A 144,179-nucleotide genomic window follows, 5' to 3' on the forward strand; every position below is an offset into this window, starting at 1 on the left:
AATTAAAATATCAAGGAGCAACAATATCAGGCAACTTCCATTTTAAAGGATCCAAGGACCTGGAATATGATATTCTGAAGGGCAAAGAAACTTGAATTTGAGCCAAGAATCAAATATACAGAAAAAGTAAGTATAATCTTTCAGAGAAAAAGATGTACATTCAGTGAAACAGGTGGGTTTCATTTTTTTCTGATAGAAAACCAGAACTGAATAGAAAATTTGATCTTTAAAGACAGAACTCAAGAGAAGCCATTAAAAAGGCAAAATGGAAAGAAAATTAAATTTCATTTAAAAATTTAAAAGCTTATATCCCTATGTGTAAAGATATGTTTAAATTTTAAGAACTGTATCTCTGATATGGGTACACTTAGAATGTGTAGGTACAGTTTGATTTTATTGTGATGTGGAAAGGTAATTTTTCTGGAAGAGGAAAGGAGAGAGTAAATAGGGTAAATTATATTCTATGAAGAGACAAAAAAGACCTATTACAATTCAGGGAAAGAAATGAGGTTGATGAGCATTATGTGAACCTTCATATTTAGCTCACAGAAAAAATTGTCTCACCCTATAGGAAAGTAGGAGAGAAAGGTGAAAAGGAAAGGAAAGGGGGAGTCTAATGGAAGGAAGAACAGATGTAGAATAGGTAAGGATAAGAAAAGTGTAGGGAATACAAAAGGGGAGGACTGTTTGAGGGAAATGGTGGTAAGAAGAAAAACACTGGGAAGGAAAGAAATGGGGAAAAAAAGAAAAAAGTATAGCAAAACACTGAAGCAGAGGAAAAGGGAGAAAGGAAAGAGAAATGTGTAACTTGAGACAAATAAGATGGCAGGAAATACAGAGTTAATCATTTTAACTATAAATGCAAATAGGATGAATTCTCCAATTTAATGGAAGTGGATAGCAGACTGGATTAAAAGTCAAAATTCCACAATATGTTGCTTACATAAAACATATTTAAAACAGAATGATAAATATAGAATAAAAGTAAAAAGTTGGAGCAAGATCTATATGCAGTGGTAGCAATCCTGATCTCAGTTTAAGCAAAAGCAAAAATAGGTCTAATTAAAATAGAAAAGGAAGGAAATTACATTTTGCTAAAGAGTACTATAGATAGTGAAGTCATATTAATATTAAACATATATATATATGTATGTATATATACACACAAGTTGTATAGCATCCAAATTCCTAGAAGTGAAGTTAAGAGAGGTGCAAGCAGAATTAGACAGCAAAACTATACTAGAGGGGGATCTCAACCTTATTCTCTCAGAACTAGAAAAATAAACAAGAAAGAAGTTAAGGAGGTAAATTGAATTTTAGTAAAGTAAGGAATTGATAGACCTTTGGAGAAAATTGAATGATGATAGAAGGGAATTTACTTTTGTTTTCAATGGTACATGAAACCTACACAAAAATTGATCATGTATTAGGGCAAAAAAAGACCCTCAAAATCAAACAGAGAAAGGCAGAAATAATAAATGCATCTTTTCCAGATAATGATGCAATAAAATTACATATAATAAAGGGACAGGGAAAAAAACAGAAGAAAATTAGTTGTGAATTAAACAATTTAATCCTAAAGAATGAGTGGGTGAAATAACAAATTATAGATACAATTGATAATTATATCCAAGAAAATTACAATAATGAGACAACATACCAGACTATATGTGATGCAGCAAAAAAAAAAAAAAATTAGTTCATGAAAGCTCTCTACTAAAACATAAAGGAATCATGATATTTGTTGTAAAAATAGTGATTTAATGAAACACAACTTTGAAATATTAAGGTAAGAAGAGGGATGAGTTAGAATATAAATCAATAAAATCTACAAGTATCCCAGAATTGGAAGAATCCTTCAGAGCTGTCTAGTACTACTTAAATCTAACCATTATTCATTTCCTCAACAGGTGCAAATAACCATCCAGCTTTCAGTTAAAGGCCTCTATTGAAAGAAAACTGATGCCATTCAGGGTAGAAATTATATTTTTCTTCTTACTGTCTGACACATAGTATGTACTTGATAAATGTTTATTGACTGATTGATCTGTATTACCTGAATTTGCTTCTCTCCAAAGCCTAACTATTGGATTTACTTCTTTATTAGACTGAGCATAATAGATCTAATCACTTTCCTATTTAATAATACTTCTAATTCTTAAAGATAGACATTATGCCTTCTCCATGTCTTTATTTCAATTGATAGAATTTATTTTGAAACAGCAGACAAATTAACAAATAATCCAAAAACTGTATTCCTAAAATATAATAAAAAGTTGAAAAGGATATCATAAAAGGGTCATTGTAACGAACAATAGTTGCAAGCTTACAAGTTTGCAATTTTCCATTTGTTAAAAATAAGTGTAGTTAGCTTTTTGTTTCATTTTAAGTTCACACAAATTACTGAATTTATTGTAGGGTACTTGAAAATAGATCTATTTCATTTTGCTTAAGACTTCAATCCCAAATCAAGAAAGCACTTCTAAATTTATCTCAGTTCTGTTAGAACGATGATAGAAAACCATGAGAAAAGCATATAGTTTCAAAGTGAAGAAAGAAAAGGAAAAAAGCGGCTCATAAAAGAAATGGAGAAATAGGAAAAGTAAAACAAAGGGGACAAAAAGAATTAAAATAATTAGGAAAGAAACAGTTTATGAATCAGTGGAGAGTGTTTTAGTATTCTTACAAAGTGACTAATGGGGAAAATCTTCAGGATCTATTCTCTATAAATACTCCCTTAGTAGATGGAGAATACATTTCTTATGGAAGTAAAATTGGGAAAAAAAATCGATTATGTAGTGTCTTACTTGTGATTAACATTGATACTGTTTATTTTTGCTCCTACTTTAAGTTAAATCATGTTTGCAATTTCTGACTGTTTATATTTGGACAAAATAAACTACGTTTTATTTTAAACAATTACTTTAAACTATTTTTCTATTGTGTTAGGTAATTTTCAGCTAGGAAAGTAGGTTGTATTTTACTACCTATTTTATGACATCTTTTCCTGGATAGGATCTATCTATTTTTAGTCAAATTTATATTTATTAAGTTTAGTTTTCCCTCTTTCATATTGTCAGTTTTTATCTGCATACAGTATAGCATTATTTCTTTTGCTTTTATAAGCTAGTCTTATCATTTTGCATATGCAAAAAACACACACATATACACACTTAAACATATACATACAGTTCATTTTTTCCCTCACTTGGATATTCTGGATCCTCTTTGTACTGATTTAAGGTTTTGTTGTTGTTGTTGTTTTTAATTATAAGCTAGAGCAATGCTGGTTTAATTTACAAATTGACATTAATTTTTAATTGATTAATTATTTTTTTCATGTTAATTGATCAAGAACCAATCCTTTGGTAAGATTATCTCCTTAACTCACATGAGTAACCTTCTAAGTCTCCTGTTTTTCTTTCTAGGGTTTTCTTTCAAAGTTCTTTAAAGAAATATAAATGAATATGAATGTAAAATCAATTTTTGAATTTTAACCACTTTTAACATTTTTGAATTCGGAACAATTTCTCTTTTAGATAACCAGTTGTTTCTTTTTTATTTTGAAGATTTATTTTAGTATTATTATCAATCTCTTGGATTTTCTCTGAAGTTTTCTAGATGAATCTCTCTCTTTCCCTCTCTCCCTTCCCCCCTCCTTTCCTTCTTTCATCTCTCCCTCTTTCTCTGTCTCTCTCTCTCTTCTCTTTTCCTTCTCATTCATTTGTTTTATTTTAATATGTTTTAAAAATAAATATATATTTCTATTTATTCCCAGTTGCATGTAAAATTTTTAACATTACTTTTAAAACTTTGAGTGTCAAACTCTCCCATAACTCTCTCCCCACTCCATTCCCTCATTGAGAAGCTACATGTGAAATTATACACAGCATTTTCATAATAGCCATATTATCAAAAAAAAAAACACATTTCTCTCGATATGGCTCACTTTCTTTTTGCACATTTGTTTCTATGATCTTATTTAATGCTTGTAAAAAGAAATAAATCCATGTATAATGTCAACTATGTATTATACTAAATCAAGATATCTTAATCCAAGTGAATCATCATTGCTAAAATAATAATTCCAATACTTTTTTTTTCTTATTTATATTTTTAGTGTATTCTCCAAAGCTAGTCTTCTAAATCTTGTTTCCTCATATCTGCCCTCTCTTTCCCAATAATGAAACTTATTCAGACTTCCATGGCAGGGAGGAGGAGGAGGAGTAGGAAGAAGAGAAAGAGGAGGAAATACAACATCAGCAACATCAACAACAACAACAACCAACAAGAACAAGGAAAACAGAACAAGAAGAGCAAGGTTGAAGGAAAGGAAGAGGGTAAGAAGGGAAAGAAAGAGGGGAAGGGACAGGAGAAAAGAGAAGAATCTAGTCCTTGTGAGTTCAATTTTTCTCCTATTTTTTATCTCAAAATTCTATGACATTTCACATTTTATCACTTTTTCTCCACTTTTTGAAAATAAAAGAGTCTTTCTTCCAACTAATATTATCTTCCCTGCTCAAGATCTTATTCTACTTTTATATCTTCACACATAGCTTGTGCCTTCACACATGCTTCCCTTTATTTTTTTCTGCAGTTTCTCCTCTCTATTACCTATTTTCCTGTGGGAAAAATATTAAAATTTAAAACCAATAAATTTGAACTTAAATCTGCTTTCTCTTCAAAGAGTTATTCTAAATTTTTTCTGAATTCCACATTAAAACTCTTATAAAATTACAAACATTTAATGTCTAATTATCTCTCACACGTTTTAAACACTAGAAATGAATGTGACTTCTGATGAGGCAACTTAATTTAATTACTTCCTCAAAGTTTACTAATAATATGATAATTGGTAGATCTAATGACTTCTTCTCTACCCTCATCCTTTACATTCCTGAAGCATCTGACAATGCTGATTATTAATCCTCCTGGATCCTCTTTCATTCCATAATTCTTCCTTGTCTCTCCTGTCTTCTGGCTGACCTAACCACTTCTTCTAAGTATCCTTTGATCAACTTCATCTATGTTCTATTTAGTTTCTCTAACCAGTAATTATCAGTACTCTATAGCTTTTTATTTACAAGATATATACATGGGTAATTTTTTAACACTGACAATTGCAAAATCTTTTGTTCCAACATTTCCCCTCCTTCCCCCAGATGGCAAATTGACCAATATATGCTAAATATGTTAAAGTATAAGTTAAATATAATATATGTATACATGTTAAAACAGTTATTTTGCTGTACAAAAAGAATCAGACTTTGGAATAGTGTACAATTAGCCTGTGAAGGAAATAAAACATGCAGGCAGACAAAAATAGAGGGATTGGGAATTCTATGTAGTGGTTCATACTCATCTCCCAGAGTTCTTTCACTGGGTGTAGCTGCTTCAGTTCATTATTGTTCTATTGGAACTGACTTGGTTCATATCATTGTTGAAGTGGACCACATCAGAATTGATCATCATATAGTATTGTTGTTGAAGTATATAATGATCTTCTGGTCCTGCTCATTTCCTCAGCATCAGTTCACTTAAGTCCCTCCAGGCCTTTCTGAAATCATCCTGCTGGTCATTTCTTACAGAACAATAATATTCCATTATATTCATATACCATGATTGATTCAGCCATTCTCTGATTGAAGGGCATCCACTCAGTTTTCAGTTTCTGGCCACTACAAAGGGGGCTGCCACAAACATTCTTGCATATACAGGTTCCTTTCCCATATTTAAAATCTCTTTGGGATATAAGCCCAGTAGTAATGCTGCCGGATCAAAGGGTATGCACAGTTTGATAACTTTTTGAGCATAGGCCCAAATTGCTCTCCAGAATGGCTGGATGTATTCAAAATTCCACCAACAATGTATCCCAGTTTCCCACATCCCCTCCAACATTCTGCATTATCTTTCCCTGTCATTCTAGCCAATCTGACAGGTATATAGTGGTATCTCAGAGTTGTCTTAATTTGCATTTCTCTGATTAATAATGACTTGGAGCATCATTTCATGTGGACAGAAATAGTTTCTTAGTCTGAGAATTGTCTGTTCATATCCTTTGACCATTTATTAATAGGAGAATGACTTGATTTCTTATGAATTAGAGTTAATTCTCTATACATTTTGGAAATGAAGTCTTTATCAAAACCTTTGACTGTAAAAATGTTTTCCTAGTTTATTGCTTGTCTGCATTAGTTTTGTTTGTAAAAAAAACTTTTCTATTTGATATAATCAAATTTTTCTATTTTGTGATCAATAATGATCTCTAGTTCTTCTTTGGTCATAAATTCCTTCCTCTTGCACAGGTCTGAGAGGTAAACTATCCTATGTCCTTCTAATTTGTTTATAATCTCATTATCTATGCCTAGGTCATGAACCCATTTTGATCTTTTCTTGGTTTATCATGTTAAGTGTGGATCAATGCCTAGTTTCTGCTATAGTAATTTCCAATTTTTGCAGCAGCTTTTGTCAAACAGTGAGTTCTTATCCCAAAAGCTGGGGTCTTTGGGTTTGTCAAACACTAGATTATTAAAGTTGTTGGCTGCTTTGTCCTTTGAAGCTAACCTATTCCTCTGATCAACTAGTCTATTTCTTAGCCAATAGCAAATGGTTTTGATAACTGCTGCTTTATAATATAATTTTAGATCTGGTATATCTAGGCCAGCTTCATTTGATTTTTTTCATTAATTACTGTTAGGATCCTTACAAGGTTCTAAGTTGATACTTAACAATTCTCTAGTACAGAGTTCACACCTTTAAAGGAGTTAACACCTTTAAAGGAGCTCACTCATTGGTTCTGTAAGAAGTTCCCACAAGCCCATTCTCTTGGAGAATCTAAGGAGCCAACATTGAGTGGGGAAGTGAGTCTGATGTGAGTCAAGGGGAGAACTTCAGGGAAGCTCCAGGAAATTCAGAACTAAGATTCAGTGGATTCACAAGTCCAGCAGATTCACAAGTCTAATAGAAAAGACTGCTCATGGACTTCCAGGAGAGTAACATCTAGGATTGAATTCTGGGAAACCCACAATCCCACACTCATTCCCACATCTAACTTCATGCTGGCTGAAGGCTTTGTATTCAGAGGGATCTGGAGAGAAGATTTGGAAAGAGACAGTAAAGGACTATGATTATGATTTAGAGACAACAGAACATTACATTTTGGTGCCCAACGTGGGGCGAGGACTTTTGCTTATCCTGACTCTGCCTGATTATGAGCCCTTCAGGGAGCTAGCCCGGACTTTACATTTTGGCGCCTGAACAGTGACAGAGAAGATCCTGATTCCAGTGGAAAAGCCTCCAATCCAGATTTCAGGGGAAAAGTCTCTCTGACCCAGAAATAAGGGTGTGTAACAAGGAAACTTTGTTAAAGAGCTAAAGTAGAATTTCAGTGAAATGGGGCAATTTTTTTAGAAAACAGCCTTGTGCTTCTGTTCAAGGAAAATGTTTACAGAGGATTGTCAAGGTTATGAAAAGCCAAGGATTGATTATAATTTTGGAGGAGATCACTGAACTTTTAAAAACTGTGCAGGTCATATGTCTTTGTTTCTTAATGCATACAATATAATACAACTGGCTTTAGGAAATTATATAAGTTATAGAATAAGAAAAAAGAAAAAGGAACAAGAGGGGGAAGTGTCAACTAAATTAGGTGAAAAGGATGAATCAGATAACAATGAAGTTAAGTACAATTCTGAGCAACAGGAACATTTCCCATCTCCTCCCTCAATTACCCCTTTAAGGGTGGAGGAAAAAGGAGGAGGGGAAGAGGCAGTGACACAAACAGAATGGTCTGTGAAGCAGCCTATGACAAGATTAGAAAAAGCATTGGTTAAAGGTAAGAGAGAAGAACAGAATGTAAGTGATTTTATAGATGCATACCCTGTGATTGAAGAGATTGACTCTTCAGGTCAAAAAAGGTGAAACTCGTCGATGTTTTCAATGTGGAAAAGTTGGACATCTAAGAGCTCATTGTAGATATGGAGACAGAGGGAGAACACAGACTGAGAGAAGACCTAAAGCTCCATGTCCAAAATGTCACAAGGGCTTCCACTGGGCCTCAGAATGTAGATTGACCCAGGGAAATGAGAGTCAGGGCCCAGCTTCAGCCCCCCAAGTGGGGCATAATGGCAGCTGAGGTTACACCCAGAGAAATTCAATATTAAGACATGATCAATCAGCCAAAAGGCAATCAGACAGAAGAAAGGGATTGACATTAAGAAAAATAGAGTTGTATGCAGTAGAGACTACTGAGATATTCCCTGGAGAGGTGAAATCTATTCCTGTTCAGCCTATCGATCATTTGCCTCCAGAGACAGTAAGCTTGACCATTTCACCTCCTGAGAGTGCTTACAAAACAGTGTTCATCCATACACTGATGTGGGAAACTGGAGAATGTGTAGCTAATATCCCAGTTACTAACACAGGTAGACAATGTGTGATTTATCCACCAGGAGAAGTAGTAGCATCAGGCTTATAGTTACATAAACCTAATAAGCAATCTGGTGAAAGTCACCCAGATTCTGACTCCAAAGAACAAAATCCAGCAATATACTGGACAGCAGCTATGACAGCTGACAGGCCTGTACTTACTATTTATATAAATGGAATGCCATTACAAAGATTGGTAGACACGGGTGCAGATTGTACAGTTATTAGAGGTACCAATTGGCCCAGTCACTGACCAAAGATTAAGGCAGACACCTACATGTCTGGTATAGTAGGCTCAATAGTAGCAGAAGTTAGTGCTGCCCCTATGAGATGGACATTTGAAAATGAAACAGGAGTTTTTACTCTGGTTGTGGTTGAACAAATCCCCATCAATCTGTGGGGAAGAGACATTTTACAGTAGATAGGATTACAAATAAGTACTTTGGCTTTTTAGGCAGGGCTGCTGTTGAAGGCCTACCTGTACTCTCACTGGTTCCTATTCAGTGGATGTGGAGAGACCCAGAAAGTGGTGAATGGAAGGGACCAGATACGTTAACTGCTTGGGGGAGAGGGTTTGCTTATATTTCTTCATATGGAGAAGGAATCAGATGGGTGACAATGAGTTGAATTCTCCTTATCCATCAAAGAGACACAGAAAAAGAGAAAAACCTCAAAACAAAGGAGATCTAAGAAACATCTGACACTGAAAGAGTGTGGCTGATAAGGAGATTGTTAAAGAACTTTAAAACCAGCAGGAATCATTGGATTCCCTAACACAAGATGAGACTATTATAGGACTTTAAATCTTGCAGGGAATATTGGATTCCTGGCACATGAACTAATAGACAATGATTTCCTTTTGGACTATTTCTAGTACTTATGGACATGTATAAATTCTCAATTTATGATTATTTGATCATGTTATTTGTTGCATCACTTCTAGCATGCATTATGTTACTATGTTTTTATGCAATTTATGTAATTATGTGTAATATCTTCCATATTGATGGATTTATGTATACCTGTTTCAAGGTCATGACAACCCTATGTTTTAAATCAAAAGAAAGGGGGAGATGTTAGGATCCTTACAAGATGTTAAGTAGGTACTTAACAATTCTCTAGTACAGAGTTCACACTTTTAAAGGAGTTAACATCTTTAAAGGAATTAACACCTTTAAAGGAGTTAACACCTTTCAAGGATCTCACTCAATGATTCTGTAAGGAGTTCCCACAGGCCCATGGAGTACCCAAAAGCCCATTCTCTGGGAGGATCTAAGGAGCCAACATTGAGTGGGGAAGTGAGTCTGATGTGAGTCGAGGGGAGAACTTCAGGGAAGCTCGAGGAAATTCAGAACAGTATTCAGTGGATTCACAAGTCCAGCAGATTCATAAGTCTAAAGGAAAAGCCTGCTCATGGATTTCTGGGAGATTCACATTTAGGATTGATTTTTGGGAAACCCACAATCCCACACTCTTGGAGGCAGAGTCTGATTCATTCCCACATCTGCCTTCATGCTGGCTGAAAACTTTGGATTCAGAGGGAGCTGGAGAGAAGATCTGGAAAGAGACAGTAAAGGACTGCATTTTGGTGATTATTGGAACAGAACTAAAAGGAAGGCTGCCTCAAAAACTGAAGAAGATCCCCAAGAAACCTACCCTCAAGAGAAGGATTATGATTTACAAACAACAGAACATTAGAAATTATCTTGAAAGTCTTGACCTTTTGTTTTCCCATATGAACTTTGTTGTTATATTTTCTAGGTTATTAAAATAGTTTTTTAGGAAGATGATTGGTATAGCCCTAAATAAATAGATTAGTTTATATACTATTATCATCCTTATTGTATTTGCTTGCCTAATCCAAGAGCTTTTAATATTTTTCCAATTGTTTAGATCTGATTTTATTTGTATGGAAAGTGTTTTGTAGTTTTGCTCATATAGTTTCAGATTTTCCCTTGGTAGATAGGTTCCTAAATATTTTATACTATCAATAGTTACTTTAAATGGAATTTCTTTTTGTAACTCTAACTGTTGGGGATTGTTAGTGATATGTAAAAATACTGATAATGTATGTAGGCTCATTTTGTATACTGTAACTTTGCTAAAGATGTGGATTAGTTCCAATAGCTTTTTAGTAGAATCTCTGGGGTTCTATAAGTATACCATCATATCATCAACAAAGAAAGATGGTTTGGTTTCTTCATTGCCTACTCCACTTCCTTTAATTCCTTTCTGAACTCATCTTGCCAAAGCTAGCATTTCTCATACAATATTGAATAATAATGGGGATAGTGGGCAACCTTGTTTCACTCCTGATCTTTTTGGGAATGGTTCCAGTTTATTCCCATTATATATGATACTTACTGATGGTTTTAAATAGATGATACTGCTTATTTTAAGGAAAAGTTCATTTATTCCTATACTCTCAAGCATTTTTAGTAGGAATGGATGTTGGATTTTATCAAATGCTTTTTCTGCATCTATTGAGATGATCATATGTTTTTTGTTAATTTTATAATTATACATTTTGACAGTATATATGGATGAGTGATTTTTTTATAATTATCCCTTGTATTCATTTTTCCAGAGTTTCACCTCCCTCCTCTAGATGACAGGCAATCTCATATATTTTACATGTGTTAAACTATAAATTAGATATAATAAATGTATATGAATACAATTTTCTTGTTGCACGTTAAGTATTGGATTCCAAAGGTATAAGTAACCTGGGTAGATACACAGTAGTGCTAATGTTTTACATTCAATTCCCAGTGTTCCTTCTCTGGGTGTAGTTGATTCTGTCCATCATTGATCAGCTGGAAGTGAGTTGGATCTTCTTTATGTTGAAGATATCCACTTCCATCAGAATACATCTGCATACAGTATTATTGTTGAAGTGTATAGTGATCTTCTGGTTCTGCTCATTTCACTCAGCATCAGTTCATGCAAGTCTCTCCAAGCCTTTCTGAATTCATCCTGCACAGTTTGATAACTTTTTGGCCATAGTTTCAGATTGCTCTCAAAAATGGCCGGATTCTTTCAAAACTCCACCAAAAATGTATTGGTGTCCCAGTTTTCCCACATCCCCTCCAACATTCATCATTATTTGTTCCTGTCATTTTAGCCAATCTGGCAGTTGTGTAGTGGTATCTCAGGGTTGTCTTAATTTTCATTTTTCTGATCAGTAGTGATTTGGAACACTCTTTCATATGAGTGGATATAGTTTCAATTTCATTATCTGAGAATTGTCTGTTCATATCCTTGGACCATTTATCAATTGGATAATGGTTTAATTTCTTATAAATTAGGATCAATTCTATATATATTTTGGAAAGGAGACCTTTATCAGAACCTTTAACTATTAAAATATTTTTCCAATTTGTTACTTCCCTTCTAATCTTGTTTGAATTAGTATTGTTTGTACAGGACCTTTTTAGTTTGATGTAATCAAAATCTTCTATTTTGTGATCAACAATGATCTCTAGTTCTCCTCTGGTCATAAATTCCTTCCTCCTCCACAGGTCTGAGAGGTAGACTATCCTATTTTCCTCTAATCTATTTATGATCTCATTATTTATGCCTAAATCATGGACCCATTTTGATCTTATCTTAATATATGGTGTTAAGTGTGGGTCCATACCTAATTTCTGCTATACTAATTTCCAGTTTTCCCAACAGTGTTTTTTCCAAATAATGAATTTTTATCCCTAATGTTGGTATTTTTGGGTTTATCAAACACTAGGTTGCTATAGTTGCACCCTTTTTTGTCCTTTGTACCTAATCTGTTCCACTGATCACCCGGTCTATTTTTTAGCCACTACCAAATGGTTTTGGTGACTACTGATTTATAATATAGCTTTAGATCAGGTAAAGCTAGACTACCTTCTTCTGACTTTTTTTTTCATTAATTCCCTTGAAATTCTCGACCGAAGTCTGATTGGTATAGCACTAAAATAAATAGGTTAGTTTGGGGAGTATTTTCATGTTTATTATATTTGTTCAGCCTATCCACGAGCAATGGATGTCTTTCCAATTATTTAAATCTGACTTTATTTTTGTGGCAAGTGTTTCTTAATTTTGCTCATATAATTCCTAACTTTTCTTTGACAGATGGATTCCCAAATATGTTATACTCTCAACATTTGTTTGGAATTGAATTTTTCTTTGTATCTCTTGCTGTTGCATTTTGTTGGTGATGTATAAAAATACTGCAGATTTATGTGGAATTATTTTGTATCCAGGAACTTTGTTAAAGTTGTGATTTATTTCTAATAACTTTTTATTTGAATCTCTGGGGTTTTCTAAGTATACCATCATATCATCTACAAAGAGTGACAGTTTGGTTTCCTCATTACCTACTCTTATTCTTTAATCTCTTTCTCGAATATTATTGCTGAGGCTAATATTTCTAATACAATATTGAATAGTAATAGTAATAGTGGGCAACCTTGTTTCACTCCTGATCTTACTGGGAAAGGTTCCAGATTATCTCCATTATATATTATGCTTACTAATGGTTGGAAATATATGCTCCTGATTATTCTAAGGAATAGTCCATTTATTCCTATACTCTCAAGCATTTGTACTAGGAATGGATGTTGGATTTTATCAAATGCTTTTTCTGCATCTAGTGAGATGATCATATGGTTTTTATTAATTTGATTATTAATATGGTCAATTATACTAATAATTTTCCTAATTTAAAACCAGCCCAGTATTCTTGGTATAAATCCCACTTGGTCATAGTGTATTATCCTGGGGATGATTTTCTGAAGTCTACTTGCTAATATCTTATTTAAGATTTTAGCATCAATATTCATTAAGGAAATTGGTCTATTGTTTTCTTTCTCAGTTTTAGATCTACCTGGTTTAGGTATCAGTACCATGTTTGTATCATAAAAGGAATTTGGTAGGACTCCTTCAATCCCTATTTTTTCAAATAGTTTACATAGCATTGGAGTTTTTTGTTCTTTAAATGTTTAGTAGAATTCACATGTAAATCCATCTGGTCCTGGGAATTTTTTCCTGGAGAGTTGATTAATAGCTTCTTCTATTTCCTTTTGTGAAATGGGACTATTTAAGCAATTTAATCTAGGAAGCCTATATATTTGGAGGTAGTGATCCATTTCTCTTAAGTTATCAAATTTATTGGCCTAAAGTTGGGCAAAGTAACTCCTTATTGTTTATCTAATTTCCTCTTCATTGGTGGAACGATCCCCCTTTTCATTTGTAAGACTAACAATCTGATTTTCCTCTTTCATTTTTCTAATCAGATTTACCAAAAAAATTATCTATTTTATTTACTTTTTCATAAAACCTACTCTTGATTTTATTTATTAATTCAATAGCTTTTTTTTAACTTTCAATAATATTGATTTCTCTTTTTAATTTTAGTATTTCAAGTATGATGTTTAGTTGGGGGTTTTTAATTTAGTCTTTTCCTAGCTTTTTGAGTTGCAGGCCCAATTCATTAATCTTCTCTTTCTGTATTTTGTTCAAATATGCCTCTAAAGATATAAAATCTCCCCTTATTATCACTTTAAGCTGCACCCCACAGATTTTGGTATGATGTCTCATCATTGCCATTATCTTGGGTGAAATTATGTCATTCTTTAACATGATATTATTCAGTTTCCAATTATGTTTTGGTCTATTTACCCCTAACTTCTTATTGAATGTAAATTTCATTGCATTGTGATCTGGGAAGAAGACATTTTTTATTACTGCCTGCATTTAAATTTGAGCTATTTATGTCCAAACATATGGTCTATTTTTGTATAGGTTTCATGAACTGCTGAAAAGAAAGTATATTTCTTTCTATCACCATTCAGTTTTCTCCAAAGGTCTATCATAGCTAGTTTTTCTAATGTTCTATTTATTTTTTTAATTTTTTTCTTATTTGTTTTGTGGTTTGATTTGTCTAAATCTGAGTGCAAGGTTGAGATCTCCCACTATTATACTTTTACTGTCAATTTCTTTTTTCAACTCTCTTAACTTTTCCTTTAGAAAGTTAGATGCTAATATGCAATAGATATAAACTGCAACCTTTCCCAGTAAGATCAGGAGTGAAACAAGTTTGCCCACTATCACCATTAGTATTCAACATAATACTAGAAATGCTAGCCTCGGCAATAAGAGCCGAGAAAGAGATTCAAGGAATTACAGTAGGAAATTAGGAAATCAAACTATCACTCTTTGTAGATGACATGATGGTATACTTAGAAAAAGCCAAAGACTCTGCTAAAAAGCTATTAGAAAGAATTCAGAATTTTAGCAAAGTTGCAGGATACTAAATAAATCCACATAAATCCTCAGCATTTTTATATATCACCAACAAAATGCAACAGCAAGAGATACAAAGAGAAATTCCATTCCAAACAAATGTTGAGAACATAAAGTATTTGGGAATCAATGTACCAAAGAATAGTCAGGAATTATATGAGCAAAATTAAGAAATACTTGCCACAAAAATAAAGTCAGATTTAAATAATTGGAAAGACATTCAGTGCTCTTGGATAGGCCAAGCTAATATAATAAAGATGAAAATACTCCCCAAACTAATCTATTTATTTAGTATTATACCAATCAGACTCCCAATAAACTATTTTAATGACCTAGAAAAAATAAAAACAGAATTCATATGGAAGAACAAATGTTTGAGAATTGCAAGGAAATTAATGAAAAAAAAGTTAGATGAAGGTGGTCTAAATGAACCTGATGTAAAGCTATATTATATATCAGCAGTCATCAAAACCATTTGGTATTGGCTAAGAAATAGACCGGTTGATCAGTGGAACAGATTATATACAAAGGACAAAAAAGGGTACATCTATAGCAATCTAGTCTTTGACAAACCCAAAGATACCAACATTTGGGATAAGAATTCATTATTTGGAAAAAAATTGTTGGGAAAACTGGAAATTAGTATGGCAGAAATTAGATATGAATTCACACTTAACACCATATACCAAGATAAGATCAAAATGGGTCCATGACTTAGGCATAAAGAATGAGATAATAAATAGATTAGAGGAACAGTGAATAGTCTATCTCTCTGACCTGTGGAGGAGGAAGGAATTTATGACCAGAGGAGAACTAGAGATCATTATTGATCACAAAATAGAAGATTTTGATTACACCAAACTAAAAAGTTGCTGTTCAAACAATACTAGTGCAAACAAGATTAGAAGGGAAGTAACAAATTGGGAAAATATTTTTAAAAGTGAAGGTTCTGATAAAGTCCTCATTTCCAAAATATATGTAGAATTGATCCTAATTTATAAGAAATCAAACCATTCTCCAATTGATAAATGGTCAAAGGATATGAACAGACAATTCTCAGATAATGAAATTGAAACTATATCCACTCATATGAAAGAGTGTTCCAAATCACTACTGATCAGAGAAATGCAAATTAAGACAACTCTGAGATACCACTACACACCTGTTGGATTGGTCAGATTGGCTAAGATGACAGGAACAAATAATGATGAATGTTGGAGGGGATGTGGAAAAACTGGGACACTAATACATTTTTGGTGGAGTTGTGAAAGAATCCAGCCATTCTGGAGAGCAATTTGGAACTATGCCCAAAAACTTATCAAACTGTGCATACCCTTTGATCCAGCATTGCTGCTATTGGGCTTAGATCCCAAGGAAATACTAAGGAGTGGAAAGGGACCTGTATGTGCCAAAATGTTTGTGGCAACTCTTTTTGTAGTAGCTAGAAACTATCCATCAATTGGAGAATGGTTGGGTAAATTATGGTATATGAATGTTATGGAATGTTATTGCTCTGTAAGAAATGACCAGCAGGAGGAATACAGAGAGGCTTGGAGAGACTTACATCAACTGATGCTGAGTGAAATGAATAGAACCAGAAGATCGCTGTACACTTCAATGCTGTATGAAGATGTATTCCAATGGAAGTGGATATCTTCAACATAAAGAAGATCCAACTCACTTCCAGTTGATTAATGATGGGCAGAAATAACTACACCCAGAGAAGGAACACTGGGAAGTGAATGTAAATTGTTAGCACTACTGTCTATCTACCCAGGTTACTTATATCTTCGGAATCTAATACTTAATGTGCAACAAGAAAATGGTATTGTAGGTTATATTGTAACATATGTAAAATATATGGGTTTGCCTGTCATAAAGGGGAGGGAGTAGAGGGAGGTAGGGGATAATTTGGAAAACGAATACAAGGGATAATAATATAAAAAAATACTCATGCATATATACTGTGAAAAAATTATAAATAAATAAAAAAAGAAAGTTAGATGCTATACCACTTGGTGCATATATGTATAGTATTGATATGGCTTCACTGATTATACTACTTTTTAGCAGGATATAGTTTCTTTCCTTATCTCTTTTAATTAGACAAATTTCTGCTTTTGCTTGATCTGAGATAAGGACTGCTACCCCTGCTTTTTTGGCTTTACCTGAAGCATAATAGACTGTGCTCCATCCTTTTACCTTTACTCTATACGTATCCCCCTGCTTTAAGTGTTTTTCCTGTAAACAGCATATTGTAGGCTTCTGACTTTTGATCCAGTCTGCTATCTGTCTCCATTTGATGGGAGAGTTCATCCCATTCAAATTTACAGTTAAAATACTAATTCTGTATTTCCTGCCATTATATTATCCCTAGATAGTGGTTTTTGCCCTTGACCCCCCTGAATCCCTTCCCCAATATTTAATTTATAGACCCCACTTGTGAGGTGCAGCCCTTCTTTTTTAGTATACTTCCTCCCTCCTTCCATGTCCCTTCCCTTATTCCCCTTTTCTTTTTACATTTTCTTCTCCCCCCTTTAAATGAGGTGAGAGAGAATTTTCTGAAAAACAAATATGACAATTATTTACTATTTGAGCCTACTCTGATGAGAGTAACATTCACACAATGTTTCTCCCCCTCTCTAAATTCCCTCAGATGTGATATATTTTCTGTGTCTCTTCCTGGGATGTAGCTTCGGTCTTTTTATCACTCCTTCCCCTTTTTCTGATACTACCCCCTTTTCTTTACTACTCCCTCTTTTTTATACCAGTAAAGTCAAATTATCCATGTGGATTTCCTATATATCCACAACAGAGATACAGTTCTCAAGAGTTCTTTTTACCTTTTTCTGTTTCTCTTCAGTCTTGTGGATGTAGATCAATTTTTTTGTTTAAGTCTGTTTTTTTTTTTCTTAGAAACAAATAGAATTCCTCTCTTTCATTAAATGACCATCTTCTTCCATGGAAAAAAAAATGCTAATCTTAGCTGGGTAGTTTATTGTTGATTGCAATCCTTGATCTTTTGCCTTTCAGAATATCAGGTTCCAGGCCCTTCAATCTTTTAATGTGGAGGCAGCCAGATCTTGAATGACCTTTATTGTTGCACCTTGATATTTGAATTCCTTTTTTCTAGCTGCTTGCAATATTTTTTCCTTTTTTTGCTAGTTCTACCTGAAGCATAGTAGATTCTGCTCAACCCTTTTACTTTTAGTTTGAATGTATCACCCTGTTTCAGGTGTGTTTCCTGTAAACAACATATAGTAGGATTCTGACTTTTAATCCAGTCTGCTAATTGCTTCCTCTTTATGAGTGAGTTTACCCCATTCACATTTATGGTTAGAATGACTAATTCTATATTGCTTGCCATCCCTTTAACCCTTGCTTTGCTTTTCTTCTTTCCTTCCCTCTTCCCCCCCCTACACAGTATTATACTTGTGAATACCACTTGCTTTTCACACCCCTCTCTTTTTAGTATCCCTCCCCCATCTTAAAGTTCCTCCCCTTATTTTACCCCTTTTCCTCACAATTTCTGTATTCCCTTCCCCTTAGCTTACTACTTCCCTCTCACTTTTCAATGAAGTGGAAGAAGTTTCACCATAAATTGAATATGTCTATTGATACACTCTATGTTCATCTCCCTCCTTTCTTTCTCTCAGATATAATAGGTTACCTTTGCCTCTGCATGAGATGTAGTCCCACCACTTTACCCATTTTTATGATATAACTTCCTTTCCACCTCTGGTTTCTAGGACAAATTATACATGTGTTCTTTACATATGTGTATGGCAGAAGTATAGTTCTCAAGATTTTTTTTTTTACCTTTTTAGAAATCTCTTGAGTCCTGTATTTGAAGATTAAACATTTTATGTAGGTCTGGTTTTTTCATCAAGAATAGATGGAATTCATTTATTTTGTTAAATGTCCATCTTCTTCCCTGGAAAATGATGCTCATTTTTGCTGGGTAGGTTATTCTTGGCTGCATTCCAAGTTCCTTAGCCTTTTCGAAATATCATGTTCCAGGCCCTTCGTTTTTTTTAATGTGGATGCTGCTAGATCCTAAGTTATCCTTATTTTGGCTCCTCCATATCTGAATTGCTTTTTTCTAGCAGCTTCCAATATTTTTTCCTTTGTCTGATGGTTCTTGAACTTGGCCACTATATTTCTTGGCATTTTGATTTTAGGGTCCCTTTCAGTAGGTGATCAATGAATTTTTTCAATGTCTATTTTACCCTCTGTTTCCAAAACGTCTGGGCAGTTCTCTTTGATAATTTCCTGGAAAATAGTGTCCAGGCCCTTTTTTTCCTCACATTTTTGAGGGAGTCTGATTATTCTCAATTTGTCTCTACTGGATCTGTTTTCCAGGTCTGTTGTCTTTCTAATAAGGTACTTGACATTCTTTTTCATTGTTTCAGTTCTCTGGTTTTCTTGACTACTTCTTGGTTTCTCCTTGATGCATTCATTTCTACTTGTTCTAGTCTAATTTTCAATGATGTATTTTCTTCATTCACTTTTTAAAAATCTTTTTGTAATTGTCCAATTGTGTTTTTAAGTGAGTTTTTTTTCTTCTATGAATTTTTTTTTCCATTTTATCCATTTTATTTTTTAGAGAGCTGTTTTCTTTTTCCAGCTCACTAATCATGTTTTCCTTGGAGTTGTTTACTTTTCCAATTCACTAATTTTGTTTCTCAATGATTTGTTTTCTTTATCCACTTTGTCTTTAAATACGTGCAATGATTTTTCCAGGCTCTCTTGCCAAGCTTCCCTTTCCTTTATCCATTTCTCTTGTAGCTCTCTTTTGAAAGCCTTTTTGATTTCCTCTATGAGATTCTTTTGTATTTAGGAGCAGATCATATCCCCCTTATGGGATTCCTCTGGGGACAGTCTGTTTTTAGTCTCCTCAGTGTTTGAAGTCTGCTCTCTCTCCATACAGAAGCTGTCAATAGTTAGAGCCCTTTTTGAGTTTTTTGTTCATTTTGTCAGAGCGGGAATCGAAGAAAACAAATTGACAAGTGAAACAATAGGTCTGTTTTAGGGGGTATGGGGCTGAATGGTGTTAATGGTGTTCCTCCACAGACTGAGGGGGAGGACAACAGTGAGCCACCAACAGGACAAGGATGGCTGCTCTGTGTCTGCGCTCTGAGGCTCTAAGAATGCATTGAATCACTTCAGGTGGGAGTTGGGGGTGGCCGGGTTCTGAGAGATGCTAGCTTTCTGGGGTTTTATTCTTCACCTCTAGTGTTTACACCCTCTCAGCTGCTCCTGGCTTGCTGCCAAGAGAGAATATCCACACTGGGGTAAAAGTCTTTTTGCAGAAATGGCAGAGATTGTACCCCTCCCCCCTCTGGTCTGAGCTGTGTGAGCTGTCTGTCTTGCTCTGGCTTGCCTGCCCTCAGTCTGCACCCAGTATGTTCTACCCTCCCCCAAGCAAACACACACCTTCTCTGGAGAATTTCAAGGATGTCTTCTGTTGATGCTTATTTGAGGGTTTCTTTTCCTGTCAAGCATTAATTCCGAGGCTTGTCATGAAGTAAGTCCCGAGAGAAAACACGGAGCTCAAGCAGCTGTCTGCCTCCAAGCTGCCATCTTGGCCAGCATTCTTGTAATATAAACTAAATTAAAATTTATTGCTTTGTTTACATCATCACATTATTCCCTTATATTAAGCTTACTGTCCACTAAATGATCAATTTTTATGTCGAACTTTTTAAAAAAAATCTAGTCAAACTTGTACCTATTGTATTGGGGAAATTGATTAGTGTGAACTTAGTTTTAATAAAGTTTAGCATATTCTTTAATTTGAATTTATTTATCCATGTTATATTTACTAATTCATAGTTAGTCCATTAGTCTAGCTGACTAAGATCTTCTGAGACCTGAATCACTTATTTAGCAAATTGGTTCTCAGCTTTATTTCACCTGAAAATTTGCTAAAAGTGCCATTTATATCTTTATCCAAGTCACTGATAAACATATTAAATAATAGGAGATCAAAGACTGATCCATAGGACTCTATGCAAGAGACTCCATGTTGATATGTATCCATTAATTATATTATTTGGTTCCATTAATCTCTTAAATTCAATTAAATTCACATTGTTTTTCTACTATTTAGTTTATATTTTTCTATCTTAAAGAAAAGGGGGATGGGGCATTTTATCATATGCCTATGCTGCCCAATTCATGCTTTAATCCTGTTAAAAGCAAAACATAATTAATATTGCATGACCTATTTACTCTTTCTGTATAATCACAAGATAGTCTTTAAGTATGTTCTAGAATTTTAGGGTTCAAAAGTTTGAAGGTCCTGCATTCTCATCTTAACAAAACAAAACAAAACAAAACAAAACAAAACAAAACAAAACAAAAACAAAAAAAACAAAACAAAAAAAAAAAAAAACACCTAAATTTGCATTAAGTAAAAAGGCATTTTTTTTCCATTTTAGCTGTTGCAGCCAATTGAAGAAATAAGTTCTCTATAAATCTCAAGTAGGGAAAAATATATATGTAAATACATTTAATGCTATACTTTCCTCATAGCAAGATTTTGGTTTCACACTAATACATTATTGGTAGATTTGTGGATGGATTCAATGATTCTGAAGAACAAATTAGAACTATGCCTAAAAGGCAAACTTAAGCATGCCTTTTGATTCAGCAATATACTAATAGGTCTGCTTCCCAAAGAAATCATTAAAAAAAGAAATGATCTAAATGTTCATAAATATTTATAGAGACTCTTTTTGTGGTGGCAAAGAATTAGAAATTGAGATACCCATCATTTGGAGAATGGATGAAATAGCTGTGGTATATGAATGTATTGGAATGCTATTGTGCTATAAGACATTCTGAGCAGGCAGATTTCTGAAAAAAAAACATCTAGAAAGATGTACATGATCTGATGATGCAAAGTGAAGTGAGCAGAACCAGGAAAACACTGTACACAGTTACAGCAATGGTGTATGATAATCAACCATGAATGACTTAGCTCTTCTTAATAATACAAACATCCAAGACAATTTCTAAAGGATTCATGATAGAAAATGCTAACAATATCCAGAGAAATATTTTTTTTCTTTTTTATTAATTTTTATAATTATAACATTCTTTGACAGTACATATGCATAGGTAATTTTTTTTTTTTACAACATTATCCCTAGTACTCCCTTCTGTTCCGAGTTTTTCCCCTCCTTCCCTCCACCCCCTCCCCGATGGCAGGCATTCCCATACATATTAAATATCTTGTAGTATATCCTAGGTACAATATATATGTGTAGAACTGAATTTTGTTGTTACTGTTGCAAAGAAAGGATGTATTTGGAAGGTAAAAATAATCTGGGAAGAGAAACAAAACAAAACAAAACAAACAAACAAACAAACAAAAAAAAAAACAATGCTCACAGTTTACACTCATTTCCAAGTGTTCCTTTTCTGGATGTAGCTGATTCTATCCATCATTGATCAATTGGAATTGGATTAGCTCTTCCCAGAGAAAGACTTGATGGAGTCTGGAGGCAGATTGAAGCATACTATTTTCACTTATTTTTCTTTTGTGTATTTCTTCTTTCACATCTTGACTAACATGGAAAGATGTTTCATATGATTCCACACATATATAAACTATATGAAATTGTTTATTGTTTTAGGGTGGGGAAAAGGGAAAAAAGTGAAAAGACAATTGAAAATCAATTTTAAAAATAATGTTAAAATTTTGTATTTGGGAAAATGCAGTACTGTTTAAAAAGAAAAAAGAAAACAAAGCAAACAAACAAACAAACAAAAATAATCAAAACACAAAGGTTTACTTTCATCACTCATAACCAGAAATAAATTTTTATTCTATTGTCCTTCCCTCTTCAGCTTGACCAAGGACAGAATAATGCCTGAAAAAATTAGAAGGATTTCAATAATATATTTCACTGTTAAAAGCTGATTGACCATTGCTTTGCATCTGTCAATACTAGCATTTGTTAACTAGTTTTTGTTGTTGTTGTTGTTATATTGCTCCCCTTCAATTTGAAGACTGTCTTTACTTCAATTGAGCCTGGAGTATTTCACAGCAACATTCTAATCTTTCTCCAGTATTTCATAGACCCACTCTTCTAAAAACAAATATCTTTGCTCCAACTATTTGTAGTTGCTACTCTTCAGTTTACTACACAACAGATGCTTGGGTAGACTACTGCCATCTATCTTATGAATGCTCCAACCTGGTATGTTACAGTAAGTGCTGGTTTAAATTGAGACTAAAAATTGGCACTTGCTTTTAAAACATTTAAATACCAGCATCCCAACCACCACATCACAGTATTTTCTTCTCAATCCCTTATCTGCTCTAATTCTCATTATAGCAAATAAAGAATAACAATTTTAGCACTTCTGTGATAAGAACATTTGGTTATTCTGTATTAAGCAGTTTAAGGGATACTGTTACTTTAAATGTGAAACTCCTTAATTGCTTAAAAGAAGCCAGTTGCTAATTATTGAAAGAGGGGGAATAATGTACTTAAGGCTGTTAATTGATTAACATGCTTGTTATCTTGATTAAATCTTACACCAGTTGCTGGAGAATTGGGGTCAAGAATGATGTCTGCCCAGAGGGAAGGAAGATAAACTAGAAAACTAGAGAAAATATGAGAGGGAAAAAACCCACTTCCTATGATTGGGATATTAAAAGCAGAGTCTTCCACAATCCTGGAATTAGAAAGCAGAACTAGAACAAAGAAGATATCTTAGTTTCTCTGTGTGTGTCTCTGTCACACACACACACACACACACACACACACACACACACACACACACACCATAAAACACATACCAATCCAAAAGAAGGTCACTCCAAGAAATTACAGAAGATTGAGAGGAAGGTTATTAAGAGATTGAAATGTCAGTCAGTCAAATACAGGAAGCTAGGAGGGATTTTGAGACCAATTCTGGTGAATATAAACAGCAATTAAAGTGTTAAGCACTATCACCTATTTAAAAATAGCTTCTGAAATACAAGTATTATTTTAAAATGCTTTAAAAATTACCTATTTTATCATTAAAAACAAATTTGGTCACACTTTTTTGTTTGTAAATGCTTAAGACAATATAGGATAGAAAATATTAGAACAATAGCACAAAATATTACCTGCTCAGAGAATGAAATTTCCACTGGAATAATTAATTAAGTAAAATGTTACAGAACTGATACTTAAGCCAAAATTAAATGGTGATTGGACATCTATTAAGAGAATATAATAGAACTAGCCTTGGCAAGTCAAATGTTCTTAACCTGGGAAATATGATTTAAAAAATACAATTACATATTTATACATATGTACAGATAGATATATAGAAATAGATATATAAAGAGTAATACTATGTACATTATGCTATTTAATATATTATTCTTCAAAGATACTTTACTAGACTCCTAAAGGTATTCATGATAGAGAAAAAGTAAAGAACTTCCTGTTCCAATTCTGACCATGTTACCACTACACACACACACACCCACACCCACACACACACACACACACACCACACATACACATATATATACACACATACACATTGAGTAAATTCTAGTGGCTCAAAATTATTTCTATTTTAAAATATAAAATTAGTTTGACATTTAAAGTTTTTTTTGGAAATTATGCCCTCATCTTTATAGTCTTGCTCATTATAATTTCTAGCTCTTATTCATATTACCTTACAAGAACTTAGACAAATTGGCTTTCTTCCTTTCTCTCCTACCAAATGTAACATATCTAATCTCCATGGCTTCACTGTGTCTTTAACCCCGTATTTCAATGCCTGTGATATTCTTCTCCTTCATGTTTTCCTCATTAGAACCCTTGATTTCCTTGAAAGCTCAAGTTGCTTCTTCTGTAGAAGATCTATTCTGGTCTGTAAAGATGTTAGAATGTCATTTTAATCCAGATATTAGTTTGTTTTACAGCACTGAACCTAAGAATAATTCTAGATAGGTGCTTCTAGAGCAAGTGATAACTTACTGATTTTATAATACGGTTGGAAAAAAGGCATAAAAAAAATCTGGCAATTCCCATAATACCAGGCCAATAGGAGAAATTTGCACAAGTGTTTTGTAAGTACAAAAATAATAGATAGCCACATCAGTGCAATTACATTTGGGGATAGTTAAATCTTGATCAATTGCAATAAATACTGAAGTCCTAATAACTAATTAGTTGCAATATACTACCTAATCCCATTAAGATATACAATGTTGTTTAGTAATTTTCTTTCACTTCTGAGTCTTCATGACCCTATTTTATTGTAGTTGTTTGTGAGTGTTTTTTGTTGTAGTGTTAGTTTCGTTTTTGTTGTTATCATGTTATTTTGTTTTGTTTTTGGAAGATCCTATAGGAGTTTTCCATTTCCTTCTACAGCTCATTTTACAAATGAGGAAAATGAGGCAAACAAGTTTAAATTATTTTCCAGGATCACACAGCTAGTAAGCTCAAGCCAGATTTGAACTAAGAAAGATGGGTCTTCCTAACTCCAGGCCTACCATTCTTTCCACTGTGATTAGCTAATACTAAGGGGTACATCAATATGTCATTAAAATAAACATATTCTAATTCTGGATTTCAAGTCATTTGTCTAAATATGAGAAGTTCCCTTCCCAAATAAGTAGCAGGGCCTGTGTGAAAAAGAGCTGCCAAAAATCTTCAAAGATATTTCTCTACTCCTCATCACTGAATTGAATAGGATATTATCACTATTTTAAAAGAAGCTATAAGTATGGTTCAGCTATGGTTAAATAATTCCTGTTTGCACAAATGCTGGGGAAACCAATAGATTTGTTGCAACTAGATTTCTTTGTCCCACCATTACAACATGTTGAACCAATAGTCTTCAAATGGGTCTGTATTTCAAAGAAATCATAAATGAAGCAAAAGGATGCACATGTGCAAAAATGTTTATAGCAGCCCTGTTTGTGGTGACAAAAAGTTGGAAAATGAGTAGACGCCCACACATCAATTGGGGAATGGCAGAATGAGTGATGGTATATGAAAGTAATGTAATTTCATTGTTCTATGAAAAATGATGAATAAACTCATGTTAGAAAGGCCTAGAAAGATTTGCAAGAATTGATGCTGAACAAAATAAGCAGGGCCAGGAATACATTGTACATAGTAATAGCAAGATTAGGGGATGATTAAATTTGACAGATGTGGATCCTCTCAGCAGTTTAACAATCCAAGGCAAATGAACACATGCTAAGTTCATTTTTATTTTTTTAAATTTTTTTCCTATTACTCTGCTTTTATTTTTTTAAATAATTTTATTATATATTTTTACAATATTATCCCTTTTTATAATATTAATAATATTATAATAATATCATTTTTCCAAATTATCCCCCCTTCCTCCACTCCCTCCCCCCGATGACAGGCAATCCCATACATTTTACTTGTGTTACAATATAACCTAGATACAATACATGTGTGTAAATACCATTTTCTTGTTGCACAATAAGCATTAGATTCCGAAGGTACATGTAACCTGGGCAGACAGATATTAGTGCTAACAATTTACATTCATTTCCCAGTGTTTCTTCTCTGGGTGTAGCTACCTCTGTCCATCATTGATCAACTGGAAGTGAGTTGGCTCTTCTTTATGTTGAAGATATCCACTTCCATCAGAATACATCCTCATACAGTATTGTTGTTGAAGTGTACAGTGATCTTCTGGTTCTGCTCATTTCACTCAGCATCAGTTCATGCAAGTCTCTCCAAGCCTCTCTGTATTCCTCCTGCTGGTCATTTCTTACCGAGCAATAATATTCCATAACCTTCATATACCATAATTTACCCAACCATTCTCCAACGGATGGACATCCATTCATCTTCCAGTTTCTAGCTACAACAAAAAGAGCTGCCACAAACATTTTGGCACATATATGTCTCTTTCCGCTCTTTAGTATTTCTTTGGGATATAAGCCCAGTAGTAGCACTGCTGGGACAAAGGGTATGCACAGTTTGATAACTTTATCTGAGATAAGGATGGCTACCCCTGCTTTTTTGGCTTTACCTGAAGCATAATAGATTCTGCTCCAACCTTTTACCTTTACTCTGTATGTATCTCCCTGCTTTAAGTGTTTTTCCTGCAGACAACATATTGTAGGGTTCTGAATTTTGATCCAATCTGCTATCAGTCTTCGTTTGATGGGATTGTTCATCCCATTCACATTTACAGTTAAAATGACTAATTCTGTATTTCCTGCCATCATATTATCCCCAGATTATGCTTTTTCCCTTGACGCCCCTGATCCCCCTCCCCGATATTTAATTTACAGACCCCCCTTGTGATGTGCAACCCTCCCTTTTTTTTTAGTATCCCTCCCCCTCCCTCCAAGTCCCTTCACTTATTCTCCTTTTCCTTTTCCCTTTTTCTCTCCCCCCTTTTAATGAGGTGAGAGAAAATTCTCTGAAAAACAAATATGTTAATTATTTACTCTTTGAGCCTCTCCTGATGAGAGTAAGATTCACACAATGATTCTCCCCCTTACTAAATTCCCTCAGATATGGTGTATTTTCTATGCCTCTTCATGGGATGAAGTTTCCCTCTTTTTATCATTCCTTCCCCTTCTTCTGAAACGACCTCCTTCCCTTTACTTTTTTTCTTTTATATCAGTAAAATCAAATTATCCTTGAGTACTTTTTATATACCCACAACAGAGTTACAGTTCTCAAGGGTTCTGTGTACCTTTTTCTGTGTCTCTTCAGTCTTGTGGATGTAGATCAAATTTTTTGTTTAAGACTGGTTTTTTTCTTAGAAACATATAGAGGACTTCCAGCCAAGATGGCAGCGTGGAGGCAGACAGCTGCTTGAGCTCCTCGTTTTCTCTCAGAACTTACTTCATGACAAGCCTCTGACTTAATGCTTGACCCAGAAAGAAATCCACAAATAATCACCAAGAGAAGACATCCTTGAAATTCGCCAGAAAAGGTCAGTGTTTGCTCGGGGGAGGGTCAATCAGACTGGGCGCAGACTGAGGGCAGAAAGCCAGAGCAAGACAGGCAGCTCACACAGCTCAGACCGGAGGGGGAGGGGTGTGATCTCTGCCGTTTCTGTGAAAGAGCTTTTGCCCCAGTGTGGATGCTCCATCTTGGCAGCAAGCCAGGAGCATCACAGAGGTGTAAACACCGGAGGTGAAGATTGAAACCCCAGAAAGCCAGCATCTCTCAGAGCCCGGCCATCCCCAACCCCAACCTGGACTGACTCGGTGCGTTCTCGGAGCCTCAGAGCGCAGACTCAGTACAGTCATCGCTGTTCTGTTAGTGCCTCTCTGCTGCCCTACCCCCAGTCTGTAGAGGAAGCCCATTAATACCATCCAGCCCCATCCCCCACAAAACAGACCAATTGTTTCTCTTGTCAGTTTGTTTTCTTTGATTCCTGCTCTGAATAAATGAACAAAAAATTCAAAAGGGCTCTAACCACTGACAGCTTCTGTGTGGAGAGGGAGCAGACTTCAAATGCTGAGGAGACTAGGAACAGAGTGTCCCCAGATGTATCCCCTGGGAGGGATATAAGCTGCTCCTCAATACAAAAGAACCTCATAGAGGAAATCAAAAAGGCTCTCACAAGAGAGCTGGAAGAGAAATGGGAAAAGGAAAGGGAAGCTTGGCAAGAGAGCCTGGAGAAGTCATCCCATGCATTCAAAGACAGAGTGGATAAAGAAATCAAATCATTGAGAAACAAGATTAGTGATCTGGAAAAGGTAAACAACTCCAAGGAAAACAGGATTAGTGAGCTGGAAAAGGTAAACAACTCCAAGGAAAACAGGATTAGTGAGCTGGAAAAAGAAATCAGCTCTCTAAAAAATAAAATGGATAAAATGGAAAAAAATTCCATAGAAGATAAAAACTCAATTGGACAATTACAAAGAGATATAAAAAAAGTGAGTGAAGAAAATACATCATTGAAAATTAGACTAGAACAAGTAGAAATGAATGACTCAAGGAGAAACCAAGAGGGAGTCAAGCAAAACCAGAGAAATGAAACAATTGAAAAGACTGTCAAGTACCTTACCAGAAAGACAACAGACCTGGAAAACAGATCCAGGAGAGACAATTTGAGAATAATCGGACTCCCTGAAAAATGGGAGGAAAAAAAGAGCTTGGACACCATTTTCGAGGAAATTATCAAAGAGAACTGCCCAGACGTTTTGGAAACAGAGGGTAAAATGGACATTGAAAAAATTCATCTATCACCTACTGAAAGGGACCCTAAAATCAAAACGCCAAGAAATATAGTGGCCAAGTTCAAGAACCATCAGACAAAGGAAAAGATATTGGAAGCTGCTCGAAAAAAGCAATTCAGATGTGGAGGATCCACAATAAGGATAACCCAGGATCTAGCAGCATCCACATTAAAAGAACGCAGGGCCTGGAACATGATATTCCAAAAGGCTAAAGAACTTGGTATGCAGCCAAGAATAACTTACCCAGCAAGAATGAGCATCGTTTTCCAGGGAAGAAGATGGACATTTAACGAAATAAATGAATTCCATCTATTTTTGATGAAAAAAGCAGACCTACATAAAAGGTCTGATCTTCAAATACAGAAGTCAAGAGATTTCTAAAAAGGTAAAAAGAAATCTTGAGAACTATACTTCTGTCAAAAAAATATGTAAAGAACATATGTACAATTTGTCTTAGAAACTAGAGGTGGAAAGGAGATTATATCATAAAAAAGTGTAAAGTGGTGGTACTACATCTCATGAAAAGGTAAAGGTAACCTATTATATCTGAGAGAAAGAAAGGAGGGAGATGAACATAGCGGGTATCAATAGACATATTCGATTTATGGTGAAACTTCTTCCACTTCATTGAAAAGTGAAAGGGAAGGAGTAAGCTAAGGGGAAGGGAATACAGTAATTTCGAGGAAAAGGGGTAAAATAAGGGGAGGATCTTTAAGGTGGGAGAGGGATCCTAAAAAGGGAGGGCTGTGAAAAGCAAGTGGTGTTCACCAGTTTAATACTGGATAGGAGGGTAAAAGGGAAGGAAAGGGGAAAAGCATAAGCAGGGGTTAATAGGATGGCAAGCAATATAGAATTAGTCCTTCTAACCATAAATGTGAATGGGGCCAAGTCCCACATAAAGAGGAAGCAGTTAGCAGACTGGATTAAAAGTCAGAATCCTACTATATGTTGTTTACAGGAAACACACCTGAAACAGGGTGAGACATTCAAACTAAAAGTAAAAGGGTGGAGCAGAATCTATTATGCTTCCAGCAAAACCAAAAAAGCAGGAGTAGCCATCCTCATCTCAGATCAAGCAAAAACAAAAATTGATCTAATTAAAAGAGATAAGGAAGGGCATTATATCCTGCTAAAGGGAAGCATCAATAGTGAAGCAGTATCAATATTAAACATGTATGCACCAAGTGGTGCAGCATCTAAATACTTAAAAGAGAAATTAAGAGAGCTGCAAGAGGAAATAGATAGCAAAACTATAATAGCTGGAGATCTCAACCTTGCACTCTCAGAATTAGATAAATCAAACCACAAAATAAATAAGAAAGAAGTCAAAGAGGTAAATAGAATACTAGAAATGTTTGATATGATAGATCTATGGCGAAAGCTAAATGGAGACAGAAAGGAATATACTTTCTTCTCAGCAGTTCATGGAACCTATACAAAAATTGATCATATACTAGGGCATAAAAACCTCAAAATCAAATGCAGTAAGGCAGAAATAGTAAATGCATCCTTTTCAGACCATAATGCAATCAAGATAACATTTAATAAAAAGCCAGGAGAAAATAGACCAAAAAATAATTGGAAACTAAATAATCTTATACTAAAGAATGATTGGGTAAAACAGCAAATCATAGAAATAATTAATAACTTCACCCAAGAAAATGACAATAATGAGACATCATACCAAAATGTGTGGGATACAGCCGAAGCAGTAATAAGGGGAAGTTTTATATCTCTACAGGCCTACTTGCATAAAATAGAGAAAGAGAGGGCCAACGAATTGGGCTTACAACTCAAATTGCTAGAAAAGGAACAAATTAAAAACCCTCAGACAAACACAAAACTTGAAATTCAAAAAATAAAAGGTGAGATTAATAAAATTGAAAGTAAAAAAAAACTATTGAATTAATTAATAAAACTAAGAGTTGGTTTTATGAAAAAACCAACAAAATAGACAAACCCTTAGTAAACCTGATTAAAAAAAGGTAAGAGAAAAAGCAAATTGATAGTCTTGAAAATGAAAAGGGTGAACTCACCACTAATGAAGAGGAAATTAGAACAATAGTTAGGAGCTACTTTGCTCAACTTTATGCCGATAAATTCGATAACTTAAATGAAATGGAAGAATACCTTCAAAAATATAACTTGCCCAGATTAACAGAGGAAGAAGTAAGTAGTCTAAATAGTCCCATCTCAGAAAAAGAAATAGACCAAGCTATTAACCAACTTCCTAAGAAAAAGTCCCCAGGACCAGATGGATTTACAGGTGAATTCTACCAAACATTTAAAGAACAACTAACTCCAATGCTATGTAAACTATTTGAAAAAATAGGGATTGAAGGAGTCCTACCAAATTCCTTCTATGACACAGACATGGTAATTATACCTAAACCAGGTAGATCGAAAACTGAGAAAGAAAACTATAGACCAATTTCCTTAATGAATATTGATGCTAAAATCTTAAATAAGATATTAGCAAATAGACTTCAGAAAATCATCCCCAGGATAATACACTATGACCAAGTAGGATTTATACCAGGAATGCAGGGCTGGTTTAATATTAGGAAAACTATTAGTATAATTGACCATATTAATAATCAAATTAATTAAAACCATATGATCATCTCAATAGATGCAGAAAAGGCATTTGATAAAATCCAACATCCATTCCTACTAAAAACGCTTGAGAGTATAGGAATAAATGGACTATTCCTTAAAATAATAAGGAGCATACATTTAAAACCTTCAGTAAACATCATATGTAATGGTAATAAACTAGAACCTTTCCCTGTAAGATCAGGAGTGAAACAAGGTTGCCCACTATCACCATTACTATACAATATAGTATGAGAAACTCTAGCCTTGGCAATAAGAGCCGAGAAAGAGATCCAAGGAATTAGAGTAGCAAATTAAGAAATCAAATTGTCACTTTTCGCAGATGACATGATGGTATACTTAGAGAACCCCAAAGACTCTGCTAAAAAGCTATTAGAAATAATTCAGAATTTTAGCAAAGTCGCAGGATACAAAATAAATCCACATAAATCCTCAGGATTTTTATACATTACCAACACAATCCAACAGCAAGAGATACAAAGAGAAATTCCATTCAAAATAACAGTCAATAGTATAAAATATTTGGGAATATATCTACCAAAGGAGAGTCAGGAATTATATAAGCAAAATTACAAAACACTTGCCACAAAAATAAAGTCAGATTTAAATAATTGGAAAGACATTCAGTGTTCTTGGATAGGCCGAGCGAATATAATAAAGATGACAATACTCCCCAAACTAATCTATTTATTTAGTGCTATACCAATCAGACTCCCAAGAAACTATTTCAATGACCTAGAAAAAATAACAACAAAATTCATATGGAAAAATAAAAGGTCGAGAATTGCAAGAGAACTAATGAAAAAAAAGTCAGAGGAAGGTGGTCTAAGTGTACCTGATTTAAAGCTATATTATAAAGCAACAGTCACCAAAACCATTTGGTATTGGCTAAGAAATAGACTAGTTGATCAGTGGCATAGGTTAGGTTCACAGGGCAAGATAGTGAATAAAAATAGCAATCTCATCTTTGACAAACCCAAAGATCCCAAATTTTGGGATAAGAATTCATTATTTGAGAAAAACTGCTGGGAAAACTGGAAATTAGTATGGCAGAAACTAGGCATGGACCCACATTTAACACCACATACTAAGATACGATCAAAATGGGTCCAAGATTTAGGCATAAAGAATGAAATCATAAATAAATTGGAGGAACATGGGATGGTTTACCTCTCAGACTTGTGGAGGAGGAAGGAGTTTGTGTCCAAGGGAGAACTAGAGACCATTATTGATCACAAAATAGAACATTTTGATTACACCAAATTAAAAAGTTTCTGCACAAACAAAACTAATGCAAACAAGATTAGAAGGGAAGTAACAAATTGGGAAAAAATTTTTACAGTTAAAGGTTCTAATAAAGGCCTCATCTCCAAAATATACAGAGAATTGACTTTAATTTATAAGAAATCAAGCCATTCTCCAATTGATAAATGGTCAAAGGATATGAACAGACAATTTTCAGATGATGAAACTAAAACTATTTCCACTCATATGAAAGAGTGTTCCAAATCACTATTGATCAGAGAAATGCAAATTAAGACAACTCTGAGGTATCATTACACACCTGTCAGATTGGCTAAAATGACAGGAACAAATAACGATGAATGTTGGCGGGGCTGTGGGAAAACTGGGACACTGATGCATTGTTGGGGGAGTTGTGAAAGAATCCAACCATTCTGGAGAGCAATCTGTAATTATGCCCAAAAAATTATCAAAATGTGCATACCCTTTGACCCAGCCATACTACTACTGGGCTTATACCCCAAGGAACTACTAAAGAAGGGAAAGGGACCTGTATGTGTCAAAATGTTTGTGGCAGCCCTTTTCATAGTGGCTAGAAGCTGGAAGATGAATGGATGTCCATCAATTGGAGAATGGTTGGGTAAACTATGGTATATGAATGTTATGGAATATTATTGTTCTATAAGAAATGACCAACAGGAGAAATACAGAGAGGCTTGGAGAGACTTACATCAACTGATGCTGAGTGAAACGAGCAGAACCAGAAGATCATTATACACTTCAACAATGATACTGTACGAGGATGTATGCTGATGGAAGTGGATTTCTTCAACATAGAGAAGAGCTAATCCAATTCCAATTGATTAATGATGGACAGAACCAGCTACATCCAGAAAAGGAACACTGGGAAATGAATGTAAACTGCTATTTTTACCTTCTGAATCCAATTCTTCCTGTGCAACAAAAAATTCGGTTCTACACACATATATTGTATCTAGAATATACTGTAATATATTTAACATATATAAGACTGCTTGCCATCTGGGGGAGGGGGTTGGGGGAGGAAGGGAAAAAATCTGAATAGAAGTAAGTGCAAGGGATAATGTTGTAAAAAATTACCCATGCATATGTACTGTCAAAAAAAGTTATAATTATAAAATAAAATTAAAATTAAAAAAAAAAAGAAAAGAAAAGAAACATATAGAAATCCTCTATTTCATTGAATGACCATCTTCTTCCATGGAAAAAGATGCTAAACTTAGCTGGGTAGTTTATTCTTGGTTGCAATCCTTGATCTTTTGCCTTATGGAATATCAGGTTCCAGGCCCTTCTATTTTTAAGGTGGAGGCAGCCAGATCTTGAGTGACCCTTATTGTGGCACCTTGGTATTTAAATTGTTTTTTTCTAGCTGCTTGCAGGATTTTCTCCTTTGTGTGGTAATTCTGCAGCTTAGCCACTATATTCCGTGGTGTTCTTTTTTGAGGGTCTATTTCAGAAGGAGTTCGATGAATTCTTTCCACATCTACTTTCCCTTCTGTTTCTATTATCTCCGGACAGTTCTCTTTGATAATTTCCTGTAAAATAGAATCTAGGCTCTTTTTTTGGTCATAGTTTTCTGGAAGTCCAATGATCCGCAGATTATCTCTCCTAGATCTATTTTCCAGGTCTATAGATTTTCCCAGTTAGTATTTGATGTTGTTCTCCAGCTTCTCATTTTTTTTTGTTTTGTTTGACTGATTCTTGGGTTCTCTGTGAATCATTCATTTCTATTTGTTCCATCCTGACTTTTAAGGAGTTATTTTCTTCTTTCACAGTTTTTAGTTCTTTTTGTAAATGCCCAATTTCGTTTTTAAATGAATTATTTTGCTCTATTGAATTTTTTTCCATTTCCCTAATTTTTTTTGAGAATTATTTTCTTTTTCCAATTCAGAAATTCTATTTTCTTGAGATTTTTTAAGCTTTTCTAATTCACAAATTTTGTTTCCCTGCATCTCCTGTGAATTCTTTATTTTTTCCAACTCCAATGTCAGGACGTTGTTATTCTCTATCATTGCTTCCCTTTCCTTTCCCCATTTTTCTTCAAAATCTCTTAACTTTTTAATAGTCTCTTCTAGGAGATAGTTATGTGATGGGGGGCAGGAATCGTTCCCCTTTAGGTTGTTATCTGCTGAATCTTTGCTGTTAACTTCCTCGGGGTTGGATGCCCGCTCTTTCTCTGTGTAGAAGGAATCTATAGTTTTCCTGGCTTTTTTGTTCATATTTAAAAAATCTTTTGGGGTCTGTCCCTGGGGTAGGAAATTATTTATTTACTTCTTTACCAGCTTCCTCCCAGACCAGATGGATGCAGTGGCTCTTGGGCCTGAGCTAAGATAGAGCTCTGGGAGAGAGTTCCCCACCCCCTCCCTGGAAGTGCCTCAGAGGTGACTAGCACTGCTGTGCCTTGAAGGCGTTGTGTTCTAGAGACTTCCCTGACTTTTGAGATTGAAATAAAGAAGGCACAAAGCCCAGCCTATGCTTCCTGGTGGGGTGTGGATGTCTGCAGCAGGTGACGTGAAAACCCCTGCCCTCAAACTGGAATTGTCTGCAAGTAACCGTGGCCCCTAGTTCAAAGGTTCCGCTTCTCTGGGACTTCCAGATGTGAGTTTAACACCTGAGTTCCACCCCCTCCAGTTAAGCTAGGCAGTGTGTGTTGCCTTGGGCCGTATCCGCCCACTTGTCAATCTCTTAACTAGTCTTAGGTGGGGGCTGAGGCCACACCCCCTGGTGCCGAGATCTGCTGAGTCACCCCCAGGATCCGGGGAAAATCTAATCTATCTAAATTTTTAAAGTGTTTAGATTTCCCTTCTGAACTGCTATATTATAAGCATAGAAGAGCTAACAGCCTGTGCCAGATTCCTTTATCTCAGTGGCTTCTCTGATCCCAGAGCCCTTCCTAGCTCAATCGGCACAGTATGCTAGCACCCAGCCTTCTGTGCTGGCCTCTCTTCTTCTTCCCCTGGGAACTGACCTTTTCTGTTGAAATTCCAGATTCTCTTCAGCTGGTAAGTCGTGCTTCCAGTCCTTGTGGTATCTATCAGTCCAGGGCTATTTCTGAGGCTGATTTATCTAATTGGTTGTGAGGGAGTAAGGACATTCACAGAGTTGTGTGTTTCTTCTCCGCCATCTTGGCTCTGCCCCTCCTAAGTTCATTAAAAAAAAAAATATTTAAAAATATATTGTTTTCTTTTTCTTTCATGCTTTTCACCTTTTGTACTGATTTTCTTTCCCAATATGATTCATAAAGAAAGGCTAAAATGAATTTATATGGATAACCCCCCCAAAAATTAAGTGATTAATTTAAAAAACAATATGGATAAACATTAACTGAAAATTAAGGAACTGAAGAGTACTGAGACTATATTTTTAGCATTTTCTTTCATGGAAGAATATGGTCATTTAATGAAACAGAGGAATTCCATTTGTTTCTAAGAAAAAAAAACAAATTTAAAAAAAAATTTGATCTACACCAACAGGACTGAAGAGAAGCAGAAAAAAATTTAAAAAAAAATCTTGAGAACTGTATCTCTGTTGTGGATATACAGAAACTCCACATGGATAATTTGATTTTACTTATATAACATAAAAAAGGAAGTAGTAAAGGGAAGAGGATAGTATTAGAAAAAGGGAAAGGAGAGATAAAAAGAGAAGAGCTATATCCCAAGAAGAGGCATAGAAAAACTACCATATCTGAGGGAATTTAGAGAGGGGAGAAACATTGTGTGAATCTTATTCTCATCAGAGTAGGCTCAAAGAGTAAATAATTGACATATCTGTTTTTCAGAAAATTCTCTCTCACTTCATTACAAGAGGGGAGAGGAAAAGGGAAAAGGAAAAGGAGAATAAGGGAAGGGTAAAAGAAAGGGGAAGGGACTCAAAAGGAGGGGGGAGGGACATTAAAAAGGGAAGTGTGCACATCACAACTGGGGCCCATAAATTAATTACTGGGGAAGGGGTTCATGGGGGACAAGGGAAAAAAAGCATAATCAGGGGATGTGATGGCAGGAAATACAGAATTAGTAATTTTAACTATAAATGTGAAGGGGATGAACACTCCCATTAAACAGAGGCAGATAGCAGACTGGATCAAAAGTCAGAACCCTACAATATATTGTTTACAGGAAACACACTTAAAACAGGGAGATACATACAGAGTAAAGGTAAAAGGTTGGAGAAGAATCTATTATGCTTCAGGTAAAGCCAAAAAAGTAGGGGTAGCCATCCTTATCTCACATCAAGCAAAAGCAGAAATTGATCTAAATAAAATGGATAAGGAAGGAAACTATATCCTGCTAAAAGATAGCATAGACAATGAAGCCATATCAATAATAAACATATATGCATGATGTGGTATAGCATCTACCTTCTTAAAGGAAAAGTTAAGAGAGTTGCAAGAAGAAATAGACAGCAAACCTATAATAGTGGGAGATCTCAACCTTGCACTCTCAGAATTAGATAAATCAAACCACAAAACAAATAAGAAAGAAATTAAAGAGATAAATAGAACATTATAAAAACTAGGCATGATAGATCTTTGGAGAAAACTGAATGTTGATAGAAAGGAGTATACTTTCTTCTCAGCAGTTCATGGAACCTATACATAAATTGACCATATATTGGTACATAAAAATCTCAAAATTAAATGCAGTAAGGCAGAAATAATAAATGCCTTATTCTCAGATCACAATGTAATAAAAACTACATTCAATAAGAAGTTAGGGGTAAATAGACCAAAAAGTAATTGGAAATGAAATAATCTCACGTTAAAGAATGGCTGGGTGAAACAGCAAATTATAAAAACAATTAATAGTTTCACCCAAGATAATGACAATGATGAGAAATCATACCAAAATTTGTGGGATGCAGCTAAAGCGGTAATAAGGGGAAATATTATATGTTTAGATGCTTACTTGAATAAAATAGAGAAAGAGAAGATTAACGAATTGGGCCTGCAACTTAAAAAGCTAGGAAAAGACCAAATTAAAAACCCCCAACCAAAAATCAAACTTGAAATACAAAAATTAAAAGGAGAAATTAATAATATTGAAAGTTAAAAAAACAAAAAAAACTATTGAATTAATAAATAAAACCAAGAGTTGGTTTTATGAAAAAGCCAATAAAATCGATAAGCCTTTGGAAAATCTGATCAGAAAAAGGAAAGGGGAAAATCAAATTGTTAGTCTTAAAAAACCTAGCTGATGTAGGTATCAGTACCATGTCTGTGTCATATAAGGAGTATGATAGGACTCCTTCATCCCCTATTTAGTAAAAAAATGAAAAGGGGGATCTTTCCACCAATGAAGAGGAAATTAGAGAAATTATAAGGAGTTACTTTGCCCAATTTTATGACAATAAATTTGATAACTTAAGTGAAATGGATGACTACTTCCAAAAATATAGGCTTCCTAGATTAACAGAGGAGGAGGTAATCTGCTTAAATAGTCCCATTTCAGAAACAGAATTAGAACAAGCTATTAATCAACTCTCCAGGAAAAAATCCCCAGGACCAGATGGATTTACATGTGGATTCTACCAAACATTTAAAGAACAATAAGCAAAAAGACTTCAGAAAATCATCCCCAGGATAATACACTATGATCAAGGAAGATTTATACCAGGAATGCAGTGCTGGTTTAATATTAGGAAAACTATTTGTATAATTGACCATATTAATAATCAAATTAATAAAAATCATATGATTATCTCAATAGATGCAGAAAAAGAATTTGATAAAATAAAACATCCACTCCTACTAAAAATACTAGAGTATAGGAATAAATGGACTATTCCTCAAAATTGTCAGGAGCATATATTTAAGATCATGAGTAAACATAATATGTAATGGACATAAACTGGAACCTTTCCCAGTAAGATCAGGAGTGAAACAAGGTCACCCACTATCACCATTACTATTCAATATTGTATTAGAAATGCTAGCCTCGGCAATAACAGTTGAGAAAGAGATTTAAGGAATAAGAGTAGGTAATGAGGAAATCAAATTGTCACTCTTTGCAGATGACATGCAACAAAAAAATTGGATTTACACACATATATTGTATCTAGGTTATACTGAAACACATTTAATATGTAAAGGATTGCTTGTTATCTAGGGGAGGAAGTAGAGGGAGGGAGGGGAAAATTTGGAAAAATGAATACCAGGCATAATGTTACAAAAACAAAAATTACTCCTGCATATGTAATTTCAATATATTAGAAGTAATTCACAACTTTAGCAAAGTTGTTGGATACAAAACAAATCCACATAAAACCTCAGCATTTTTATACATCACCAACAAAATGCAATAGCAAGAGATACAAAGAGAATTTCCAATCAAAACAAATGTCGAGAGTATAAAATATTTGGGAATCCATCTACCAAAGAAAAGTGAGGAATTATATGAGCAAAATTACAAAACACTAGCCACAAATAAAGTTAGATTTAAATAATCAGAAAGTCATTTAGTGCTCCTGGATAGGCCAAGCGAATATAATAAAGATGACAATACTCCCTAAACTAATCTATTTATTTAGTGCTATACCAATCAGTCTCCCAAGAAACTATTTTAATGACCTAGAAAAAATAAAAACAGAATTCATATGGAAGAACAAATGTTCGAGAATTGCAAGGAAACTAATGAAAAAAAAAGTTAGATTAAGGTGGTTTAAATGTACCTGATGTAAAGCAATATTATATATCAGCAGTCATCAAAACCATTTGGTATTGGCTAAGAAATAGACCGGGTGATCAGTGGAACAGATTAGGTATTCAGCACAAAATAGGGTACAACTATAACAATCTAGTGTTTGACAAACCCAAAGATACCAACATTTGGGATAAGAATTCATTATTTGAAAAAAACTGTTGGGAAAACTGGAAATTAGTATGGCAGAAATTAGATATGGACCCACACTTAACACCTTATACCAAGAGAAGATCAAAATGTGTCCATGATTTAGGCATAAAGAATGAGATCATAAGTAGATTAGAAGAACAGAGGATACTCTACCCCTCAGACCTGTGGAGGAGGAAGGAATTTATGAACAAAGGAAAACTAGAATTCATTATTGATCACAAAATAGAAGATTTTGATTACATCAAACTAAAAAGTTTCTGTACAAACAATACTAATGCAAATAAGATTAGAAGGGAAGTAACAAATTAGGAAAATATTTTTACAGTTAAATGTTCTGATAAAGGCCTCATTTCCAAAATATATACAGAACTGACCCTAATTTATAAGAAATCAAACCATTCTCCAATTGATAAATGGTCAAAAGATATGAACAGACAATTTTCAGATGATGAAATTGAAACTATATCCACTCATGTGAAAGAGTGTTCCAAATCACTACTGATCAGAGAAATGCAAATTAAGACAACACTGAAATAACACTACACAACTGTCAGACTGGCTAAGATGACAGGACCAAATAATTATGAATGTTGGAGGGGATGTTTCAAAACTGGGACACTATTGCACTGTTGTTGGAGTTGTGAAAGAATCCAACCATTCTGGAGAGCAATTTGGAACTATGCCCAAAAAGTTATCAAACTGTGCATATCCTTTGATCCAGCAGTGATACTACTGGGCTTATATCCCAAAGAAATACTAAAGATGAGAAAGGGACCTCTATGTACCAAAATGTTTGTGGCAGCCCTTTTTGTAGTGGCTAGAAACTGGAAGATTAATGGATGTCCATCAATTGGAGAATGGTTGGGTAAATTATGGTATATGAATGTTATGGAATATTACTTCTTTGTAAGAAATAACCAGAAGGATGAATTCAGAAAGGCTTGGAGAGACTTGCATGAACTGATGCTGAGTGAAATGAGCAGAACCAGAAGACCACTGTACAGTTCAACAACAATACTGTATGAGGATGTATTCCAATGGAAGTGGATATCTTCAACATAAAGAAAAACCAACTCACTTCCAGTTGATCAATGATGGACAGAGGTAGCTACACCCAGAGAAGAAACACTGGGAATTGAATGTAAACTGTTAGCTCTACTGTCTTTCTATCCAGGTTACTTACACCTTCGGAATCCAATTCTTAACATGCAACAAGAAAATTGGATTTACACACATATATTGTATCTAGGTTATACTGTAACACATTTAGTATGTATAGGATTGCCTGACATCTAGGCGAGGGAGTAAAGGGAGGGAGGGGAAAATTTGAAAAAAATGAATACAAGGGATAATGTTACTTAAAAAAATTACTCCTGCATATGTAATGTCAAAAATTTATAATTATAAAATTAATAAAAAAATTTATAAATTTACAAATTGTGGGCAAGTGAATAAAATTTCTGAGTCTTATATATTGTTTGTTTTGTGCTCACATATAAATGGAGGGTATGGCCTAGAAAGACATCTTCTAATTCTAATTCTATGACCATGATCTGCAGATTTTGATTCACAGATATTTAGGTTAGACTTAAATCCCTATATAATTTATAAGGTGTTCATTATAGAGTAAATTAATATTTCAGTGTTTCAGGAAATAGTTTCTTCTTTAAAGGAACTGTACCATATATTCTGTTGAACTTGCAAAGGTAGGCGTCCTTGAAAGGCATTAAGAAAAATAATAGTAGTAATAATCAAGCCTTAATTAAAATCCCCAATTATTTCAAAATAATGCAGGGAACATAAAAATAAGGTTGATGTTATTGCAAATGTTTTGGAAATTAAACTTCTAGCTAAGGAAACACACAGGATAATATTCAAGAAAATTAATTTTTTAAGAAAATATTCAAGATAGTATTCTACAATTGCAAAAAATTCAGAAAGCTGTTCTCACAGATTCTTCTATAGTATTTCTCGTTAATGCTCATCCATCCCTTGTTTTTTGATTTCTTATGGTTTAAGATGTCTAGTAATACATCCAAATATAAACCATTCTACTGCTCAAAAGCTTTCATTGTTTGAAGCAAAGCTTACATTGAGCCAAAAATTTGTTTCGACCGCCTATCATTTGTATCTATCTATATCTTCTGCAAGCAAGCAAATAGGTTTAATGTCTCTTTCATATGATAACATTTCAAATATTTGAAGACAAATTAGAAGCTGTACTCCTCTTGTTTTGTTTAGGCTTGCATTAATTCCTTGCACATAATTAAATATAAGGCATATTAAAATACATTTTTGTATTATCTACTATCTTGGGTTAGGTATATTTTTGCTAAGTTCCACTGACACAAATGTCTAGAGTGAACCACAGATCTGATAATACAAATTACTAGAATTTACTGTTAATTATTTCTTCTATTCAGTGCCCTATCTTGAAATTACTCATTCAATATAGAACAACAAAAGGACAAAAATAATAGTATGAACATCCAAAGCTTCAGAGAAGACAACTGAGGAGGGAAAGCAGGGAAAAGGAGAGGATACTCAGATCAAAGGCTAACAGTCTCTTGCTTTCAAATTTTGCCAAAATCCACAATAGACATTTTGCCCAGTGAAATCCATACATTGCAGAAGGAGCTTTCCATTCTCATGTCTATCCCAATTTTATAAGTTAAAACCAAATTCTGACTGGCATGGACCTACATTTAATACCACATACTAACATAAGATCAAAATGGGTCCAAGATTTAAGCATAAAGAACGAGATCATAAATAAATTAGAGGAACATAGGATAGTTTACCTCTCAGACTTCTGGAGGAGGAAGGAATTTGTGTCCAAAGGAGAACTAGAGATCATTATTGATCACAAAATAGAAAATTTTGATTACATCAAATTAAAAAGTTTTTGCACAAACAAAACTAATGCAAACAAGATTGAAGGGAAGTAACCACTTGGGAAAACATTTTTACAGTTAAAGGTTCTGATAAAGGCCTCATCTCCAAAATATACAGAGAATTGACTTTAATGTATAAGAAATCAAGCCATTCTCCAATTGATAAATGGTCAAAGGATATGAACAGACAATTTTCAGATGATGAAATTGAAACTATTTCCACTCATATGAAAGAGTGTTCCAAATAACTATTGATCAGTGAAATGCAAATTAGGACAACTCTGAGATACCACTACACACCTGTCAGATTGGCTAAGATGACAGCGAAAGATAATGATGAATGTTGGAGGGGTTGTAGAAAAACTAGGACACTGAAGCATGTGGAGTTGTGAAAGAATCTAACCATTCTGGAGAGCAATCTGGAATTATGTCCAAAAAGTTGTCAAAAGGTGCATACCCTTTGACCCAGCAGTGCTACTACTGGGCTTATATCCCAAGGAAATACTAAAGAAGGGAAAGGCACCTGTATGTCCCAAAATGTTTGTGGCAGCCCTTTTTGTGTGGCTAGAAACTGGAAAATGAATGGATATCCATCAGTTGGAGAATGGCTGGCTAAATTATGGTATATGAATGTTATGGAATATTATTGTTCTGTAAGAAATGACCAGCAGGATGAATACAGAGAGGCTTGGAGAGACTTACATCAACTGATGCTGAGTGAAACGAGCAGAATTAGGAGATCATCATACACCTCAAGAATGATACTGTATGACGATGTATTCTGATGGAAGTGGATATATTCAACATAGAGAAGAGCTAATCCAATTCCAATTGATCAATGATGGACAGAATCAGCTACACCCAGAAAAGGAACACTGGGAAATGAGTGTAAACTGTGAGCATTTTTTTTGTTTTTTTTTCTTCTGAGATTATTTTTACCTTCTGAATAAAATTCTTCTTTTGCAACAACAACAACAACAAAGTTGGTTCTGCACATATATATTGTACCTAGGATATGCTATAAGATATTCAATATGTATGGGAATGCCTGCCATCTATGGGAGGGGGTGGAGGGAAGGAGAAGAAAAATTCGGAACAGAAGGGAGTACAAGGGATAATGTTGTAAAAAAAAAATTACCTATGCATATGTACTGTTCAAAAAAAGTTATAATTATAAAATTAATAAAAAGAAATTAAAAAACAACAACAAATTCTGCAGTGTGTGGGACCATAGATTTACAATTAGAAGAGGACATATAAATTACCTAACTATTCTTCTCATTGAACAGATTTTGACATGTATGTTCAATTGTCCAACAAATCAAGAATAGAGAAGCAAATCATAGAACAGAACTTGAGGTTGAAAATTTTGATTATTCTTTGAATATTCCATTTTCAATAGAGTCAATATATCCTCACGCTTCTTTCTCCAGAAAGTTGGAGGAAAATAAGGGTATATCTAGAATTCTCTCCCTCATCTATGACTTCTGGCTTCCCTGGTTCCTGTCAAGTTCCAGATAAAAGATGGATTCCACAAGAACATTTTCCCAATTACCCCTAATTCCTGTGACTTCCCTCTGTTGATATTCTGGTTTTCTTATTATGTTTCAAGCTCTTTGAGAAAAAGAACTATCTTTTCATATTTTTTATTCAAAGTTCTTAGCACTCTACTTGGCATATGTCATTGTTATTGTTGAGTTATTTAGTCATTTTTTTTTACTTTTTCTGGTTCCATGGACCATAGCACACCAATACCATCAATGGAACTTCTTTAGCAAAGATACTGCAATGGTTTGTCATTTCCTTTTTTGATGGATTCAGGAAAACAGATGTTAAAGGGTATCACAAAACTGGTAAGTGTCTGAGATTATATTTGAACTCAGGTATTTCTTTTTTGTTTGTTTGTTTGTTTGTTTTTGTTCCTATTGAGTTTCTTTTTTATTATTATTATTATAGCTTTTTATTTACAGGATATATGTATAGGTAATTTTTCAACATTGACAATTGCAAAACCTTTTGTTCCAATTTTTCCCCTCCTTCCCCCCACTCCTTCACCCAGATGGCAGGTTGACCAATACATGTTAAATATGTTAAAGTATAACTTAAATACAATATATGTATACATGCCAAAACAGTTATTTTGCTGTACAAAATAATTGAACTTTGAAATAGTGTACAATTAGCCTGTGAAGAAAATCAAAAATGCAGGCAGACAAAAATAGAGGGATCGAGAATTCTATATAGTGGTTCATAGTCATCTCCCAGAGTTCTTTCCCTGGGTGTAGCTGGTTCAGTTCGTTACTGCTCTATTGAAACTGATTTGGTTCATCTCATTATTGAAGAGGGCAACATCCATCAGAATTGATCATCATATAGTATTGTTGTTAAAGTATATAATGATCTCCTGATTCTGTTCATTTCACTCAGCATCAGTTCATGTAAGTCTCTCCAGACCTTTCTGAAATCATCTTGCTGATCATTTCTTACAGAACAATAATATTCCATAATATTCATATACCACAATTGATTCAGCCATTCTGCAATTGATGGGCATCCACTCAGTTTCCAGTTTCTGGCTACTACAAAGAGGACTACCAGAAACATTCTTGTACATACAGGTCCCTTTCCCTTCTTTAAAATATAACACTGCTGGATCAAAAGGTATGCACAGTTTGATAACTTTTTGAGCATAAGAACTCAGGTATTCCTGAATCCAGATCCAGTTCTCTGTCCACTCAGCCTTCTAGCCCCAACTATGTAACACATAGTAGGTGTTTTATATATGTTTATTCACTAATTTGTAGGAATATGAGATGAGGTTAAAAGATAATTGTTTCTTTTTTTAACTTTTCCTATTTTGAGTCATTTGCATTGTTGCCACCAAAAAGACATATCTTTTCAAACTTTACTGAAAATTGTTATACATGTATACTGATTTATGTTCCAAGAATTTAAATGCTTCTTTCAACATATCAGCATCTGCTAGATAAATACAGCCTTACTACCAGGAATGTAAACAGAGAAAAGATGCATATGAAAAAGACTGAATTTACTCACAGGGAAGGATGACAGATGACTGAAACCTCATGTAAAATGAACCCTTAATTTGAATCTATCAGCCTAGCTTTCCATGGATAAAAAAATTCTCAATGTATGGCCTGCCCAGTAGTAGCCCTGATTAATCAGCAGCCCATCTCCAACTCCTTTTATTCTTTAAAAAGGTTATATAGCATAGGACAAAGGATGTGAGATGAGGAGTGAGAGCAATTAGGGTTTGAAGTATGTCTTCAACAGTTACTAACTGTGTAACTACAAGTAAATAATAATATATTGTCCTTATAAAGTAGAAATATAGTATCCATAATAATTATTTCTTAAGGCTATTGTGCGGCTTAAATGGTACACTATTTATAAACTATTGTTTTTCAAATCTTAAAATGCACTATAAATATCAGTCATTATTATATGCAAACAGGAACAATTATTTCATGCTTTATCTGGGCATCAAGAGGAACCTTTTCACTTTTAACATCCTGACACAGCTTCATCTGCCCTTTTGCACCAAAGGGTTCTGCCTTGTAGGATCCTCATAACAGAGAAAATGTATAGAGTCTTAGGGACATTGTTATAGCATTTTTTAAGTATATAGTTGTTTTTTTTTTTGTTATTGTTGTTGTTTGAAATCTATAATTCCAGGCATGAATGTCATTGTTCCTTTAACTGGCAGAGAATTACAGGTATAATATTTTATGTTCTGACCAACTTTGAAAGAATAGGCTAACTTAGAAAAAATAACTTGATATTCTTATGATCCTTACATATTACCTTGTGTAACTAGACTAAATGGGACCTTCAAACTGCAACCCTTATGAGTTAATTGACATAGTTATGGTAGTTCCTTGCTTCTGTGATATATCTATATATACACAAATATATGGGTGATTTTTAAAAGCTAATGAATTACTGATTTTTGCTATACTCACTTCTATTACTATAGTTGGGGGGGGGGAAATGTATAGATAATTAAAATAAAAATGGTCTATATGTACAGTTTGTTTTTTTTAATGATGTCAAAGGATTAGAAATTGAGGGGATATCCATCCATTGGGAAATAACTGAAGAATTCATTTTATATAACTGTGATGGGATACTATTGTGCTATAGGAAATAAATTTTTGCGAGTATGCTCTCAAAAAAATACCTGGAAAGATTTATATGAATTGATACAAATTCAAGTAAGTGGAACAAGGAGAATACTGTATACATTAATAAGGACATTGTATGATGAAAATCTGTGAATAACTTATTCTCAGCAATATAATGGTCCATGAGAATTCTGAAGGATTTATGACAAAGAATGCCATCCATCTCCAGAAAAAGAAATTATTTGGTCTGAATGCAGATCTATGCATCCTTTTTCTTAATATGCTTTATTTTTTTTTAGTTGGTCTATGTTTTTTTTTTACATGTTTAATCTGCAAATACATTTCCATGACTACACATTTATAATTTACATCTATTTTTTTCTCTCCTAAATATGGAGAGAGGAAAAGAAGGGAGGAATACATCTTGGAAATAGTTTTTTTTTTTTTTTTTTTTTTTTTTAATGAATGTTTAAATTGTTTTTTACAAAAAATTAGGGAAATAAATAATAAAATTTTAAAAATACATTCAAGTTTTTGGTTATTGAGTTTTCTCCAGTGACCGTCTGGTAAAAAAATAAGTTATACTTTATTATATGTGTCTAAAAGCAACATATATCATTTTAAGATTCAAGAATTATGAACATTTATTATCCCTTGTTCTAATCACCAGATTGAATTTTCAAATTAAATATATCTTACTGGAATGTTTTGACCTTTAAACAATAAATAATACCTCCTTTAATGCTTTTGCCTAAGTTTTCATGTTTTAACTAGAATTTGTTGAGAGTGGTGCTCTGGACATTAAATTTAGATAAAAGTAAATATTTAATATGTTGATATGGCCAGATTTTTGAAAAATAAGCATTTTACATATTACTATATTATTTAATATTCTTTGGGGTATTCAATTTATTGTAAATGTCTATTAAAACTCATCTTTAAATGCATGGTGACTATTTTTAGTGTATCTGGCTAAAATTGGCTCGAGAATTCAATTTCTTATCATTTAGAGCATTATTTGAGTGCAAGAAAAAAACCTATAAAGTAATTTGGATGTTAGATTGTGTTTTGAGTCAGTTGGAACCTTATTCTCCCCATTTGTTAAGATTGTTTTCCTAATTACTAAGAAAATATCTCTCAATGATGTTTCATATAAAATAAAATGAAAATCAGAATTAACTCCCATAAAGTTATTATTTGTAATAATGATACGAGATAAGTAGTGGAACCCCATGAAAGACATTAAAAGTTTCATGCAGGCAACCTTGCATCGTTGCTTTTCTGTTAAAATAACACAAGACATTATTATTTATATCTGAGCTGAATTAGATATCCTTCAAATAAGGTGAGACAATGTATTCAGGCATATGTGTGTGTGTGTGTGTGTGTGTGTGTGTGTGTGTGTGTGTGTGTGTGTGTTTGTAGAGTACTATCTATCATTATGTTTTAACCAAGAGAAATCTGGCTGTCAGAAACCAGGCACAATGAAGATACATGATTTTTAGCAAGGAAAAAACTACAATGATCTGAGTTTTGAACTAAATTAAAAGAAAAACTTAACTCACAGATTTGAGGAAAATGCCTGGAAAAAGATGAAGCTCTTAGCAGTCTATTGGAATTAATGTTCTTATATGGGTATAACTTTTAACTTCCATAACCAAAATGTTATGCTAAAGAAAGCTTACCACTATGTCTTGCAAGCATTCAATAAATATCCATTAAAGTTAATTAAATTAGTATATCTTTTTGCTATTTTATTCTTTCTAGGATTAAAAAAAGAAATACCCCCCCAAAAAAACACTAGGGAGAAATTATTCTACCAAATATATGAATAAAAATTCTGCCATAACACTTTAAGAGTACAGAATTAGATGCAGAAAGGAATTGAGAGATCTTCTATTCCAAAACTCTAATTTTGCAAAATGAGGAAACTGAAGCCAAGGAAGATTAAATTATTTATTCAAATTCAAATAGCAAGTAACACTGTCAGGATCTGCTATCAGGTCTTCTGAATCATTTTCCAATATAATATGCTGCCTCCTTGATTCATACCACCTAAGAATATATTCCATTTCTGGCCACCAGGAATTTTCATTGACTATCTGCCATCTATGAAATGTTTTCTGTCTTTATCTCTAACTTTCCTGGCTTTCCTGATTTCCTTCAAATCCCAACTAAAATTCTACCATTTACAGCAGGGCTTTTTAAACTTTTTTTTTTTCACTCATAGCCTCTTTTTATCTGAACAATTTTTACATGGCTTTGAATATACATATATATACATACATATATATATATGTATATTCAAAGCCATGTTAAAATTATTCATATATATATGTTTATGTTGTGATATACCAATATGTATATCATATATACATGTATATGTGTACACCATATATATATGTATATATATATGTATATACATGTATACATATGTGTGACCTATACATCTGTATATTATTATGTAATAGTATATGTATCATATATCTATGTTACAATTATAATTCCATGACCACCCAATTCAATTATGTGACCCCATGTGGAGTCACAAACCACAGTTTAAGAAGCTCTGATCTACAGGAAACTTTTCCCACTTCCTCTTAGCCCTTGCCTCTATAATCATGATGTTATATCACTTTATCCTGTTTATAGTTTACCTGAACATAGTTATTTACATGTTGTTTTCTTTGCTAGACTGTGACCTCTTTGAGACTACAGACTATCTTTTATCTTTCCTCATATTCCTAGCATTTAGCAGAGTAACTTTTACAGTAGATGCTTAATAAATATTTGTTCACTGCCTGATTCTTGTAGAAGTGTTGACTACATATAGGGTTGCTAAGCATCAACCAAGACTTTTAATACTTTTCACTTGATAGTATCACTCTCTTACTCTCTGTGTAAATTCGAAGGAGCCAAAGTTCACACATTTTAGTAGCTATCAGAGACCATAATATTTCTTTCATAAACCAATTCCTTTACTATATCAGAAAGAAATGGAAACAGAAGAGTTAACTCCTTTATTTTATTGATTTTTAAAACTTTTTTCTTCTACTATATATTTTCTTCATGTTGCTTTTCATGCTTGACTGCAAGTATAAACTCCCAGCTACTGCTATTGCTGCTATTCACGCTGTTCTTCCATTGAAAAAGTAAACTCCTCTGTCTGAACTGCTTGGCCTGAGTTTAGAATTAGACAATATGGTCTGCCAAATATACCAATAGTCAAGCTATTTCCACCATCAAAAACTGAGGCATCCATATGTATTAGTCAAGGTATAAAACAGTGACTGCCCTTTAAAGCTTTTTTAGTCCACAGATCTCTTTCACTGCTTATATTTCAACTCAGAAAACAAACAAAAAGGCTTAAGAAGGCTTCTTTTTTTCCAAGTTTGGATAGTTTTGTTTTCTGAGGCAGAACTATAAAAATATTTCCTTACTTTAAGTTTCTTTAGATTTTTTGACAATGGTTCTTACAGAGGATATGCTTCACATTCCTTCCTCCTCCAACCTTACATCAAAAAAATAAATAAATAAAGGTAAAACATTTTAAAACAGACTATAATCAAATATGTGTTTCATCTTTGATAAAACAAGCATAGATTCACATACAAAAGCATACACAAACATGTTCACACACAAAGCTCAATGAAAGTAGATTTTTGTTATTGCATGGCTGTTTCCACATAAATAAATATATACGCCTTCATAGGTAGATTTCAAAGGCAGTAGCTGCACATTTATGATATCAAACTGAACTTGTCTATAGATGGGTAGTGTCGATGACCACTATCCTTGTATGCTTTTGTGAAGCACGCTGACAAGCAATTTATGATTCCCTTGCTGTTGTAAAAGTCCTACTGTAAGTTACCACATTAAAATCACTATAGAATGATGGTTAGATTATGCTTACAATATACAAAAGAAGAATTAAAATTTTGTACCACACTTTCAATATAACATGATGTGTCTATACTGTGTGTAGACATAGTATAATGGAATGATTAGTAACTTTGTAATAAAATAATTTGAAATAAAGTCTTCAGAATTGTGTGGTTTTGGTGATTCCATTAATCAACTAGATCTTATTAAGTGCTTATTATGTTCAGACCCAGTGCTAAAAACTGTGATGTTCTTTTTCTCTAGATTGTAATCTTTCTCTGGGAGCAGGTTTCTTTGGGAGCTTCTGGAGGCTGTCTTGGCTTCAGTTCAGTTCCAATAATCACCTCAAATGCAATCAGGAGTTAAAATCTGGTTCCTTTATTGTGTCCTTCAAAGTCTTGACTCTTTTCCTGGGGTCCAGCTAGCTTTAAGAGAGGCCCCTCTCTCTCTCCTTTGATTCCCCAATGAGCTCTTGTATGAGTATCTCCAGCCAGCACGAAGGTAGATGTGGGAATGAATCAAATTCTGCTTCCAAGAGTGTGGGATTGTAGGTTTCCCATAAGTCATTCTTAGTTGTGAATCTCCCAGAAGTGAGCAGGATTTTCTTTTAGACTCCCTGGGCTTGTGGGAGCTCCTTAAAAGTATGCTGTCTTAAAGATGTGAAAGATGTGAACTCTGAACTAGAGAATTAAGTACTATGCTAAATTAGATAATTATATCCATTCCAGTGACTTAGCATCTTGTAAGAATCCTAACAAAAAACTAGTATTTTTTTTTCTATTTCACTTTAATAGAAACTCTGTGAGGGCAAGAACAACACTGCATAAATCTAACTTTTCTAACTCCAAAGCTAAGACATTTTCCATTATATCACATTGCATTTCAGTAGGTATGTTGGTTCCAGGGGATATAAGAAAATGATTTAACACATAGTCTTTCCTTAAAGAATTCCTTATCTAATTAGCAAAATAAAAAAGAAAATACCTATCAAAAGAGTTGAAGAAGAAAATGACAAAACATTTTAGTAATTTTGCCAAGAAAATCCCAAATGAGCTCATGAAGAGCTGGACATGTTTGACAGAATGAAAAACAAAAATCTAACAACAAAAAAATCTAACTTCAGGGCCTGAAGTCAGAAAAAATCATGTTACTAGCTGTGTGACCCTGTGCAAGTTACTTAACCTCATTTGACTCAGTTCTTATCTTCCAAATCAAGCAAAGGAAATGTCAAACCAGTCCAATATCATTACCAAAAAAACACCAAATGAGGAAACAAAGAGTTGGAGACAGCTGAAACATTTGAACAGCAAATCTGAAAATAATGATAGTACTTATTTGATTACTGTCCCTAAAATAAAAATGCAATTACAATATTTAATAATCAATTAGTATTATATCAACTAAAATAGAAACCAGAACAGATTGTCTAACGTAATTCCAATTGTCACAGAAGTCTTATGCAGGATACCAGTAAAAATGAAATAAAAGAAACAGTTTTGTATTTTTAAATAAATGATGAATTTCCAGCAATGCATCTACTTTAAAAAAGGAATTGTATAATTTCATCATGAGCTGTAAAACAGTGCTTTTATTTTCTCAGCAAAATCTATTGAAAATAGGTCAACCCACATATTGGAAAAACGAAGTGGATGAAAAATGAGTGATATCCCAGAAAATGTCAGAGCAAGATGGATAATGCACTAAATTCCATGCCTCACAATAGATCTTTTTGGCTTTGAATTGAGTTATAAAAAGAGAGAGAACTGAAATATACAATAAATAAATAATGCAGGTCTTACAATGATCACAAGCTACCCAGTGACATAAAAAAAACTTATTAAATATAAACTTTCTTTTAGGGAGCCTATAAATATATATATACATATATACATACATATATATATATATATATATATATATATATATATATACATATATATATACTAGCATGTTATCATAGAAAAACTACAAATTCCCATTTAAAAAATGTATGATAGATATCCTGAAATACATATTCTACTTTAATTATGCTGCATGTGGGAAATTGTGTAAAATATAACATTTTAATATGAATTATGAAATATGCAAGTTGATATTATAGCAGGAATAAGAAATAATGAAATTAATATTATAATATTATTATTCATCAAGATATTAAAATATAATATAATGACAGAAAAAATAACAAAATAATGTGGAAAAAAAAAGATTAATAATTTCAAGGGAATTAATGAAAAAAAAAAGTCAAATGAAGGTGGCTTAGTTATACCAGATCTAAAACTATATTAAAAAGTGGCAGTCACCAAAACAATTTAGTATTGGCTAAAAAATAGATTAGTTGATCAGTAGAATAGATTAGATTCACAGCACACAATAGTCAATAACTATAGCAATCTAGTGTTTGACAAACACAAAGATCCCAACTTTTGGGATAAGAATTCATTATTTGACAAAAACTGCTGGGAAAACTGGAAATTAGTATGACAGAAATTAGATATGGACCCACAGTTAACATCACATACCAAGATAAGATCAAAATGGGTCCATGCTTTAGGCATAAAGATCAAGATTATGAATAAATTAGAGGAACATGGGATAGTTTACCTCTCAGAAGTGTGGAGGAGGTAGGAATTTGTAACCAAAGAAGAACTAGAGATCATTATTGAACACAAAATAAAAAATTTTGGTTATATCAAATTAAAAAGTCATTGTAGAAACAAAACTAATGCAAATAAGATTAGAATGGAAGCAATAAACTGGGAAAACATTTTTACAGTTAAAGGTTCTGATAAAGGCCTCATCTCCAAAATATAGAGAGAATTGACTCTAATTTATAAGAAATCAAGCCATTCTTCTGTTGATAAATGGTAAAAAGATATTAACAGACAATCTTCAGATAATGAAATTAAAACTATTTCCACTCATATGAAAGAGTGTTCCAAATCACTATTGATCAGAGAAATGCAAATTAAGGCAACTCTGAGATACCACTGCACAACTGTCAGATTGGCTAAGATGACAGGAAAAAATAATGATCAATGTTGGAGGGGATGTGGAAAAACTGGGACACTAATGCACTGTTGGTGGAGATGTGAAAGAATCCAACCATTCTGGAGAGCAATTTGGAATTATGCCCAAAAAGTTATCAAACTGTGCATACCCTTTGATCCAGCAGTGCTACTACTGGGCTTATATCCCAAAAAGATACTAAAGAAGGGAAAGGGACCTGTATGTGCCAAAATGTTTCTGGCAACCCTTTTTGTGGTGTCTAGAAACTGGAAAATGAATGGATGCCCATCAATTGGAGAATGGTTGGGTAAATTGTGATATATGAATGTTATAGAACATTATTGTTCTGTAAGAAATGACCAGCAGGATTAATACAGAGAGTCTTGGAGAGACTTACATGAACTGATGCTGAGTGAAATGAGCAGAACCAGGAGATCATTAAACACTTCAACAACAATTCTGTATAAGGATATATTCTGATGGAAATGGACATCTTCAACAAAGAGAAGATCTAATTCAGTTCCAATTGATCAATGATGGACAGAATCAGCTATAGCTAGAGAAGGAACACTGGGAAATGATTGTGAACTGTTTACATTATTGTTTTTCTTCTCAGGTTATGTTTACCTTCTGAATCCAATTCTCCCTGTGCAGCAAGATAATTTTTTGGTTCTGCACACATATATTGTACCTAGGATATAATATAACATATTTAAGATGTATAAGACTACCTGTCATCCAAGAGCAGGGGTAGAGGGAAAGAAGGGAAAAGTCAGAACAGAAATGAGTCCAAGGGATAATGTTGTAAAAACTTACCCTGCATATGTACTCTCAAAAATAAGTTATAATATATATTTTTAAAAAAAGATCCCTTGAAAGCCCTTTTGTTGTTCCAGATGTTCCAGATTTTTCTTATTTTTTTCTAGGGCATTAAAATAGTTTCTTGGGAGTTTGATTGGTATAGTACTAAATAAATAGATTAGTTTAGGGAGTACTGCCATCTTTATTATATTCACTTAGCCTATCCAAGAGCACTTAAATTTCTACCAATTGTTTAGATTTGACTTTCTGATTTTATGTCATCTGGGCAGTTCTCTTTGATGATTTCCTAAAAAAAAATAGTGTGTAGGTTTTTTTTTTTCATCATATATTTCAGGATGCCCAATAATCCTTAGACTGTTTCTTCTAGATCTATTTTCCAGGTCAGTTGCTTTTCCCATTAGGTATTTTACTTTTTTTTTTTTTTTTTTCTATTTTCTTCATTTTTTTTTTTTTGGTTTTGCTTGACTAATTCTTGTTGGCTTATTGAGTCATTCATTTCCATTTGTTCAATTCTGAATTTTAGTATATTATTTTCTTCATTTACTTTTCATTTACTTAATTTTTATGTGTCCAATTGAATTTTTGAATGAGTTGTTTTGTTCTATGTAATTTTTCCCTTTCATATATTCTCTTTATGTATGTATGTATGTATGTATGCATGTATGTATTTATTTATTTGTTAATTAATTTATTTATTTTTATATGCATGGGTACATTTTCAGCATTAACAATTGCAAAACCTTTTTTTCCAATTTTTCACCTCCTTTCCTCCACCCCTTCACCAGATGGCAGTTTGACCAATACATGTTAAATATGTTAAAGTATAACTTAAATACAATATATGTATACATGCCAAAACAGTTATTTTGCTGTAAAAAAAAGAATTGAACTTTGAAATAGTGTACAATTAGCCTGTGAAGGAAATCAAAAATGCAGGCAGACAAAAACAGAGGGATCGAGAATTCTATGTAGTGGTTCATAGTCATCTCCCAGAGTTCTTTCCCTGGGTGTAGCTGGTTCAGTTCGTTACTGCTCTATTGAAACTAATTTGGTTCATCTCATTATTGAAGAGGGCAACATCCATCAGAATTGATCATCATATAGTAATGTTGTTAAAGTATATAATGATCTCCTGGTTCTGCTCATTTCACTCAGCATCAGTTCATGTAAGTCTCTCCAGACCTTTCTGAAATCATCTTGTTGATCATTTCTTACAGAACAATACTAATCCATAATATTCACACACCACAGTATATTCAGCCATTCTTCAATTGATGGGCATCCACTCAGTTTCCAATTTCTGGCCACTACAAAGAGGGCTGCCAGAAACATTCTTGCACGTACAGTTCCCTTTCCCTTTTTAAAAATCTCTTTGTGATATAAGCCCAATAATAACACTGCTGGATCAAAGGGTACGCACAGTTTGATAACTTTTTGATCATAGTTCCAAATTGGTCTCCAGAATAGCTGGATGTATTAACAATTCCACCAACAATGTATTAGTGTCTCTCTTTTCCCACATCCCCTCCAACATTCTGCATTATCTTTGCCTGTCATTCTAGGCAATCTGACAAATGTGTCATGGTATATCAGAGTTGTCTTAATTTGCAAAAAAATATGTTTTTTTTTAAAGGAGTTATTTTCTTTTTCTATTTCATGAATTTTGTTTTTTAAGAAATTATTTTCTTTTTCTGTTTCACAAATTCTGTTTTTCTGGGATTTGCTTTCTTTTTCTAGCTTATCAAATCTATCTTTTAATGAGTTATATGATTTTCCCATTTTGCTTTGCCTTTTTTGTGCTGCCTTTTCCAAACTCTCTTACAAGGCTTTCATTTCCTTTCCCCATTTTTCTTCTACCTCTCTTTTAAGATCATTTTTTAATTTCTTCTAGGAGAGCCTTGTATGATTGGGACCAGGTTATTTCACCTTTTGGAGCTTCATCTGGAGACAATCTGTCTTTAGTGTTCTCAGGGTTTAAATTCTGTTCTTCTCTATTGCCATAAAAGCTATCGATTGTTAGAGTCCTCTTTATTTTTTTGCTCATTTTTTAAAGGGAAGTTGAGGTCTACCTTTAGGGTGGGAGAGCTTTTCCAACCAACTGCAGCTGTGCTGGCTCAATGCTGATTCACTCCTGGTGCTGGATCTTCCCTGTGGACTTTTTGGCAATGCCCTGGGGCTCTTTGCTGGTGTTTGTGGTTGTAGTCTACTCAGCCATACCTATTCTGTACTGTCTCTCTTCCACTTTTGATTGAAATAAACTTTCTCTGGGTTGCTTCCCCCTGCAAACTCTCTGTCCCAGGGAGGTCACACTACCTTGCTGAGACTACTTTGCCCAGGGGCTCTGCTGACAGGACTATTATTTGTGGTCAGCTGCTTGTGCTCCCATTTCTGATTGAAAGAGATTTTTTCTGGTCTGTTTCCTCCCATAAATTCTCTGCCCTGGGACTCTGAGATGTCTGTGCTGGCATTTGTACAGTTTGCCCTAGATGCCTCCCTCCTGGTTCCAATTGAAACACATTTTTTGGGCAATCTTTGAAATTATCTTCTGCTGCTAATTTGTTGCACTCCTAATATTTGTGTGTTCTGCCCATCCAGAGCTAGTTCAGAGGCTGGATTTCATAATTATTGTGAGTGTTGTAAAGAAGGTCAGATAGAAACATATGTTGTCTTGGCCATCTTGGCTCTGTGCCCCCACATATTTTTAATAAACAGACTTAGGCATGTAAGACTTATCTTCTGGCTGTCAAACCAACTCTCTTTCTCTTTCTATTATATTATGCTGCATATTTAAGTTTATATTTTATTTATTTCAAATAATTATAATTAATCATTAAGAAAACAATAAGAGAAATAGTTTAATTGCCCCTTTCCCCTCAAGCAAAGGACATGACCTATAGGATAAAAGTTGCAGAAGAAAGAAATATCTACCTGTGGTCATACCCAATTCTTTTATTTTTCTTTTTTTGCATTTTGGTGCAACAGAAGTTATACCCATGACAAATCACATAAAATGTTCAGATTTCTATTTTATTTGTTCTTTATAGACACTAAAGCCTTTTTTCTCTATTAGAATGTCAAATATCTGACATTTGAACTATTCTTGCAATTTTCCTAAAGTTCCTTGTGTTTAATAAATACCTGGTACTTAATGAGGGCTGACATATGTTTGCTAATTACTTGATTCTTGATTCTTTCTTCTGCTAAAAGATCATAAATTTTTCCAGGGCCCTCTAAATTCAGTATTCTTGATCCTGAGACATACCATTCTTCTTAAAACTCTATATGTATTTCTTGCCCATTTAATAGATGCCCATTTAATAGACTTACTGGCAATGGTAGCTACATGACACAGGAGATAGAATGCCAGCATGGAGTCATGAAAGCCTGACTTCAAATCATGTCATAGACATTAAGTATCTGGGCAAATTGCTTACATTACAATGTGCCTCATTTTCCTCATCTTCAAAATGAACTGGAGAAAGAAGTGATAAACTACTCTTGGATCTTTGCCAGAAATCTCCAATGGTGTCACAAACACCATTGTTATCGAATGACTCAACAACAATAAAGTAAGCTGAAGTATAAAGTAAAAAACAACTCAGGAATACCTCAGGACTTAAAGAATCCTAGAATCAAAATCACAAATACAGATCAGAATTAAAATAATGGATCATCTAGCTAAACTCATTCATTTGACAGGTGAGGAAAATGAAGCATATAGAAGTTAAAAGAACTGTTAAAAGTTATTCATACATAGAATCTCAGAGTTGAAAAGAAATGAGAATACTAATCTAAGTACTCTACTAATACTAATCTAATATACTAAGGGAAAAAAGCTTTATTATACCTTATTTTGATGTTTTATGTTACATGAAGAGGAAATATTTGACAAAAACCAACTAGGCTTTAGAATATCCTTTTTTTAAGTATATGGAAATATTTCAGTTATACACTTCACAGTCTTCTTTCCTCACCTGCCTCAACCCAATTTTTAAAAATCTGCTACCAAAAAGTCCTTATATCCAGATATGAGCATGACCCTTTCTTATGATTCATTCAAAACAGAATTAATTGATGTTCATCTGAAGATTATAGGTAAACTCAAGAGGTATTGTATTTTCTTCACTGCCAAAATTTCCTTTTAATATCACTTCAGGAAGGATACATTTAGCAGACCACCTAGTTATGGAGACCACAGGGCAACATTTAATATACTAAGACAGTAATTTATTAAATGGTACCTTAGTGACTTGAATGAGTTAATACTCTTCAAAGGCATAACATTCTCTCAGGGATTAATTTACAGAAAGAATGAAGCCTATACTCTTGCAATTTAGATAACTACATAGTAGTCAGTCCTTAGGGTAAAGCAAAACTCATTTTAAAGAACTGCTTTATTCCATGGATTTGCTTTCACTGTGACCCAAACTAAATCCCTGGTCCATGGACATGGGAAGCTGTTACCTATTCAGAAAGAATCTAAAATGAAGCAATAATCCTTAATAAGTTTCAGGAGTGAAACTCTGAGAGCATCCTAGCAATAATTTTTTTTAAATCTTCTTCATATATATTCATATATGCATATATACATATTTACATGTATATGTATTTTAAATATAAATACACATATACATATTATATATATATATGCATATACATATGATAAAGGTATATATGTGTATGCATGTGCATTCTTTAGGATATGTATATATGTTTATCTATTCTAACAACCTAATCTATAAGAGTGTAAGGCATAAAAAGATTGAGATCTATACTAGTAGTAGAGAGTATCCATAATTGCAAAATCATATAGCCTTAAAGTATTAAATATTTATCTATACAAACATATGTGAAGGTATATGTGCATTATTTATGTATATATGAATATTATACATAACATTAAGTTATGGGGATATGATGGTACAAATGAGATAGTTAATACAAATACTTTGTGAAATTTAATATACTATTTAAATGTTAGCACCATCAACATTATCATTATTACTAAGCATTCTACTTATTGACAAATGCTTTAAAAGGAAGATATACAATGCCTATTCATGCTATATCAGTTTTTCAAAATTTAATGTTTATTTACTGTATATGAAAAACAATTTAATAATATTCAATATTTTAATATCCTCTTTTAAATCTCAATGTGTTTCTGGTGTGAGTTTTTATGTGTCTATGTGCATATACATTAGATCACGTTGCTCTAAATTCCTATGGTTTCTCTGCATATATGTGTATATATAGATATGTATGTATGGTACATGTGACATATAAGCATATATGACATATACACATCTAACATAAAAAATACTGGTGCCTATATGATTACATTTTATATTCTTTTAATCATCCCTGAATAATTATTTAAGAAACAAAAAGGAGTTTTTCATGTTTTATCCATTCAAATAATCAAGTTAGATGTTGATTTTCATTAGAAAAATAATGCACTTAGGTTTTAAAATACTGTATATCAATTTTCAGGTTTTCATAGCAGAGTTATAAATCCCTGGAAAATAGGGGTTACAGTAGTGGTACTGAGACAATCTTAATTATAGGATTGTGAAAAGTAATGCTATAATAGCTAAACACTAGGATTGTATTTCAAGTTAAGTAGCAATAAAGTTGTAAACCATGAAGCACAAGTGGTGGTATGAGATATGTGCTCCATGAGACATTGCATCTCCTGCATGGAGCATTTTAAGAAGTTACTATGAGCAGACCCAGTAGATTCTTACTTGTAGACCTTCAGACAGACTGCACTTGGTACAGTGTCCATTTCCAATATTAATTCTTAAATAGCAGAGATTGTAAAGAGGCAAAAGGATAGAGATACTTTTTTTCTTCTACTAAAAGAACTCATCTTGCTCTAGGCCCATGTATATTTTCAAAAGAGTGAAGTGGTCTCTTTCATTTAGTTACTTCAGATAGCTTTGTGTAGTGTTCAATAAGCAGCACCCTGGTATTAGCAACACTTACTTTCCTGGTTCAGCTCATCCCACCAGCCTTTTTCTTTTGTGAAGTGAGAATATTCAAAGAATGAAAACAGTGTTCTTATATGACATCAATCTCAAAAGGAAAAAAAAATTGAAAAAAACAAACAAACCATTTCCCCCTTTTTAATAATTTTAAACCTTACTCTCTAATAGTAAAAATTCTTCTAAAAGTTGACCATTTGCTTTCCCAGCAAAGTAACCATAAGTGGTTCACATCTATGATTCTGTGTATTCATTGGTGTGAGCAAATACATAGATCATAAGAATATAGAACATAAATATTTTAAATAAGCATGTAAAGCTACTAAAATATATTATTTAAGTTATTCAATTATAGTATTCTCATTAAAGATTTTAGAGGAGTATGTCAATTGTTTCAGAATATAAAGTCTTGCCTGGAAGTCATTTAGTACATCTGAGAGATAATGAAAAATATAGCATCTTTCAGACTTTAAAAAACAGAACATCTTCCTTTGGAAAAAAAAAAAAGAGGAACATGTGAAGGGATAGAAATTTATCAAGATCAAATTCACTGTTTTTTCTTTCCCCAGCCCAAGTGGTTTCTTCTAAGGAGGTTTAGCTATATCTTTATATTCACCTCAATTTCTCAAATTCTCTTGATATTTTTAGAGATGACTCCAGAGAACATAACAAATCCTCCAACCCATAGAAGCATTCCTCTTATGTGATATAGTTCACTTAATCAAGTGGCTTTTCAAAGACTCTTCCCTTTTACTATATAGACTATAATTGATATGAGATATGTTCTCAAATATATAAAATATCAGTACTAAAATAGGTCTTGTGGTTTAAATCCCACCTTTATAGTTTTCCCTCAGTTGTAATAATTTATACAGTAGAAGAATATTTTAATTTCTCATCTATATATTCATATTCAAAGAAAAAAACAGAATGTAGTTATGCAAATCATGTTTCTATCAAGTCAAAGATGTTTTATGTTTATTTCTAGTAACTTCTGCTATGATTGTCATTTTAAGTGGTTAAGGGGGAAGTCTCCCCTTTAGACTTTAGATCAAGATTATATAGTAATTCCAATGACACTTGGTGGCAATATATTAAAATCCAATATTTTCAACTAGGAATTTATATAATCTTGTGACTCCAGAGTCAGTTTTCTTTTTATTATATCATGCTGTCCTTGAATATGGTAGACAGATACAGAAGATAGTATAATATCTGCTTTATGGTATTGTGAAGTATCTCAAGGTAAAGATATAATAAGGGCAGATATTTACATGTGGCTGAAAGGATAACCATACAGTTATGGAACTCATGGGGAATAATTTTGAGTGTAGCAAGAGAAAAAAAAAGGGGCCAAGAAATGTTACCATAACTCGACATGCATGCAGAGGGGTTCTTGAGAAAGAGTAGTGGTACAAGAAAGCCAGAAGGAAGAAAGAACAGAAGAAAGGAAAGGTATCATTGACTAAAATGTCCAATTTGACTGAGAATTGATCAAAAATTCAACAACCATTTTTCACTCCTTTTCCTTACCTATTACTTAATTTATTGGTAATGGCTAAATACTTCAACAATCATATTAAGTGAATAATCCCACTCTCACATTGTCTGAACACATTCATTATGATTTGCATGACTCCACTATTCTAATTCTTTTGATATATTTAAATACAGTTACTAAAAGGATTGCCACAAAAAAAGGCATTTAGTTACTAGAATCCCAAGAGTCACATTTTGAGCTTAGCTACAAAATATTGTAGATTCAGAAATGGAAGTGAGTTTGAAACTCATTTAGAATTATGACTGCTTTTTAAGATTAGGAAGCTGAGTTCTAGAGAGGTTTGTAATTTATCAATGGTCACAAAAGTATTCAATGGCAGATGTTGTATCCTTTCATTCAGAATTTACCCGTTGCACTATACCTACACCATCTCTTAGTTTTGAGTTAAGCAAAGTAATGTATTATTTTTATTTTTCTCTTAATTACATTTCTGATTCTTTTGTACTTGATAGCCTTATGATCTAATATTTCTCTTTAACATTTCCCCTAAGTAGCTTATATTATTTTATTAAGAACACATTTATATACTTAGAAACAATGTGTTCCATAGTTGGGCATCATAATAGCATACATACATGTAATACTTTTTATTAGTGGATATGTTTATTTTTTTAGGATCTAGAAAACATGATTAAAGATAATAAATAAATAAATGTATAAATAAAATCATGAATCCAGTTAGTAGCACACTGGAAATAACCATTTTTAAAAGCTTATTTAGAATTCATTGAACTAGAAAATTAGAAAAATGGGAAAAGCACCCACACAAAACCCAAATAAAGTAGATAATTAAGCTAGTCAAAAATATAGCAGGGCTTGATACATGGAAAAAGGTATTGCCTTTCCAAGCTCTATCTTTTGAAGCTTAAGTATAGCTTGAAGAAAGTTGTATGACAATATGCACAGTAAAGCGCCTTTATGGGATATAGTATTTATTTGTTTCTTTCATTGGGGTAAATCAACTCCTAAACAAAGCATTCAAATTTTATAATAGTAACATAAAGAAAATTGTTTCAAAAGGTATTAATTTCTTTCATAAGCTGGAGGTAATTTTTATATTACTAAGGCACAATATAAATAATTTGGGATATAGGACTTCCCATTATATGTTTACATTGCATTTAATGAAAAAGATTGGTTTATGGTATCTTCTGATCAACAACTAATTTATAGGCCTAATGAGTTTGGGACACATATTCATTTTCATTTTAATCTCATTACATTTATATTTTTAAGAAGAAGTTTCAGGTAGAAAATTTGTCATTAAGTATAATTGTTACTCATAAATGTAGGGAAAAACAAAAATAGTCCCAGACCTAAGACCTCCTAAGAAGCATGTGTCTCATCTGTCAAAAAAACATATGTTTTTTTTTTTCTTTACGGTGTGTGGTTTTTTTTTTTTCCTTTCTGTTTATATAGAGATATACATCACTTAGTCTCAAACACCAGAACTGAGAGTAATCGGTGAAAGTAGATTTGATTCCATGCAAAGCCATACTTTAAAAATCTGAAAAGCTCAAAAGTGGAATTCTTCAAGTGAAGGCTAATCTCTTTTTAAGCATTTTTCAAAGAAGTACAGCAGGAGCAGATGGCAAGTGAGATTTTTTTTTACAACTCAAAGATTATGGGATTTTATGAAGGTAGATAATCATATTCTTGAACTAGTCACTAGAAATAGATTGGAAGAGGTGGATTTAACTAAAAGAGAATAATTTATATTTATTGACAAAATTGTATTTTCAAAAGAATAATGTTAAACCATTAAAATATTGACATAAAATTTAATGAGTAAATCAGAATGCCACCTCCCTCATTGAGTATCAAGGTCTAGCATCTCCTTTTGTGGATTGAGCTTCCATTCAGGTTTCTAAAACAATTAAAAAAGAATACAGTCCTGGATATTCTTCCCAACTTTACATTTGCAAGTATGTTCATAGATAGATAGATGCTTATGTAAATATATACACATATATTTATGTGTACATATATAGACATGCATACTACAAACATGTATATATAAATATGCACATATACACAATGCACACTATATTATAATATTATATATGTATGTGTGTTCATCAAGCACTCATATATGCATACAGATGCATATGTACATAGAAGTAGGTATATGTATACATGAATATATGCATTGTGTGTGTGTGAAACAGAGATTTTGCTATACATGTACAACTCACCAAAATGGGAGTATCTTGTTTCTCAGAGAAGCTGTTCTATATTCCCTTCACCTTATGGGTAGGAATATTCTCTTTCCACTGGTTATGTAATCATTTGGACTGCATCTTTAAAACAACCAGTCTGGGATGATCTCTCTCTCTCTCTTCCCAAATCCATTTAAGGATGTGAAGATCATTTTCATTCATAGCATATGCTCTCTAAACTGAACTGGATGAATTGAGAGGCTACTTCCCCCTTCCCTACAATCTCCTTTAAGATTTGTAGCCCCAAGACTGCCCTGAGGCTCTGTCCATTTCATTTGTCCTAACATTTCTAGATATAGGGACTGAACTCTCCATATTGAAGCCATGGCTATCTCATAGCTGAAGATTCCAGGAAAATGCTGCAGTCAGTACAGCAGGAAAACACTGAGAAGTCAGTATCCTGGAATCCTAGCCAGAGTCCTTGAATTTTAAACTGTTCTCCATAGAGCTAAACTCTGAATCTTATGCTCTTCCCTTCTTTCATTGGGCCAACAACTGCTACTAAGGGTATGGAAATAATAAAATGCAATATCCATGACTTTCCAGTGGTGGGAGCCAATGTAACCTCTCCATACATACACATATATACACATGCATGCATATGAATGTACGCAGACATTATTGTTTAGTCATTCCGTCATGTTAAACTCTTTATACTACAGATCATAGAGTGCCAAAGCTGTCCATGTGGTTTTCTTGGCAAAGATAATAAAGTTGTTTGTCATTTTTGTATTTACATATATACACATACTATATAAATATGAACATATATTTTAATTATTGGAAACAATTTGTCTTATTAATAGGGGAAGAATGGTAAAAAATAAGAACTATGACTTCTATGGCGAAAGTTTTTATCACTCCCAAATTCTACTAGGGCTCACATTTAGTTTTTGCTAGCCTGAAATATAATCTTAGTATGTATATGGTTTTCAGTAGCTCTGTGCTACTACCCTCTATTGGGAAATCCTTTTACTTGAGATTCTTCTTTTCAGAAAGGGCCTTTTTTTGTATCAAAATAATTCCTTCTGTCTTTCTGCATTTCTAATGCCTTCATTTCACTTCTCTGTCCCCAGGATTTTCCCTTCATGACTTTCTTGGTTTGGATCCATTGTCCCATCCTATATATTAACAATGCTTTCTTTCTTCTCTTCTTCCATACTGTCTACACTGTCAGACAAGAGCTGGACTTAACTGTAATTTTGCACAAGGTTTATCTGGCTTGCAAATCTAAATCTGCTTGAGAGACTAGATTTGGTGATGATAAAACACAAGGAGAAGATCCAAATACAGGCTACATTAAAGTAAAGGAAAAATAGTGCTTTAAATTCTAAAGGAAGGCACTACTAATTCTTGCAAAGATCTATTTTAGCATGCTGAAAAATGAAATGCATACTTAGCTTGAAAGTAAATGTTTGGCTACTGGAGTAGATATGTAATGACAAAACTCAGCATTTCCCCTGAGCCTGGGTGACTAAATAAAAAATTCTGTACACTGTCTAAATCATTTATCAACATGATCCAACAATCTAATATTAAAGTAAGGATTCTTAAGCATTTTTCTCTTATGGACCCTTTGGCAGTCTAGTTTGTGTTTACCTTCTCAAAATAATCTTTTTAAAGGCATAAGATGAAATTCATACCATTGAAGAAGAAAAAAATATTGAACTAAAGATATGTGTGTGTATATATATATATTTTTCATCCAAGTTCATCAGCTCCCCAAGTTCACTACAAACTCCGAATATTTTAGACTACTTACATGGAGATTCAGAATTATTATCATCAGCATTATTATTACCACTTGTTTAATAGTAAAAATATTTCTGGGTATCATGTGTCCATATTTAGGGCCAAGAAAAGGAGTTATATGGACAGAAAATCATAAGAAAAATATCTAGTACTTTATCATTAAAAATATCAACTTATTCAAATTGTTTTATTGATGATGTATTTTAGTCAGATTGTCAAAATATGGACATTGAAGTTTAGACATGAAGTTTTATGGCTAAGTAAAGGGTAAATTATTATTTATATTAAAGTAACTTTTACAATTTTCTGAACTTTTGAAATTGTTTGGAAGGAAGAATTTGGTTGAGAGTAAATACTTTGTAAGTTTATTATTAAGGAACTTATTAAATATCTATTAAACAACTACAGCAATAACAACATAGAAATTGTGTTGCTTTAACTTTCCTCACTCTTCTGTTCTTACTATTTTTTAAAAATATAATTATTATGGTAATTTAGGATTGTTGGAACTAGTCTAATGAAGAAGACTGAACAATGATAACATAATATTCTTCACTTAATGTCCTCACTCAAATTTTCCTTGGGAAATCTAGCAGTGACATTTCAGATCTCATCTAGGCAAATTCAACTTCTTTGTAAGCACTAAGGCATAGAACAGAAAAGCTTATTCTGTGTGTTTGTACATATGTCTACACTAATGATAACCATAGACATACTCTTAACCTGATATTTTGGTAAGACATCCTTTGGAATGTATACAGTTTATATTATAACATTCAAATCACTGAATTGTTTATTCAAATTTTCTTTACTCTCATAATAAGTTCCTTGGTGCTTCTTATTGTCTCCTTCATGTAATCTAAGATCACCTTTATCACTCCACTATTTCTGTTCTGTCTAGCATCTATTTCCAAATAATATTGGAATCGCCTCTCATCTGTTGTTGTTTCATGTATGTCTTTCTACCTAAAATATGCTTCCTACCACTACTGCATTTATCTTCATCACTTCTTTAGGAAAGTGATAGTGATTTTTAAAGTGATAGCTAGACTAATAATGTGTTGGGCTACTTAATACAATTCTGTTTCTGCTGTTACACATGGCTATACCTCTCTCTGGATAGTATATAGAATTGTTCTTTAGAGAGTTGTCAAAACCTTTAGACCTCCCCTGCTAAATAGAATGTTCCTAGTCTATCATCCTAAGTCAGAACAATTGAATTATACTCACATGTTCCCTTCATCAAGTATAACAAATTGTGTATCCCTATCACTTTAACCCACATACATACACATACACACATAAAGTTAGCTTTTCCTCTTTTCAAACTGAATGTCTTTGAGACTAGGAATAAATATAACTTTTTATTTGCCTTTTGAAGTCCCATCATCTTCCCAAACTCTAGTATCTGACTATACAATTATTTTAAGGTTCAGATAAGCCTTGAGAAATCACTAGGAACACTGGAATTAACGTGGCAAAGTTTGCGGCTATTGCTGGCATCCTTTCCACAGCTGCAAAGATCAATGTCCTTATTAAAGAAAAATGAAGCATAGAGCTACCTTAAGCAGGTATAAAACATGGAACAAATAACAGCTCTTTCAAATGTAGGCTAAAGAAGCCTTCATTTTAGACAATCTTGGAATGCTCCAAGGTTGCCTCTATTTTTCCCAAACTGAGTGTGACTAGACCAACCCAGGTCATACAGTAAGGGAGAAAAATTTACTAGTCACAGATGAGCCCCAAATAGTATACCATCAATGTACTTCAACTGATACTATAAATAATGAAAGAGCCTTTTAAGTGTGCCAGCACTCTGAAAAGGACATATACTTCTTAACATTTTAAATAAGCAAGTTAAAACAATATTCTCCTTTTATTAAAAAAAACAACTAAAATTTGATTGTATTTTTAAAAATTATAATAATTGAAAATTAATATAAGAAAGGTATTATTCCTATAGAAGTATTTATATTTTAGTGATGTTAATAATAAGATGTGTATTATGTAGTAAATAATGATAAATTAGAAATTCTTAAACCAACAATATAATCATGTATTGTTTTAATGGCATAATTTTCTGCTTTATAAACCATCTCTGCTCTTCCTTGTTTCTGTTTCTTGGAGAAAAGAACAGATGGCTAACCTATACAACCATAACTCAAAGTACCACCACTGACCTAATATGTCTTACATATCACAACCATAATGCTTAGGCAGAAATAGCTGTTACAGGACTAGCCTTGAAGACTCAAAATTTAAAATGATAGGGAACATTTTAAAGGCTATATTGTTATCTAAGTATGGGTATTTATACCCTCCTAAATATAAAGACAGTACTCTAGGAAATGATGACAAGGTAAAGAGAAAACATTGATGCTGATATATTTCATTATCCATTCATCAATCTGAAGTTGAATTATACAGTAGGCCTTCAAGAAATGAAGATGTATTTGTTGAAAAAAAAACCAAAAATGTTAACTCTCCTTTCAAGGTTTCTGTAATTCTCTTCTAAACAAATCAAATTTCATGAACTTTCTTCTTGTAGCAGTCTGATATTTAACATCACCTTCCCTACCCCCATCTCCGACTTTGTCGTTGCTTTATAGCATGAGTCTTCATACCTGAGCAAAAATGTATGCACATCTCAAGATGATTCATTCTTCCTCTGAATCTGATGCTTTTAAAACAATTTGACCTGTCAATGAAATAATAAATTTCTTTCAAGGAAGACTTCTTTCTTACCATTAATCTTGAGGCAAAGCTTCTTATAAAAACAGCTGATTGAATGGTAAGTAGTTCAGAAATATGGAATTTTAGAGCTAGAAGAAACCTGACTGATCATTGTGCCCAAATCCCTTATAAAATGCTCTCAATTATATATTGATTCATTTTAATTAAAGAAAACCTGCAAATATTAATCATTTGTAGTTGGTTATCAGGACTACATTTGGCCTATTATTTAAGATTGAGATTGTTGGGAAAATCATTTTTACTTTATATATGTAAAATTATTTAAACAAGAACATTTAATAAATATTTAATAAAAATCCAGAAAGTAGTCACGTGTTACAATTTCTTTAGTTTGTCAAAACCTCAAACTGTTCTTTAAGAATCATTTAATTTTCAACAAATCTTTATAAATCTTTATGCCTTTACAAAACTTTATAAAAAATGCATTTTTAAAAATTCCTTCCTTATAGATTATCTGAGGTCCCCTTTTCCATATGAAATCTCTTTTTTTAAAGGTAAAAATAAGCATAACATAGATTAGGAGGAAGATGCAACTTACACAGATAGATAGATTTAAAAGAACTTTATTTCTAAAAACTAATCATTGTGGTGATAATTTTGTAGTATATAATTACTACTGCTATTATGATTCATTCTTCTGCCGCTCACTTTCTCTCTCTCTCTCTCTCTCTCTCTCTCTCTCTCTCTCTCTCACTCTTTCATTCTCTCTCTCTTTCTCTTCTTTGCTGTCTTTCTCTTCCTCTCCTTCTCCACATATGTGAATATGCATGTATATCATATGCCACATATATGTGATGTGGATGTTATATATGATATGAACATTTCAATGACAGAATTTTTAGATTTTAGGAAAAGGTCAAGGACTTTTCTCTTCATACTATTTATACTACTTCAGATATATGACAGTCTGGAGTGATATAAAAAGAGCAAGCATACTTTGCTCTTTCCAAAAAATCTAATAATTCTGTTACTGAGTTTTGATTAGACCAGAGGCTCTTTTAATTGGTTCCTTGTGGCCTCAGTCTATATTGATATGGTTTTCTGTTCATGTAATAGCCAAAAAGGGTCTACCAATGTGCAGTAAAGATTTTCATACTTGTTAGATGTTCAATGCTTAGAGAGTCATCACATCTATACTACAAATGGGATACATATCTATATGGAATGATGGTAGTTAAGGAAATTATTTCTGTTGAAACTGCTGAATAACCTAAGAATATATCATTTCACTGAAATATTAGATCTAAATTATAAAATAACTGATCTAAGTCAGATTCAACCCACTCTATATAGAGAGAATTTAAGTATAAAAAGGATACATCTTATTATGTGCCTTAGATATCCTTTTTATACCTAGTAGAATCCTCATAAAGTTCTCTATAATTGTAATTTTCTGCTGATTTTGAGCATTGTGCCTTTCTAGCAATCTATAGGTCAGCCTTTTTTCTGACATAAGAAGTTAAGATTCTTAAAAATGCTACTCTCCTCAGATGACTGCCTTTCTGAAGTTAATTGTAGTGGCAATAGACATTAGTGTTCCACTGGCACTGCTATAGTTGTCATTTAGTCCTGACACTATGTAGAACCTATATAGATCTTCAAAACATTTAAGTTCACTTAGCTATTTCAATTTTAGAATACTCATTTGTCTAAAATCATGAACAAATGAACAACCAAAAAGAAACAACAACAAACAGAAACAGTGTTAAGTATGTTCTTGATGTAGTGATGACCATATACATACATCATTGACAACTAGATGAAGACAGAGCTGCCTCTTTTCCTCAACTTAACTTTCAGAGAACTGCTTCAGATTAGCCCTGACTTAACATACAATCTAAGGAAAGGGGAATAATGAAGGAGCAAGTTTTATTTTTTGTATACTTTTTCAGTAACTGTTTAGCAACCACTGAGTTATTCATTAAGAAAACCACAATCTAAGCTCTATTACATTTTACTATATCTTTTACTAGTTTTCTTAATTACTTCCCAATTATATTTTAAACTAGTTGGATCCATTCAGAACTTTTTTACATATCACTTGGATCTACACAGGAGTTTGACACTTTTTTTTCTTAGAGCATATATCATTATCTATATCTATCTGTCTATCTATCTATCTATCTATCTATCTATCTATCTATCTATCTGTGTCTATCTGCCTGTCTGTCTATTTAGATAGATATAATGAATAAATGCATAGTAATTTTCATATAAAATGACCAGAATGACATGATACATTAAACAGAGTTGATATAGGTTGTGATCCTCCAGATCTAGTAACTTCACTTAAAATAATAGGAAAGTAATTAGATTAATCATTTTAAAATTTCAACCACATTATTTTCTATGATTCTAAGACTTAATTATTTGAAATTTATAGCAATTCTTCCCAGAAGCTTGGCAAAGCTTTAAAATTGGTCCCAGTAGTGATGTTATTTCAGAGCAGTCATTAAGCCATTATCTGTCTCAACTCCTTGTTTAAGTCAATTTATCAGAAATCCTGAGAACAAAGGAATCCTCATTATTCCTCAGAATAACACCTCAAAAGTTAAGCTTCAGAGAGGCTATCTACAAATTTCAGTGAATAAATTCCTAATATCATGAATTCTTTTCTTTTCTTTATAGATGATTCTTTTGAATTTTTCACGTTTTTAAGGTACATTAACTTTTTCTATGATATTTCTCAAGGCCAGGTTTTAATCCACTGCTCAGGAAATCAAGACAGCTCATCCTACTGGAGATCTCATCTATGTTGTTGTACATTCACCTTCACATTCTTTAAACTTTGACCCAGGGGAATTGGACAGAGTTAACTTTAATATGTTGTTACCAGATATAAAGGTCATCAGAAATAGAGACTGAGAGTGACAAAGGAACATAAAAACAGGATAGTGATCCTCTACATTGTTAAGGATTTTTTGATAAAAGCTGCAACACAACTCAAATTGTTGTATGTTAATTTTGTTCACAAATATTGTTGGAAGAGAGCTGAAAAGGAATAGTTCTTTTCTTAAGAGATAAAACTGAAGATGGCAAGGAGGCCCACAGCTACTTGAGCTCCATGTTTTCTCTCAGAATTTACTTCATGACAATCCTCAGAATTTGCTTGACCAGAAACCCACAAATAATCACCAACAGAAGACATCCTTGAAATTCACCAGAAATTCACCCTGTGTTTGCTCAGGGGAGGTGATGAACAGACTGGGCGCAGACTGAGGGCAAGCAGGGAGAGCAAGGCAGGTAGCTCACACTGCACACCAGAGGGGGAGGGGTGTGATCTTTGCCTTTCTGCGAAATGATCTTCACCCTAGTTTGGATACTCTGTCTTGGCAGCAAGCCAGGAGCAGCAGAGAAGGTATAAACACCAGAGGTAAAGAATAAAACCCCCTGAAAGCTGGCGTCTCTCTTGGTTTCTCCTTGAGTCATTCAATTCTACTTGTTAGATTCTGATTTTCAATGATACATTTTCTTCACTCACTTTTTTTATACCTTTTTGTAATTGTCCAATTGAGTTTTTAAGTAAGTTTTTTTTTTCTTCTATGGAATTTTTTTTTCCATTTCATGCATTTTATTTTTTAGAGAGCTGTTTTCTTTTTCCAACTCATTAATTTTGTTTCACAATGATTTGATTTCTTTATCCACTCTGTCTTTAGATGCATGGGATGACTTCTCCAGATTCTCTTGCCAAGCTTCTTTTTTCTTTTCCCATTTCTCTTCTAGCTCTGTTGTGAGAGGCTTTTTTGATTTCTTCTATGAGAATCTTATGTATTGAGGAGCAGATCATATCGCCCTTAGGGCATTCCTCTGGATACAGTCTGCTTTTAGTCCTCCTCCTCTATGCTCTCTATCCATATAGAAACTGTCAATGGTAGAGCCCTTTAAAAATTTTTGTTTATTTTGTCAGTGCAGAATCAAAAAAAAAAAAAAAACACAACTGACAAGAGAGACAATTGGTCTATTTCTGGGAGGGGATGGGGCTGGATAATGTTACTGAGCTTCCTCTACAGACTGTGGGAGACAGCAGTGAGACACTAACAGGACAGTGATGGCTGCTCTGCATTTGCACTCTGAGGCTCTAAGAACAGGCTGAGTCACTCTGGGTGGGGGTGGGGGTTGCCTGTCCCAAGAGATGCTAGCTTTCTGGGATTTTATTCTTTACCTCCTGTGTTTACACCTTCTCTGCTGATCCTGGCTTGCTGCCAAGAAGGAATATCCACACTGGGGTAAAGGTTGTTCCACAGAAATGGCAGAGATCTCACCCTTCCCCCTCTGGTCTGAGCAGTGGGAGCTGCCTGCCTCTCTCTTGCTGTTTGCCCTCAGCCTGTACCCAGTCTGTTCGTCCCCTCCCCCATGCAAAAACAGACCTTTTCTGGTGAATTTCAAGGATGTCTTCTGTTGGTTATTATTTGTGGGGTTTTTTCCAGACAAGCATTAATTTGGAGGCTTGTCATGAAGTAAATTCTGAGAGAAAACACAGAGCTCAAGCAGCTGTGTGCCTCCTCTCTGCCATCTTGGCTGGAAATCCTTGGAATAATACACACACACACACACACACACACACACACACACACACACACACACACACATATATATATATATATATATATATATATATATATATATATATATATATATATATATATATATATTTATTTATTTATTTATTTATTTGTAAGAAACAACCAGTAGGATCATTTCAGAGAGGCCTGGAGAGACATACATGAACTGAAGCTAAATGAAATGAGTAGAACCAAGAGACCATTATACATGGCAACAAGAAGACTATATGATGTTCAATTCTGATGGATGTAACTCTCTTCAACAATGAGATGATTCAAACCCATTCCACTTGCTCAGTGATGAAGAGAGCCAGGTACATCCAGAGAGAGGACTATGAGAACAGAGGGTGAAACACAACATAGCAATCTCACTCTTTCTTTTAATGTTCTACAGTATGTTTTCTTTCTCAATTTTTCTTTTTCTTCCTTCTTGATCTGATTTTTCTTGTAAAACAAGATAACTGTATAAATATGTATGTATGTATGTATATATATATACATATATACACATACATGTGAAATATGTATATATGTATATTTATACATATATGTGTATATATGCATATATATACATATATATATATATATAGGACCTAACACATGTATTTCAACATATTGAACATGTATTGGACTACCTGCCAGCTTGGGGGGAGGGGAGGAAGGAAGGGAAAATTTGGAACAAAAGATTTTGCAAAGGTAAATGATGGAAAAATTACCTTTGCATATGCTTTATAAATAAAAAGCTTTAATTAAAAAGGAGAAAAATATATTTTCTTCTGAAATTTCATCTGTTTCTTGATTCTCATTTCTCTCTTTCCTTTTCTATATCCCTTTCATTATTCCTGATTTTCTGAAGCATTTCTGAAGTATCTGTGTACTGATTGTGGGGTTGTTCTAAAAGTTTTGTTCTTGGGTTTCTGTTAATACAATTTCTCAATTTGGTTGATGTTTTTCTTCTATTTCCTTATATTTTCAGACTCACTTCTTAATTTGGGACTTTATGCTTGAACCAGTACCCTTAGAGTTTCTTGAGATGTTGGATAATGCTTTTTGTCCTGTCTAATTTATAAAATTTAAATTACTCTTACCAAAAATTCATGTGTAATGCTACAATTAAATATCAGCTTCTTCAATCTAGGATGCTAGCTTAATCTTCTGGTGGTCAACTCGAAGGTCTAGACAGCTAGGTTATATCTTTTCCTTCTTGCATGAGAAGTAGTTGGGTGATGGCTGTATATACTTCTGAAGTATTGACACAGCTCCATGGAATTCCAGACATCAAGACATAAGCTGGTTTCAAACTGCATTCAATCTTCTGTCATAGGTTTTTCCCAAATGCATTTGACTTCCAAGTTTGTTTTTGTGTAGTTTGACCAAATGAAGGACCATAATTCTATTTTTTTTCAAAAAATTTTGACATTGAATAAATTCCAGGACTTTATATTTTTCTTTACATTTAAACTGGAAATTGTTTCCTTGGAAAAAAATCATTTTTAATTAAGCTCTATGCTTTTTGATCCAATATTTCTGTGTGACTTGTTAGTACAGAATAGATTAGATTGTAGCATAAACTGAACATTAACCTGTCCATTGAAAACTCACGTGATGATGTGATTAAGTATTTGATTAACTAACCTATTATTAAACATCAATATGCTTATCAATATATATAATATTAATAAGTTGTTAAATTTGTTTAATAATTATCTATTACTGCTCTTCAGATATATCAATGATGTCTAATTATTCATGGGACCCTACTTTGGCACCCAGCGTGGAGCAAGGACTTTTGCTTATTCTGACTCTGGCTGATTCTGAGTCCTTCAGAGGGGGCTAGCCCGTACTCTACATTTTGATGCCATTATGTGGGGTACCAAAATGTAAAGTCCCGTTGTCTCTATATTTGCCATCATTCCCTGGGAGGAGATCTCTTGGGGAGCTTCTGGGGAGGCAGCCTTGGCTTTAGTTCTGTATTGTGTCTTTGAAAGTCTTCAATCTTTTTCTGTTAGAATCTCTCCAGACAGATTCAGTTTTTAGCTCCCTCTGAATCTAAAGCCTCCAGTCATCATGAAGGTAGAATCTCGGATCCTCTTCTTCTTGAAGCCTGGCTCTGAATCTCCTCCAGCTGCCCTGAAGTTCTCCTGGGAAGTCTTGTCCTTAACCAAATCCAGACTGCCTCCTTCCAGAATGCCTTCTTCCAGACACTTTCCAGGACTTTACACCCTACTTTGGCGGAGAGTTGGGGGGGGGGTTCTTGGCAAAGATACAGGAGTAATTTGCCATTTTCTTCTCCAACTCACTTTATAGATGAATAGAATGAAGAAATGAAAAGTACACAGGATTAAATACCTGTTAAATTACCTCAGTTTCACACACCTCAATGTAGAGAATTCATGTCAGCAGAACAAATGAGACTGACAAGTTGAAGGACTTAGATTTTTCAAAACAATTCAACATAATTCTAACCACAAAGACAAACTCTTTTAAGCTAACCTGAAGGAACCCTTGTTTTTGAAGCTTAATGAAATATTGGCTAGATGGATCCTAGAATTTTTCCAGAACCTTCAGGCTAAGCAAAAAACAGATAAATATACAATAAAAATTTGTCTTCATAAAACTCCCAAATCATCTTGCTTAGAAGATAAAATATAAATTCCTTAGATAGCACATAGGACCTTTTAACTCTATTCTATCATACCAATCTTATTCCAGACTCTTTAAATAGTCTATATTTTAACTAAATTCATTCCCTTATCTCATTCTTCCTTCATTCACCTCAGTTTGGTGATTATATGATATGCTTACAGCTTAGATTATATTCCTTTTATTCCTTTCCCTAAAGGAGCCCTTTTCTTCTTCAAGGCTATACTCAGATACCATCACCTTTTCCAGCAAGCTGGAATTTATCTCCTACTTCTCCAAATGACTTTTATCAAATCTTCTGATTTTTTCCTTCACCTCTATCATATCATGGATGAATTGGATATGTTTTCATTTCACATTCTCCGATTGGATCACAACTTATTTAATGTAGGTGACTATATGATTATACATTTTTGTTGATATAATGTTTTCAAATAGATATTTCACAGACATTTAATTTGCTCTAAATTGAAACAGGTTTCACTTCTCCTAATTTGTTCAATTCTTCCATGTTTCATTAGGAATCTAGATACCTGAAGTTTGTTAAATTGCTTAGTTTAATGGCTCTTTACAGATCATTACTGTTGCAATGAGAAATCTTCATCTTCAAGTATATATCCTTTATAAATCTTGGATTACAAATGAAATTATAATAGAACAGAACTTTTGAAATTCCTTTAAGCAGAAAAGAGTAATATTTTCAAAGAAAGCTGCAAGAGAATCTCTGTATCAAATATGTATTAAATTTATGTCCAGAGATCCCCCTCTATCCCAGTATAGATGCACATCATTCACACACACACACACACACACACACACAAACACACACACACACCCACACACATACTCACAAAACACACATTTCTTGTCCTCCTTCTCCTCCTCTTTTTTCTCCTCCTCCTCCTCCTTTTCTTCCTCTTCTTCCTCCTCCTCCTTCTACATTATACATACTCTTCTACATTATACATATATATTAAAGATATATACAGATACAGAGATGTCTTTATCTATAGCTATAACTATATATACACAAATGTTGTTCTTGGCTAGTCAAATCTGAATCTCTGTAACCCTGTAACACTGTCCAAGAGTTTTTGTTTTTAATTTTGCAAAGATATTGGAGTGATTTGTTATTTCTGTCTCCAGTGGATAAATGCAAACAAAGATTAAATGATTTCCCCAGGGCCCTAAAGTAGTAAATGTCTCAGGTTATATTTGAACTCAGATCTCCCTGACTCCAGGCCCAGTGCTCTATCTAGTGAGCAACAAAGCTATTCACTTTACAATTTAAGTATTTGTGCACAGGGTTTGAGAAAAACACAATTTCCCCCCAAAACACACATACACAAATTTCTGAATGCCCAAGTGTATATACCTAGAGCCTTCTGATTCATTTTTGTATGTTTGTTTCTAATGGGTATGCATATATATGCATGTATGTGTGTATGTGTGTGTGTATATCTTTGAATTTTTTTTGAGAAATTCATGTTATAAATGTACAGACACCCCCCCCCCGCCCTTCAAGGACTGAACTTAGTCCCTCAGGATCTCTTTTTTATTTATAAGAAGAATACATAGAGAGTTGTTAAAGTCCTTTGAAATCTAGAGAACAATAGGACTTCTACAAGGGGTCGGATCTTAAGTTAAATTTTCCTGAAGGCAAGAGAAAACATTTCCATCAAGAGGTTTGATGTTTACACCCAGCTTTGATTGAACAAATGAGCATATCAGGTTCTTTTGGTCCCATAATTTTTTTTTATTATTTTTGCCTGAAATGTCACTTTCAGAAGATGAATTCCATTATACTATTTCAAAATGATTGACTTTTTGATTAACTGCAGTTTTATCATATCACACATTTGTGAATGAAATTGTTTAAAAAAGTACTTGACAAAATTGAGTAAAAGTTTCTAATTATAGTTATACATTAATAACTAGGTATTGCTGTTTTTTTTTAACATCAGATCCATTCATTGAAATAACATATTGGTGTTTTGCATAATTTGGATAAATTATAATTTCCCCCAAATATTGGATTACAAAGTGTTAGCATTTGAACAGGTAATGCTTATAAGTAGAAGCAAATAAAAATACTCAAATTATAAACTTGAAATTCTAATACTTTACTTCTATGTAAAAATCAACAAATTATTCTAATTAGAAAATTAGGATTAAAAGATTCTAAGAAAATATTGGTAGCCTACTAAGAATATGGTAATAATATGGATTAGTTTTGCTATGGAAGTCTGGGTGCTAAACAGAACAGATTTAAAATAGGAAGAAATGTTTCAGGATAATTGGACCCGTATGACTAGATTTAGGTGGAAATAGGACATAATGTCTCAAATGTTTACTGATTATCTGCACTGATTTTTTTTTTCCTTTAACACTCATCCCCAAAATGAGTCATATGCCTAAATGAAGGCATATGGATTTATAAAATCCAATTACAAGAACATACCTACCCTTCCACACCTTTTGTTCTCAAAATGACAAAATTAATTTATTATATATGAAAAAAATTTAAACGGTCTCACAGTCAAGATAAGAGAATGAGTAGATATTATCCAACTCTAGTATATATGAACTAAAGAATCTGTTATAGGTTTTATGTTCTCTAGGATAACTGTTCTGCTAGCTGAGGACTTTTGAATTGGGAACATAGTAAATTAATACTAAAGGGTGTCATGGAATTCAATGTATCAAGTGAATTTTATATATGTAATTTATGTGCATATTATTTTTATAACTTTTTATTAAATTCAATTTTCCATTAAAAGAAACTAATTTCAAATTTTGTTTTATACTACATTTATCTTATATAATCAGTGTATATTTTCCATCCTTTGAATTTGATAAATATAATAATATACATTTATTTTGTAATTTAAAGTCATAAGTTTTATATTAGCTCTTCCTGAGTACCTGGTATTATGGAAACAGTTTTAATTATTTTTTCTTAATTTGTGTTATTTGAGTCACAAAGTCATTCTTCTTTCAACTTCTATCTAACCAACGTGTCTTCTATTAATATTAACCTTGCTTAACCAAAAACCTACTCCTGAAAGGAGTTAAGGGATGACTTTTTTTTTTTTTATAAAGCCAAAGGAGAGTTTGAAATTTCCAAACTGATTTAGTTATTTATTAGATCCTTTTCTTAAGTGCTCTTGGCTTTCTTGGTGACATGTAAATATCCCTTCCTCAAACAGTCTATCATTAGTTGTGTCCAGAAGTGATATGTAAAATTATAACATATTTTTAAATAAGTTTAACTCTATGACATTGAAGGAAACATGAAATTATGAATTTGATTTTCTTTAACTTTTATGGCCTAAGAGGAATATACAAGATTACAATGTGTAAAAATGCTTATCTTTTGGTTGACATTATTTTGTTTATAAGAGACTTTGTTAGAAACCTAATTGGGGTTCAAGTTTATTTTTTGTTAATCTGAGAGCTAAATTATGCTCAAGCATAATAAAACATTGGTCTTTATCTCCAATATTTCTGTATTGTAGGAGATAAACTTTGATAGTAGTTACCTAGCAGTTGAACTTAGAAAGAGATATTGATTTCATATTTTCTTTTATGTGTTCAGATATGTGTCTTATTTGAAGATTAGCATCCTAAATTCCTGAGCACAGTCTCTAACCCATACTTTAAGCTTTGTGGGACACAACCAAAGAAAAAGCATCAAAATCTGGAGAAATGGTAATCTATGCCTACTAAAAGAGGAGAATGTGAAGCAATGGAAAGCAAATGGAATATGTTTAGCCATAATAAGGAGTTGCAATAAGGCCTATGTCAGTGGCATGAGAACCTATTTTGCTTAAGCATGGAATGGAACTCTTCTTATTCTCTCATTCTTGGAAAGTTAAATGTCCCCATGAGTTATTTACTCATTTTTCTACTTGCTCCCTATATACATGCCAGATACTTCATCCCAAAACTTATTTGAGAAAGGTATTTGGGGATAGAGATGAATTGTCCCTTTCCTCCTTTTTTCCTTTGACTTCTAAGCTTTCCATCATGTGAAAAAAATACTATCTAACATAAAGCCTAGCTATTTGTTGTTCATTACTTACTATCTAAACCTAGAGAGAAAAAGAGAGTGCAAATTTCCTTTTCTAGAAAGACACAATGAGATTTATTCAAATGAACTAGACTGGTAGGTTAATAGTTTAAAAAAAAAAAAAAAGAAAAGAAAAAGAGGGATAGGTCCCCTGCTTAGAGAGACAAGATTAGAGAGGGATGGTTATTTGCTTGGTGATAGCTGATGACCAATGAACCCTTAAGCTAAAGATCAGAGGTTTATATTAGATTTTGCTTGAATGAAGGAAGCGGGAATGAAGGGGGAAGAGCGGAGAGAAAGAAAAATGGGGAGGAAAGGAGAGAGAATCTTAGTAAGAATTAGAAGACAACTGAGATAACAATCAAATTATGTAATCTGCCAATATTTGAAAATGATTTTTCAAAGTGGGAATGTATGCTACATATAATTCTATTTCTCAATATTTTCACTAATTTCTTCAAAAGTTTGAACTGATATCTATAGTAACAGATCCTATATTGAGTTATAAGTTGTTGCGCCTGTAAGAAACAAGAATTACACAGATACATAATAGGACTTTCATTTTCCAGATGATTAAGCCTGCCAGGGGCCATGAAACAAAAAATTTTAACATTTTAAAATTTTTACATAAGGAAGAAAGAAAATAGTTTATAAAAATGAAAATATAAGCGTATAATCTGTAAGAAGCAAATAATTACTTCTTATTGGAATTAATAACACTTTAAGAAATCAAGCTTTCCCAATTTCACAATCTTTATTTCATAAATCTTTGGGGAGCCCAGATTGCTATGTTGTTGGAATGTCAGTAAATGAACATTTCTATATCATAACTAGCATCTGCAAATCATGGAAAGATTACCAAAAAATTAACATTATTTTTCTGTCTTCAACTAGAGACTTCCTAAAATTTTAAAGCAATATTTTTGAATTGCCATTGACTTTTTAAAATGATTAGGGATTTTTTCCAATGACTAATTGATAGCATTTAGATGATGTGATACATATAAATTTGTTCCAATTGTTTCTTGCTTCTAAAATTTGTGTGTGATATAATTTGTTGAATACCTTAATAGTAATTTTTTTTTCCACAATATCCCCAGTCATCCTGATTTGGATGGGGAGGGTTTCAACAGATTTAAATACATATGTATGCCAACATTTAACAATTTATTGCATGGTCAATCCTAGTTGTGAATCTCCTGGAAGTCCATGAGCAGGCTTTTCATTTATACTTGTGAGTCTGCTGGACTTGCCAATCCACTGAATCTTAGCTCTGAATTTTCCTGGGAAGTCTTCTCCTTGACTAATCCAGACTGACTCCTCCACTCAATGCTGGCTTCTTATATCATCCCAAAGAATGGGCTTGTGTGTACTCCATGAGCTTGTGGAAACTCCTTAAAGAACCAATAGCGAGTTCCTTTAAAGATGTAAACTCCTTTAAAGGTGTAAACCAAGTACATTACCTTGTAATCCTAATATCTCCCCCTTTCTTTTGATTTAGAACAAAGGGTGGTCATGATCTTGAAGCAGGTATACATAAATGCATCAAAATGGGAGGTATTACACATAATTACATAAATTGCATAAGCACATAGTAACATAACACAGGCTAGAAGTGATGTAACAAATAACATGAATCAACATGAGGAATTTATACATGTCCATAAGTCCTAGAAATAGTCCAAAAGGAATTCATTATCCATTAGTTCATGTGCCAGGAATTCAATAATTCCTGAAAGTTTTAAAGTCCTACAATATTCTCATCTTGTGTTAGGGAATCCAATGATTCCTGCTGGTTTTAAAGTTATTTAATAGTCCCCTTATCAGCCATGCTCTTTCAATGTCAGATGTTTTTTAGATATTCTTCTTTGTTTTGAGGTTTTTCTCCTTTTCTGTCTCTCTCCAGGTGCTTGTTGCCACCCACCTGTTTCTTTCTCCATCTGTTTCCTTCTCTGTCTGTAAAAGTACAAGCAAACCTTCTCTCTCAGGCAAGTTAATCTATCTAATTCCCTTCTATTTACTACTTTCTAAATCTCTTCTGATCATCTAACAATTACATTGGAGCTGTTTACACTGGACACTGTCCTGTTGGTTTAAAAGGTCTGTATTCTCCCCAGGGTAATCCATTTCTGCTATCTGATCAGGTAATCCCTTTCTGTTTGTTTGGTTTTCTGTTGGTTGATCAAATCAGAGTCTTGACCTTCTAAAGGCTCCCTGGGTGTAGCCTCAGCTACAATCATGCCCCACCTATCTTTTGATTGAGTTCTTGGAGCTGGGCTCAGGCTCTCATTTCCCTGAGTCAATCTACATTCAGAGGCCCAGTGGAAGCCCTTGTGACATTTTGAATATGGAATTTTAGGTCTTCTATCACCCTTTCTTCTCACTCTATCTCCATATCTACACTGAGCTCTTAGATGTCCAACTTTTCCACATTGAAAACATCGACGAGTTTCTCTAGAAGTCATTTGCCAGGAGGGACCTTGTTTTTCCATGTTCATCATTGTCTGAGTATAATAAGCATTTGTGCCCACTGTAGCACAGTGTCTTATGATTTCCTATAAAGGAGCATCTTTGTCTAGTCCCCATATAATTGTTTTGCAAACCTCATTGACATTTTCCATAGCCAGATGTCTGCTCATTATTTCTTGTAGCTGCTTTCTCTCCAATAGTTCTTGTGACAGCAGTTTGCAGACATCCCACAAAATCCGCAAAAGGTTTATTGGGACCTTTCTTTATTTTTATGAAAGCTTCCCCTCGATCTTTCTGTCCAGGGAGGGAACCCCAAGCTTTTATTGCAGCCTTAGAAATTTGCTTATACACTGTTATGGGATAACAAACCCATTCTGAATTATTTCCATACTGACCTTCACCTGCTAGTTGGTCAAAAGTAAATTGTGTGTTAACTCCTGTTTCCCTTTGGCATCTGACTTGAATCCTACATAATTCATGATACTCTGAAAGCCACAAGTTTTGTCCATGTTCTAAACATGTTCTAGCTATGGATTTCCAATCATTAGGATTAGGATTTCATAAGCCAAATTATCTAGTAACATCGTAATGTAAGATGATGTGGCCCCATAAAGAGTGCATCCTTTTTTCAAATCCTTAATTTTATCGAAATCAAAAAGAGTGTATCTTCTCCTTTTTTGACCTGAAGATTCAATCTCTTCAAATACAGGGTATGCATTTATAAAATCACTTACATCCTGTCCTTCTCTCTTAGCCTTAATCAATGCTTTTCTAATCTTCTCATAGGCTGCTTCACAGGCAATTTTGTTTGTGTTACTGCCTCTTCCCCTTCTCCTCCTTTCCTTTTGTACTATAAATTGTTTTGAAATTGTCTTTGTTTCACAATTTCCATCATTAGAATTTAGGATTATGCTTCTAAAGACTAGAAGAAACAAGTTTCTATGATTTTTCATATTCTAGTTTGTGAAGAATGAAACAACAAAAGACCAATCTGAGCTTCATAGACAATTCATATTCAGAATATTTTTATCCCATTTCAGGAGATGAATATAAATGAAGTAGTAATGGGATCCTAATTGTAATAGAATGATCATGAACACATCTGCAACCAGTGGAGAAATGTAATGCTTTATAGTGATACAACTACAGTAATTGGTTTGTTCTTCTTGGAGTTCAATTTAAAATGGCAATTATTTTCTGAATTGTGATTTAAATGTCTCAAAGATATATTAGAATAAAGGATAAAAAAAATGCCTTGAAAAAATTTATCATGGCTATCTTTTCATGGAGAAATAAACTCATAAAATCCATTATGGAAAATATAACTAACCTCCATCAAAGAAAATTTAGATCGAATATTGTAGTTTCTGTTGAGAATAAAATTAAATTTTAAAAATGTTTTTAATTAATTTTTTTCTTATTTTTGAGATAAAGTGAGAGTGATGTAATAAACAAATGCTAGCTTTGAAATCAGTAAAACTTGGGTTTAACTTCTGCCTTTGAATAATAATATAATTAATAATTGTTAACATTTTATATAATACCTACTATGTGATAGATTTCACTGAGGATCTTTTGTGACTATTCTCGTGTTTGATTTTGAGAGATAGATGCTATTATTATTCCCTTTTTACAGATGAAAAAATAAAAGCTGAGGCAAATAGCAATTAAGTAACTAGCCCAGAATCACATAGTGAGTGCATGTCTGAGGAAAATTTGAATTCAGGTCTTCCTGGCTCCAGTGTTTTATCCCCTGATGAACTACCTACCTGATAAATACATATCACACACATCAGTTTATGACTCTAGAAATTTCACTTAACCTCTTAGTGATACAATTAATTCTCTAAGATTTTAAGTTACTGATCTAAATCAGAAGAACAAGATACCACATGAGGAACAGAACTGACCCTTTCCCCAAATTATTAAATATATTTTCTTGACATGAATTTCCAAGTCAATGCTTAAACCTCAATTAAGGATTGTAAATGTGAAGGTGGCGGCATGGAGGCATACAGCTGCTTGAGCTCCTCATTTTCTCTCAGAACTTACTTCATGACAAACCCCAGACTTGATGCTTGACCCAGAAAGAAATCCACAGATGATCACCAAGAGAAGACATCCTTGAAAGTCGCCAGAAAAGGTCTGTGTTTGCTCAGGGGAGGGTCAATCAGACTGGGCGCAGACTGAGGGCAGGCAAGCCAGAGCGAGACAGGCAGCTCACACAGCTCAGACCAGAGGGGGAGGGGTACGATCTCTTCCATTTCTGCAAAAAGACTTTTTCTGCAGTGTGGATACTCCATCTTGGCAGCAAACTAGGAGCAGCTGAGAGGGTGTAAACACTGGAGGTGAAGATTAAAAACCCAGAAAGCCAGCTTCTCTCAGAACCCGGCCAGCCCCAACCCCCACCTGGACTGACTCAACGAGTTCTCAGAGCCTCAGAGCACAGACTCAGTAGTCATTGCTGTTCTGTTAGTGGCTCTCTGCTGCCCTATCCCCAGTCTGTAGAGGAAGCCCATTAATACCATCCAGCCCCATCCCCCCAAAAACAGACCAATTGTTTCTGTTGTCAATTTGTTTTCTTCGATTCCTACTCTGACAAAATGAACAAAAAATTCAAAAGGGCTCTAGCCATTGACAGCTTTTGTATGGAGAGAGAGCATACTTCAAACACTGAGGAGACTAAAAACAGATTGTCCACAGAGGAATCCCCTAAGGGGGATATGAGCTGCTCCTCAATACAAAACTATCACATAGAGGAAATCAAAAAGGCTCTCACAAGAGACATGGAAGAGAAATGGGAAAAAGAAAGGGAAACTTGGCAAGAGAGCCTGGAGAAGTCATCCCATGCATTCAAAGACAGAGTGGATAAAGAAATCAAATCATTGAGAAACAAGATTAGTGAGCTGGAAAAGGTAAACAACTCCAAAGAAAACAGGATTAGTGAGCTGGAAAAAGAAAACAGCTCTCTAAAAAATAAAATGGATAAAATGGAAAAAAATTCCATAGAAGATAAAAACTCAATTGAACAATTACAAAGAGATATAAAAAAAGTGAGTGAAGAAAATACATCATTGAAAATTAGACTGGAACAAGTAGAAATGAATGACTCAAGGAGAAACCAAGAGGTAGTCAAGCAAAACCAGAGAAATGAAACAATTGAAAAGAATGTCAAGTACCTTATCAGAAAGACAACAGACCTGGAAAACAGATCCAGGAGAGAAAATTTGAGAATAATTGGACTCCCTGAAAAATGGGAGGAAAAAAAGAGCTTGGACACCATTTTTGAGGAAATTATCAAAGAGAACTGCCCAGACATTCTGGAAACAGAGGGTAAAATAGACATTGAAAAAATTCATTGATCAACTACTGAAAGGGACCCTAAAATCAAAACGCCAAGAAATATAATGGCCAAGTTCAAGAACCATCAGACAAAGGAAAAGATATTGGAAGCTGCTAGAAAAAAGCAATTCAGATATTTGAGGATCCACAATAAGGATAACCCAGGATCTAGCAGCGTCCACATTAAAAGAAGGAAGGGCCTGGAACATGATATTCCGAAAGGCTAAGGAACTTGGTATGCAGCCAAGAATAACTTACCCGGCAAGAATGAGCATCGTTTTCCAGGGAAGAAGATGGACATTTAACGAAATAAATGAATTCCATCTATTTTTGATGAAAAAACCAGACCTACATAAAAGGTTTGATCTTCAAATACAGAACTCAAGAGATTTCTAAAAAGGTAAAAAGAAATCTTGAGAACTATACTTCTGCCAAAAAAATATGTAAAGAACATATGTACAATTTGTCTTAGAAACTAGAGGTGGAAAGGAAATAATATCATAAAAAAGTGTAAAGTGGTGGTACTACATCTCATGAAGAGGGAAAGGTAACCTATTGTATCTGAGAGAAAGAAAGGAGGGAGATGAACATAGTGTGTATCCATACACATATTCTATTTATGGTGAAAATTTTTCCACTTCATTGAAAAGTGAAAGGGAGGCAGACATCCATGCCCCACCGGGGAACATAGGCTGGGCTTTGTGTTGCCTTTACTGTTCAATCTCAAACCTCAGGGAAGCGGCTAGAACACAGTGCCCTCAAGGCACAGCAGTGCTAGTCACCTCTGAGGCACTTCCAGGGAGGGGGTGGGGAACTCTCTCCCAGAGCTCTCTCTTAGCTCAGGCACAGGAGCCACTGCAGGAATCTGATAAAGAAATAAATAAATAATTTCCTAACCCAGGGACAGACCCCAAAAGATTTTTCAAGTATGAGCAAGGCGCCAAAAAGAACCACTGACTCATTCTACACAGAGAAAGAGCAGGTATCCAACCCCGAGGAAGTTAACAGCAGAGAGTCAGCAGATAACAACCTAAAGGGGAATGATTCCTGCCCCCCATCACATAACTCTCTCCTAGAAGAGACTATTAAAAAGTTAAGAGAGTTTGAAGAAAAATGAGGAAAGGAAAGGGAAGCTATGATAGAGAATAACAACGTCCTGAAACTGGAGTTGGAAAAAATAAAGAATTCACAGGAGATACAGGGAAACAAATTTGTGTATTAGAAAAGGTTAAAAAATCACAGGAAAGTAGGATTTCTGAATTGGAAAAGATAAAAAAGTCTCAAGAAAATAGAATTTCTGAATTGGAAAAAGAAAATAATTCTCAAAAAAAATTAGGGAAATGGAAAAAATTCAATAGAGCAAAATAATTTATTCAAAAACGAAACTGGGCATTTACAAAAAGAACTAAAAACTGTGAAAGAACAAAATAACTCCTTAAAAATCAGGATGGAACAAATAGAAATGAATGATTCACAGAGAATCCAAGAATCAGTCAAACAAAACAAAAACAAAAAAAAAAATGAGAAGCTGGAAAACAAAGTCAAATACTAACTGGGAAAATCTATAGACCTGGAAAATAGATCTAGGAGAGATAATCTGCGGATCATTGGACTTCCCAAAAACTATGACCAAAAAAAGGGCCTACATTCTATTTTACAGGAAATTATCAAAGAGAACTCTCCAGAGATAATAGAAACAGAAGGGAAAGTAGATGTGGAAAGAATTCATCGAACTCCTTCTGAAATAGACCCTAAAAAAAGAACACCATGGAATATTGTGGCTAAGCTGCAGAATTACCACACAAAGGAGAAAATCTTGCAAGCAGCTAGAAAAAAACAATTTAAATACCAAGGTGCCACAATAAGGGTCACCCAAGATCTGGCTGCCTCCACATTAAAAGATAGAATGGCCTGGAACCTGATATTCCATAAGGCAAAAGATCAAGGATTGCAACAAAGAATAAACTACCCAGCTAAGTTTAGCATCTTTTTTCCATGGAAGAAGATGGTCATTCAATGAAATAGAGGAATTCTATATGTTTCTAAGAAAAAAACCAGACTTAAACAAAAAATTTGATCTACATCCACAAGACTGAAGAGACACAGAAAAAGGTACACAGAACCCTTGAGAACTGTAACTCTGTTGTGGGTATATAAAAAGTACTCAAGGATAATTTGATTTTACTGATATAAAAGAAAAAAAGGGGGGTGTAGTAAAGGGAAGGAGGTCGTTTCAGAAAAAGGGGAAGGAATAATAAAAAGAGGGAAACTACATCCCATGAAGAGGCATAGAAAATACACCATATCTGAGGGAATTTAGTAAGGGGGAGAATCATTGTGTGAATCTTACTCTCATCAGAAGAGGCTCAAAGAGTAAATAAGTGACATATTTGTTTTTCAGAGAATTTCCTCTCACCTCATTAAAAGGGGGGAAGAGGAAAAGGGAAAAGGAAAAGGAGAATAAGTGAAGGGACTTGGAGGGAGGGTTGAGAGATACTAAAAAAAAGGGAAGGCTGCGCATCACAAGGGGGGTCTGTAAATTAAATATTGGGGAGGGGGATCAGGGGGTCAAGGGAAAAAGCATAATCTGGGGATAATATGATGGCAGGAAATACAGAATACGTAATTTTAACTGTAAATGTGAATGGGATGAACGCTCCCATCAAACGGAGACAGATAGCAGATTGGATCAAAAATCAGAACCCTACAATATGTTGTCTGCAGGGAACACACTTAAAGCAGGGAGATACATACAGAGTAAAGGTAAAAGGTTGGAACAGAGCCTATTATGCTTCAGGTAAAGCCAAAAAAAGCAGGGGTAGCTATCCTTATCTCAGATCAACAAAAGCATAAGTTGATCTAGTTAAAAAAGATAAGGAAGGAAACTATATCCTGCTGAAAGGTAGCATCAATAATGAAGCCATATTAATACTAAACATATATGCACCAAGTGGTATAGCATCTAACTTTCTAAAGGAAAAGTTAAGAGAGGTGCAAGAAGAAATAGACAGTAAAACTATAATAGTGGGAGATCTCAACCTTGCACTCTCAGATTTAGACAATCAAACCATAAAACAAATAAGAAAGAAAATAAAAAAGTAAATAGAACATTAGAAAAACTAGGTATGATAGACCTTTGGAGAAAACTGAACGGTAGTAGAAAGGAATATACTTTCTTCTCAGCAGTTCATGGATCCTATACAAAAATAGACCATATATTAGGACATAAAAATCTTAAAATTAAATATAGGAAGGCAGAAATAATAAATGCCTTCTTTTCAGACCACAATGCAATAAAAGCTACATTCAGTAAAAAGTTAGGGGTAAATAGACCAAAAAGTCATTGGAAAATGAACAATCTCATCTTAAAGAATGACTGGGTGAAACAGCAAATTATAGAAACAATTAATAATTTCACCCAAGATAATGACAATGATGAGACATCATACCAAAATCTGTGGGATACAGCTAAAGCAGTAATAAGGAGAAATTTTATATCTTTAGAGGCTTACTTGAATAAAATAGAGAAAGAGAAAATTAACGATTTGGGCCTGCAACTTAAAAAGCTAGAAAAAGACCAAATGAAAAACCCCCAACGAAAAATCAAACTTGAAATACAAAAATTAAAAGGAGAAATCAATAATATTGAAAGTAAAAAAACTATTGAATTAATAAATAAAACCAAGAGTTGGTTTTATGAAAAAGCCAATAAAATAGATAAACCTTTGGTAAATTTGATCAGAAGAAAGAAAGAGGAAAATAAAATTGTTAGTCTTACAAATGAAAAGGGGGATCTTTCCACCAATGAAGAGGAAATTAGAGAAATAATGAGTTACTTTGCCCAACTTTGTGCCAATAAATTTGATAACTTAAGTGAAATGGATGACTTCCTCCAAAAATATAGGCTCCCTAGATTAACAGAGGAGGAGAGAAATTGCTTAAATAGTCCCATTTCAGAGAAAGAAATAGAACAAGCTATTAATGAACTCCCCAGGAAAAAATCCCCAGGACCAGATGGATTCACATGTGAATTCGACCAAACATTTAAAGAACAATTAGCCCAAATGTTATACCAATTATTTGAAAAAATAGGGGATGAAGGAGTCCTACCAAACATCTTTTATGACAAAGACATGGTACTGATACCTAAACCAGATCGATCATAAACTGAGAAAGAAAATTATAGACCAATTTCCTTAATGAATATTGATGCTAAAATCTTAAATAAGATATTAGCAAAAACACTTCACAAAATCATCCCCAGGATAATACAATATGATCAAGTAGGATTTATTCCAGGAATGCAGGGCTGGTTTAATATTAGTAAAACTATTAATATAATTGACCATATTAATAATCAAATTAATAAGAACCATATGATCATCTCAATAGATGCAGAAAAAGCATTTGACAAAATCCAACATCCATTCCTACTAAAAACTCTTGAGAGTATAGGAATAAATGGACTATTCCTTAGAATAATCAGGAGCATATATTTAAGACCTGTCAGTAAGCATAATATGCAATAGAAATAAACTGCAACCTTTCCCAGTAAGATCAGAAGTGAAACAAGGCCGCCCACTATCACCATTACTATTCAATATAGTACTAGAAATACTAGCCTCAGCAATAAGAGCAGAGAAAGAGATTCAAGGAATTAGAGTAGGAAATGAGAAAATCAAACTATCACTTTTTGCAGATGGCATGATGGTATACTTAGAAAACCCCAAAGACTCTGCTAAAAAGCTATTAGAAATAATTCAAAATTTCAGCAAAGTGGCAGGATACAAAATAAATCCACATAAATCCTCAGCATTTTTATATATCACACTAACAAAATGCAACAGCAAGAGATACAAAGAGAAATTCCATTCCAAACAAATGTTGAGAGTATAAAGTATTTAGGAATCCATCTACCAAAGAAAAGTCAGGAATTATATAAGAAAAATTACAAAACACTTGCCACAAAAATATAGTCAGATTTAAATAATTGGAAAGACACTCAGTGCTCTTGGATAGGCCGAGCGAATATAATAAAGATGACAATACTCCCCAAACTAATCCATTTATTTAGTGCTATACCAATCAGACTCCCAAGAAACTATTTCAATGACCTAGAAAAAATAACAACAAAATTCATATGGAAGAATAAAAGGTCGAGAATTGCAAGGGAACTAATGAAAAAAAAAGTCAGAGGAAGGTGGTGTAAGTGTACCTGATCTAAAGCTATATTATATAGCAGCAGTCACCAAAACCATTTGATTTTGGCTAAGAAATAGACCCGTAGATCAGTGGAACAGATTAGATACAAAGGACAAAAAAGGGTACATCTATAGCAATCTAATCTTTGACAAACCCAAAGATACCAACATTAGGGATAAAAAATTCATTATTTGGAAAAAACTGTTGGGAAAACTGGAAATTAATATGGCAGAAATTAGATATGGATCCATACTTAACACCATATACCAAGATAAGATCAAAATGGGTCCATGATTTAGGCATAAAGAATGAGATAATAAATAGATTAGAGAAACAGAAAATAGTCTACCTCTCAGACCTGTGGAGGAGGAAGGAATTTATGATCAGAGGAGAAGTAGAGATCATTATTGATCACAAAATAGAAGATTTTGATTACATCAAACTAAAAAGTTTCTGTACAAACAATACTAATGCAAACAAGATTAGAAGGGAAGTAACAAATTGGGAAAATATTTTTAAAACAAAGGTTCTGACAAAGGTCTCATTTCCAAAATATATAGAGAACTGACCCTAATTTATAAGAGACCGAACCATTCTCCAATTGATAACTGGTCAAAGGATATGAACAGAATTCTCAGATGAAGAAATTGAAACTATATCCACTCATATGAAAGAGTGTTCCAAATCACTACTGATCAGAGAAATGCAAATTAAGACAACTCTGAGATACCACTACACACCTGGCAGATTGGCTAAGATGACAGGAACAAATAATGACAAATGTTGGAGGGGATGTGGGAAAACTGGGACACTAATACATTGCTGGTGGAGTTGTGAAAGAATCCAGCCATTCTGGAGAGCAATTTGGAACTATGCCCAAAAAGTTATCAAACTGTGCATACCCTTTGACTCAGCAGTACTACTACTGGGCTTATCTCCCAAAGAAATACTGAAGAGCGGAAAGAGACCTGTATGTGCCAAAATGTTTGTGGCAGCCCTTTTTGTTGTAGCTAGAAACTAGAAGATGAATGGATGTCCATCAGTTGGAGAATGGTTGGGTAAATTATGGTATATGAAGGTTATGGAATATTATTGCTCTGTAAGAAATGACCAGCAGGAGGAATACAGAGAGGCTTGGAGAGACTTACATCAACTGATGCTGAGTGAAATGAGCAGAACCAGAAGATCACTGTGCACTTCAACAACAACACTGTATGAGGATGTATTCTGATGGAAGTGGAAATCTTCAACATAAAGAAGATCCAACTCACTTCCAGTTGATCAATGATGGACAGAGGTAGTTACACCCAGAGAAGAAATAATGGGAATTGAATGTAAATTGTTAGCACTAATATCTGTCTGCCCAGGTTACATGTACCTTCGGAATCTAATGCTTATTTTGCAACAAGAAAATGGTATTTACACACATGTATTGTATCTAGGTTATATTGTAATACATGTAAAATGTATGGGATTGCCTGTCATTGGGGGGAGGGAGTAGAGGGAGGGGGGGATAATTTGGAAAAATGAATATAAGGGATAATATTATAAAAAAATATAATAAAAATTAAAAATAAAAAAAATAAAAATAAATAAAAGTGAAAGGGAAGGAGTAAACTAAGGGGAAGGGAATACAGAAATTTGGAGGAAAAGGGGTAAAATAAGGGGAGGAACTTTAAGGTGGGGGAGGGATCCTTAAATGGGAGGGCTGTTCACAAGTTTATACTGAGTAGGGGGGTAAAAGGGAAGGAAAGGGGAAAAGCATAAGCAGGGGTTAATAGGATGGCAAGCAATATAGAATTAGTCCTTCTTACCATAAATGTGAATGGGGCAAACTACCTCATAAAGAGGAAGCTGTTAGCAGACTGCATTAAAAGTCAGAACCCTACTATATGTTGTTTACAGGAAACATACCTGAAACAGGGTGAGACATTCAAACTAAAAGTAAAAGGGTGGAGCAGAATCTATTATGCTTCAGGCAAAACCAAAAAAGCCAGAGTAGCCATCCTCATCTCAGATCAAGCAAAAACAAAATTGACCTAATTAAAAGAGATAAGAAAGGGCATTATATCATGCTAAAGGGCAGCATCAATAATGAAGCAGTATCAATATTAAACATATATGCACCAAGTGGTGCAGCATCTAAATTCTTAAAAGAGAAATTAAGAGAGCTACAAGAGGAAATAGATAGCAAAACTATAATAGTGGGAGATCTCAACCTTGCACTCTCAGAATTAGCTAAATCAAACCACAAAATAAATAAGAAAGAAGTCAAAGAGGTAAATAGAATACTAGAAAAGTTTGATATGATAGATCTTTGGCGAAAGCTAAATGTAGACAGAAAGGAGTATACTTTCTTCTCAGCAGTTCATGGATCATATACTAGGGCATAAAAACCTCAAAATCAAATGCAGTAAGGCAGAAATCGTAAATGCATCCTTTTCAGACCATAATGTAATCAAAATTACATTTAATAAAAAGCCAGTGGAAAATAGACCAAAAAATAATTGGAAACTAAATAATCTTATACTAAAGAATGATTGGGTAAAACAGCAAATCATAGGCATAATTAATAACTTCACCCAAGAGAATGACAATAATGAGACATCATACCAAAATGTGTGGGATACAGCCAAAGCAGTAATAAGGGGAAGTTTTATATCTCTACAGGCCTACTTGCATAAAATAGAGAAAGAGAGGGCCAACGAATTGGGCTTAAAACTCAAATTGCTAGAAAAGGAACAAATTAAAAACCCTCAGACAAACACAAAACATGAAATTCAAAAAATAAAAGGTGAGATTAATAAAATTGAAAGTAAAAAAAAACTATTGAATTAATTAATAAACCTAAGAGTTGGTTCTATGAAAAAACCAACAAAACAGACAAACCCTTAGTAAACCTGATTAAAAAAAGGAAAGAGAAAAAGCAAATTGTTAGTCTTGAAAATGAAAAGGGTGAACTCACCACTAATGAAGAGGAAATTAGAACAATAGTTAGGAGCTACTTTGCTCAACTTTATGCAAATAAATTCAATAACTTAAATGAAATGGAAGAATACCTTCAAAAATATAGCTTGCCCAGATTAACAGAGGAAGAAGTAAGTAGTCTAAATAGTCCCATCTTAGAAAAAGAAATAGATCAAGCTATTAACCAACTTCCTAAGAAAAAGTCCCCAGGACCAGATGGATTTACATGTGAATTCTACCAAACATTTAAAGAACAACTAACTCCAATGCTATGTAAACTGTTTGAAAAAATAGGGATTGAAGGAGACCTACCAAATTTCTTTTATGACACAGACATGGTACTGATACCTAAACCAGGTAGATCGAAAACTGAGAAAGAAAACTATAGACCAATTTCCTTAATGAATATTGATGCTAAAATCTTAAATAAGATATTAGCAAATAGACTTCAAAAAATCATCCCCAGGATAATACACTTTGACCAAGTGGGATTTATACCAGGAATGCAGTGCTGGTTTAATATTAGGAAAACTATTAGTATAATTGACCATATTAATAATCAAATTAATAAAAAGCATATGATCATCTCAATAGATGCAGAAAAAGCATTTGATAAAATCCAACATCCATTCCTACTAAAAACGCTTGAGAGTATAGGAATAAATGGACTATTCCTTAAAATAATAAGGAGCCTATATTTAAAACCTTCAGTAAACATCATATGTAATGGCGATAAACTAGAACCTTTCCCTGTAATATCAGGAGTGAAACAAGGTTGCCCACTATCACCATTGCTTTTCAATATAGTACTAGAAACTCTAGCCTCAGCAATAAGAGCCGAGAAAAAGATTCAAGGAATTAGAGTAGGAAATGAGGAAATCAAATTATCACTTTTCTCAGATGACATGATGGTATACTTAGAGAACCCCAAAGACTCTGCTAAAAAGCTATTAGAAATAATTCAGAATTTTAGCAAAGTTGCAGGATACAAAATAAATCCACATAAATCCTCAGCATTTTTATACATTAACAACACAATCCAACAGCAAGAGATACAAAGAGAAATCCCATTTAAAATAACGGTCGATAGTATAAGATATTTGGGAATTTATCTACCAAAGGAGGGTCATGAATTATATGAGCAAAATTACAAAACACTTGCCACAAAAATAAAGTCAGATTTAAATAATTGGAAAGACATTAAGTGCTCTTGGATAGGCCGAGCGAATATAATTAAGATGACAATACTCCCTAAACTAATCTATTTATTTATTGCTATACCAATCAGACTTCCAAGAAACTATTTTAATAACCTAGTAAAAATAACAACAGCATTCATATGGAACAACAAAATGTCAAGAATTTCAAGGGAAGTAATGAAAAAAAAAATTAAGTGAAGGTGGTCTATCTGTACCTGATCTAGAACTGTATTATAAAGCAACAGTCACCAAAACCATTTGATATTGGTTAAGAAATAGACTAGTTGATCAGTGGCATAGGTTAGGTTCACAGGGCAAGATAGTGAATGAAAATAGCAATCTAGTGTTTGACAAACCCAAAGATCCCAAATTTGGGGATAAGAATTCATTATTTGACAAAAACTGCTGACAAAACTGGAAATTAATATGGCAGAAACTAGGCATGGATCCACATTTAACACCACATACTAAGATTAGATCAAAATGGGTCCAAGATTTAGGCATAAAGAACGAAATCATAAATAAATTGGAGGCACAGGGGATGGTTTACCTCTCAGACTTGTGGAGGAGGAAGGACTTTGTGTCCAAGGGAGAACTAGAGACCATTATTGATCACAAAATAGAAAAATTTGATTACACCAAATTAAAAAGTTTCTGCACAAACAAAACTAATGCAAACAAGATTAGAAAGGAAGTAACAAATTGGGAAAACATTTTTACAGTTAAAGGTTCTGATAAAGGCCTCATCTCCAAAATATACAGAGAACTGACCCTAATTTATAAGAAATCAAGCCATTCTCCAATTGATCAATGGTCAAAGGATATGAACAGACAATTTTCAGATGATGAAACTAAAACTATTTCCACTCATATGAAAGAGTGTTCCAAATCACTATTGATCAGAGAAATGCAAATTAAGACAACTCTGAGATATCACTACACACCTGTCAGATTGGCTAAGATGACAGGAACAAATAACGATGAATGTTGGAGGGGCTGTGGGAAAACTGGAACACTGATGCATTGTTGGTGGAGTTGTGAAAGAATCCAACCATTCTGGGAGCAATCTGGAATTATGCCCAAAAAGTTATCAAAATGTGCATACCCTTTGACCCAGCCACACTACTACTGGGCTTATATCCCAAGGAAATACTAAAGAAAGGAAAGGGACCTGTATGTGCCAAAATGTTTGTGGCAGCCCTTTTCATAGTGGCTAGAAGCTGGAAGATGAATGGATGTCCATCAATTGGAGATTGGTTGGGTAAATTATGGTATATGAATGTTATGGAATATTATTGTTCTGTAAGAAATGACCAACAGGAGAAATACAGAGAGGCTTGGAGAGACTTACGTCAACTGATGCTAAGTGAAACGAGCAGAACCAGAAGATCATTATACACTTCAACAATGATACTGTACGAGGATATATGCTGATGGAAGTGGATATCTTCAATATAGAGAAGAGCTAATCCAATTCCAATTGATTAATGATGGACAGAATCAGCTACATCCAGAAAAGGAACACTGGGAAATGAGTGTAAACTGTTATTTTTACCTTCTGAATCCAATTCTTCCTGTGCAACAAGAAATTTGGTTCTACACACATATATTGTATCTAGAATATATTGTAATATATTTAACATGTATAAGACTGCCTGCCATCGGGGGGGGGGGGGTTGGGAGGAAGGGAAAAAATCTGAACAGAAGTAATAGCAAGGGATAATGTTATAAAAAATTCCCCATGCATATGTACTGTCCAAAAAAAAAGTTATAATTATAAAACAAAATTAAAATTAAAAATTAAATTTAAAAAATTAAAAAATAAAATAAAAATCAATCTGAAAATAAAAAAAAAGGATTGTAAATGTAGAAAAGGTTCATTTTTGAGCAGATGTGTAGATACCTGGGCATAAACATTTCCAAAGACATTCATAGAATTCATAAAGCAGGCTTAATGGAGTTAACATTGATATAATGCTTTACATTATATACTAAATGTATCTGGTCCTCACAACAACCCTAAAATTTAGATAATACTCATGATACTCATTTTGAAGGTGAGGAAACTGAGATAAAACTTAGATGTTTTGTTCAGGATCCCACAAACAGTAAGTGCCAATAACCAGATTTGAATTCAGGTCTTCCTGATTTTATATTCAGTGTTCTATTGATTGTACAACCTGAATAACTATTTAATGAATAGAGATAATTCCAGGTGTAGCCCAGTCTATTCCTGTAGCTGAAAAAACTATCTGGATTAAGCAAAGTGAGATATCTTGAATGGAAATCCTTTTTCAGGATCAATAAGATGCCTCTCAAATGGATTTAAGTCCAAGAAGCTCAGCATTAAATTTACAGTAGTCGTAAGAAATGGAGGAGTCCTAATTGTTTTTGACCTGTCTTGAAAACATGATTTCTGTGAACAAAGACCTATGTTAATTTGATTATGATGTAACCAAATATAATAATTGTGTTATAGGTCTCTATTAAAGATTTTGAGACACTAACTAATTGTCATTAACATAAAATTAAATTCCTCAATAAACATTTAAGTAGCTCCTAACTGCAGTTGACCAAGGACGTAGTAGATATAATCAGCCTTGAGGTCAGAAATATATGGATTAAAATCCTGTTTCTGACATATATTGTTTATGTAACCATGGGCACAAGCTACTTAACCTGTGAGCATCCCAGGTAATTTTCTAAAGTTATGGTACATGTGCCTACAGTAATGGAATCATAGTCCAAATCATTTTTTTTCCAGGCAGTGGTCTAGGAATAAAGGTAAGATATGTACTAGAATAGCAATTATATAAGGTAGAATGTTGTAGTGACAACAGTTACATGTAATAAGAAAATTGAGGTGGTGAGATCAATTTCAGAAAGGAAGATTATGGAAGGTTCATTATGGAAGGTTAAAAGGAGAAAAGTACAGCAGCAGATGGAAATGTGATTGGCTATACAGTTGTAGGAGCTGATAGGATATGATTGTGGAGTAGCTGGTGATACTGTTTTTCAGGAGCATATTTATTGGTTATGATAAGATAAAAGGCTTTAAATACTTTAAATAGTAATTTATTATATTTATATTTTATCATCCAAGCAAAGGAGAGAAGCTAGTCTCTTGAGTAAGAACATAGCATAGTTAGATTTGTGCATTAGAAAGATTAATTTTATACATAATTGATTAATAGAGTCAAAACATTTTCTAGTCAAAAGGACTCTAGTGACAACACAATTAAAATACCATCTTGAGGTTCTCATTTTGTGGTGATACTACCTCAACTTGAAGATCTCCAAAGAGCTAGAAATCACCACTTTCCATAGATCAACTTTTAGTGAATTTTAATTATTAGGAACTCTTACCTAACAACTTCCAATCCTCATTCCCAGTTCTGATCTTTGGAGCAATTCTGGTCTTTCTTTCACATAACAGTCTTTCAAATACCTGAACAGAGATCAAATTTTACATTCCCCATCGCCAGTTTTTTTTTTTTTTGTTTTGTTTGTTTTTTCAGGCAAAACATCGCTAATTTCAACTAATTTTTATGTATCTTTTACACAATACTTTTCAACATCCTTGTCAAATGCTCTTTAACTTTAAAATGTTCTAATTAAACTGGCATTTAGAACTGAACACAACACTGCAGATGAGCTCTGACACAGGCAAAGGACAATAGGACTATATATATATTTTTGGGGGGGAAGTTGTATTTTCTTAAAGCACCTCAAAATTTCATTTGCTTCTTTGGCTAGGAGAAAGATTTGAATGTGAATGTATTTCAGGTCAGTATATACTTGTGTTCCCTGTATCTTAAAACTAAATATTTTTATAAATTGAATTACTTTTCAATCTAAGATTTGCATATCTTACTCCCCTACTTTTCTAGTTTTCTTACACTTCCTATGTCCCATCTCTTTTTCTCTGTGTTACCAAAACATTTCCCTAATATTTATTGAACAACAAACTTCATCTCTTATTGCAGGCATTTTTACTGAATTTCTCCCATGTTTGAAATATTCTGTCTCCTATAGGCTTCTTTGCTTTCCTTCAAATCCCAGATAAAATTCCACATATTATAAATATTCTATCTTCATTCCTCAAATTTAATTTGGTTATGCTCTTTGGTTCTTTCCAATAAAGCTTGTAAGTAACTTGTATGTATCTCATTATTTGCATGATGTTTCTATCATCAGACTCTAACTTCCTTAAGAGCATTCTTTGGTCTTCTTTTTTAACCTCAGGCTTAATGTTGCCTATGGTACATAGTAGGGATTTTTTCTTCAGCTGTTTCAATGATGTATAACTTTTTCTGACCCCATTTGAGGTTTTCTTGGAAGTGGCTTGTGGCTTGTTTCCTTTTTCAGCTAATTCTATAGATGAGACAAACAGAGATAAGTGACTTTTCCAGGATTACAGAATTATTAAGTGTCTAAAGCTGGATTTTAACTCAGAAAGAAGAGTCTTGCTGATATCAGGGCCAGAACCTAACTTCTTGTAGTAGGAGCTAACTAAATGGTTAATAACCTACTGAATAAGAAAGTCATATAAAATTGTGAAATAAAAGTTACTTCAAAATTTAGAAATATCATCTAAATTTTCAGGAGTGAGTTTTTCTTAAAATAAGCAATACCTCAATATTTTTTTAAGTGAAATTGGGTAAATGTACCTAAAATGTTAAATCCATGATAAACATTACATTGCATCATATTTTGAATATGGACAAAAAATTAGGCTCAGGTACTGAAAGAAAGACAGTGCCGCAATATTTCCAATGTCATGATGCTAATATAGTCATTCCTCACTAATGGTATTCTATCTGCATTAGATGCTTTAATACTTCACTCCATCATTTATCTCTTCAGCCCCTTAGTTATTTAAACCTCTCTCTTGGTGATTCCTTCACCTCATTTTTTTTTTTTTATAATTTCTTCAAATATTTACTAAGTTGCCTTGGGGCAGCTAGATATCACAATCAACAGAGAACTAGAGCTAGACTTAGAAAGACCTGCATTCAAATTTGACCTAAAATATTTACTAGATATTGTATTGATGACATTATCGTTGTTAAATATTATTAGTCATATCAAACTATTAATTAACCTATGTAGAATTAACTTGAGCAAAAACACTGGGATATTTTGCCATGTCCTTCTCAAGCTCATTTTTCAAATGAGGAAACTAAAGCAAATGAGACAAAGTAACTTGCCCAGGATCATAGAGTTAGCAAATGTTCAAAGCTGGATTTATTTTCTTTTTTGCTAATACTTTGAATTTTTATTTATTTTTAAAAAATATATGTTAAATCCAGTGTAAGTATATATATATATATGTATATATATATTTATATATATATACATATATATATGCAATTATCTTGCTGCACAATAAAAATCATATCAAAAAGGGAAAAAAAAAATGAGAAAGAGGACAAAATGCAAGCAAACAACAACAAAAAGAGGGAAAATGGGAAAATGTTGTATTGTGATCCACACTTAGTTCTGAGAGTTCTCTCTCAGGGTGTAGATGGCTCTCTTCATTACAAGATCATTGAAGCTAATTTCAGTTATCTCATTGTTGGAAATAGTCACATCCATCAGAATTGAGCATTGTAAATATTGCTTTTGCCATATATAATGATCTCTTGGTTCAGCTCATTTCACTTAGCATCATTTCATGTAAGTCTCTCAAGGCCTCTCTAAAATCATCCTGCTCTTCAATTCTTATAGAACAATAATATTTCATAATATTCATATACCATAACTTATTCAGCTGTTTTCCAACTAATGGTCATCCATTCAATTTCCAGTTTTTTGCCACTACAAAAAGGGCTGCCACATTTTTGCACGTGTGGGTCACTTTCCCTCCTTTATGATTTCTTTGGAGAGAACCATGGGAACAGAGTGTGGAACACAATATAGCATTCTCACACTCTCTTTTGTTCTTTGCTTGCATTTTGTTTTCTTTCTCAGTTTTTCTTTATTTCCTTCATCTGATTTTCTTGTGAAGCAACATCACTGTATAAATATGCATACATATTGGATTTAACATGTATTTCAACATATTTCACATGTTTTGGACTACTACCAGCTGGGGAGAGGGTGGGGAGAAGGGGTGGAAAATTTGGAATGAAAGGTTTTGCAAGGGGGGAGGAGCCAAGATTCAGAGAAGATACATGCGAACTTCTAAGTTCCCTATTACCCTCAATACCAATTATCTAACTCAACCTCAAAAATACTGCTGGACTGATAAAAATCACAAGAATTAGAAGCACAACTTACCAGCCGAAGAGAATCTGAAATTTCATCAAAAAAGGTTGGTCCAGAGGAAAGGAAAAAAAAAAAAAGACCAGCACAGACAGAGTTAGACTAAAGGCTAGCACACTGTGGTGCCAAACGGGCTGGGGAGAACTCTGGGGTTAGAATAGATACTGAGACAAAGGTCTCTGGCATAGGCTGATAGGTCTACTCTGCTTATAAAACAGCAGACCAGAAAAGAAATCAAAACTACTTTAAAAAAAGCAAAACAAAACAAAACAAAAAACAAAAAACAGAACACAAAACCAAACCAAAAAAAAAAAAAAAAAAGGCAGAACCCCAAAACAGAAGTGACCCAACACCAATCCCTGCATGGCTATCCGGGGCTTCTCCTTGAGGCAGTTGAGAACCTGCATAGCAGGGAACACAGTCCAGGGTAGCCTCTAATCCACATAGTTTGGGAATCAGCCTGAGGCAGTGAAACTCCCCCAGCAGTGAAACTCCCACAGCAGCCATTGTGCTTCCCCTGCAGAGACTTGCAGTTTGTGCACAGGGGCTTTTTGCTGGTCAGCTGCTAATATCCACAGCCCCATGGGGGGCTTTGGCCTGGGTTTGTGACGCTTTCACTGTACAACCTCTAGCCTCAGGGCAGTTGCTAGGCCACACAGTGGGAGTCCTTAACTGGGCACTACCCGCAGCTCAGTCATGCTAACCACATCTGAGTTATTTCCAAAAGGGGGGGGGGGGAGATGGGGATGGGAACAATCTCTCCCAAAGCTCTCTCTTAGCACTTTCATAAGACTGCGGCATCCAATCCCCAGTCTGCAAGGAAGCTGGTAAATTTCCTACCCAAAGGGCAGACCCCACAGAGTTTTAATAATGAATAAGAAATTGAAGAGAATGATTGACAGCTTCTATTCAGAGAAAGAGTGGGTATCCAACCCCAAGGAGGCTAACAGCAGACAGTCTCCAGATAATACCCTAAAGGGGAATGATAGCTGCCCCTCATCACATAACTCTCTCCTAGAAGAGATTATTAAAAAGTTCAGAGAGTTAGAAGAAAAATGGGGAAGGGAAAGAGAAGCTATGATAGAGCGTAACAATATCCTGAAATTTGAGTTGGAAAAGATAAAAAATTCACAGAAAGTGCAGGGGAACAAAATTTGTGAATTGGAAAAGGTTAAAAAATCACAGGAAAGTAGGACTTCTGAATTGGAAAAGATAAAAAAATTCCCAAGAAAGTAGGATTTTTGAATTGGAAAAAAAAAAAAAATTAAAAACATTTGTGAAATGGAAAAAAATTCCATAGAGCAAAATAATTCATTTAAAAACTCAATTGGGGAACTTCCGGCCAAGCAAGATCGCAGAGAAGAGACACAGCTGCTTGAGCTCCACGTTTTCTCTCAGAATTTATTTCATGAGAAGCCTCGGAATTAATGCTTGACCAGAAAAAAAAAAAAAAAAAAAAAAAAAAAAACATGAATAATTCCCACAGAAGACATCCTTGAAATTCGCCAGAAAAGGTCTGTTTTTGCTCAGAAGAGGGGACGAACAGACTGTGGGCAGGCTGAAGGCAAGCAGCAAGAGAATGAGGCAGGCAGCTGACATGGCTCAGACCAGAGGGGGGAGGGGCGTGATCTCTGCCATTTCTTTGGAACAACCTTTACCCTAGTGTGGATATTCCTTCTTGGCAGCAAGCCAGGATCAGAAGAGAAGGTGTAAACACAGGAGGTAAAGAATAAAACCCCAGAAAGCTAGCATCTCTCAGGACCTGGCCACCACCCCCCCCCCAACCTGGAGTAACTCAGCCGGTTCTTAGATCCTCAGAGGCTCAGAGTCACAGAGTGCAGATGCAGCGAAGCCATGGCTATCCTGTAAGTGCCTTGCTTTTATCTCCCACAGTCTGTAGAAAAAGCCTGGTAATGCCATCCAGCCCCATCTCCCCACCCCTAGATACAAACCAATTGTTTCTCTTGTCAGTTTGTTTTATTCCATTCCGCTCTGACAAAATGAACAAAAATTTTAAAAAGGCTCTAACCATTGACAGTTTCTGTATGAATAGAGAGCAGACTTCAAACACTGAAGAGACTAAAAGCAGACTGTCTCCAGAGAAATCCCCTAAGGGGTTTATGATCTGGTTCTCCATACACAAGACTCTCATAGAGGAAATCAAAAAGGCTTTCACAAGAGAGATAAAAGAGAAATGGGAAAAGGAAATGGAAGCTTAGGAAGAAAGTCTGGAGAAGTCATCCCACGCATTTAAAGATAGAGTGGATAAAGAAATCAAATCATTAAGAAATGAAATTAGTGAGTTGGAAAAAGAAAACAGTTCTCTAAAAAATAAATTGATGAAATGGAAAAAAAATTTCCATAGAAGAAAAAAACTCAATTGGAAAATTACAAAAAGGTATAAAAAAAGTAAGTGAAGAAAATAAATCATTGAAAATCAGAATTGAACAAGTAGAAGTGATTTATTCAAGGAGAAGTCAAGAAGTACTCAAGCAAAACCAGAAAAATGAAATAATTGAAAAGAATGTCAAGTGTCTTATTGGAAAGACAACAGACCTGCAAAACAGATCCAGGAGAGACAATATGAGAATAATCAGACTCCCCAAAAAATATGAGGAAAAAAGAGCCTGGACACAATTTTCCAGGAAATTATCAAAGATAACTGCCCAGATGTTTTAGAAACAGAGGGTAAAAAAGAAATTGAAAAAATTCATCGATCACCTACTGAAAGGGACCCTAAAATCAAAACACCAAGAAATATAGTGGCCAAGTTCAAGAACCATCAGATGAAAGAAAAAATATTGGAAGCTGCTAGAAAAAAAAACAATTCAGATATGGAGGAGCATAATGAAGCAGTTTCAATATTAAACATATACACACCAAGGGGTGCAGCATCTGAATTCTTAAAAGAGAAATAAAGAGAGCAGCAAGAAGAAATAGACAGCAAAACTATAATAGTGGGAAATCTCAACCTTACATTCTCAGAATTAGATAAATCAAACCAAAAAATAAATAAGAAAGAAGTCAAAGAGGTAAATAGAATTCTAGAAAAGTTTGATACAATAGATCTTTGGCAAAAGCTAAATGGAAACAAAAAGGAGTGCACTTTCTTCTCAGCAGTTCATGGAACCTATACAAAAAGTGACCATATATTAGGACATAAAAACCTCAAAATCAAGTGCAGTAAGGCAGAAATAATAAATGGATCATTTTCAGACCACAATGCAATGAAAATTACATTCAATGAAAAACCAGGGAAAAATAGACCAAAAAATAATTGGAAACTCAATAATCTCATACTAAAGAATGATTGGATGAAACAGCAAATACACACACACACACACACACACACACACACACACACACACACACAGACACATATATATATATATATATATATATATATATATATATATATATATATATATATATATATATATATATATATATATATATATATATATATATATATATATATATATATAATTAATAACTTCACCCAAGGAAATGACAATAATGAGACATCATACCAAAATGTGTGAGATACAGCCAAAGCAGTAATAAGGGGAAATTTTATATCTGTAAAGCCCTACTTGCATAAAATAGAGAAAGAGAGGATCAATGAATTGGGCTTACAACTAAAAATGCTAGAAAAGGAACAAATTAAAAACCCTCAGACAAACACGAAACTTGAAATTCTAAAAATAAAAGGAGATATTAATAAAATTGAAAGTAAAAAAAAAAAAACTATTGAATCAATTAATAAAACTAAGAGTTGGTTCTAGCAAAAAACCAACAAAATAGACAAAACCTTAGTAAATCTGATTAAAAAAAGGAAAGAGGAAAAGCAAATTTGTAGTCTTAAAAATGAAAAGGGAGAACTCGCCACTAATGAAGAGTAAATTAGAACAATAGTTACAAGCTACTTTGCACAACTTTATGACAATAAATTTGAATACTTAAATGAAATGGAAGAATGCCTTCAAAAATATGGCTTGCCCAGATTAACAGAGGAAGAAGTAAATGGTCTAAATAGTACCATTTCAGAAAATGAAGTAAAACAAAATATTAAACAACTCCGTAAGAAAAAATCCCCAGGACCAGAGGGATTTACATGTGAATTCTACTAAACATTTAAAGTACAATTACTCTTAATGCTGTATAAACTATTTGAAAAATAGGGGATAAAGGAGTCCTATCAAACTCCTTTTATTTCACAGACATGGTACTGTTACCTAAACCAGGTAGGTTGAAGATGGAGAAAGAAAACTATAGACCAATTTTCTTAAGGAATATTGGTGCCAAACTCTTAAATAAGATATTAGCAAAAAGAATACAGAAAATCATCCTCAGGATAATACACTATGATCAAATAGGATTTATACCAAGAATGCAGGGCTGGTTTAATATTAGGAAAACTATTAGTATAACTGACCATATTAATAATCAAATTAACAAAAAAACATATGATCATCTCAATAGATGTAGAAAAAACATTTGATAAAATATAACATCCATTCCTACTAAAAACACTTGAGAGTATAGGAATAAATGGACTATTCCTTAAAATATTAAGGATTTTATATTTAAAACTGTCAGTAAGTATCATATGTAATGGGGATAAACTGGAACCTTTCCCCATAAGATCAGGAGTAAAACAAAGTTGCCCACTATCACCATTACTGTTCAATAATGTATTATAAATGTTAGTCTTGGGGCAGAGCCAAGATGGTGGAGAACATACACGCGAATTTGTGAGCTCCCTCCTTCACTCAATACCAATTAGTTAAATCAGCCTCAAAAATAACGCTGGACTGATAGAAACCACAAGGACTGGAAGCATGAATTACCAGCTGAAGAGAATCTGGAATTTCAACAGAAAAGGTCGGTTCCCAGGGGAGGAAAAACAAAGAGGCCAGCACAGATGGTTGGGTGCTAGCACATTTCACTGATCACGCTGGGGAGAACTCTGGAATCAGAGAAGCCACTGAGATAAAAGAATCTAGCACAGGCTTAAAACTCTTCTCTGCTTATAAAACAGCAGTTCAGAAGGGAAATCAAGCCACTTTAAAATATAAAGACAGATAATAGAACCACCCCAATCCGGAAGTGACCTAACAGATCTCAGTACAGAGATGAAGCCTCCATCTGTGGTCCGGGACTTCACCTTGGGGTAGTTAAGAGCTTGAAAAGTGGGGACACATCAGCTGCTGACATCTGCCCCCACGGGATGCATTGGCTGGGCCTTGTGTCGCCTTTACTGTTCAGTCTTAAACCTCAGGGAAGTCGCTAGGACACACAGCGCCCTCAAAGCACAGACATACTAATCACCTCTGAGACACTTCCAGGGAGGGGGAGGGGAAATCTCTCCCAGAGCTCTCCCTTAGCTCAGGTGCAGGAGCCACTGCATCCATCTGGTTTGGGAGGAAGCTGGTAAAAAAAATAAATAAATAATTTCCTACCCCAAGGACAGACCCCAAAATGTTTTTAAAATCTGAGTAAAAAACAAAAAAGAACCATTGATTCCTTTTACACAGAGAAAGAGCTGGTGTCCAACTCCGAGGAAGTTAATAGCAGAGAGTCAACAGATAACAGCCTAAAGGGGAAAGATACCTACCCCCCATCACATTACTCTCTCCTAGAAGAGACTATTAAAAAGTTAAGAGAGTTTAAAGAAAAATGGGGAAAGGAAAGAGAAGCTATGTCAGAGAATAAAAATGTTCTGAAATTTGAGTTGGAAAAAATAAAGAATTCACAGGAGATGAAGGGAAACAAAATTTGTGAATTAGAAAACGTTAAAAAATCACAGGAAAGTAGGATTTCTGAATTGGAAAAGATAAAAAAGTCTCAAGAAAATAGGATTTCTAAATTGGAAAAAAAAATAATTCTCTAAAAAAATTAGGGAAATGGAAAAAAAATTCAATAGAGCAAAATAATTCATTTAAAAACTCAATTGGGCATATACAAAAAGAACTAAAAACTGTGAATGAAGAAAATAACTCCTTAAAATCAGGACAGAACAAATAGAAATGAATGATTCATTGAGAACCCAAGAATCAAAAAAAAAAAAAAAAAAAAAAAGAAAAGCTGGAGAATAACTTCCAACACTTATTGGGAATATCTAGAGACCTGGAAAATAGATCTAGGAGAGATAATCTGAGGATCATTGGACTTCCTGAAAACTATGACCAAAAAAAGGGCCTAGATTCTATTTTATAGGAAATCATCAAAGAGAACTGTCCAGAGATAATAGAAATAGAAGGGAAAATAGGCATCGAAAGAATTCATCGAACTCCTTCTGAAAAAGACCCCAAAAAAAGTACTCCGTGGAATATTGTGGTTAACTGCAGAATTACCACACAAAGGAAAGAATATTAGAAGCAACTAGAAAAAATCAATTCAAATATCATGGACCCACAATAAGGGTCACCCAAGATCTGGCTGCCTCCACATTAAAAGATCGAAGGGCCTGGAACCTGATATTGCAAAAGGCAAAAGATCAAGGATTGCAAGAAAGAATAAACTACCGAGCTAAATTTAACATTTTTTTCCATGGAAGAAGAAGGTCATTTAATGAAATAGAGGAATTCCATATGTTTCTAAGAAAAAAACCAGACTTAATCAAAAAATTTGATCTGCATCCACAAGACTGAAAAAAAACAGAAAAAGGTACACAGAACCCTTGTGAACTGTATCTCTGTTGTGGATATATAGAAAGTCCGCATGGATAATTTGATTTTAATGATATAAATAAAAGGGGGGTATAGTAAAGGGAAGGGGATAGTATCAGAAAAAGGGGAAGGAGTGATAAAAAGAGGGAAACTACATCCCAGGAAGAGGCATAGAAAATATACCATATCTGAGGGAATTTAGAGAGGGGGAAAAACATTGTGTGAATTTTACTCTCTTCAGAACAGGCTCAAAGAGTAAATAATTGACATATTTGATTTTCAGAAAATTCTCTCTCACCTCATTAAAAGGGGAGAGAGAAAAAGGGAAAAGGAAGAGGGGAATAAGGGAAGGGACTTGGAAGGAAGGGGGGAGGGATATTAAAAAAAAGGGAGGTCTGTGTGTCACAAGTGGGGTCTATAAATTAAATATTGGGGAAGGGGTTCAGGGGGGTCAAGGGAAAAATCATAATCTGGGGATAATATGATGGCAGGAAATGCAGAATTAGTAATTTTAACTGTAAATGTGAATGGGATGAACGCTCCCATCAAATGGAGACAGATAGCAGACTGGATCAAAAATCAGAACCCTACAATATGTTGTCTGCAGGAAACACACTTAAAGCATGCAGAATAAAGATAAAAGCTTGGAGCAGAATCTATTATGCTTCAGGTAAAGCCAAAAAAGCAAGGGTAGCCATCCTTATCTCAGATCAAACAAAAGCAGAATTTGATCTAATTAAAAGAGATAAGGAAGGAAACTATATCCTGCTAAAAGGTAGCATAAACAATGAAGCCATATCAATACTAAACATATATGCACCAAGTGGTATAGCATCTAACTTTCTAAAGGAAAAGTTAAGAGAATTGCAAGAAGAAATGGCCAGTAAAACTATAATAGTGGGAAATCTCAACCTTGCACTCTTAGATTTAGACAAATCAAACCACAAAACAATTAAGAAAGAAATTAAAAAAGTAAATAGAACATTAGAAAAAGTAGGTATGATAGACCTTTGGAGAAAACTGAATGGAGATAGAAAGGAATATACTTTCTTCTCAGCAGTTCATGGATCCTATACAAAAATTGACCACATATTAGGACATAACAATCTCAAAATTTAATGTAGGAAGGCAGAAATAATAAATGCCTTCTTCTCATATCACAGTGCAATAAAAGCTACATTCAGTAAGAAGTTAGGGGTAAATAGATCAAAAAGTAATTGGAAACTGAATAATCTCATCTTAAAGAATGACTGGGTGAAACAGCAAATTAGAGAAACAATTAATAATTTCACCCAAGATAATGACAATGATGAGACATCATACCAAAATCTGTGGGATGCAGCTAAAGTGGTAATAAGGGGAAATTTTATATCTTTAGAGGCTTATTTGAACAAAATAGAGAAAGAGAAGATTAATGATTGGGCCTGCAACTTAAAAAGCTAGAAAAAGACCAAATTAAAAACCCCCAACCAAAAATCAAATTTGAAATACAAAAATTAAAAGGAGAAATCAATAATATTGAAAGTAAAAAAAAAAAAAAAACCTATGGAATTATTAAATAAAACCAAGAGTTGGTTTTATGAAAAAGCCAATAAAATAGATAAACCTTTGGTAAATCTGATCAGAAAAAGGAAAGAGGAAAATCAAATTGTTAATCTTACAAATGAAAAGGGGGATCTTTCCACCAATGAAGAGGAAATTAGAGGAATAATAAGGAGTTACTTTGCCCAACTTTATGCCAATAAATTTGATAACTTAAGTGAAATGGATGACTTTCTCCAAAAATATAGGCTTTGTAGATTAACAGAGGAGGAGACAAATTGCTTAAATAGTCCCATTTCAGAAAAAGAAATAGAAGAAGCTATTAATCAACTCCCCAGGAAAAAATCCGCAGGAGCAGATGGATTTACATGTGAATTCTACCAAACATTTAAAGAACAATTAGCCCCAATGTTATATAAATTATTTGAAAAAATAGGACATGAAGGAGTCCTACCAAACATCTTTTATGACACAGACATGGTACTGATACCTAAACCAGGTTGATCGAAAACTGAGAAAGAAAATTATAGACCAATTTCCTTAATGAATATTGATGCTAAAATCTTAAATAATATATTAACAAAAAGACTTCAGAAAATCATCCCCAGGATAATACACTATGATCAAGTAGGATTCATACCAGGAATGCAGGGCTGGTTTAATATTAGGAAAACTATTAGTGTAATCGACCATATTAATAATCAAATTAATATAAACCATATGATCATCTCAATAGATGCAGAAAAAGCATTTGACAAAACCCAACATCTATTCCTACTAAAAACGCTTGAGAGTATAGGAAAAAATGGACTATTCCTTAGAATAATCAGGAGCCTATGTTTATGCCCATCACTAAGCATAATATGCAATAGAAATAAACTGCAACTTTTCCCAGTAAGATCAGGAGTGAAACAAGGTTGCCCACTATCACCATTACTATTCAATATAGTACTAGAAATGCTAGCCTCGGCAATAAGAGCCAAGAAAGAGATTTAAGGAATTAGAATAGGAAATGAGGAAATCAAACTATCACTCTTTGCAGATGACATGATGGTATACTTAGAGAACCCCGAAGATTCTGCTAAAACGATATTAGAAATAATTCAGAATTTCAGCAAAGTGGCAGGATACAAAATAAATCCACATAAATTCTCAGCATTTTTATATATCACCATAAAATGCAACAGCAAGAGATAGAAAGAGAAATTCCATTCCAAACAAATGTTGAGAGTATAAAGTATTTGGGAATCCATCTACCAAAGAATAGTCAGGAAGTATATGAGAAAAATTGTGAAACAGTTGCCACAAAAATAAAATCAGAATTAAATAATTGCAAATATATTCAGTGCTCTTGGATAGGCCGAGCGAATATAATAAAGATGACAATTCTCCCCAAACTAATCTATTTATTTAGTGCTATACCAATCAGACTCCCAAGAAACTATTTTAATGACCTAGAAAATATAACAGCAAAATTCATATGGAAGAATAAAAGTTTGAGATTTGCAAGGGAAGTAATGAAACAAAAAGTCAGATGAAGGTGGTCTAAGTGTACCTGATCTAAAGCTATATTATATAGAAGCAGTCACCAAAACCATTTGGTATTGGCTAAGAAATATACCGGTCCATCAGTGGAACAGATTAGATACAAAGGACAAAAAAGGATACATCTATAGCAAACTAGTCTTTGACAAACACAAAGATACCAACATTAAATATAAAATTTCATTATTTGGAAAAAAAACTGTTGGGAAAACTGGAAATTAGTGTGGCAGAAATTAGATATGGATGCACACTTAACAGCATATACCAAGATAAGATCAAAAGGGGTCCATGACTTAGGCATAAAGAATGATATCATAAATAGATTAGAGCAACAGAGAATAGTCTATCTCTTAGACCTGTGGAAGAGGAAGGAATTTATGATCAGAGGAGAACTAGAGATCATTATTGATCACAAATTAGAAGATATTGATTACATCAAACTAAAAAGTTTCTGTACAAACAATACTAATGCAAACAAGATTCGAAGGGAAGTAACAAATTGGGAAAATATTTTTAAAGTTAAAGGTTATGATAAAGGTCTCATTTCCAAAATATATAGAGAATTGATCCTAATTTATAAGAAATCAAACCATTCTCCAATTGATAAATGGTCAAAGGATATGAACAGACAATTCTCAGATGATGAAATTGAAATTATATCCTCTCATATGAAATAGCGTTCCAAATCACTACTGATCAGAGAAATGCAGATTAGGACAACTCTGGGATACCACTACACACCTGTCAGTTTGGCTAAGATGAGAGGAACAAGTAATGATGAATGTTGGAGGGGATGTGGGAAAACTGGGACACTAATACATTGTTGGTGGAGTTGTGAAAGAATCCAGCCATTCTGGAGAGCAATTTGGAACTATGCCCAAAAAATTGTCAAGCTGTGCATACCCTTTGATCCAGCATTGCTGCTAATGGGCTTATATCGCAAAGAAATACTAAAGAGTGGAAAGGGACCTGTATGTGCCAAAATGTTTGTGGCAGCTCTTTTTGTAGTGGCTAGAAACTGGAAGATGAATGGATGTCCATCCATTGGAGAATGGTTGGGTAAATTATGGTATATGAATGTTATGGAATATTATCGCTCTGTAAAAAATGACCAGCAGGAGGAATACAGAGAGGCTTGGAGAGACTTACATCAACCGATGCTGAGTGAAATGAATAGAACCAGAAGATCGCTGTACACTTCAATGTTGTATGAAGTTGTATTCTGATGGAAGTAGATATCTTCAACATAAAGAAGATCCAACTCACTTCCAGTTGATCAATGATGGACAGAGGTAGTTACACCCAGAGAAGAAATAATGGGAATTGAATGTAAATTGTTAGCACTAATATCTGTCTGCCCAGGTTACATGTACCTTCGGAATCTAATGCTTATTGTGCAACAAGAAAATGGTATTTACACACATATATTGTATCTAGGTTATATTGTAACATATGTAAAATGTATGGGATTGCCTGTCATCAAGGGGAGGGAGTAGAGGAAGGGAGGGGAAAATTTGGAAAAATGAATACAAGGGATAATATTATTTTTAAAAATTACTCATGCATATATACTGTGAAAAAAACTATAAATAAATAAATAAATAAAATTATTAAAAGAAAAAGAAATGTTAGCCTTACCAATAAGAGTTGAGAAAGAGATTAAAGGAATAAGAGTAGGTAATGAGGAAATCAAATTGTCACTCTTTGCAGATGATATGATGGTATACTTAGAGAACCCCAGAGATTCTAATAAAAAAATTATTAGAAATAATTCACAACTTTAGCAAAGTTGCTGAATACAAACAAAGTCACACAAATCCTAAGCATTTTATTCATTACCAACACAATCCAACAGCAAGAGATACAAAGAGAAATTCTATTCAAAATAACATCAATAGTATAAAATATTTGGGAATATATTTACCAAAGGAAATTCAGGAATTATATGAGCAAAATGATAAAACACTTGTCACAAAAATAAAGTCAGATTTAAATAATTGGAAAGACATTCAGTGTTCTTGGATATAATTAAGATGCCAATACTTCCTAAGCTAATCTATTTATTTAGTGCTATACCAGTCACACTCCCAGGAAACTATTTTAATGACCTAGAAAAAATAACAACAAAATTCATATGGAAGAAGAAAAGGGAGCATGATGAAGTAGGGAAGGAAATTTAGGTATTATGTTCTTTAGAGTTTTTATTTTTGGATCTTTTTCAGGAGGTGATAGATGAAGTCTTTCAATGGTTATTTTACCTTCTTATTATAGCACATTAAGGCAATTATCTTTGATTGTTTCCTGAAATGTCTAGGCTCTTAATTTCATCATGATCTTCAGGAAGTCCAATAATCTTTAGGTTGTCTCTCCTACATTTATTTTCTAGGTCAGTTGTTTTTCCTTCAATTTTTTTTTTTCATTTTTCTTTTCAGTTTTGATTGATTGATTATTGATGTCTTATTGAGTCATTCATTTCTATTTGTTCAATTCTAATTTTTAGTGAATTATTTTCTTCAGTTATCTTTTTAGTACTTTTTGTATTTGGCCGATTGAATTTTTAAATAAGTTGTTTTGTTCCATAAATATATAATTTTTTTTCCATTTCACAAATTCTGTTTTTTAAGGAGTTATTTTCTTTTTTCATTTCATTAAGTCTATTTTGTAAGGAATTTTCTTCTGATAATTTTTGTGTTTCCTTTTCCAAACCTTCTTGCTAAGTTCTCATTTCCTTTCCCCATTTTTCTTCTAGCTCTCTTTTAAGATCCTTTTTAATTTCTTCAGTGAGAGCCTTGTGAGATGGGAACCAATTCATATCACACTTTTGAGTTTCATCTAGCGATGATCTGTGTTTCATGACCTCAGGCTTTGAAATTTGTTCTTCTCTTTAGCCATAAATACTATCTATGGTCAGAGTTCTTTTTGCTTTTTTACTCATTTTTAAGTGGAGGTCTGCTCTTAGAGCATGGGGGAGATTGTCCAAGCTTCCTCTACAAATAGCAGTGGCTATGTGGGGTACATGCTAACTAACTTCTTGTACTGAGTGGGCATGGCCAGATCCAGTGAATTTCTGGCAATTTGGAGTTCACTATTTGTTTTCTATATTTGTATTGGATGTTTTATAACTAGTGTTCTGATATATTAAGTTACAACCAGGGTAGGATAGCCAACACTCTTGTAGATTCCTCCATATAGATTCTTCAGTGTGTGAAGCCTACACTGCTTTGGGGTACAGACACAGGTGTTGCCTGAACTAAGCATCTGTGTCCGGCTGGGTGTGCTTGGCCCACCTCCCTCTGTGCCCAAATAAACAGATCTTTTCTGGAGATCTTCAAAATTATGTTCCAGTGGCAATTTGTTATCCTCCCAGTATTTGTGGGTTCTGTTGCTCCAAAACCAGTTCAGAGGCTGGATTTGCTATTAGTATGAGGATCATGGGGAGAGTTCAAAAAAGTACCTGTCTCCTCTTTGCCATCTTGGCTCTGCCCATATATAAGTTATGCTTGCAATAATTTTCAGTGACATCTTAAATACTGAATATTAAAAAAAATATATGGTGGAAGTAGTAGAATGCATTATATTTTACCTATGCTCAGAAGATGGAATTAGAGATAACCATTAGGAAATATATATATATATATGTGTGTGTGTGTGTGTGTGTGTATATGTATATGTATATATATATATATATATATATATATATATATATATATATATATATATATATATATATATATACATGTGTGTGTGTGTGTGTGTGTGTGTGTGTGTGTGTGTGTGTATATAACAAGGAACATAGCTGAGCTGCTTATAAGGTAAGAGTTACAGAAAGTAGAAGCAATGTTTTGCTAATACCCATTAAAACACACACACAAAAAAATTACCTAAATGAGGGATTAAAGATATTGGCGGATCCTCTATGAAATAATATAGGAATAAAAGCAGTGGAAATCTAGGTGATACAGAGGGTAAAATGCTGGATCTATAGACAGAAAGAGACCTAGGTTTAAATCTAGCCTTGAGGTGGAGTCAATATGGCAGAGAGTAGACAGGCTTTTTGTAACCTCTTTTAACCTTCTTTTCAACCGAAAGCAGATTAAGCCTCTGAACTGGTTTTGGAGTGACAGAATCACAAACATTTGGAGCACAACACATTTCCAGAAAATACTTTGGAAGAACATCAGAATAGATCTATTTCAATTGGGAAAGGTGAACAGTCTGCTGAGCCCAGACCACAACTTAGGCGTCTGGGCCAAGAAGTTGAGGTAGAGAGACAGAGAGTTGCAGCATCTGCACAGTGGGGAATTTTCTGTGAGTCAGATCTATTCATTTGAAAAAATATATAAAGTGCTAATGTTTGACAAACACAAAGACCTCAGCTTTTGGGATAAAGACTCATGATTTGACAAAACTTGCTGGGAAAATTGGAAACTAGTATGGCAGAAACTGGGCATTGACCTACACCTAACACTGTATATCAAGACAAGTTCAAAATGTGTTCATGATTTAGCTATAAAGAGTGATATTATAAGCAAATTGCAAGAGCATAGGATAGTTTATCTCTTAGATCTATGGAGAAGAAAGGAATTTTTGACCAAGGAAGTACTGGAGATCATTTTTGATCACAAAATAGATAATTTTGATTATATTGTTAAAAATATTTTAAACAAACAAACAAAAATTAATGCAGAGAAGATTAGAAGGGAAGCAATAAACTGGGAAACCATTTTTATATCCAAGTACTCAGATAAAGGCCTCATTTCTAAAATATGTTAAGAACTGATTCAAATTTATAACAAATTTAAGCCATTGTCCAATTAACAAATGGTTAAAGGATATTAATATTTTCAGATGAAGAAACTGAAACCATTTCTAATCATATAAAAAGGTGCTCTAAATAATATTGATGAGAAAAAATGTAGATTAAGACAGCTATGAGATACCACTACACACCTGTCAGATTGGCTAAGATTACATAAAAAAAAATCATGACAAATGTTGAAGGGGATATAGGAAAACTGGGACACTGATACATTGTGGAACTGTGAACAGATCCAACCATTCTGGAGAGCAATTTGAAACTATACCCAAAGAGGTCTTAAAGGAGGGAAAGGTACCCACATGAGCAAAAAGGTTTGTGGCAGGTCTTTTTCTAGTGTCAAGATACTAGATGCACATCAGTTGGACAATGGCTGAATAACTTATGATATATTAATATTATGGAGTATTTTTGTTCTATTAGAAATGATTAGAAGGATGATTCTCCTCAAAGTGAGGAGAGACCAATGCTATGTAAAGTAAGAAATGATCTCCTGGACCAGGAAATCACTGTAGATGGCAACAGCAAGATTATATGATAATCATTTCTGATGGACATGGCTGTCTTCAATAATTAGATGATTCAGACCAGTTCCAATGATCTTGTGATGAAGAGAGTCATCTATACTCAGGAGAGGACAGTGAAAACTTAGACTGTTTCACAACAAAGCATTTTTACTCTTTTGTGTTTGCTTGAATTTTATTTTCTTTCTTATTTTTTCTAGTTTGATTTTATTTTTATTGTGCAGCAAGGTAATTGTATAAACATGTATGCATATACTGGATTTAACATATACTTCTACCATGTTTAACATATATTGCACTACTTGCCATCTAGGGAGGGGATGGAGAAAGGGAGGAAAAATTGGAACACAAGGCTTTGCAAGGGTTAATGTTGAAGTATTATACATATATATGTTTTGAAAAATAAAAAAGCTTTAATTAAAAAAAGAAGTAAAAAAGAGAAGCTTATGTTTAATGTCAGTTAAAGGAAACTTGAAAAATTGCATATACATTTTAAGACATTACAAACTGAGAAATTTTATAAGACAATGGACATAAAAAGTTTAGGAGATGATCAGCAAAAATGCCAAGAGTTGTAAAGTGATAAGTTGTGATTATAGGAAGGTGAAAAGGAAAAAAAAATAAGGATGATATAGACCTAGATATAGGTAGGAAATGATGGAACTCAGTAAGCATCTGCCTGTTACTTAATAAAGAAAAAAATGAGGAAGGGCAAAAATGTAATAACTATTTAGAGCTATAAAATTCACCCTAAGAACTGCTTTGGCTTCATTCTGCAGGCTTTACTGTGTTGTCCCATTATCTAAATCAAATGCAGAAAGGAAGAAATAGATCACAACATAAAAGAAATTACATTCAACAAAAGTCAGGGAAATTAATTGGAAATTAAGTAATCTAACTCTAATAAAGAGTGGGTCAAACAACAAAGCACAGAAACAATCAATGATTTCATCCAAGAAAATTATAATAATTAGACAATATAAATAAAATAGAGAAAAAGGAAATTTATGAATTGTGCATACAACTAAAAATACTAGAAAAAGAACAAATTGAAAATTCTGCAATTCTAAGGAGTGATTTTAAAAACTTGAAAATAATAAAATTATTAAACTAATTAAGAGAAGTAGAGTTGATTTTATCAAAAAACCAAAAAAAATTTTTGGTTAATTGCATCAAAAAAATACAAATTATTAGCATCAAAAATGAAAAGGGTGAACTTACCACCCATGAAGAAGAAAATAAAGCAACAATTAGGAGCTATTTTGTCCAATTGTGTCTAACAAACCTGATAATCTAATTGAAATGGATGAAAGTTTACAAAAATATGAAATGCCCAGATTAATAGAAGAGAAAATAAATTATTTAACTTGTCTCATTTTAGAAAAAAAGAAATTGAATAATCCATCAGTGAACTCCTTAAGAAAAACTGTCCAGTGTCAGATGGATTTACAAATAAATTCTACCAATATTTAAATATATATTAATTCCAATACTATGTAAACTATTTGGAAAAATAGACAAAGAAGAAGTCCAGCCAAATTCCTATGATAACACAAATATACCATTGTTAACTAAACCAGGAATAGCTAAAACATAGAAATCTCCCTATTGAATATTGATGTAAAATTTTTAAATAAAACATTAGCAAAGAGATTGCAACAACTTATCAACAAGAAAATATACTATGACCAAGTGGGATTTATACCAGGACTGCAATATCAGAAAAACTATTGGCATAATTGAACATATCCATAACAAAACCAATAGAAATCTTATAATATTTCAGAATAAATTCAGAAAAAGCTTTTGTCAAAATGGAGCACTGATTCCTATTTAAAACTCTTGAGAACATACGAATAAAGGGAGATGATAAGCAGCATCTACCTAAAACCATTAGCAAGCATTATTTGTAATGAGGAGAAGCTAGACACATTCAGATCAGAGGTGAAACAAGGATGCCCATTTTCACCACTATTATTCAATAAAAAACTGTTGGTTTTAGCAATAAAAAAGAAAACAAAATTAAAAGAATTCTAAGCCATAAGGAGATAAAACTGTCACTCTTTGTAGATAATAAAATCATGTCCTTAGAGAATCCTAGAGAATCATCCAAAAGCCTACTAGAATTAATTAACAGTTTTAATAAAGTTGTAGGATATAAAATAAACCTACATAAATCACCAGAATTTATATATGATACTAACAAAGTCCAGAAAGAAGAGATTAAAAAGAGAAAATCTACTTAAAATAACTATAGACAAAATAGTTGGGAGTCTTCCTGCCAAGACAAAACCAGGACATATATTAACATAATTAAGGATCACTTTTCACACAAGTAAAGCTAGATTTAAACACATGGAAAAATATTAATTGCTTGTGGATAGTCTGAGCTAATATAATAAAAATTACATTTCTACATAAATTGATCTACTTGTTCAAACTGACAAAACATTATTTTATATAGCTAGAAAAAAACAACAGAATTGCCAAGAAAATCCCCCAAAGGAGTCAAGAAGAATGGGACAGTAACAGCAGCAGCAACAACATAGTAATTATAATGTTGCTAAGTATACACAACATGATTTCATCAGACCATTTCTCACTTATTGTTATATTTCACTAATAACTCAATATCATGTGCTCAATACACATAATATATTTAGTACCAGAAAAGATGTTCATAATTGTCACCAATAGTTCTAATGTTCTATGATTTGTATATTTTCTCTTCAAGTTTTATATTATAATATTTTTTCATGAAAAAGCACATCTGTGAAGAGACCTGAAATTTTTACTAAAACATTGTGTCACAAAATGATATAAGAAACAAATAAAACTTCTATTAAGTCAGAATAAAGGTGAAATTTGATACATTAAATGGTGATATAAAGCATTCAAGGAAAAGTATAATATCTTTTTTCTGAACTTATTTAAATAAAGACCATATTTTATACTCAAATAAATATTTAAAGGTGCCAAAGGTATCAAATTATTTTATATTCGATATACTGCATTTCTGTAAGTCAACAATATTTTAATAGTATCAGTAGTAGAAGTACAAGATATATCCCATGATGCTCTTCAGAGACCCAGTAGTTTCTGAACCTTGCCTTTTTTATTTTTATTTACATAAATGACCCTGATAAAAAGACAGATTGAAAATTTTGTTATGTTTGCTAGAATACTGTAACCAATAGATTGAATTCTTAAAAGAAAAAAGTTTAATACATAATAAATGAATCATAGGAAGTGACACAATATAGGTAAAGTTTAGAGATGTGTTTGCTGTTGAGCTGAGGTTGTAAATATTTCCAAGCAGTAGAATAATATTACAAAATTAAAGTGTAATTTAGAAAATAGTCCATTATGGAACTGGAAAAATAGTCCAAGGATGTTAAAGGATAACAGAAATGTGGTAATCAAAAGTACTTTCAGATACCATAATTTTATCAGAGAGAATTTTCCAATTCCATTTTATTAATTCTGTTCTTTAGATGACTGAAGTAATTTAATCTTTGTTGTGAAACCCACTTTTGAGTTTTTGATTACTATTATAGTTACTTATCCTTTTTGCTTTCAATTCACCATTATATACAAACAATTGAAGCTAATTTGACTGACATAACTAGCTGTTTCATCTCCTATTCAATTCCTAATATAGCTCAAATAAATCTGTCATTTTCAGAATTCTTTAACAAAAAAAGGTTCCCATTGAAGACATATGACTGTGTTTTTATGTGTAGAGATAGATAGATAGATAGACATACAGACAGATAGACAGATAGATAGATTCCCATACACATATCTAAAGAATTAAAGTTGTGAGTTCTGCAAAGGACAGTGGAAAATTCCATGGAGACCACAAATAAGATATTCTATATTTCCCACAGTGGTCTGTGAAAGAGAGCTGGTATGAATGATATAGAAAAGGAAATGGATGTTTATGAAGCTATAACAATCAATAACAAATAAAACGTCCAAGGATTTCTTCTGACAAAATATTAAATTTAAGATCTAGAGATCTTAAAAAAGATCTGTGTTAGTTGAATCATTTTTCAATGATCAACTGTTGGAAAAATTAGTACAAAGGATGAGAAGTTGAAATCTACAACAGTGGAGGGAAGTAAGAGGAGTATTGATATTTCCCAATATTTTATATTTCTTGAAACAAAGATACAATATTTTATTATTATTTTCTCTAGTATTTTATCAATGAAATTATTAATTTCAAAACATGTGTAGCGATATAGAGGGAATATGTTCAAATTAAGTTGATTTACATATATAAAATTTATACTAATAAATACCACAGAAATCCCTCTAATTATGATTGTGAATTGTACTAGAAGGTTAACTAATTGGAAATCAGGGTACAATATTAATGGGTTTTATATTATAAGTTAATAAGGTAAAAGAAGAGGAGAAATCTCATAAATCGAAATTTGAACATTGTAGACCAATTATGCCTGTCATTTTACTTAGATTTGTCTCTATGAGTATGTGAACAGAAAAAGTCTCCTATTTTCATTTGGCCCATCCTCACCCCACCCTCTGCCTCACCATTAAACCAAAATTTTAAAAAGTAATTATACTTTATTTTAACTGAATATAGTTTCTTTTCTATTATACTCATGAGGAAGATAAGGATTGACATCCATTATATGAAGGCATTTGGGAGTGTGATTATGTGTGTTATTGATGGTAATCAGTGATCTAGGGAATCTTTGAGAGAACAAAATAAGTGCAGGGATTATGCAAGAAATTTTGGCAAATTATAGAGGCTTAATTTTTCTCAAATACTTTACATTACATGTATAGAATTTGTTTTTAGGATATTTATTTTACTATCACATAGAATGTGTTTTTGCTGAAAGTGTGATTTGGATAGAGGCCTAATGTTGTATCTCTTCCTGAGAGATGTGGGGCAAGATTCATTATTTTAGTCAAGCCTTGATTCACACGTCTGTAAATGAAGAGAGATAATGTAGTCTTCCTTCCCACATGTGCTATAAAATTCAAATGGGTTTGTGAATCTCATTCATCTTAGACAATTGTCGAGGAGGGAACTTTCAAAAGACCTTGTTCTTTCCATCACAACAAAGATGTTGGCCAGATTTATTTGAGATTAGGTATAACAAAATATTATCAGACAAAGCCCTGCATATGATAATGCAGCTTCAGGCCACCATTGATAGAATGGCTATGATAACTTAAGTCTATCAAATAAACTAATAGTAGAATGTCAAAGCCCTTGCACTGTATTCCTTGACCTCAGTAAAGTACTTGATACTGCAACTGACCTATAGTCTGGAAGCAATAAAGTAATTTTTACTGCCTAGAGATATTTATTGAAATCGTAGGGATGCTACAGTATAGTGTTTAAAGTGGGAGAAAAGCAGTTTTAGTGAGAGATACACTTTCCTGGAACCTAAGAGATTTGTGTTCTTTTCAGGGTTAAATAATGACTGATGAGTCATTATTTAACTATGGACCAGCCATGTCACCCCTCTGGGGTCAAGATGGTTCATATATATTATATGGTTCATTTATCATTATATTCAACTGACAAACATTAGACTCCTACAATTAGCAAGACACTTTGTTAAGTTATAGAAATGAGAAGCCAAAAAGTCATGTAAGAATTTACATTATAATGATGGTGGGGAGTGGTAAATAGGATAGGGCATAGAACATGTTGAAATGTTAATAAATACAAACAATATTTAATTATTAAGAAGAATTTCTAATGCCATTTTCTTGGTGCTTATATTTTTCCGCCTGCATATAAACACTTAACTCTTTAGTATCTTCTGTGAGATACTTCAGTTCTCTGGAAAAAATAATGTTCAATGTATACAGTGATATAGGTTTCATATATATCTTGTGGATGTGAACAAATAATGAATGATGCAACACTTTTAGAAAACAATTGAAAGCAATTTAAAGAGGTTAAAAGGGTCAGCTAATAAGAAGATCAGGAAATACCTCAGATTGAAAGTCGCATTTGAAGCTATGTTTTAAGGGAAGCCACTGAATCTTTGGGGCAGAAATAATTTCCACGTTAAATTTCCATGATCTGTGCTATCTTTCATATCTATAACACATTATTAATTCTTCTATCATGAAATAAGTGAAGAAAGATCATGAAATATTTAATCTTATCTACTCTTTTAAGAACTATTTTTGAGCCAAGAGAGATGTCTCTAGCCCTCTGGAAAATTCTTCTAAGTTATATACTCTAAATTTTAAACAGTGATAATGATTACAATCTATCATGCCCATCACCCTTTGCTACATTTGTCTATGTTCTCCCAAATGTTCTCCATAGTATCCACCAAATATGATTTCCTCCTAAGAGTACCATTGTTACATTTTGGCCTTCAACCTATATATCCTTATTTTACAAATGAAGAAATTGAAATCCAGAGAGATGAAGTGAACTTGTCCAAGGTGACACAAGTAGAAGTGGTAGAACCAACTCCAAGACCTCAGGCTCTAAAATCTGCTCTCTCTTAAACGTTTTATACTGTCTTTCCTTTCATGTATTAGGTATACATTAGAAAGCATCTAAAAGGGTCAAGAATAAACATTTGTTAAAGAAAAAAAATAAATTAATTAACAATTTAACAAATTATAAAGACTATCCAGTTATCATCACATGTGCTTTAAGTGGTTCCATAAAATGGATGCATGGTACTTGCCAAAGATTTTCTTAAGAAAAGCAAAGAAATTGTAGGCCTTCCATAATTTCAGCTCAGATATCTCATTAAGTGAAAAAAAAATAGGAAACTCAAAGCAATTCTTTTTATTGTTGCTCTGGTTCCAGGAGTACCACATAGTGATATACCTTCTTGATATATACTATTATACAATCCCTATATAATGCAACAATTATACAATAATCCTCATCCTTTTAATCTATCGATTTTCTTTTTAATGATGTATGCTCAGTCATTCCATTATTACAGTGTTATATTCTATTCCACTAATACTTTTGTTATTGTATTTTTAATATTTTTAAAAATTAAAACTGAAGGTATCAAATTTGATATGAATGATAGAAGGATGTTGTTCAGTTGCTTCATTCATTTCTGACTTCCTGAACATATTTGGCAAAGTAACAAAAATGGTTTAACATTTCCTTTTCCAGTTCATTTTATTCCTGAGTAATTAAGGCAAACAGAGTATTGTTATTTACCTAAGCTCAAATACCTAATAAGTATCTGAGGCCAGATTTGAACTTGGGAAGATGCATCTTCCTTACTTCAAGCCCAGCACTCTATGTACTGTACCAGTTGGAACAAGCCAGATTCTCAGCTCTCAAAATTATCTCCCAGGTAGGATCCCAGCTCCAAATACCAAATTTAAATCTTCTCAGTGACTGGACTTTGTACCTAAATTCATTGTAAATATGAATATGAATTTTCTGCTGCAATAGATCTTTGCTAACTGTGAGGAGAGTGACATGGGAAAAAAAATTTATTATCTATCTTTACAGACTTCTCCAAGAAAGAAAGATGAAAAGAAAAAAAAAAAAAAAAAAAAGCAAAGTCAGGTTCTTCCATATCTTACTAACTTCTAACCTGGCCCTACAACTCACTTTAAGCACAGTTTGAATCTAAACTTTTAAGTTGTGAATTTCTGCCACTGACCACTCACAATCAGTGAGTGGTTGGAGAAAAGAGCTGCATGTCAGACCAAATATTGTTGCAAATCCTTAGTCCAGTTCCTTGGCCCATTTACTTGGAAATGGGAGATTCAAAAATCTCATACACTAAAATTTGCCAAGTATTCAGTCAAAATGCCTTTATAAAGTAAAATTTGGCCTACTTAAAATATGAAAGAGATGCACCCTTGCATCTCATTTTTTCTGTTACCTTTGCATTATGGCCTGTAATCTTGTGAAGTATACAGGGATCCCTCAACTACATAAGAATATAATATTATAGATTGTTGTTTTAAGTGACTGATTCTTAAAGCCCAATCTTCCTTTTATTTCCCCAGAATCCCATATTCAATATGGTAAGTACAGAGCTAATGCCTCATTTTGTCTCATATGGTAGCAAAATGGTCAAAGCAAAGATTATTTTTTTGGTTTTTTTTCTATCTTTGAGTAGCCCTTCTATTAATACAGTATTTGAACTTATTTAAGAAATTAATTTATAAATGATGTGAAGAAAGAGAATTAGGAAGGCTGGAAACAAATCTCTGTTCACATAATAACAATGTGACCACTGGAAAGTTGCTTATATTTTCCAATCATTAGTATTCTTATATTTAAAAGAGATATAATTATACTTCCCCTGTCTATCTTACAAGGTTGTTGTGAGGGCAGTGTTTTACATACATTGATGCACTATTGAAATACTACTTCATACTATTATTATTCTAAGGCCCTTAAGCCAGGGTCCCAACAGAGATGAATCATATATTTATGCTTAAGATCAATCTTACTTCATCAATAATGGTATCAATAATTGTATGGTACTAAAACACTTCCAACCCCAAGTCTTGACTCACTAATTTTCCACAAGACCTCAAATTCCAACCAAAAATTAGCTCTTTCAAATAAAAGAACAATTTTGTGTACTTTTGGATCTACATCCAAAAGTTCCAGGGCCTACATAACCTAAACCTGACTTGTCATCTGTTTTGCTACTTCTCTTCTCATCAGAAATAATAATCCACTAGACTTGACTTCCAAGACCTATGCCCAAAGGGTTAAACATAGGATCATATATTTAGAGTTGAAAGTAATTGAGTTCAATATCTTTATTTTATACATGATGAAAATTAGGCTCAGGAAGACAGATGACTCATTCAGGGTCACATAGCAAGTATCTGAGGCCAGATGTTAGCTCATGTAGTTTTTTGTCCAAGCCCAATAGTTTGTCTCTGTGCCATGGGACTCAATTGTCTTGATATGTAGTTAAGTGAGTAGAAAGTCATTTCTGCATATTTTAGCTAGTCTGTCTAAAACCATGTTTCACATATCACCTTAATACATTTTACATTGTGAGAAAGGAACATGGAAGGCAAGTTAGGTTTTAATTTATCTCAATAATTCAGCCAAGAAGAAATGATTGGTTGAAGTAAAATTAAATAGTTATTCATATTGCCTGGCTCCTAAATGGGTAGAGGAAATGAGCAATGAGAGAGAATATCTGGAATTAAAATTTTAAATGGATATAAAAATATATTTTTCAAAAAGAAATACCAAAATATTATGTTATAGAGTATTTACTTTCTGAACTATTAGATTAGTTGTAGAGATACTGTGATGTAGTTGATGTGAAGATGGCTTTAGAATCAGGAAGATATGGTTTCAATTCCACTATCTGAAATGTATCAACAGAACAAGTGATTTACCTGCTTAGTGTTCTGGGCCATTTGCTTAGCCTATAAATCACAGAGAAGATCCTAACCTGCATTGGTAGAGATAGTTTCCTAACCCAGAAAGTTCCCTCTATCATTGAAATTACACATGCAGTTACTGTCCCTAGATTACTGCACACAGTAGAATGTTTTTACCAGTGGTCTCAGATGTGTCATAGACAGAAAGAACATCACCTCTGAGATCCATAACACAATGTCTCTGTGTTCCCCAGAGCATATTTTTTTTTGCTACCAGAATATAGTTCTTTGATTGTTCTTTCACAAGTAATGCCATTTTATGGGGTTCATCTATCACAAAACAATTTACAATGTCTTTCCAAACCAGACTACCTTGCAAACCATGTATTTATGTTTCTTTTGTCTCAGCCAGAATAGTTCAGGTAGTACCGTATCCCCAAGGTCCTGTTCTTTTGCTTCTTTCTTTTTAAAGAAAAGTACATTTAGGTCATGTACTAAAAAGGGAACTAAGTTTAGAAGTCTAGAAGAAGTAGGAAAAACTTGCTTGGCAAGCAAACTTTCTCAAGATATAAAAAAGTTTTTCAAACTTAAAAACATAATGCTTGATACCTGAAGTTAATGAAAAGCATGAATGTAAATTTTTTTAAAAAGGAACATAAAGAAACATAAAAGGATTTCTTTAAAATGTGGGGTACTGTATCTAAATTCTTCATTGAAAGCCCTTTAATTAAAAGAATAATTTTAAAAAATGATAATATATCTTATAACTACACTTATGAAACTGATTTTCCCTTTTGTTGATCTTGAGTATAAATACATTACCAAACATTCTCTGGAGATATTTAGCTTTAAATTCTAAACTATGGTAAAAATGACTCACTGAGTGTTGTAGTGTGCAGGGGTCATATATTCAAGAAGAATCTCAGGAACAGTTTCCTATAATATCTGGATAGGTGGGGTCTGGCTCTTACAAAAATACTATCATTTTGCTTGGCTAAGGTAACTTCTCCATATAAAAAGCCTGGAAGTCTCCTTCTGCTGTGAACATGGTAACACATAAAGGAAGTATGTTGGAGACACTGTGGAGTTTGTGCAGACATTCTTTAACTGGTTACAATAACTGGCTCTTTTAATCACTGTGGAGCATCCTACAAGGCTTGTCAGTCTCAGTGATTTTCAATTTTCCTCTCTTTACTCTTTGAAGATTCCAGTGACTCTTTTATGTATAACTCTCTTGTAAGACTATACAGTGACTTCCAGGTCAGTGATCAAAAAGATGGAAGATTTGACATCTTCTCCAATACTCAATTACCCAAAGCTAAGCAAAATAAGAGTTACATATGTGGCAATAAATCACAATGGGAATAATGCACAAAGGGAACAATTGCAGCTACATCCAAGGTCTGAGAGAACAAAAACGATAAGAATGTCACAACCTGATGGACTAATGTTACAAAAGGTTAAGACTCCCTAATGCCTAACATACTCACTCAGCAACCCTCAGCAACCCTCTCTCCAAAAGCATTGATGTTCTACTAGGATGGCATATGCTTGTGTTCTATGTTTCATGGAGCAGTTCTCTAGCTGTGGTTAAAAAAAGAATACATCCCTGATCAGAAGAAACTCAATATTAATATGTCAATATTGCTTTTAATTCCATGAGGGTTACAAAGTTTAAAAATAAATAAACAAGTGCTAACATCATGAATCAAAGAATAATAGTCTGGAATAATAGTCAATATGTTAAAAAAATTAAATAGTATGATGCAAAGATATCTTATGAAAAAATAAGAGAGAACTAAATAACCAAATGGAGAAGTATGGAGGGAAAGGAAGAAGAGTAAAGAAAGAAAGAAAGAGAGAGAGAAATAAAAAGGATTAAGGAAGGAAAGAAGGAAGGAAGGGGGTAGGAGGGAAGAATTAAGAAAAATAAAATAAACTTCAATGATAGGGAAATGTAAGTTTAAAAAAGGAGGAGATAGGATCAAAGATGAGTACTAGTGTTGTGTGCGAGCAGATTTGCCTTAAATTAAACTAATCAAAATGTTTGAAGAGGTAAAATGCAACCTATAAAGATCAAGGGGACAAAATATCCTAATTTAAGAAATGTAGAGATAAATGGAAGACAATATAATTTCAACTTGTAAAACTTTACATGTAAATGAATAAAGTGATCCAACAATTTTAAATAGATATATTGAATAAGAAACACACACTATATTGCTTGCAAAAAAAACCAAAAACTTAACTACAAAGTAGTAAAAACTGCATAGAATTTTTATAGATTTTTTTAAAATTCTGAAATCATTTATTTTGATCACAAAAAAATGCTATCATGTTTTGAGATACAGTAAAATGAGCTGAGCATGCAAAGATATGAGAGTATCTATCATGTTACTATCTCAGCTAGTTCCTATAGAGATTTCAGGGAATTTCAATGATATTTAAATTAATTTCTAGTACTAAAAAAAAAATCACGTTGCTATTTTGAAGTGCTGATATTTGTGTAAATATTGTTTAGTTACAAATTTTAAATTCACTCTAGCTAATGCTAGTAAGGGTCTGCAAAGAGTTTGTGATTAAGGGAGCCCCAAAGTCCAAAGGTATGGAATACTCTTCTCATTGATAATAAATGTCCATTAATATGCTGGGGTGGAATTGGAAGATGAGAAATTCAGTCTCTTCAGGCTTTTTTAGTTTCCAAGATAGATAAAATCAACCCCACTTAAAATTGCTGTGGCGGAGGGGGGAGGTGTGAGGGAAGAGGGGAGGGAGGAAGATTTGGAAGAAGATAATATTCAAGGAGCTATTAATTATATCATTTCCCTACATTCCGTTCCTTCATTAGAATTTTTAGGGAGTGTCTCCTTTAAGTGATAGCTGAGACTCATTTTCATGATTGAGCTGAGTAAACTTGCTCCCAAATAGAAGAGTTTTTCTTTCACTCTGTATTATCTGGTATATATTTTCCTCTGCATAGCCTCTTTGATTTTTTGTTTTTGTTTTTTGCTATCAATGTATAAATGAATATGTCTCCAAAAAAGTAAAACAAAACAGTAATAGTAAATCAGGATCAAATGAGATCTTGTACACAAAATGGTTTGTAAATCTTAAAACACTATATATAACATTTTTGATCACAGAAATGGAAATCAAGACAATTCTGAGATACCACGACACACCTCTCAGATTGGCTAAGATGACAGGAAAATATAATGATGAATATTGGAGGGGATGTGGGGAAACTGAGACACATACATTGTTGGTGGAATAGTGAATGGATGCAAATTATGTTGGAGAGCATTTTGGAAATATTTTCAAAAAGTTATCAAACTGTGCATCCCCTTTGATCCAGCAGTGTTTCTACTGGGCTTATTTCCCAAAGAGATATTAAAGAAGGGAAAGGGAATGGTATGTGCAAAAATGTTTGTGGCAGCCCTATTCATAGTGGCTAGAAACTGGAAATTGAATGGATGATTTCAGGTGGAGAATGGCTGAGTAAATTGTGGTATATGAATGTTATGAAATATTATTTTTCTGTAATAAATGACGAGCAGGATGAATACAGAGAAGCTTGGAGAGACTTACATGAACTGATGCTAAGTGAAATGAGCAAAACCAGGAGATCATTATATTTATCAACAATACCATATGTGTGTGTATACATATATATATATATATATATATATATATATATATATATATATATATATGTATATATGTGTGTGTATATGGATCAATTCTGCTGAAAGTGGCTATCTTCAACAATGAGAGGATCCAAATCAGTTCCAACTGATCAGTGATGAACAGAACCAGCTATACCCAATGAAAAAACACTGGAAAATGAGTGTGAACCCACAACATAGCATTTCCACTTTTTCTGTTGTTTGCTTGCATTGTTGTTGTTTTTTTTCCCAGGTTATTTTTACCTTCTTTCTAAATCCTATTTTTCTTGTGCAACAAGATAACTGTATAAATATGTATACATATATTGTATTTAATATATACTTTAACATGTTTAACATGTATGGGACTGCCTGCCATCTAGGGGAGGGGGTGGAGACAAGGAGGGGAAAAGTTGGAACAGAAGTTTTTGCTAGGGTCAATGATGAAAAATTACCCATGCATATGTGTTGTCAATACAAATCTATAATAAAAACTACTATATATAAGTTGATATTATAATAATCATTGTGATTATTATTTAGCCCTTAAGGGTGCTGGGGGAACACTTAAAAGCAGCTATTTTTCAATGAAGAATTATTGGAGCAGTAATCAAACAGTAAAAATAGTATAAATTCATAGGAAACCATGCTTTTACTGTTTGGTTCCTCTGGATGTTTCTCTGTTAGATGCAACATTTTAATCAAATAGTTGCTTTCTGGAAGGAAGCTAAACAGTTGCTGATGGAGGCTCCTCTGCTGAACAAAGTGTCCCCTGCAGTTTCTCTTTGCTTTTATGAACAATACCAGGTCAGCCATAATTTTTTAGTTCGATTCTAGGGGTTTTTTTATTGTTCTTTTTAAAAGTAGTCACCCTTTCCTCAGCTCTGTCTTGAGGGAGCAAAACTACTTGTTGTTTCTTTCTTTCTTTTTTTTTTTCCTTTACAGAATGGCTCATCTTTCTCTTTCTTTTCAGATTTTGGGGTAGGATGCAGGAGTTTCTTTTTTTTTTTTTTTCTAGCTGATGCCATCAGGCTTAATATTTTCTTTGTGCTTAATTTTCTGATCGTTGGATTTAGGTTTATATTGGTATATTCAATTTATAATGTATATATATATATATATATATAATTTTTTCTTGCTTATCAGACATTTCCAATTGTTTCTCTCTCTTCTTGATCTCATTTTCTTGACAAATATCCTAAAGTTGTTTTCTATTTCTTATTCCATGTGCTCATTTTATAAATTATGAAATTGAGGCACACAGGATTAAGGGATTTGGGGTGTGAGCCACATAGCTAGTAATTGAAGCCAGATTTGAATTTAGGAAGATGAGGGTTCCTGACTCCAGGCTTAGCACTCTCTCCAGTGCCCTAGCTGCCCTTCTGTATACATACACACACACACACACACACACACATATATATATATATATATATATATATATATATATATATATATATATATATATATATATATATATATATATATATATATATATATATTCATCTTAATCTTGGAAAGCTAGATCATACCTATTTACCTACTACATATAATGACTATTTATATAGACTACTCATTCAGCTGTTAGGAGTAGGGGTGGGTAGGTTTCAATTTCTCACAGTTTTTTTTTTTTTTTTTTTAATTCTGGAAACATTTTTTTCCCCAGATAGATGAAAATGTCAGGGAAGTGTCATTAGGGGAGTTATGAAAGGAAGATGTTCAGAGAGGAAACTAAACCCAAGAGGGTCATTTTTTTTTTCTTTCAACCATAATCCAGTCCTTTTGTATATAGAATTAGCCTGCCAACAACTAAGGGTCTCTCTTTCTCCTTATATCTTAGTTTAAAATTGATTTGTAATTTATGCCCTTCAGAGCAGTTAGATAGTAAATTGAATAAAGCTAGTACTGGAAATAAGAAGAACTGATTTCAAAACTGGCCTCAGACACCTACAAGCTTTATTAAAAAAACAGATAGTGTCACAAAAAGTCAGGCAACATTGAAATGACTGAACAACAATAAACTTAAGATCTTTGACTATCATTCTGTGGTGGTTGCTTTCTAAACAGTAGAATCAAAAAATAAATATTAGAATCATTCTCCCAAAGAAGTAAAATAGAAAATAGTTTAGAATCCTTCAATTTTTATCATGTAACATAGGTCGATTTTTTCTCCTGAGAGAAAAGCTGTTGCCATTATAACAGTGATTATTATATTTAATTATTATTAATATTATTATATTAATTATTATAATTTAATTATTATATAATTATAATTATATAATTATTATAAATTCTCAATGTTTGTTACTATCCTTGATAGTAGAGAATTTAGTCTCATTGATTAGTTTCTGCTCCTGTAAATAAATTCAAGAGAATTTAGTCTCATTGATTAGTTTCTGCTCCTGTAAATAAAGATTCCTTAATTTTAAGGTTCTTTGTATTGCAATTATATTTGATTCGATAATAAAGTAGATTTTACAAAAGAATATTTACTTCAAAGGTATAAGAAGAACATATATATAAACTCCCTCCTAACCAAAAGAAAAAAGAAAAAAAAAAAAAAGAAACAAAAAGGTGGAAGTTATAATCCTCAACCCTCCTTCCTCTTGCACCAGATTAGTCACTGGGAAAAGAAAATGGATTAGATTCTTATTTTAAATGAATTCAGATATAGTGCTGTTCTTCTTAACCCAAAGAAACCTCTCTAATTTGAGTCCTACTAATCTTGCTTCTCAATGTTTCCTTTGCTGGACTGATAGCAAATCTGATCTGAAATCTTGCTGCTGAGGACAACATGGCTCAAACCTAGGTACAGCACTCCACTCTCTGATTCTTATTGAAAAGGGCAAACTACACTAACCAAAATTCTAAGTCCAGTCCTTGAGGCCACAGGATTTAAATAGTAAGTGGACAAAGAAAATCCATCCACCTTTCACTTAGGTAAGTGCATGATGTCCAAGACTTAAGTGAACATGAACATCAAATTACTGAATACCAGAGATCAAGACTGCACACAGTTTGATAGCTTTAAAAATGAACTGATAACATACATACCCAAAAGAAAAGATTGCTCTCATCCATGTGACAGAAAAACATACAATATCTTTTCTTAAAACCTGGTCTCTCCATTTTAAATTATATAAACATAAAGACTGTTCTTTTATGCTACTTTATAAAAATTGGGCCACAATGATAATTTTAAGTACACTGCACTTACAAGTGTATTCAAGATATAAAGGGCCTACTTCTCAAAATTTTTATCTTTATCTTTTGTATTCCTGTTCAAAATTTGCAACCTATATTAAAGTCCATTCTTTAATGATATTCTATAAATAAATCACATCACTGAGTTTCATTTATTTTTACAAGCATATATTAAACTCATCTTGAGTAGAATAATTATTAAACATTGTTGAAACTAGATATAGTCATTGCCTTAATGAAATTTACTTTCTATTAAATAGTACTAGAGATATTTAGTATCAGCATAAATAAATGTACAACAAATAGTACACAATGTTTTAGGGAAATTTATTCAGATGATTAGTGTTAGGTTTTTACTAAGTGCTAATGAGATAATGAGATGATAGGTTCTTACTAAGTGTTAAGTTGGTACTTAACAATTATATAGTTCCAGCCTTTAGGGTAGTTTTACCCCTGTGAACTCCTGGGGAGGAGCTTACATGTTTAGGAGGAGCATTGATTGAAGTACTTTTTTTCCCAGAAGCCCCTGAGTTATTCCACGCCCATTCTCTGGGAGGATAAAAGAAGACACTATTGAGCAAGAAGAGAGTCTTGTTTGGGCCAGACCTGGGGTGGCTCTCTGGAGGAGGAAAGAGTCTCTACACAAGGTCAGAGTTGGTGGCAGTTGAGACAGCAGATCTCCTCCCAGAAAGCAATCAGCAGTTTCTGGCAACAACAGGACATTACATATTGGCATCCACAACATGGGGCAAGCACTTTTGCTTATCCTGACAAGGACTTATTCTGAGCCCTTCAGAGGAGCTAGATTGGACCATAGCAATTTGGCACCTGAACAGGGACAGACATGATCCTGATTCCAGTGGAAAAACCTCTGATTCAGATTCCAGTGGAAAAGACATTGTGACACAGAAATAACTGTGAGTAACAAGGAAACTTTGTTAAAAGATTAAGTGAGTGTTCTAATAGACAAATAAGGAACTTAACTTGTTAAGGGCTAAACCAGCAATCTCTTATAGCTGAAACGGGGCAAATGTTAGCTAAAGACAATCCCTCCACCTCAGCCGACTCAGCCCCAGCCCCAGCAGTAGCCTCAGCTCCAGCCCCAATCAGGAGTGGTACTATAGAGAGTATAATTAAGATAATTGAGGAGCAGAGTTTACTTGTAACCTGGGTATAGATTGCTAAACTCTTGGCTGCATTAAGATGCACGTCCCCTTGGTTCTTAGAGGAAGAAAATATAGATGTAGATAACTGGAAGCTAGTGGGATTTGAAATGAAAGAATTTCACGCAATAAATGGGCCTCATTCAATTTCTGCAGAGGTATTTTATATCTACAACATAGTTCAATTAGCCTTAAACTATCAAGCAAGTTGTAGGAGAAGGAAAAGTTTTAAAAATGAACAGAGGAGGAAGTGTGGGGAAAAAAGGAAAGATCAAGATCTTGCCCAAGAGCAAGACAATTTAAATGAGGAATTAGGGTGTGATGACACTGATTCTCTTGAAGAAGCTTCAACCTGGCCTAGAGAGCAGATTATTGACAGACCCACATCAACTCCACCTTCAGGGGTAGAGGAAGAAGGAGGAGGGGAAGAGGCAGAAACACAAACAGAATCACCTGTGAAGCAGCCTATGACAAGATTAGAAAAAGAATTGGTTAAAGCTAAGAGAGAAGGACAGGATATAAGTGATTTTATACATGCATATCCTGTGATCGAAAGAGATTGATTCTGTAGGTCAAAAAAGGAGAAGATATGCACCTTTAGATTTGAATAAAATTAAAGATTTGAAAAAAGTTTGTACCCTTTATGGGGCTACATCAGCTTATGTTAAAATATTACTAGATGGTTTGTCTTATGAAGTCCTAAACCTGAATTATTGGAAATCCATAACAAGGACATGTCTAGAACCTGGACAAAACTTATTGTGGCTTGTGAAGTTTCGTGAATTATGTAAAATTCAAGTCAGATGCAATTTGGAAATAGGAGTTAACACACAATTCACTTTTGAGCAATAAGCTGGTGAAGTTCACTATGGAGAGAATTCAGAACAGGTTAAATATCCCATGACAGTGTATGAGCAAATTTCTAAGGCTACAATAAAACCTTGGGGTGTCCTCCCTGGACAGAAAGATGGGGAGGGGGGGCTTTCACTAAAATAGAGCAAGGTCCCAATGAACCTTTTGCAGATTTTGTTGGACGTTTAGAAACTGCTGTCAAAAGAACTATTGGAGAAAATGCAGCTACAGAAATAGTGACCAGACATCTGGCTAAGGAAAATGCCAATGAGATTTGCAAAAGAATTATATGGGGATTAGACAAAGATGCTCCTTTAGAGGAGAAGCGCTGGATTTTTTAAGAAAAGATTTCTAAGGTTCCTCTTAAAAGACCAACAATCTTTACAGACGCTTCCAAAGAAAATATTTGCACTGTATACGCTCATGATTTAACCATAAAGAGAGTAGTCAGGACTCCTTTTCAGTCCACTCAACAAAATGAATTATTTGCTATCATGCTAGCTTTTATTTATTACCCAGGAAACGTAAATATAATTACTGATTCAGCCTATTCAGTAGGTATAATACAAAGAATTGCCACAGCCCAAATAAAATTTGCAGCCTCTAATATTTATCAGCTCTTTAAGGAACTTCAAGAGCAAGTAAGAAAGCATCCAGACACGATTTATATCTTGCATGTCCACTCACATAATGGACTTCCAGATCCTATTTTTGATGGAAATTCAAAGGCAGATAGCCTTCTAACCATGTTAGCAAGTACTCCTTTATTTCAGGAAGCACAAGAATCTCATTCTAAATATCATCAGGCTGCTTGAGCTTTATGTTTACAATGTGGAATAACAAGAGAGGAAGCTAGGAGCATAGTAAAAAGCTGTATCACTTGCCTTCCTTTCCACCCTCCTACACTCCCTTCAGGGAAGAATCCTCATGGTTTTAGACCCAATGGCAAATGGATGTGACCCACTATAAATCTTTTGGTCATCTGTCTTTCATCCACGTGGTAGTAGATACCTTTTCAGGATTCACTTTTGCAGTGCCAACAGCAAAAGAGACACCCCGAGTGGTCACTGAATTCCTTATCCAAGAATTTGCAATTATGGGTGTGCCACAAGAAATAAAAACAGATAATGGACCTGCATATACGTCTAAACATTTTGCGCACTTTTGTGTGCAGTATAAGATTTTACACACCACTGGAATACCTTTTAATCCACAAGGTCAGGCAATAGTAGAGAGAAGAAACAGAGACATTAAGACACTCCTCCAAAAACAAAAGAAAGGGGTAGCCACAGGTAACCCTAGAGAACTCCAAAATTTAGTTCTCTATACCATTAATTTTCTGATTTTTGACAAAGATGCACTGGCTCCAGCAGACAGCTTTTATAACATATCAGAAGGGCAGTGTTCAGTGTGAGCAGCTCCACTGTCTTTAGATAATCACCAGGTGATGTGGAGAGACCCAGAAAGTGGTGAATGGAAGGGACCAGATAGATTAACTGCCTGGGGGAGAGGGTTTGCTTGTATTTCTTCAGATGGAGAAGGAATCAGATGGGTGCCAATGAGTCATATTTGCCTTGTCAATTGGAGAGAGACAGAAAAAGAGAAAGATCTCAAAACAAAGGAGAAAATATAAGAAACATCTGACACTGAAAAAGCATGGCTAATAAGAAGACTGTTAAAGAACTTTAAAACCAGCAGGAATCATTGGATTTCTTAACACAAGATGAGACTAATGGACAATGGACTTATGGACATTTATAAATTCTCAATTTATGATTATTTGATCATGTTATTTGTTACATACATCTAGCATGTATTATGTTACTATGTTACTATGTGTTTATATGATCTATGTATTTATGTGTAATGCCTCCCATATTGATGGACTTATGTTTCAAGGTCATGACCACCCTATGTTCTAAATCAAAATAAAGGGGGAGATGTTAGGTTTTTACTAAGTGCTAATGAGATAATGAGATGATAGGTTCTTACTAAGTGCTAAGTTGGTACTTAACAATTATATAGTTCCAGCCTTTAGGGGAGTTTTACCTCTGTGAACTCCTGGGGAGGAGCTTACATGTTTAGGAGGAGCAAGTTCATTGGTTGAAGTATTTTTTTCCCAGAAGCCCCTGAGTTATTCCATGCCCATTCTCTGGGAGGATAAAAGAAGACACCATTGAGCAAGGAGAGAGTCTTGTTTGGGCCAAACCTGGCGCGGCTCTCTAGAGGAGGAGAGAGTCTCTACATGAGGTCAGAGTTGGTGGCAGTTGAGATAGCAGATCTCTTCCCAGAAAGCAATCAGGAGTTTCTGGAGACAATAGCACATTACAGATTAGTAATTACAAATACCTAATATTTGTCACACAATTATCTACCCTCTATATTAATATTTCCAGGAAATGGGACCTCATTATTTCATAAGACAGAGCATTTCTATCACTAGATATGTCAATATTAAGCAATTATTTTGTATAAATTAAATTAAGCTGATATGTTCTTTCTTGTAAGGTTTGCCAGTTGACCTTTGCTCTTCCTTTTGGGTAGTCAAGATGAATATGGCTATGCAGACATCTTTGTAACAGGAACCACTAAAAACTTTTTACAATCTAAATATGGCTTGTTCCTTCATATGTTACATATGACAAAAATTCTGAGTCCTTCTCACAGTCTTTCAATGTAACCTGTTCCCTAGTTATAAGAAATGCTAAATTGTAAAAATTTTTAGTGTTTCAAGAAGGGCCAAAGGCAAAAATAATCTTTGGCTTTGTGTCTATTTTTCTATCAGGTTCTATTAACCCTATTCTCCTCCCCTATTCACACAAAATGTAAAGATTTAATGATAACTTTAAATATATGCATACTAGTGCACTAGCTTTTGTCACAAATATACCAATGATTATGTTTAATATTATATAATCTACAAGTTTCTCAAAACTATTTCAGAAGCTTTATAAAAGTATGCAATTGGATGTTTCTATTTTTTTAATTTAAAAAACTTCCAAAATATTGCATAATTTCAATTTTTAATTTCTTATTTGAAAACAGGTATTTAAAAAAGATATATATTTAATTATAAAATTTGATAAATCCAAAACATATTAATTATTTGTCTGGAAATTATCATAACATGTAATTGCTTAGAATATAACAAAATTTATGAGTATCCAGACAAAAGAGCATTAATTACTTTATATAATAATTAATTATTAATAATTACTTATTGATACTCTGATTATAAAATAAGATAAAATCTGACAATAAATAATAATAATTATTTTCCTAATTTAATTTAATGAACAGGCAAAGTATAATCCCATCAAAGCTTTCTTTTATTAAAAAAATAAAAGTTTTATTTGCCTTAAATTGTATACATGTGTCTTTTGTTCAATTTCAAATAATTTCATCCTCAACCTTTTTATTATAGAATGATCACATTCAGGAAAATATATTTTCTAATAGCTTTTTAGTAGAATCTCTGGGCTTCTCTAAGTATACCATCACATTATCTGCAAAGAGTGATAATTTGGTTTCCTCATTACCTACTCTAATTCTTTTCATTTCTTTCTTGACTCTTATTGCAGAGGATAGTGTTTCTAATACAATATTGAATAGTAATGGTGATGGTGGGCAACCTTGTTTCACACCTGATCTTACTGGGAAAGGTTCCAGTTTATCCCCATTATATATGATGCTTACTGACAGTTTTAAATATATGCTCCTGATTATTTTGAGGAAAAGTCAATTTATTCCTATACTCTCAAGTTGTTTCATTAGGGTTAGGAATGGATGTTGGATTTTGTCAAATGCTTTTTCTGAATCTTTTGAGATGATCATATGTTTTTTTTTTTTCTTAATGTGGTTATTGACATAGTCAATTATGCTAATAGTTTTCCTAATATTGAACAAGCCCTCTATTCCTGGTATAAATCCTACTTGGTTATAGTGTTTTATCCTGGGGATGATTTTCTGTAATCTTTTTACTAATATTTTATTTAAGATTTTAGCATCAATATTCATTAGGGAGATTGATCTATAATTATCTTTCTTTGTTTTCAATCTACCTGGTTTAGGTATCAGTACCATGTCTGTGTCATAAAAGGAATTTGTTAGGACTCCTTCAATCCCTATTTTTACAAATAGTTTATATATCATTAGAGTTAATTTTTGGTAGAAGTCACATATAAATCCATCTGATGCTGAGGATCTTTTTCTTAGGGAGTTGGTTAATAACTTTTTTTTTTCTATTTGTATACCTAAGATAGGACTGTTTAACCAATTTGCTTCTTCCTCTGTTAATCTGAGCAAGCTATATTTTTGAAGGTATTCTTCCATTTCATTTAAGTTATAAAATTTATTGGCATAAAGTTCGGCAAAGTAACTCCATTATTGCTGTAATTTCCTCTTCATTGGTGGCAAGTTTTCCCTTTTTATTTTTAAGACTAATAATTTGATTTTCCTCTTTCCTTTTTTAATCAGATTTTCTAAAGATTTGATTATTTTGTTTTTTGTTTTTTGTTTTTTTTCAGAGAAACAACTCTTAGTTTTATTAATTAATTCAATAGTTTTTTTTTTCTTTCAATTCTATTAATATCTACTTTTATTTTTGGAATTTCAAGTTTGGTGTTTGTCTGGGGGTTTTTAATTTGTTCCTTTTCTAGCATTTTCAGTTGCAAGCTGAATTCATTGAACTCTTTCTCTATTTTATGCAAGTAGGCCTCTAGAGAAATAAAATTTCCCCTTATTACTGCTTTGGCTATATCCCACACATTTTGGTGTGATGTCTCATTATTGTTATTTTCCTGGATGAAGCTATTAAATATGTCTATGATTTGCTCTTTCACCCAATCATTCTTTAGTATGAGATTATTCAGTGTCCAATTATTTTTGATCTATTTTCCCCTGGCTTTTTAATGAATGTAATTTTCATTGTATTGTGGTCTGAAAAGGATGCATTTACTATTTCTGCCTTACTTCATTTGAGTTTGAGGTTTTAATGTCCTCATATATGGTCAGTTTTTGTATAGGTTCCATGAACTGCTGAGAAAAAAGTGCACTCCTTTCTGTTTCCATTTAGTTTTCTCACAGATCTATCATATCAATCTTTTCTAGTATTCTATTTACTTTTTTGACTTCTTTATTATTTATTTTGTAGTTTGATTTATCTAATTCTGAGAGTGCAAGGTTGAGATTCCCCACTATTATATTTTTGCTGTCTATTTCTTCTTGCAGCTCTCTTAATTTCTCTTTTAAGAATTTAGATGCTACATCACTTGGTACATATATGTTTAATATTGATATAGCTTCATTATCTATGCTACCCTTTAACAAGATATAATACCCTTTCTTATCTCTTTTAATTAGATCAATTTTTGTTTTTGCTTGATCTGAGATGAGGATGGCCAGCCCTGTTTTATGGCTTCACCTGAAGCATAGTAGATTCTGCTCCAACCTTTTACCTTTATTCTATATATATCACCCTGTTTCAGGTGTGTTTCCTGTAAACAACATATTGTAGGCTTCTGGGTTTTAATCCAGCTTGCTAACTGCTTCCTCTTTATGGGGGAGTTTACCCCATTCACATTTATAGTTAAAATTACTAATTCTGTATCACTTTCCATCTTGTTAACCCCTGCTTATGCTTTTCTCTTTTCCTTTCCCCTTACCCCCTCCCCAGTATTAAACTTGTGAACACCACTTGCTTCTCACAGCCCTTCCTTTTTACTATCCCTCCTCACACCTCAGAGTTCCTCCCCCAATTTTAACCCTTTTCCTTACAATTTCTATTCCCTTCTACGTAGCTTACTTCTTCCCTTTTCACTGTTCCCCTCCCATTTGTCAATGAAGTGGAAGGAGTTTCACCATAAATCGAATATGTCTATATTTTTTTCTCTTTAAGTCAGTTCTGATGAGAATATGTTACACACTATGTTCATCTCCCTCTATTCTTTCTCTCAGATATAATAGGTTACCTTTGCCTCTTCATGAGATGTGGTATTCCCACTTTATTCTTTTTTTGGTACAAATTTATTTCCACTTCTAGTTTCTAGAAAAATTATACATGTGTTCTTTATATATCTTTATAGCAGAAATATAGTTCCCAAGATTTCTTTTTACTTTTTTAGCAATCTCTTGAGTTCTATATTTGAAGATCAAACTTTTTGTTTAGATCTGTTTTTTTCATCAAAAATAGATGAAAATCATCTATTTCCTTGAGTGTCCATCTTCTTCCCTGGAAGAAAATGCTTATTTTGGCTGGATAAGTTATTTTTGGTTGCATATCAAATTCTTTATCTTTTTGGAATATCATATTCCAGGCCCTTCATTTTTTTATTGTGGACATTGCTAGATCCTGGGTAATCCTTACTGTGGCTCCTCTATATAGGAATTTTTTTCTAACAGCTTGAAATATTTTTTCTTTGATTTGCTGGTTCTGGATTTTGGCCACTATATTTCTTGGAGTTTTGATTTTAGGGTTGCTTTCAGTAGGTAGTCAATGAATTCTTTTGATGTCTATTTTACCCTCTGCTTTATAACTTCTGGGTAGTTCTGTTTGATAATTTCCTGGTAAATCAGGTCTAGGCTCTCTTTTTCATCATATTTTTAGGGAGTCCAATAATTCTCAGATTGGCTGATTCTTGGTGTCTCCTTGAGTCATTCAATTCCATTTATTCAATTCTGATTTTCAATGATCTTTGCTTTCTTAAAAGGATAAGAAGTATCTATCATTATCTGATAACGAGATCTTCAGTTATTCCCTACAAATTGCAGAAAGAAATATAGCCAAACAAAATAAATTTTAAGATAAATTACATATGACTAATACAGACAAAATTAGAAGGGAAGCAATAAACTGGGAAAATATTTTTATAGTCAGAGGGTCTGATAAAGGCCTCATTTCCAATATATATAGAGAGAATTTACTCTAATTTATAAGAAATCAAGCCATTCTTTTGTTGATAAATGGTAAAAGGATATGAACAAACAATTCTCAGACAAAGAAATTAAAACTATTTCTAGCCATAGAAAAGATGTTCCAAGTCATTATTAATCAGAGAAATGCAAATTAAGACATCTCTGAGATACCACTACACATCTGTCAGATTGGCTAGAATGACAGGGAAAGATAGTGCAGAATTTTGGAGGGGATATGGGAAAACTGAGACATTATTCTTTCTTGGAATTGTGAATACATCCAGCCATTCTGGAGAGCAATTTGGAACTATGTTCAAAAAGTTATCAAACTGTGCATACACTTTGATGCATCATTGTTATTACTTGCCTTGTATCCCAAACAGATTTTAAAGAAGGGAAAGGGACGTGTAAGTGCAAGAATGTTTCTGGCAGCCCTCTTTGTAGTGGCCAGAAACTGGAAACTAAGTGGTTGCCCATCAATTGGAGAATGGCTAAATATATTATGCTATATGAATATTATGGAATATTATTGTTCTGTACGAAATGACTAGCAGTATGATTTTAGAAAGGCCTGAAGGGACTTACATGAACTGATGCTAAGTGAAATGAGCATAACCAAGAGATGATTATACACTTCAAAAACAACACTACATTAGGATAAATTCTTATAAATTTCTTATAAAATTGGCTCATTTGTCAATGAGACGTACCAAACCAGTTCCAATTGATCAGTAATTATCAGAATCAGCTATACCCACCAAAAGAACACTGGGAAATGAGTGTGAACCACTAAATAGCAGTTACATTCTCTATGTTATTGTTTACTTGCATTTTTGTTTTTCTTTCCAGGTTATTTTTACGTTCTTTCTTAATCTGATTTTTTTGGTGTAGCAAGATAACTGAATAAATATGTATGCATATATTGTATTTAACATATACTTTAACATATTTAACATGTATGGGACTACCTGCTATCTAGAGGATGGGGTGGAGGGAAGGAGGGTAAAAGTTGGAACAGAAGTTTTTGCCTTTTTCAATGTTGAAAAATTACACATGCATATGTTTTTTTAAGTTTTATTTATAATATTTTGACAGTATATATGCGTGAGTAATTTTTTATAACATTATCCCTTGTATTCATTTTTTCCAAATTATCCCAAACCTCCCTCTACTCCCTCCCCTTGATGACAGGCAATCCCATACATTTTACATATGTTACAATAACACCTAGATACAATATATGTGTGTAAATACCATTTTCTTGTTGAACATTAAGTATTAGATTCTGAAGGTATAAGTAACATGGGTAGATAGTCAGTAGTGCTAACAATTTACATTCACTTCCCAGTGTTCCTTCCTTTGGGTGTAGTTGTTTCTGTCCATCATTAATCAACTGGAAGTGAGCTGGATCTTCTTTATGTTGAAGATATACACTTCCATCGGAATACATCTTCATAAAACATTGAAGTGTACAAAGATCTTCTGGTTCTATTCATTTCACTCAGCATCAGTTGATGTAAGTCTCTCCAAGCCTCTCTGTATTCCTCCTGCTTGTCATTTCTTACACAGCAATAATATACCATAATTTATCTAACCATACTCCAATTAATGGACATCCATTCATCTTCCAGTTTCTAGCCACTACGAAAAGAGGTGCCACAAAACATTTTGGCACAAACAGGTCCCTTTCCCCTCCTCAGTATTTCTTTAGGATATAAGCCCAATAGCAGGAATGCTGGATCAAAGGGTATGCACAGTTTGATAACTTTCTGGGCATAGTTCCAAATTGCTCTCCAAAATGGTTGGATTCTATCACAACTCCACCAACAATACATTAGTGCCTCAGTTTTCCCACATTCCCCTCCAACATTCATCATTATTTGTTCCTGTTATCTTAGCCAATCTGACAGGTGTGTAGTGGTATCTCAGAGTTGTCTTAATTTGCATTTCTCTGATCAGTAGTGATTTGGAACACTCTTTCATATGAGTGGATATAATTTCAATTTCATCATCTGAGAATTGTCTGTTCATATCCTTTGACCATTTATCAATTGGAGAATGGTTTGATTTCTTATAAATTGGGGTCAGTTCTCTCTATATTTTGGAAATGAGGACTTTATCAGAACCTGTAACTGTAAAAATATTTTCCCAATTTGTTACTTCCCTTCTAATCTTGTTTGCATTAGTATTGTTTGTACAGAAACTTTTTAGTTTAATGTAATCACAATCTTCTATTTTGTAGTTTTTTCCAAATAATGAATTTTTATCCTTAATGTTGGTATCTTTGGGTTTGTCAAAGACTAGATTGCTATAGATGTACCCTTTTTTGTCCTTTGTATCTAATCTGTTCCACTGATCGACTGGTCTATTTCTTGGCCAATACCAAATGGTTTTGGTGACTGCTGCTATATAATATAGCTTTAGATCAGGTACACTTAGACCACCTTCATCTGACTTTTTTTTTTTCATTAGTTCCCTTGCAATTCTCAAAATTTTGTTCTTCCATATGAA

Source organism: Sminthopsis crassicaudata, chromosome 4 (genome assembly GCF_048593235.1).
Source record: "Sminthopsis crassicaudata isolate SCR6 chromosome 4, ASM4859323v1, whole genome shotgun sequence".
In the NCBI taxonomy this organism is placed as follows: domain Eukaryota; kingdom Metazoa; phylum Chordata; class Mammalia; order Dasyuromorphia; family Dasyuridae; genus Sminthopsis; species Sminthopsis crassicaudata.